The sequence below is a fragment of the Pelophylax lessonae genome (assembly GCF_965119305.1).
Source record: "Pelophylax lessonae genome assembly, chromosome: 1".
Lineage (NCBI taxonomy): Eukaryota > Metazoa > Chordata > Amphibia > Anura > Ranidae > Pelophylax > Pelophylax lessonae.
The window spans coordinates 825,944,419-826,088,597 of NC_138768.1; the positions used below are offsets into that span (position 1 = coordinate 825,944,419).

At 44.6% G+C, this 144,179-nt stretch overlaps 1 protein-coding gene across 2 annotated transcripts; it reads left to right on the top strand.

The window, feature by feature from the left end:
* The first annotated feature begins 6,599 nt into the window (after positions 1–6,599).
* On the top strand, positions 6,600–60,826 carry PANK2 (pantothenate kinase 2). Of its 2 annotated transcripts, none has more exons than XM_082267170.1 (7): positions 6,600–6,807; positions 21,535–21,887; positions 32,317–32,570; positions 42,666–42,842; positions 52,790–52,913; positions 58,517–58,642; positions 60,645–60,826. In XM_082267170.1, the coding sequence occupies exons 1-7, from the start codon at positions 6,648–6,650 to the stop codon at positions 60,696–60,698; spliced, it is 1,248 nt and encodes a 415-aa protein (XP_082123296.1). In that variant the 5' UTR covers positions 6,600–6,647; the 3' UTR covers positions 60,699–60,826. The 2 variants fall into 2 exon arrangements, with proteins under 2 accessions (XP_082123296.1, XP_082123297.1); XM_082267171.1 differs by having other exon boundaries at positions 6,675–6,807; positions 21,599–21,887.
* Positions 60,827–144,179: the final 83,353 nt, after the last annotated feature.

Here is a 144,179-nt window from a genome sequence, read left to right on the forward strand (position 1 = left end):
TACGGTGAGTGTAGCACAGTACGGAGAATGCAGGGTACGGTGAGTGTAGCACAGTACGGAGAATGCAGGGTACGGTGAGTGTAGCACAGTACGGAGACTGCAGGGTACGGTGAGTGTAGCACAGTACGGAGGTTGCAGGGTACGGTGAGTGTAGCACAGTACGGAGATGGCAGGGTACGGTGAGTGTAGCACAGTATGGAGATTGCAGGGTACGGTGAGTGTAGCACAGTACGGAGAATGCAGGGTACGGTGAGTGTAGCACAGTACGGAGATGGCAGGGTACGGTGAGTGTAGCACAGTATGGAGATTGCAGGGTATGGTGAGTGTAGCACAGTACGGAGAATGCAGGGTACGGTGAGTGTAGCACAGTACGGAGATGGCAGGGTACGGTGAGTGTAGCACAGTACGGAGACTGCAGGGTACGGTGAGTGTAGCACAGTACGGAGATTGCAGGGTACGGTGAGTGTAGCACAGTACGGAGAATGCAGGGTACGGTGAGTGTAGCACAGTACGGAGAATGCAGGGTACGGTGAGTGTAGCACAGTACGGAGACTACAGGGTACGGAGATTGCAGGGTACGGTGAGTGTAGCACAGTACGGAGAATGCAGGGTACGGTGAGTGTAGCACAGTACGGAGATTGCAGGGTACGGTGAGTGTAGCACAGTACGGAGATTGCAGGGTACGGTGAGTGTAGCACAGTACGGAGAATGCAGGGTACGGTGAGTGTAGCACAGTACGGAGATTGCAGGGTACGGTGAGTGTAGCACAGTACGGAGATTGCAGGGTACGGTGAGTGTAGCACAGTACGGAGAATGCAGGGTACGGTGAGTGTAGCACAGTACGGAGAATGCAGGGTACGGTGAGTGTAGCACAGTACGGAGATTGCAGGGTACGGTGAGTGTAGCACAGTACTGAGAATGCAGGGTACGGTGAGTGTAGCACAGTACAGAGAATGCAGGGTACGGTGAGTGTAGCACAGTACGGAGACTGCAGGGTACGGAGATTGCAGGGTACGGTGAGTGTAGCACAGTACCGAGAATGCAGGGTACGGTGAGTGTAGCACAGTACGGAGATTGCAGGGTACGGTGAGCGTAGCACAGTGCGGAGAATGCAGGGTACGGTGAGTGTAGCACAGTACGGAGAATGCAGGGTACGGTGAGTGTAGCACAGTACGGAGACTGCAGGGTACGGTGAGTGTAGCACAGTACGGAGGTTGCAGGGTACGGTGAGTGTAGCACAGTACGGAGATTGCAGGGTACGGTGAGTGTAGCACAGTACGGAGGTTGCAGGGTACGGTGAGTGTAGCACAGTACGGAGACAGCAGGGTACGGTGAGTGTAGCACAGTACGGAGGTTGCAGGGTACGGTGAGTGTAGCACAGTACGGAGACTGCAGGGTACGGTGAGTGTAGCACAGTACGGAGAATGCAGGGTTCGGTGAGTGTAGCACAGTACGGAGACTGCAGGGTACGGTGAGTGTAGCACAGTACGGAGACTGCAGGGTACGGTGAGTGTAGCACAGTACGGAGACTGCAGGGTACGGTGAGTGTAGCACAGTACGGAGACTGCAGGGTACGGTGAGTGTAGCACAGTACGGAGACTGCAGGGTACGGTGAGTGTAGCACAGTACGGAGACTGCAGGGTATGGTGAGTGTAGCACAGTACGGAGACTGCAGGGTACGGTGAGTGTAGCACAGTACGGAGATTGCAGGGTAGGATGAGTGTAGCACAGTACGGAGACTGCAGGGTACGGTGAGTGTAGCACAGTACGGAGATTGCAGGGTATGATGGGTATAGCACAGTATTGAAATGGTATGATGGGTGAGTGTAGCACAGTATTGGATGGTATGATGTGTAGCACAGTATGGAGGGTATAATGTATAGCAAAGTAGTGGGATGCAGGGTATGATGTGTAGCACAGTAGGGAGGGTATGATGTATAGTACAGTAGCGGGATGCAGGATATGACGTATAGCACAGTAGTGGGATGCAGGGTATGATGTGATGTGTAGCACAGTATGGAGGGTATGATGGGTGTAGCACAGTATGGAGGGTATGATGGGGTGTAGCACAGTATGCAGGGTATGATGGGTGTAGCACAGTAGGGAGGGTATGATGGGTGTAGCACAGTATGGAGGGTATGATGGGTGTAGCACAGTATGGAGGGTATGATGGGTGTAGCACAGTATGGAGGGTATGATGGGTGTAGCACAGTAGGGAGGGTATGATGTATAGTACAGTAGCGGGATGCAGGATGTGACGTATAGCACAGTAGTGGGATGCAGGGTATGATGTGATGTGTAGCACAGTATGGAGGGTATGATGGGTAGCACAGTATGGAGGGTATGATGGGTGTAGCACAGTATGGAGGGTATGATGTGTAGCACAGTATGGAGGGTATGATGGGTGTAGCACAGTATGGAGGGTATGATGGGTGTAGCACAGTATGCAGGGTATGATGGGTGTAGCACAGTATGCAGGGTATGATGGGTGTAGCACAGTAGGGAGGGTATGATGGGTGTAGCACAGTATGGAGGGTATGATGGGTAGCACAGTATGGAGGGTATGATGGGTGTAGCACAGTATGGAGGGTATGATGGGTGTAGCACAGTATGGAGGGTATGATGGGTAGCACAGTATGGAGGGTATGATGGGTGTAGCACAGTATAGAGGGTATGATGGGGTGTAGCACAGTATGGAGGGTATGATGGGTGTAGCACAGTATGGAGGGTATGATGGGTGTAGCACAGTATGCAGGGTATGATGGGTGTAGCACAGTATGCAGGGTATGATGGGTGTAGCATAGTAGGGAGGGTATGATGGGTGTAGCACAGTATAGAGGGTATGATGGGTGTAGCACAGTATGGAGGGTATGATGGGGTGTAGCACAGTATGCAGGGTATGATGGGTGTAGCACAGTATGGAGGGTATGATGGGTGTAGCACAGTAGGGAGGGTATGATGGGTGTAGCACAGTAGGGAGGGTATGATGGGTGTAGCACAGTAGGGAAGGTATGGTGTGTAGCACAGTATGGAGGGTATGATGGGTGTAGCACAGTAGGGAGGGTATGGTGTGTAGCACAGTATGGAGGGTATGATGGGTGTAGCACAGTAGGGAGGGTATGATGGGTGTAGCACAGTATGGAGGGTATGATGGGTGTAGCACATTATGGAGGGTATGATGGGTGTAGCACAGTATGCAGGGTATGATGTATAGTACAGTATGGAGGGTATGATGGGTGTAGCACAGTATGCAGGGTATGATGGGTGTAGCACAGTATGCAGGGTATGATGGGTGTAGCACAGTAGGGAGGGTATGATGGGTGTAGCACAGTATGGAGGGTATGATGGGTAGCACAGTATGGAGGGTATGATGGGTAGCACAGTATGGAGGGTATGATGGGTGTAGCACAGTATGGAGGGTATGATGGGTGTAGCACAGTATGGAGGGTATGATGGGTAGCACAGTATGGAGGGTATGATGGGTGTAGCACAGTATAGAGGGTATGATGGGGTGTAGCACAGTATGGAGGGTATGATGGGTGTAGCACAGTATGGAGGGTATGATGGGTGTAGCACAGTATGCAGGGTATGATGGGTGTAGCACAGTATGCAGGGTATGATGGGTGTAGCATAGTAGGGAGGGTATGATGGGTGTAGCACAGTATAGAGGGTATGATGGGTGTAGCACAGTATGGAGGGTATGATGGGGTGTAGCACAGTATGCAGGGTATGATGGGTGTAGCACAGTATGGAGGGTATGATGGGTGTAGCACAGTAGGGAGGGTATGATGGGTGTAGCACAGTAGGGAGGGTATGATGGGTGTAGCACAGTAGGGAAGGTATGGTGTGTAGCACAGTATGGAGGGTATGATGGGTGTAGCACAGTAGGGAGGGTATGGTGTGTAGCACAGTATGGAGGGTATGATGGGTGTAGCACAGTAGGGAGGGTATGATGGGTGTAGCACAGTATGGAGGGTATGATGGGTGTAGCACATTATGGAGGGTATGATGGGTGTAGCACAGTATGCAGGGTATGATGTATAGTACAGTATGGAGGGTATGATGGGTGTAGCACAGTATGCAGGGTATGATGGGTGTAGCACAGTATGCAGGGTATGATGGGTGTAGCACAGTAGGGAGGGTATGATGGGTGTAGCACAGTATGGAGGGTATGATGGGTAGCACAGTATGGAGGGTATGATGGGTAGCACAGTATGGAGGGTATGATGGGTGTAGCACAGTATGGAGGGTATGATGGGTGTAGCACAGTATGGAGGGTATGATGGGTAGCACAGTATGGAGGGTATGATGGGTGTAGCACAGTATAGAGGGTATGATGGGGTGTAGCACAGTATGGAGGGTATGATGGGTGTAGCACAGTATGGAGGGTATGATGGGTGTAGCACAGTATGCAGGGTATGATGGGTGTAGCACAGTATGCAGGGTATGATGGGTGTAGCACAGTATAGAGGGTATGATGGGTGTAGCACAGTATGGAGGGTATGATGGGTGTAGCACAGTATGGAGGGTATGATGGGTGTAGCACAGTATGCAGGGTATGATGGGTGTAGCATAGTAGGGAGGGTATGATGGGTGTAGCACAGTATAGAGGGTATGATGGGTGTAGCACAGTATGGAGGGTATGATGGGGTGTAGCACAGTATGCAGGGTATGATGGGTGTAGCACAGTATGGAGGGTATGATGGGTGTAGCACAGTAGGGAGGGTATGATGGGTGTAGCACAGTAGGGAGGGTATGATGGGTGTAGCACAGTATGCAGGGTATGATGTATAGTACAGTATGGAGGGTATGATGGGTGTAGCACAGTAGGTTGGGTATGGTGTGTAGCACAGTATGGAGGGTATGATGGGTGTAGCACAGTAGGGAGGGTATGATGGGTGTAGCACAGTATGGAGGGTATGATGGGTGTAGCACAGTATGGAGGGTATGATGGGTGTAGCACAGTATGCAGGGTATGATGTATAGTACAGTATGGAGGGTATGATGGGTGTAGCACAGTATGGAGGGTATGATGTGTAGCACAGTATGCAGGGTATGATGTGTAGCACAGTATGCAGGGTATGATGGGTGTAACACAGTATGGAGGGTATGATGGGTGTAGCACAGTATGCAGGGTATGATGGGTGTAGCACAGTATGGAGGGTATGATGGGTGTAGCACAGTATGGAGGGTATGATGGGTGTAGCACAGTATGGAGGGTATGATGGGTGTAGCACAGTATGCAGGGTATGATGGGTGTAGCACAGTATGCAGGGTATGATGGGTGTAGCACAGTATGGAGGGTATGATGGGTGTAGCACAGTATGCAGGGTATGATGGGTAGCACAGTATGGAGGGTATGATGGGTGTAGCACAGTATGGAGGGTATGATGGGTGTAGCACAGTATGGAGGGTATGATGGGTAGCACAGTATGCAGGGTATGATGGGTGTAGCACAGTATGGAGGGTATGATGGGTGTAGCACAGTATGGAGGGTATGATGGGTGTAGCACAGTATGGAGGGTATGATGGGTGTAGCACAGTATGGAGGGTATGATGGGTGTAGCACAGTATGGAGGGTATGATGGGTGTAGCACAGTATGCAGGGTATGATGTGTAGCACAGTATAGAGGGTATGATGGGTGTAGCATAGTATGCAGGGTATGATGGGTGTAGCACAGTATGCAGGGTATGATGGGTGTAGCACAGTATGCAGGGTATGATGGGTGTAGCACAGTATGCAGGGTATGATGGGTGTAGCACAGTATGGAGGGTATGATGGGTGTAGCACAGTATGGAGGGTATGATGGGTGTAGCACAGTATGCAGGGTATGATGTGTAGCACAGTATAGAGGGTATGATGGGTGTAGCATAGTATGCAGGGTATGATGGGTGTAGCACAGTATGCAGGGTATGATGGGTGTAGCACAGTATGCAGGGTATGATGGGTGTAGCACAGTATGCAGGGTATGATGGGTGTAGCACAGTATGCAGGGTATGATGGGTGTAGCACAGTATGGAGGGTATGATGGGTGTAGCACAGTATGCAGGGTATGATGGGTGTAGCACAGTATGGAGGGTATGATGGGTGTAGCACAGTATGCAGGGTATGATGGGTGTAGCACAGTATGCAGGGTATGATGGGTGTAGCACAGTATGGAGGGTATGATGGGTGTAGCACAGTATAGAGGGTATGATGGGTGTAGCACAGTATGGAGGGTATGATGGGTGTAGCACAGTATGGAGGGTATGATGGGTGTAGCACAGTATGGAGGGTATGATGGGTGTAGCACAGTATGGAGGGTATGGTGTAAACTGTAAAGCATAGTATTATGGGATGCAGGCTGGCTCTGTGGTCTCCCTGGTAACAATGAGGATGTCAGTGAATGCTTCCAAAAATAGCTGCTCAGCTCCCAGCAGAGGCTGCACTGACATCCTCTCCCATTTCCATGGAAACCGCGCGGCTGTCACTCACCATGCTGCCCCCACCCATCCCCGACCCGCGCGGATTGGGCGGAGCTCTCTTCATTCACTCACCTTCCGAGACCTGATTGGCTAGGTTGGCCTCCCTCCTTCCCCGCTACCTCTCTCCTCCATGGTTGGCGCAGGCGCAGTAGGAGTGTGAGGGGGCTGCTGGTGGCGGTGTCATGGCGCAGAACGGCCCGCGGGCTCCCGGAGAGGAGGAGGGGGCGGATGGCGGAGGACGGGAGCCCGCTACACGGCGGAGAATCAACTCATCGGAGGCGCCGACGGGAGCGGCCCGGGGGAGGAGGCAGCGGCAGGACTCACTGAGGAAAAACAGGCCGCGTGAGTGACCGCTGAGGAGAGGGTGGGAGGGGCACTACAGGTGACAGGCTGTGCCTGAGGGGAACTACAAGTCCCAGCATGCAGAGTTCTATAAGATTGAGCATTTTCCTTAAGATACCCAGAAGGTGGAGGACTGCAACCCTCAGCGTGGCCCCTGTGCCTGGAGGACTGCAACCCTCAGCGTGGCCCCTGTGCCTGGAGTACTGCAACCCTCAGCGTGGCCCCTGTGCCTGGAGTACTGCAACCCTCAGCGTGGCCCCTGTGCCTGGAGGACTGCAACCCTCAGCGTGGCCCCTGTGCCTGGAGTACTGCAACCCTCAGCGTGGCCCCTGTGCCTGGAGTACTGCAACCCTCAGCGTGGCCCCTGTGCCTGGAGTACTGCAACCCTCAGCGTGGCCCCTGTGCCTGGAGTACTGCAACCCTCAGCGTGGCCCCTGTGCCTGGAGGACTGCAACCCTCAGCGTGGCCCCTGTGCCTGGAGGACTGCAACCCTCAGCGTGGCCCCTGTGCCTGGAGGACTGCAACCCTCAGCGTGGCCCCTGTGCCTGGAGTACTGCAACCCTCAGCGTGGCCCCTGTGCCTGGAGTACTGCAACCCTCAGCGTGGCCCCTGTGCCTGGAGTACTGCAACCCTCAGCGTGGCCCCTGTGCCTGGAGTACTGCAACCCTCAGCGTGGCCCCTGTGCCTGGAGGACTGCAACCCTCAGCGTGGCCCCTGTGCCTGGAGGACTGCAACCCTCAGCGTGGCCCCTGTGCCTGGAGGACTGCAACCCTCAGCGTGGCCCCCGTGCCTGGCAGACTGCAAGCCCCAGCGTGGCGCTGTGCCTGGAGGACTGCAACCCTCAGCGTGGCGCAGTGCCTGGAGGATTGCAACCCTCAGCGTGGCCCCGTGCCTGGCGGACTGCAACCCTCAGCGTGGCCCCTGTGCCTGGAGGACTGCAACCCTCAGCGTGGCCCCGTGCCTGGAGGACTGCAACCCTCAGCGTGGCCCCGTGCCTGGAGGACTGCAAGCCCCAGCGTGGCCCCGTGCCTGGAGAACTGCAAGCCCCAGCGTGGCGCCGTGCCTGGAGGACTGCAACCCTCAGCGTGGCGCCGTGCCTGGAGGACTGCAACCCTCAGCGTGGCGCCGTGCCTGGAGGACTGCAACCCTCAGCGTGGCGCCGTGCCTGGAGGACTGCAAGCCCCAGCGTGGCGCCGTGCCTGGAGGACTGCAAGCCCCAGCGTGGCGCCGTGCCTGGAGGACTGCAAGCCCCAGCGTGGCGCCGTGCCTGGAGGACTGCAAGCCCCAGCGTGGCGCCGTGCCTGGAGGACTGCAAGCCCCAGCGTGGCGCCGTGCCTGGAGGACTGCAAGCCCCAGCGTGGCGCCGTGCCTGGAGGACTGCAAGCCCCAGCGTGGCCCCTTGCCTGGAGGACTGCAAGCCCCAGCGTGGCCCCTTGCCTGGAGGACTGCAAGCCCCAGCGTGGCCCCTTGCCTGGAGGACTGCAAGCCCCAGCGTGGCCCCTTGCCTGGAGGACTGCAAGCCTCAGCGTGGCCCCGTGCCTGGAGGACTACGTGGCCCGGTGCCTGGAGGACTGCAAGCCCCAGCGTGGCCCCTTGCCTGATGGACTGCAAGCCCCAGCGTGGCCCCTTGCCTGGAGGACTGCAAGCCCCAGCGTGGCCCCTTGCCTGGAGGACTGCAAGCCCCAGCGTGGCCCCTTGCCTGGAGGACTGCAAGCCCCAGCGTGGCCCCTTGCCTGGAGGACTGCAAGCCCCAGCGTGGCGCCGTGCCTGGAGGACTGCAAGCCCCAGCGTGGCGCCGTGCCTGGAGGACTGCAAGCCCCAGCGTGGCGCCGTGCCTGGAGGACTGCAAGCCCCAGCGTGGCGCCTTGCCTGGAGGACTGCAAGGCCCAGCGTGGCGCCTTGCCTGGAGGACTGCAAGCCCCAGCGTGGCCCCGTGCCTGGAGGACTACGTGGCCCGGTGCCTGGAGGACTGCAAGCCCCAGCGTGGCCCGGAGGACTGTGTGGCGCCGTGCCTGGGCGACTGCAAGCCCCGGCGTGGCGCCGTGCCTGGGCGACTGCGTACCCCACGTGCCTGGGTTGCTGCTAGTGCCAACGTGGCTCCATGTGTGGCGGACTGCGTGGCCCATGTGCTTGGAGACCTGCAAGCCCCAGCGTCACTTCTTTGCCTTGGCGTACTGCGGGACCCAGCGTGGCTCCTTGTGTGGCGGACTGGTTGCCCCATGTGTGGCGGACTGCAGGCCCCAGCGAGGCCCACGTGCCTGGGGGACTGCAGGTCACAAGTATATGTGATATTCCATATAGTTACTTACAATCCCAGTCTATACATAGTCAGTCAGGCAATGTTGTACCCAAGAAACCACTACTTACAGCATGACCTGCAGCTGAAGAACTACATGTGTCAGCATGATCAATTGATGGCCTCTGGAAGTCCCCGTGTGTTATTGGGCAGGCCGGTGTCTGATTTATTCCAGGTCCAGCATGCCTTGTTATGGGAACCAGTGTGACAGGAGCCGGATGATGAGGATGTGGCTCTGTGTTTTGTCCAGATGAGGATATGGTCCTGCAATGGGTCAGATATGATTCTGCGATTGATAACGGATGTGATTCTACGATGGGCAGGATAATGAGGCTGTAGTCATGCGATGGGCCGGATATGATTCTGTGTTGGAATGATGAGGCTGTGGTCCTGTGATGGGCGGGATATGATTCTGTGTTTGGATGATGAGGCTGTGGTCCTGCTTTGGGTGGGATGATGAGGCTGTGGTCCTGCGATGGGCGGGATGATGAGGCTGTGGTCCTGTGATGGGCGGGATGATGAGGCTGTGGTCCTGCGATGGGCGGGATGATGAGGCTGTGGTCCTGCTTTGGGCGGGATGATGAGGCTGTGGTCCTGCCATGGGCGGGATGATGAGGCTGTGGTCCTGCCATGGGCGGGATGATGAGGCTGTGGTCCTGCCATGGGCGGGATGATGAGGCTGTGGTCCTGCCATGGGCGGGATGATGAGGCTGTGGTCCTGCCATGGGCGGGATATGATTCTGTGTTTGGATGGTGAGGATGTGCTCTTGTGATTGGCAGAATGAGGCTGTGGTCCTGCGATGGGCCGGATATGATTCTGTGTTGGGATGATGAGGATGTGGTCCTGCCATGGACCGGATATGATTCTGTGTTTGGCTGATGAGGCTGTGGTCCTGCGATGGGCGGGATGATAAGGCTGTGGTCCTGCGATGGGTGGGATATGGTTCTGTGTTTGGATGATGAGGCTGTGGTCCTGCGAGGGGCAGGATGATGAGGCTGTGATGGGTGGGATGATGAGGCTGTGGTCCTGCGATGGGCGGGTTGATGAGGCTGTGGTCCTGCGATGGGCGGGTTGATGAGGCTGTGGTCCTGCGATGGGCGGGATGATGAGGCTGTGGTCCTGCGATGGGCGGGATGATGAGGCTGTGGTCCTGCGATGGGCGGGATGATGAGGCTGTGGTCCTGCGATGGGCGGGATGATGAGGCTGTGGTCCTGCCATGGGCGGGATATGATTCTGTGTTTGGATGGTGAGGATGTGCACTTGTGATTGGCAGAATGAGGATGTGGTCCTGCGATGGGCCAGATATGATTCTGTGTTGGGATGATGAGGATGTGGTCCTGCCATGGACCGGATATGATTCTGTGTTTGGCTGATGAGGCTGTGGTCCTGCGATGGGCGGGATGATAAGGCTGTGGTCCTGCGATGGGTGGGATATGGTTCTGTGTTTGGATGATGAGGCTGTGGTCCTGCGAGGGGCAGGATGATGAGGCTGTGATGGGTGGGATGATGAGGCTGTGGTCCTGCGATGGGCGGGTTGATGAGGCTGTGGTCCTGCGATGGGCGGGATGATGAGGCTGTGGTCCTGCGATGGGCGGGATGATGAGGCTGTGGTCCTGCGATGGGCGGGATGATGAGGCTGTGGTCCTGCGATGGGCGGGATGATGAGGCTGTGGTCCGGCCATGGACCGGATATGATTTGTCAGGATGATGAGGATGTGATCCTGCAAACGCCCATGGCAGTATGAACCTCCTCACTACTCTGGTGCAGCAGGTGACATTGGATAAGAATAGGTAGAAGATGGATTCAGGGAAGATGTCACCGCCCTGTGCCTGGTCTTGATGACCTGAGGATGAGAAATTGCACATCTCAAAATGCCCCCAATTAAATAATGTCCTGCTGAGGAACTACAAGCCCCAGCATTATATGACACAGCTCTCTGACAGCTGAGTGACTGTAAACCCAAGAAGTTCTAGCTAGAATCTGAACACTACAAACCGCATTGTAATCTTCGAGAGAAGTCTTTCCTGAAAGCTCTGCCCAGCAATCTGCAAGGCATGCTGGGTCCTGTTTTCCTATATACTGAGAGCCATACGTATTTTATGGAGGAGGGGGTATGATGGGATCGCTTTGTAGTGCTTTGAAGCAGTGAATGTAAGGAGAGGACCAGGGTGGTGGGATCTGTCCTATAGTAATAACCAGTTGTGGCTCCAGGTAATAATTACAAGGAGTTAGGAGGATGATGAGATGTCTTTGTATATGGACTGCTATGGAGGCAGCTATAGGTAGAGAGGCAGCAGGAGAACGGGGAGATTATGGGGCTGATTTACTAAAGACAAGCTGTGCAATTTGTAAAGTAATTTGAGTTTGAGCTTAGTAAATGTGGTGAAAATTCACTTTGTAATGAATACTCAAATCATGTGCGGGGGGGCTAATAAAAAATAAATATATATATATATATATATATATATATATATATATATATATATATATATATATATATATATAATAAAACCACTTCTGGACCAGAAGGTTTTACCCCTTTAATGACCAGGCCATTTTTTTGCAACTCGGAACTGCGTTACTTTAACGGGAAATTGCGCGGTCGTGCGACGCTGTACCCAAATAAAATTGATGTCCCCTTTTACCCACAAATGAAGCAAGATTTGTCATTTTTATTTTATAAATTTTTAATTTTTTTTTTTTACTAGTAATGTCGGCGATCTGCAATTTTTTTTTTAGTGGGATTGCAACGTTGCTGTGGACAGATCGGACCCCTAACTGACATTTTTGACACTTTTGGGGGGACCAGGGACATTACTACAGTAATCAGTGCTATACATATGCACTGTTACTGTAATAATGACACTGGCGGGGAAGGGGTTAACCCAGGGGTGATCAAAGGGTTAATTGTGAGCCTAGGGGAGGGTTTATTAATTGTATGGGGGGAGGGGCTTGTGAAATGATCATAGAGACAGGTCACAGGCGCTCTGTGATCATCTCAGAGAGAAGAACGGTTTACAACAGCAAATCGTCCTCTCTCAATGGGGAGCGATCGACGGCCCCGTGCATCGGCATCCCCGCTGCCTAGTGGGGGCGGGGGAGCACTGCTGGTGGTGCGCGCTCATCCCCCCCCCACAGCACCACGCGCGCGACCAATGTAGGGCTACATCGGTTCGTGCCGGAGAGGCAGCCTGCCGCAGTAAATCTGCGGCGGGCGGTCTTAAAGGTGATAATATATATTTATTTTCTCACTCACTGATCACTTTATCAGGTACACTTTGCTAGTAGCGTTTTGGACTCTTATTGCCTTCAGAATTGCCTTGATTCTTCGTGGCATAGATTCAACAAGGTTTTGGAAACAATCCTCAGATTTTGGTCCATATTGACAGGATAGCATCGCACAGTTGCTGTAGATTTGTCGGCTCCACATCCATAATGCAAATCTCCCATTCCACCACATCCCAAAGGTTCTCTAATGGATGAGATGTGGTGAGTGTGGAGGCCATTGGAGTACAGTGACCTCATTGTCATGTTGAAGAAACCAGTGGTGAGATGATCTGAGCTTTGTGACATGGTGCATTATCCTGCTGGAAGGAGCCATCAGAAGATGAGTACACTGCAGTCATAAAGGGGAGGACATGGTCAGCAACAATACTCAGGTAGGCCGTGGTGTTTAAACAATGCTCAATTGGTACTAAGGGGTCCAAAGTGTGCCAAGAAAATATCCCCCACACCATTACACCACCAGCCTGAACCGTTTGTACAAGCCAGGATGGATCCATGCTTTCACGTTGTTTACACCAAATTCTGACCCTACCATCTGTTCTTAGCTGACAGGAGTGGCACCCGGTGTGGTCTTCTGCTGCTGTAGCCCATCTGCTACAAGGTTAGATGTGTTGTGTGTTCAGAGATGGTATTCTGCATACCTTGGTTTTAACGAGTGGTTATTTGAGTTACTCTTGCCTTTCTGTCCTCTTCAACCAGTCTGCCCATTCTCCTCTGACATCACCAAGACATTTTCCTCCACACAGCTGCCGCTCACTGGATATTTTCTCTTTTTCTGACGATTCTCTGTAATACTGAGAGATGGTTGTGTGTGAAAATCCCAGTAGATCAGCAGTTTTTGAAATACTCAGAGCAGCCCGTCTGGCACCAACAACCATGCCACGTTCAGTCACTTAAATTCTCTTTCTTCCTCATTCTGATGCTCGGTTTGAACTTCAGCAATTCGTCTTCACCACATCTAGATGCCCAAATGCATTGACTTGCTGCCGTGTGATTGGCTGATTGGCAATTTGTGTAACCAAGCAATTGAACAGGTGTACCTAATAAAGTGGCCGGTAAGTGTGTGTGTTCATAGATAATTCTCATTTTTTTCTTGCACATAATTGGATGATAGAAGTCAGCAGAGCTTCACCTCATTCACTAAACTGAGGAACCCTTCTCTTACAAAGTGAACAGCGTCTTTAGTACAGTAAACCCCCCTCCATTGCGGGGGTTACGTTCCGGACCCAGCCGCCAAAAGTGAAATTCCGCGAAATAGAAAAACCCTATTAAAATGCATTGTAGGCATGTTTATTTTACTGTCACTGTACGTGTAGAAGCATTTTAAGGTCTTTAAACCCACTTTTAAAACAATAGAAACTCATTTAAGCACATAGAAGATACTGAGAGACATAGCAAGAGCTATGGAAAACACAAAAATATTTCATTTTAATGATTTATATAGTAAAATATCATTACAGAAAAAACCGCAATATACCGGGACCGCAAAAACTGAACCGCGATGGAGCGGGAGTTTACTGTAAATCAACCCCCTATATCCTAATAGATGGAGAACGATGGAGGCAGTGATGTATAGGAAGAAAGGAAGAGCAGAGATTTTCTATACAGACTGATATAGATGGTGGTTATAGGGAGGATGGGATAGTGTATAAAGACTGCTATAATTATCTAAAAAGGGGGGGGCATAATGTTCTGTATACAGACTATGGAGGAAATGGTCATCTAGAGGGAAGGGGGAGGAATGGAATGATAGGAGTGTATAGACAGAAGCTTATGGACATCAACAGGAGGGAGGGAGGAGGAAGGGTATGATCGTATTTTGTGTGTATGTATATACCAGCATGCTATGGTCATCTATGAGGGGGGGGGGAGGGTATGATAGGATTGTGTATACAGCATGCTATGGTCATCTATGAGGGGGGGGGGGGGGTATGATAGGATTGTGTATACAGCATGCTATGGTCATCTATGAGGGGGGGGAGGGTATGATAGGATTGTGTATACAGCATGCTATGGTCATCTATGAGGGGGGGGGGGGGGTATGATAGGATTGTATATACAGCATGCTATGGTCATCTATGAGGGGGGGGGGTATGATAGGATTGTATATACAGCATGCTATGGTCATCTATGAGGGGGGGGGGTATGATAGGATTGTATATACAGCATGCTATGGTCATCTATGAGGGGGGGGGGGTATGATAGGATTGTATATACAGCATGCTATGGTCATCTATGAGGGGGGGGGGTATGATAGGATTGTATATACAGTATGCTATGGTCATCTATGAGGGGGGGGGGGGTATGATAGGATTGTATATACAGCATGCTATGGTCATCTATGAGGGGGGGGGGGTATGATAGGATTGTATATACAGCATGCTATGGTCATCTATGAGGGGGGGGGGGGGTATGATAGGATTGTATATACAGCATGCTATGGTCATCTATGAGGGGGGGGGGGGGGTATGATAGGATTGTATATACAGCATGCTATGGTCATCTATGAGGGGGGGGGGTATGATAGGATTGTATATACAGCATGCTATGGTCATCTATGAGGGGGGGGGGGGGAGGGTATGATAGGATTGTATATACAGCATGCTATGGTCATCTATGAGGGGAGGGGGGGGTAGGATTGTATATACAGCATGCTATGGTCTAGGGCTGCAACTAACGATTAATTTGTCTGTCGACTAATCTATCGATTTATTTTTACGATTAGTCGACTAATCTAACGATTATTTAAATTTTTTGTTTTTTTGCTTAATTTAGTGTTTTTTTGATTAGCTAATTAATCCTGTAATTAATACAGACCCCTCAGTAAGCCCCCCTCCCACTACAGACCCCTCAGTAAGCCCTCCCACCCAGTACAGACCACTTACTAAGCCCCCCCCTCCCAGTACAGACCCCTCAGTAAGCCCTCCCACCTAGTACATACCACTTACTAAACCCCCCTCCCAGTACAGACCCCTCAGTAAGCCCTCCCACCCAGTACAGACCACTTAGTAAGCCCCCCTCCCAGTGCAGACCCCTCAGTAAGCCCTCCCACCTAGCACAGTATGTACTGGGTGGGAGGGCTTACTGAGGGGTCTGCACTGGGAGGGGGGGCTTACTAAGGGGTCTGTACTAGGTGGGAGGGCTTACTGAGGGGTCTGTACTGGAAGGGGGGCTTACTAAGTGGTCTGTACTGTACAGACCACTTAGTAAGCCCCCCTCCAAGTACACTAGTACAGACCCCTCAGTAAGCCCTCCCACCTAGTACAGACCCCTTAGTAAGCCCCCCCCTCCCAGTACAGACCCCTTAGTAAGCCCCCCCCTCCCAGTACAGACACCCCAGTAAGCCCTCCCACCCAGTACAGACCCCTTAGTAAGCCCCCCTCCCAGTGCAGACCCCTCAGTAAGCCCTCCCACCTAGTACAGGGCTTACTGAGGGGTCTGCACTGGGAGGGGGGCTTACTAAGGGGTCTGTACTGGGTGGAAGGGCTTACTGAGGGGTCTGCACTGGAAGGGGGGCTTACTAAGTGGTCTGTACTGTACAGACCACTTAGTAAGCCCCCCCTCCCAGTACACTAGTACAGACCCCCCAGTAAGCCCTCCAACCTAGTACAGACCCCTTAGTAAGCCCCCCTCCCAGTGCAGACCCCTCAGTAAGCCCTCCCACCTAGTACAGACTGTACTAGGTGGGAGGGCTTACTGAGGGGTCTGCACTGGGAGGGGGGCTTACTAAGGGGTCTGTACTGGGTGGGAGGGCTTACTGGGGGGTCTGTACTGGGAGGGGGGCTTACTAAGTGGTCTGTACTGTACAAACCACTTAGTAAGCCCCCCTTCCAGTGCAGACCCCCCAGTAAGCCCTCCCACCTAGTACAGACCATTACAAGCCGGTGTAGCGCCGAAAATGTGACATGTGTAAGTAGCTGGGTGATCGGGGGAGGATGGCGAATGTGTGTTGCGGCAGAAGCTGTGGCAGTACAGGGAGTACAGGGGTGCTGGAGACGGTCAGCGCTCACCTCTCGTCTCCGACGGAGCCCGGCGGGGGAATTTCACCCGGCCGGCACTGCTTCAAGCGGCGCGGCGGCCGGCCGGGGGCGTGTGACGTCACGCGTTGACGCGTCGACGCATTTTCCGCACGTCGACGATTTTTTGTAGTCGACGAGTCGTGGCAGCCCTACTATGGTCATCTATGAGGGGGGGGGGTATGATAGGATTGTATATACAGCATGCTATGGTCATCTATGAGGGGGGGGAGGGTAGGATAGGATTGTATATACAGCATGCTATGGTCATCTATGAGGGGAGGGTATGATAGGATCGTATATACAGCATGCTATGGTCATCTGAGGGGGGGGTATGATAGGATTGTATATACAGCATGCTATGGTCATCTATGAGGGGGGGTTAGGATAGGATTGTATATAGAGAAGACTATCATATAGCTATAGAAAAGAGTGGGGGGGGGGATGTATCATTGTAATATTTATACGAAATGCTGTTGTCATCTGTAAAGGAAGAAGGGTATGATGGGATTGTATAAAGACTATGATGGTTATCAGTTGGGATAGAAAAGGGGGAAGGGTATGATGGGATTGTATATAATATCAGCAGTGGTCATTTATGGTTGGAGAATAGTAGGGGGGAGGGAGTATGATTGGAAATGTGAGCTCAGTCTAATTGTAGAGGGGGTGTAACAGAACATAGGGGTGACTGTACAGGGACATGATGATGATGTGGGGGGGGGGGGCTGTACAGTGATGTAGTGGGCTGTGTTTCTATGAACTATTGATAGATGTGACTGGAGGATATAATGAGCTGTAGGGAGAGAGAGAGAAGGAAGGGAATAAGCTATGTCCATAGGCTCTCTATTGAAGTAGAGGGGGTTGCTGAATGGAGGAGCTGTTAATAAAATGGCTGCTTTTTATTTCAGAGAAAGGATAGGTGTGATTAGTCCAATAAGGCATTGGATTACATTGGGTAGAGAAATGTGTTGAAAATGTTTCTTAAGAGACAGGGTGGGTAAGAAAGGTCCTATTCCATAGAGCTGGGGGTTTCTATATGATGCTGGGGGTGTACATTTCCTATAAGCTGTACAATTTCTGGGAGCAATGCATATGTTTGCAGCATCACCAGTATTGAGTCACCTGGCCCACATGGTCTGCATTGGCTGTGATGGATGACAGGTTCTCTTTAGAGAGGTACAAAGGACCTGGTGAGCCGGGGAGGTGTTTCTAGTGTTTTGAAGAGAGGATGTAGATCTGTGTGGAAGACAATGGTTCCTTGTTGAATATGAAAAGCTCAGTTGTTGTGATCTATCTGTATTCTTTAACCTTGGTCTCCTCCTGCTTATCAAACCACAGAATGTCACTGGCTCAGTGCAGACATGCTGTCCTATCTTCATGGCATCTTTCCAAGTACACTGAGGTTCCAGCAATGTTCCACACTCCCTCTATTTTCTGTTTTCTGCCAAGGTCCTGCTTGGATGATGCATGTAAAATAAATATAATTGGATGTTTTAGATTGTTTTTCTTAGACACCAGCCGCTTGTGCATACATGACAAAGTATCAATGCCTTTGCAAAGGGTGTCCTTCAAACCCCTTGTACTCTTCCTATTTGCGCTGCTTCTTCCTGTTCTGCAGCTAGCTCTTCATATATGGGGGAGCATGTGACTTGGTCACCTGCTACAGTGTTCGGACCTAGCAGCCAATTGCTTGGCCTGTGTGCGGTGAAATGTATTAGGAAGTGACCGCACCGTTCCCTGTGGTTGCTGACACTGCCAATTTGAGTGCTTTGGAATGGCAAGGGAGTGTAGGCAAGGAATCTAGGTAGTTCATTGATTGCTCATATTGCATACAGGCAGGCAGCTACACAATGACATGAACTGAGAACTTACACTGACAGTCTGCAAGAGCCCTTTTATTGCACCCTGAATTTGCTGATCGTGGGTGCAATGCTTTACAGGCTCCCAATAAAAATTAAAAAATCCAGTGTTTTTTTTTTTTTTTTTTTTTTTTTTGTTTAACCTGCAAAAAGATGTGCATTTATTTATTTTTTTGAAAAGGTAATCTTATCTTTTAAATATACCATTAAGGCCCCGTTCACACTGGGGCGTTCCGACTTGCCGGGGCGACCTCACAAGTCGCGGCTCGCACCGCGACCTCGGAGCGGCCGGCACGGACTTCATAACATTGAAGTCAATGCAGGTCGCTCCAGGTCGCCCCAAAGAAGCTCCGGACCCTTTTTCTAAGTCGGAGCGACTTGTGTCACTCCTTTTAGAACGGGTCCACAGCTTCTCTATGGCAGGCGACCTGTCAGGCGACCAGGTCGCCCCAGTGTGAACGGGGTCTAAAGCATGTTATATCTGAAAAAACAGTTTGTCCTGCCAGAAATCCAGCATGCTACGTGTTATTTCACAATATCAAATCCGTTCCCCAAGTTCTTCTGTTGGGCTACAAGAACACTTTCTCCTATGTTGTGAAGAGAAGGAGAGGGAAGGTTGTTCTGTAGATCAGAAAACACAACTTGGCAGAAAGTGTGCTGTCAGCCCGCAACAGGTAATTTAGGAAGGAGAGCTTTTCTGCCAGAATAAAAAATAACTACTTTTCAACTGCCTAACTGTAAATATTGGTCATTACTTTGATGTTAAATACCGGGGTTATGGCAGCAGCTAGCTGCCATAACCACCTTATCAATTTTTTATCTTTTGTTAGACAGCAGGCTTTCAGATAAAAATAATCCCGGCAGCGGATTTGCCACATGATCATTTTTTATAGGCAGCTTGTTTCCGGGTTTACCGGAGCCGTTGGTAAACCCTGAAGCGATCCGGTCCTGCAGATGGCTGGGCAGGGAGTAACGTGAGGGCAAAATGGCCCTAACTTGGCCCTATGCCCTTGGAGGACCGAAACGACCTCCGATGTAGTTTTCCGGTTCCTCTTTCTTCCTTATAATTCCTTATATATAATATACACGCACTGCTCAAAAAAATTAAAGGAACACTTTGACAACACATCAGATTTCAATGGGGAAAAATATCATGCTAGATATCTATACTGATATGGACTGGATAAAGTGTTAGGAGCGAAAGGATGCCACAACGTTTGATGGAAATGAAAATTATCCCCCTACAAAGTGCTGAATTCATAGACACCCCGAAAATCAAAGTGAGAAAATGATGCAGCAGGCTAGTTCATTTTGCTGAAATTTCATTGCAGCAACTCAAAATCATACTCAGTAGTTTGTGTGGCCCACACATGCTTGTATGCAATGCCTGACAATAATGGGGGCATGCTCCTTGTAAGACGATGGATGGTGTCCTGGGGTTTTTCCATTAAGATCTAGACTAGGGCATCACTGAGCTCCTGAACAGACTGAGATGCAACCTGACGATGAACTGAAACATAATGTCCCAGAGTTGTTCTTTTGGATTTAGGTCAGGCGAGCGTGGGGGCCATTCAACAGTATCAATTCCTTCATCCTCCAGGAACTAGCTGCATACTCTGGCCACATGGGGCTGGAACCCAGGGCCCATTGCACCAACGTAGGCTCTGACAATGGGTCCAATATTTTCATCCTGATGCCAAATGGCAGTCAAGGTGCCATTGTCAAGTCTGTAGAGCTCTGTGTGTCCCTCTGTGGATATGCCTCCACAGCCCATTCCTGACCCACCAAACCGGTCATGCTGAATGATGTTACATGCAACATAACTTTCTCTGTGTCTTCACCAGACCCTTTCACATCTGTCACATGTGCTCAGAGTGAATCTGCTCTCATCAGTGAAATGCACAGGTCGTCGGTGGCAGACCTGCCAATTCTGGTGCTCAATGGCAAATGCCAATCGAGATCCATGGTGCCAGGCATTAGAGGACGTCGGGCCCTCAGGCCACCCTCATGAACTCTGTTTCTGATTGTTTGATCAGAGACATTCACACCAGTGGCCTGCTGGAGGTCATTTTTTAGGTCTCTGGCAGTGCTCATCCTGTTCCTCCTTGCACAAAGGAGCAGACACCGGTCCTGCTGATGGGTTAAGGACCTTCTACGGCCCTGTCCAGCTCTCCTAGAGGAACTGCCTGTCTCCTGGAATCTTCTCCATGTTTTTGGGACTGTGCTCGGAGACACAGCAAACCTTCTGGCAATGGCACGTATTGATGTGTCATCCTGGAGGAGTTGGACTGCCTGTGCAACCTCTATAGGGTCCAGGTATCGTCTCAGGTTACCAGTAGTGACACCGACCCTAGCCAAATGCAAAACTAGTGAAAAACTCAAACATGAGCAGGAAATAAATTTAATTTGCCTCTACCTGTAAAGCCATTCCTGTTTTGGAGGTTGTCTCATTTTTGCCCATCTAGTGCACCTCTATTTCATTTCAATAACACCAAAGCAGCTGAAATTGATTTAACCCCCTCTGCTACTTAACTGACCAGATCAATATCCCAGGAGTTTAATTGACTTGATGCTATACTCTGATTAAAAAGTGTTCCTTTTAATTGTTTTGAGCAGTGTGTGTGTGATTTTCTAGCAAAAAATACAGCTTTTTTACTTGTAAATAAAAATGTCAGCAAAAGGCCTGGTCTTATACCCGGTTCACATTAGCGCGACTTGTCAGCCTACAGGACCCGTTCTAATAGGAGCGACACAAGTCCTGTACTATTTCGGGGCGACCTCGGAGCGACTTGCATAGACTTCCATTATGTGAAGTCCCTGCAAGTCGCTCCGAAGTCGTGGTGCAATGTAATGCACAAGTCGCCCCCGAAGTAGTAAGGAGTCGTGTCGCGCTAAGGTGACCCGGCTCATAAAGTGGTTAAAAAAATAAAAATATTGTAGTTTTATTTTTGTAATTGTCTCCCAACATACACTTTCAATTGTATTTTGAAATTCAACTTTGCAGTAGCTTATTGAGGTGCCTTCTTACATTGTGCAGGTTTCGCTTATATTTGTAAATGGGACCTCCGTTTTCCATTCATGGGAAATGTTCTATTGCGAACTTACAGAATTAGATCTCCACCCCATTGTACTACTTCTGTGCCAGTTTCAAACTAATTAAAGGGTTGCTATTATTTCTGTTTACATGGATTTGTTCCCAGATCATTAGAGTAAAATATTGCTTAGAGAGACCTTGTGGGCTCTATAACGTGTGTGTCTTTTGTCCTAGCCTTTCCTTGGTTTGGCTTGGATATTGGTGGGACGCTGGTCAAACTTGTCTATTTTGAACCCAGAGACATCACGGCTGAAGAAGAGCAGGAGGAAGTGGAAAGCCTGAAGAGTATCCGAAAATACCTGACCTCCAATGTGGCCTATGGGCAGACCGGCATTCGAGATGTCCACTTAGAGCTAAAGGATCTGACCATGTGTGGCAGAAAGGGGAGCCTGCACTTCATCCGATTTCCCACTCACGATATGTCCATCTTCATTCAGATGGCACGGGACAAGCAGTTCTCCAGTTTACATACCTCATTGTGTGCCACTGGTGGCGGAGCCTATAAGTTTGAAGAGGAATTCCTGACTGTAAGTATGTAGGCAAGCATATACTATTACGCCTTGTAGCTAATTGTTCTAAATCTGTGTGTGCGTAGATGTACAAAAGCAAAATCTGGTGCAGCTGTGCATGATAGCTAGTCAGCTTATAACTTCAGCTTGTTCAATTGAGCTTTGACAAAAAAGAAAACTGGACGCTGATTGGTTTCTATGCAGAGCTGCACCGGATTTTGAACTCTCCAGTATATCAGCCCAATTAAGTCCATCTCTGTAATGCTCACCACATATGTTGCAAGCTGATTGTACAATCTCCTTTAGATCTACTAACTATGTAGTGTAGGGGCTTGCCTGTTTGGATAGTTTAGGTAGGTCCTCATCTTACATAGATTTGGTATATCTAAAGTTGATTGTACAGTGATATTGTAATATGTATTATAGCCCTAATACATTCATGTTTACCTCTTTAGATGCAGAAAGTACAGCCAAATACCGGTTGATACTGACAGAAATACAATGTAGGTCCATCTACCGAATGGGCATGCTGGGCAGTTGCCCGGGGGCCCCACTTGTCCGAGGGGCCCTGTCTGCCCAGCGACCCAGCCCCAGCCAAGCATTAGTCCAGATTTGCGTGTGCATCCTGCCGCCAAACATAGCGGGGGGCAAGCGCCTGTCGGCCCTGCACTACTGTTAGGCCACTTGGACCATGGAGGGGGGGCCCACAGTTGCAGGAATGCCTGTCCACTTCCACGGGAACAGGCACACACAGGACAGTCGAGTCTGACTCCCATTCGTGTGTGTGTTCACCGGACCCAGCCATCAAACTTTGAAGCTGTCAATAGCCTGGCACTGCTGTATCAATAAATATCGCATATCAATAATTAGCATTTTTAATCTCGTGGGTGATTGTGTGGGCAGGGCACCAGTGCACTGCATTGCTCGGGGCCCATTAATGCTCTTAAAATGGCACTTATACAATGCGTTTATAACTTCATGTTTGAGCTGACAACTCTGCCCCTGCTGCACTGAAACAGCAAGCAGTGTTGGACTACAGACCTCTGCTTTTGCGGAAAGGGGAGTGTGCTGTAGTCGAACAGAAGAGAAATGGGCAGGGCTTGAGATTTCCACACAGTAGATAAAGAATGGTAAGCTTAGCTTCTTGGATGTACTACAGACATCCAAAGAGTAAACCTCCAATCAAAAGCTGATGGTTGCAGTAGCAGCTATCGGCTTGTGTGGGGTTTCCTTAGCCGGCTCTCGTCTTGAAAGTGATGCGGCAGCTCCCTTTTAGAGAGATAGAGGCCCCACGCCACTGTCTGGCAGACACCCTTCCATCCCTGGTTCCTGGGCTCTCCTGCTCTTACTGGGAGCCTGGGACAACAACCATCAGCTTCGTGGTGGAGCAATATGTGAGAAGTAAATCCATGCTTCGATCTCGCATATAAACAAGGAAAGTGGAAGCAATGAGGATTTCTTCACTTCCGGTTTCAGATCCACCATTTCCTGGCTGGGATGCTTCCTTTGGCCGCAAGGTTTTGCAGGCTGCTGTTTAGAGGACCTGGTCCTCTTTGAGGGTGTATTGTTTTTTTTTTAGGTGAGCTCCAGTTGTTCTTGGTTGAGCTCCATGTTACCTGGTTGGCTATAGTTTAGCCTTGGAGTTTTTTCTGCTGTTCCCACCCCTTATGTTTAACACTGCTTTGGGACGTCCCAATGGTTAAGAAGATCAGGAGCTGTGTCTGTCAATGAACGATAGAGAAAATTGGATTTTTGTCTTATTGTAAAATCAATTTCCCTGATGTTCATTTATGGACACAGCACCCACCCCTCTGGATTTGAATTTCTTCTGACACTGCTTGTAACAAAACTGAGTGCCTATAGCTGAGAGTGGGAGAATATCCCCAGCGTAGTCAAGGTTTTTTTTCTGCCTAGTGTCCTCCTTTGTAGGGGGGCAGTATAACCCAATGGTTAAGAAGATCAGGAGCGGTGTCTATAAATGAACATCAGAGAAATGGATTTTACGGTAAGATAAAAATCCCATTTTTTTCCCCTCAAAACTGTCGCTGTTTTTTTTGTTTATAGGGCAAAAACTGCAGAGGTGATCAAATACCACCAAAAGAAAGCTCTATTTGTGGGGAAAAAAAGGACCTGAATTTTATTTGGGTACAGCATCGCATGACCGCACAATTGTCAAAGTAATGCAGTACTGTATCACAAAACATGGCCTGGTCATTAAAGGGGTAAAACCTTCCGGGGCTGAAGTGGTTATTAGGGGTTTATTAACCCTTTGTAATAATTAAAAAAAAAAAAAAAAGGAAAAATTTTAAACAGAACTTTGTTGCCCTGCAAACGCATGCCCAGTGTGCACACGGGTATGTAAACAGTGGTCGCTCTACACGTGACAATGAGAGCAACAATTCTAGCACAAGAGCTCCTGGGTAACTCAAAACTGATGAGCTGTAATAGCTTTTAAAGTGTCCTATTAAGATTTTTGGCCACTGTAGTTTTTTGCAATATCTTGGGCGCACGTGATTGGATTAGGCATGTTTAGTATTGTTGGGGTTCTCTTTTAAGGTTCGGACCACCAGGGGATACCTCGTCAGAGCTCAGGGAACACACTTTGACAGAAATGAGCTGAGAGTCAAAACATGTTGAGTTTATTAAAGGCCAACCATGAGTATTTATACAGTACAGAACTAAAGAACTCAACAGGAAATACATATAAGGGCATATGACTTAATCAGAGATGTTCCTTATGTGAAATATTTAACCTTGAGTGTCTTATAGCAAGTTTAATAATAAGGCCCCATGCACACAGGGCGTTAGAAAAAACGTACGTCAAAGTTAGTTCTGACGCCGGAAAAAGCAGCTGTAAAAACGTGCTTTCAGTAGCTTTTTCCATTGGCGTTATTGCACGTTTTGCCACGTTGCTTTTAGCAGCGTTTTTTTTCTTCCATTCAAAATCAATGGTTCCCTATGGGAGCCTATTGATTTGAATGGAGGTCGCACCGCAACACCGCAAGTCGGATCCGACTTGCGGGGCGACTTGCGCTGTGAGAATCTTGAGGGGGAACTCCACGCCAAAATGGGTCTGGTATGGAATTTGAGGGTAGCCCCATGCCGAAAAAACGGCGTGGGGTCCCCCCCAAAATCCATACCAGACCCTTATCCGAGCATGCAGCCCGGCAGGCCAGGAAAGGGGAGGGGACGAGCGAGCGGCCCCACCCCCCCTGGACCACACCAGGCCACATGCCCTCAACATGGGGGGGTGTTGGTGCTTTGGGGCAGGGGGAGCTCTGCACCCCCCACCTCAAAGCACCTTGCCCCCATGTTGATGAGGACAAGGGCCTCATCCCCACAACCCTGGCCGGTGGTTGTGGGGGTCTGCGGGCAGGGGGCTCATCGGAATCTGGAAGCCCCCTTTAACAAGGGGCCCCCCAGATCCCGGACCCCCTCCCTATGTGAATGGGTATGGGGTACACTGTACCCCTACTCATTCACCACATAAAAGGCAGTGTATGGAAATAACGACAAGAGACGTTTTGGTAAGTTTATTAAAAATCTTCATCCGACTCTTCTGGTCTTCTCCTCTCCGGGGTCTTCTCCTCTCCTCCTCTCCGGGGTCTTCTGCTCTTTTGCTGTCCGCCCTTCTTGTCTTCTCCTCTCCGGGGTCTTCTCCTCTCCGGGGTCTTCTGCTCTTTTGCTGTCCCCTCTTCTTGTGTTCTCCTCTCCGGGGTCTTCTGCTGTCCACTCTTCTTCTTTTCTTCTCCTCTCCGGTCTTTTGCTGTCGGCTGTTGGCTCTTCTTCCTCCGGTCCTCCTCCGACGACGTCTCCGCTGATTATGCCTATCTCCGCTCTCTGCAGCTTATTACATAGCCATTAGGGGCAGTATGATGGGGGTTCTGGGCGTTTGGGCTCTGGGCGTTTGTCATCCAGGGGGTCCCTCTAGATGTCCTGCCGGAGCTGGCGCTGTGGAGGATGAGCCGGCGATCACCTGTGGGATGGCAGGAGGTGTGCTGATCCCTCGCCGGCAGCGGGTGGTGTGGGTCCGTGGATAGAAGGGCCGTGACGTCACTTCCTGGAGACAAGGTGAACCAGCTATTTCACCGGACTCTATACTGGGACTGCCTTCTAACCCTTAGTGCAGTATAGACTACTATAGCAGTTCTTATATTCTGTTTGCGACAATCTCTCTCCTCCAGATAAGTCACAAAGCAGAGTTTACTACCACTTTAACCACTTAAGCCCCAGAAGATTTTACCCCCTTCCTGACCAGGGGGTTTCTTGCGTTTTTTTTTTTTTTACTAACTTTAACGGACAATTGCGCGGTCGTGCGACGCTGTACCTAAACAAATTTTACGTCCTTTTTTTCCCACAAACAGAGCTTTCTTTTGGTGGTATATGATCACCTGTGCGATTTTTTTTTTTTTTTTGATCATGCGCTATAAACAAAAAAAGAGCGTAATTTTTGCAAAAATAACAATATTTTTTCACTTTTTTTTATATGAAATTCCCCCCCCAAAAAAAAAACATTTTCGGCCAAATTATTTTATGCTACATATGTTTGGTAAAATAAAAATCGCAAAAAGCGTATTTTGATTGGTTTGCGCAAAAGTTATCGCGTTTACTAACAAAGGGAAAGATTTTTGTCATTTTTGGTGTGCGTTTTTTTTTTTTTTTGCGGTACTGCGACATGGCGGCGGACAGATCGGACCCTTGACTGACATTTTTGACACTTTTGGGGGTACCAGTGACATTACTGCAGTAATCAGTGCTATATATATGCACTGTTACTGCAAAAATGACACTGGCAGGGAAGGGGTTAACTGTATTGGACAGGGAGGGGTTAAGTGTGTCCTAGGGGTGTGATTCTAACTGTAGTGGGAAAATGCTTTTGGTGTAAAAACAAAGATCAACGGTGCTACATAGTAGAACCGTCTGATCTTCATTTTTACACAGGGGAGAATGACAGGCGGCTTGTTTACATGAGCCGCTCTGCCTTTCTCCCGCTGTACCGACGATCAGCGGACATCGGGTCCGCCGGTCACACGCCCGCACTCTTCCCTGAACGAGCCGAGGCGGGCGCGCGCTCGCCCGCTATTGGCTCTAATAGTGACAGGCGAGTGACGTAGATCTACGTCACTCTGCCTGGCCAGGGCTGACTGCCGCAGTAAATATACTGTGCGCAGTCGGCAACCGGTTAACTGTGTAATCTATGCCAGCCTTTTTAAACCAGGGTGCCTTGATGTTTCTTCAAAATGCCTAAAAATTGCCAAAAATTTTTACAGGCCAACAGGTGGATCAAGCCTGCCTTCACAAAGCCACAGGTTTTCATTATGCACCATTTCAACCTTCCAGCCACCGGCATCCCAACAACCAGTGATGTCATCAGTGTTAAGTGTTGATCGCCTGCACAGCATCTTTATTTGACCCTCCCCTGCCCCTTTCCATTAACACTGGGGGGGTCACTTTAGCTGAGTGCTTGAGAGAAACTGAGGAAGATGAGAAAAACGCTACCATCAGTTCTGTGGCATGTCAACAGTAAAGCATCCAGAGACCATTCATGTGTGGGGTTGTTTCTCAGCCAAAGGAGTGGGCTCACTCACAATTTTGCCTAAAAAACACGCCATGAATAAATTATGGTACAAAAACATCCTCCCAGAAGAAATCTGAGGAATCATGCCTTTTCCAGCATGATGGAGCACCTTGCCATGAGGAAAAAGTGATAATGAAGTGGCTTGGGGAGCAAAACATGGACATTTTGAGTCCATGGCCAGGAAACTCCCCAGACCCTAATCCCATTGAGAACTTGTGGTCAATCCTCAAGAGGCAGGTGAGCAAAGAAAAACCCCACAAATTCTGACAAACTCCAAGCATTGATTATGCAATAATGGGCTACCATCAGTCAGGATGTGGCCCAGAAGTTGATTGACAGCATGCCAGGGAGAATTGCAGAGGTCCTAAAAATGAAGAGTCAACACTGCAGATATTAACTCTTTGCATAAACCTCATGTAATTGTCAATACAAATCTTTGACACTTCTAAAATGCTTGTATTTATACTTCAGTATATCATAGTGACATCTGACAAAAAGATCTAAAAACACTGAAGCAGCAGACTGTGAAAATTCATATTTGTTGTGTACTCAAAACTTTTGGCTACGACTGTATGTGCCCCTACTTGGGGTCCTCGCCCACCTGTTCAGCATTTTTACTATTTGTACATTTGACATGCCTACTGCCCCATATTTCATAACATGTCATGCATAAATGTGTATATTCTACTTCCTGTGGCTTTATATCAAATACTGCAGGTAGTCACTCTAGTATATAGCTGATGAGATGTGGTTAGTTAGACAGACAGAAGGGAGTGTTTGTTAGTTTATGTGAAATGGTTTGTTGATATTGTCATGTTCAAATATGACTGCCTTTATGCACATATATCAAGCTAATAAACCATTAAGTAAACACATTTTCCTAAAGCCCAACTGTTCAGAACGGAGTCCATTCTAATGGTGGTGACGATCCAACGTCAGGGGTATTTCCTCTCCTCTTTATATAAAGGATGCCTATCTTCACATTCCAATATGTGCCAGTCACCAGCGTTTTCTCCATTTTGCTGTCGGAGAAGAACATTATCAGTTTGTGGCGTTACCCTTTTTTTTTCTCGCTTCTGTTCCTCGGGTCTTCACAAAAGTTTGGGCTCCAGTGCTAGTCTTGCTACGCCAACGAAGGATCACGGTACTAGGCTACTTGGATGATCTTCTTCTGCTAACGGATTCTCCCTCTGCTCTGGTGCAGAACCTGAAGATCACAATACGAACTCTGTGGGAGTTCGGCTGGATTCTGTTTTTTTTAGAAGTCTGCCCTGGTTGCGTCCATAAAGCTGGACTATTTAGGCAGACTCTGGACTCGGCCGTAACTCCAGAAAATACAGACTGCAATTCGGCTCCTGCTGTCCAACAAATAGTCATCCCTCTGGACTAGCATGCGGGTGCTGGGCCTGATGGTATCTTCCTTCTAGGCTGTTCCGTTTGCACAGTTCCATACGAGGTCCCTGCAAAGGGAGATTCTGACCAAGTGGGACAAGACTCCGCAGTCTCTGGACAATCAGATCTGGCTGAGTTGGGGAACAAAGGAGTCCCTGATACGGTGGCTTCGATCTCCGCCGCTTCAGCTGGGAATATCCTTCCTCCCCTTGTATTGGACAGTGGTCACCACGGATGTCAGCCTGTCCGGCTGGGGAGGCGTCCTCAAGAAGCATTCTGCTCAGGGGATTTGGACGCTGGAAGAGTCCAGACTACTGATCAATGTCCTGGAACTCCGAGCGATCAGAATGTGCCTGGATCATTGGATGGATCGTCTTCAGGGATGCCCAGTGCTCATTCAGTAGGACAATGCCACGGCTGTGGCTTATGTCAATCGCCAAGGGGGCACAAGGAGTGCCCTGCAGCTCTGGAGGTAGCTGGCATTCTAAGATGGGCAGAACGGTTCGTTCCTGCCCTCTCTGCCGTACACTTTCCCATGGTGGAAAATTGGCAGGCGGACTACCTCAGTCGGCAGGCTTTGGACCACAGGGAGTGGTCCCTCATCTGGAGGTGTTTCATCAGCTGTGTCTAAGGTGGGGCACCCCGGAGTGGATCTGTCGGCGTCTCGGCTCAACAGAAAGGTATAGAGGTTTATGGCTTGGTCAAGGGTTCCGCAGGCGGACGCCGTAGACGTGCTGGTGGCCAGTGGGGTTAGTATCGTCTGATTGTATGCCTTCCCCCCCCTCTCAAGCTTCTGCCCAGGCTCTTATTCAGTATCGAGGCGAAAGGGATTCCGGTCATCTTAGTGGCCCCAGACTAGCCTCGCCAGTACGCCAAAGTTCCTTGGAAGCTTTCACTCGGAGGATCTGCCAAGGACCGAACTTCCATCCTGCTTTACAGTCGCTTGGCTTTGACGGCTTGGCTGTTGAACGCCAGGTGCTAAAGGATAGAGGCTTGTTTGAGTCGGTGATTCCTACGTTGTTAAAAGCTTTGAAGATGATCTACTATCGTACATGGAAGACGTACATTGCATTGTGTGAGTCTTTTTGTGGGGCATCCTTGCTCCTTCTGTGTTTCGGATCTTAACCTTCCTTCAATGGGGGGGGTTTGAACAGAAATTGGCCTTGAGTACCATGAAGGGCCAGGTATTGCTCTTGGCGGTCTTTCCAATGACCTTTTAGCCACGCGCTCCCTGGTGCTTGCTTTTCTTCTTACATTTGGTTCCTCCAGTGTGGGCCCTGTTGCCGCCTTTGGGATCTTAATTTTGGTGCTTTCAGCTCTACAGAAGCCTCCCTTTGAGAAATATTCGGGAGATTCCCCTGCTTACGCTGTCCCAGAAAGTGGCCTTTTGGTGGCTATCACCTCTGCTTGCAGGGTGTTGGAACTGGCGGCGTTATCCTGTCGTTCGCCTTATCTGGCGATTCACAAGGATAAGCTGGTGCTTCACCCCGGTCCTCAATCCTTCCTAAGGTTGTCTCTGATTTTCATTTGAATGAAGACATTGTGCTGCCTTACCTGTCTCCCAGGCCTAAACATCCGAAGGAAATTGACTTGCATGGTTTGGATGTGGTCCGGGCAATCGGGGTGTACCTGGCAGCCCAGGCGTCTTTCAGGAAGTCAGACACTCTATTTGTGTTCCACGGATGGACCTCGAAAAGGGTTGTCCGCTTTCTCTGCGACCATTTCCAGATGGATTGGACAGACAGTGGTTCAGGCCTATTCCATCAGGGGTCAGGTTCCTCCTTTCCCTGTCAAGGCACACTCTACTAGGGCGCTTAGTGCTTCCTGGGTCTTCCATCAAGTGTCTGATGCAGGTTTGCTAGGCAGCTACCTGGTCGTCGGTGCACACTTTTACAAAGCTTTTGATAAAGTGGATGTTTTGGCATCTGCGGATCCTTCATTTTGGTCGCAAGGTTTTGAAGGCTGTTGTTTAAGAGGACCTGATCCTGTTTTGGTTGAGCCCCTGTTGCCTGGTTGGCTAATATTTAGCCTTGGGAATTTTTTGCTGTTTCCCACCCCTCATGTTTAACACAGCTTTGGTATGTCCGAATGGTCAAGAATGACAGAAGCTGTGTCCATCAATGAACGGAAGAGAAAATGGGATTTTTGACTTACCTAAAATCCATTCCTCCGATGTTTGTTTGACGGACACAGCACCCACCCCTCTGTGGAGTTACAGGCGGTCCCCGGGTTACAAACAAGATAGGGACTGTAAGTTTGTTCTTAAGTCGAATTTGTTTGTAAGTCAGAACAGGTCCATTTTTTTTTTTTTAAGGCAACTCAATGAGAACTGGATTTTGAAAATTTGGGGTTGTTGTGGAAACAAGGATTGGTGATAAAGCTTCAGTGGAGACACCTTTTTCCCATGAGAACTCATACAGGTGTGAATTTTCCTTCCTAGGCCTAGATTTCTCCTCACTTCCTGTTGTCTCTCTCCGTTTGTAAGTAGGAGTCGTTTGTAAGTCAGATGTTCGTAACCCGGCGACCGCCTGTTCTGTATAATTTTCCTGACACTGCTTGCAACAGAACTGAGTGACTATAGCAGGGAGAGGGAGTATACCCCATGGGACTGCCCATGGGTGTAGCCAGAAGTTTTTTTCTGCCTAGTGTCCTACTCCTGTAAGAGGGCGGTATAACCCAATGGTCAAGAATGACAGGAGCATCAGAGAAATGGATTTTACGTAAGTAAAAAATATAATTTTTAATCACTTTCACTAAAATCAGTAATAATCAAATGCAGGCAGTAATTTAATATCCTAAAGAATAGATATATTTATATTGTTTTACAGATACAATTGGCCCTTTTCGGGCAACCAGTAATGGTGATGCGGCCCACGATGAAATGGAGTTTGACACGTCAGCTTTATAGAAATGCTCCTGTGCGTTTTGCATAACTGAAATGCCCATTTAGAATAACTTTTGTAAAGTATTAGAATTTTAGAAAAACGTTAATTGTTTTGTGACTTTTCATGACATTTACACACAACTGCCAGGACCTGTGTGGGGAAGTTTGTTATTGCATGTATCTAACTCTATTTATGTACTTCAGTTGAGCGGACATGTAACCACATAAAAAGCCTCCATTTTATATAGTAAAAACATTCACTGCTTGTACCTACCTGGTGCTTGTGCATCAATTATTAGGGCTTCTGTTGCTTTGTTGACATCTGAAAGAGTCGAGGGAGCAGAAAGAGCTAATAGGAAGAATTTTAGTTTTGAATGTGGAAACCTAAAATATTTTGCTATCATTTAGAGGATGATAATGTGCTAACCTTGAAACCTATTGTTGCCCATGCATTCCCATTTGTCTTTTATAATGCAGTGCATAGGTCAAAATTTTAACAAGAACTCTTATTGGTTATAAACAATGTAAAAATATGATCTTTTTAGCACAACAGCCTATTCTCACAATGAGTGCTTGTTTCTTTCATCTTTTAGGTCGGAGGACTAGAACTTTGCAAGCTTGATGAACTGGACTGCCTTATTAAAGGAGTACTCTTCATTGACTCTGTTGGCTTTAATGGTCAGTCGCAGTGTTTTTACCTGGAAAATCCCAAAGATTGTGAACATTGTCAGAAGATTCCTTATGCTCTAGAAAACCCCTACCCTCTCCTGCTAGTAAATATTGGTTCAGGGGTTAGCATCCTGGCTGTGTATTCCAAAGACAACTATAAACGGGTTACCGGCACCAGGTAAATGGCTCCAAGTATAACTTGGGTATGTGTTGTGTACTGTTAACAGGTCAAATGGACTCTTTGATGTGCCTGCACACAGGAATCTAGTAACTAGACCAGCCTTTTTCAACCAGGGTGCCCAGGCACCCTGGAGTGCCTTGAGGCTTCTTCAGGGGTGCCTTGGCTAAATGCCTAAAAATGTATCAAAAATTGTATACAAGCCAGCAGGTGGATGAAACCTGCCTTTTTTAGTTACACAAAGCCACACGTTTTTATTATGCACCACTTTCTAGACACTGGCATCCTAACAACCAATGTCATCAGTTGATCAGGAGGATGTCTGTTGCCTCCACAGCATCCTTGTTTGACCCTCTTCTGCCTCTCTCCCTTAGTGTTGGGGTCACATTAGCTGACTGATGGAGAGAAATTGAGGGAGAAGAGAAACATTGGAATACTAGTCAGTACCAGTTTGTAAAAGTGCATTTGCTTTTGAAGTAAAAAATCACCTCTAAAGTTGGGTGTGCTGTGTGTGTGGATGTTACTGCACTATGTTAAACTGATAAAATAGCTTTTTATATTTTATAATGGTGTGTGCCTTGGCTGAAAAAATGGTTGAGAAACACTGGACTAGATGTGTCTACAGTGGGTACGAAAGTATTCAGACCCCCTTAAATTTTTCACTCTTTGTTATATTGCAGCCATTTGCTAAAATCATTTAAGTTCATTCTTCCTCATGAATGTACACGCAGCTCCCCATATTGACGGAAAAACACAGAATTGTTGACATTGTTGCAGATTTATTAAAAAAAGAAAAACTGAAATATCACATGGTCCTAAGTATTCAGACCCTTTGCTGTGACACTCATATATTTAACTAGGCTTGTGACGGTATCAGATTTTCATGCTGCGATTAATTGATTAAGGTTTTGCCACGGTATACGGTATTATCACGGTATTCTATTATTAAATTTCCACCTCACTTCAATTTCATTGCTGAATTTAGGGGCTTTGGTTCACTTATGCACATTATTATATAGTCAGTCAGTACAGACTCTGTGAACCAGGCCTAAAATAGGTCATCAAGCAGTGTCTGGCCTAACTGGTGATAACTGGTTCTGGCGCTCGGCTCCGATCCGATGGCCTGGTCATTAAGAGGGCAAATCCTTGTGGTCAAGAAGTGGTTAAACCTGAAGGAGGTGTTGTTTATAAATTACTTTACTATTGCTTTAGGCCTGGTAAACATGTATGCGGGTTGGTGGTTCACATGTATGCGGGTTGGTGGTTCACATTTGCACAGGCATAGCAGCCCATTGATTTGAATGGGCTGCTATGCCCTCATTTTCCGCAGAAAAAAGGTGCATGCAGCATTTTTTTAAAATTCAGTGGCCTTGAAATCCATCCTGCTTTTGCACCATGCGACTAACCTGCAGTTCCTGCTCTGGCAAGCTTTCTGCATTTTTTGTATACGTGGGCACGGCATTTAAAAACAGTTTGCGTGTGCAGCAACGGCAGGTAAGTCGCATGGTGCAAAAGAAGGATGGATTTCATGGCCACTGCATTTTTTTAAATTCTGCATGCACCTTTTTTCAGCTGAAAACGCAGGCATAACAGCTCAAGCCCATTCACATCAATGGGCTGCTATGCCTGTGCAAATGTGGGCCCCCAACCCGCATACATGTGAACCAGGCCTAAAGCAATAGTAAAGTCATTAATTGGTTAAACCTGCAGGAGGACCGGTGTTTTTATCTATTAATGACTTTACTATTGCTTTAGGCCTGGTTCACATGTATGCGGGTTGGTGGTTCACATGTATGCGGGTTGGGGGCCCACATTTGCACAGGCATAGCAGCCCATTGATGTGAATGGGCTTGAGCTGCTATGCCTGCGTTTTCAGCTGAAAAAAGGTGCATGCAGAATTTAAAAAAATGCAGTGGCCATGAAATCCATCCTTCTTTTGCACCATGCGACTTACCTGCCGTTGCTGCACACGCAAACTGTTTATTTTTAAATGCCGTGCCCACGTATACAAAAAATGCAGAAAGCTTGCCAGAGCAGGAACTGCAGGTTAGTCGCATGGTGCAAAAGCAGGATGGATTTCAAGGCCACTGAATTTTAAAAAAATGCTGCATGCACCTTTTTTCTGCGGAAAATGAAGGCATAGCAGCCCGTTCAAATCAATGGGCTGCTATGCCTGTGCAAATGTGGGCCGCCAACCCGCATACATGTGAACCACCAACCCGCATACATGTGAACCAGGCCTAAAGCAATAGTAAAGTCATTAATAGATAAAAACACCGGTCCTCCTGCAGGTTTAACCACTTCTGGATCGCAAGGATTTGCCCCTTTAAAGACCAGGCCATCGGATCAGAGCGCCAGGACCAGTCATCACCAGGTAGGCCAGACACTGCTTGATGGCTATATAATAATGTAATGTGGGCTGCTATGCGTGTGTGTGTGTATATATATATTTATTAGAGCTGCACGATTCTGGCCAAAATGAGAATCACGATTTTTTAGCTTGGAATAAAGATCACGATTCTCTCACGATTCTCTGTGTAACAAAAAAAAAAAATTGGGATAACTTTACTGTTACGTTTTTTTTTTTTTTTTTTTTATTCATTAAAGTCTAATCATTGCGTTTGAAAGACTGCTGCGCAAATACAGTGTGACATAAAATATTACAACAATCGCCATTTTATTCTGTAGGGTCTCTGCTAAAAAAATATATAAAATGTTTGGGGGTTCTAAGTACTTTTCTAGCAAAAAAAAAACTGATTTTAACTTGCAAGCAGCAAGTGTCAGAAAAAGATCCAGTCTTTAAGAGGTTAAACTTCCTTTCTCCCTGGCAGAGGGAAGGAAAAGATACAAATGTAATCATTTTTGTTTATAGTTACTGGCAGACTGATGCTGAAAGGCTTAGCTGTGTGAGTGAATGAGTCATCCAGCTCACTGAAATGTATCAATTCACAAGTCAGGCAGACTTGACAGAGAAACTCGGTATTTTAAAAATGCCACAATAACAATACCGTGGCTATGCAATACCGCGATATATCGAATTACCGAAAACCGGCATATGTCTATATTTAACTCAGGTGCTTTCCATTTCTTCTGATCATCCTTGAGATGGTTCTACACCTTCATTTGAGTCCAACTGTGTTTGATTATACTGATTGGACTTGATTAGGAAAGCCACACACCTGTCTATATAAGACCTTCCAGATCACAATGCATGTGAGAGCAAATGAGAATCATGAGGTCAAAGGAACTGCCTGAAGAGCTCAGAGACAGAATTGTGGCAAGGCACAGATCTGGCCAAGGTTACAAAAAGATTTCTGCTGCACTTAAGGTTCCTAAGAGCACAGTGGCCTCCATAATCCTCAAATGGAAGACGTTTGGGACGACCAGAACCCTTCCTAGAGCCGTCCGGCCAAACTGAGCTATCGGGGGAGAAGAGCCTTGGTGAGAGAGGTAAGGAAGAACCCAAAGATCACTGTGGCTGAGCTCCAGAGATGCAGTCAGGAGATGGGAGAAAGTTGTAGAAAGTCAACCATCACTGCAGCCCTCCACCAGTCGGGGCTTTATGGCAGAGTGGCCCGATGGAAGCCTCTCCTCAGTGTAAGACACATGAAAGCCCGCATGGGAGTTTGCTAAAAAACACCTGAAGGACTCCAAGATGGTGAGAAATAAGATTCTCTGGTCTGATGAGACCAAAATAGAACTTTTTGGCCTTAATTCTAATGGTGGAGGTTCCCCATCCGGTGAGGACTGTGCGGAAGCTGGGAACAGCGTGGCAAGGGCCGACATACAAGCAGAGGAGACACGCTCCCTACATTTAAGCTCTGGTCCTTCCTAAGTTTGATATGAGACATGGAGTGACTACCCTCACTACTATGTCACTATACATTGCCTTTTTGAGCTTCCCAAAACGCACAGTCCTCCTCGTTAAAGAATTCTCTATGGAAATTGAGATATATGCCTGATTAATATATGTACAGACAAAAGAAATGATATGCTCCAGATGAAGCTTTTTTGTCTAAGAAAGCGAAACATGTCGAGCAAAGGTCATATATTACATGGTGAATGTTAACTTATATTTTCAGTCGACCCTGCTGACCGGCACCATACTGCTTGGGTGTCCGTCGGCGGTTCTTCTGATAACAAGCAATACGTTTCCAAGGATTATATGACTACTAATGATCTCGTACTTTGAACTGTATGTAAACCGACTTTTATAAGTTCTATGCACTGAGATATTGTACAACATAGACCATTGTTATGTGGTCTCATTGTGTCCTTAATACACAATTATTTGCCTGTATTTTTCTATGATTTTAAAATATTTAGCTTTGTATTGAATAAAAGAAATCTTTTTAACAAAACTCTTGTGCCCGAAATCTCTGTTTCCCAATCCTTCCAAATGTACTTAATTCTAAGCGGTATGTGTGGAGAAAACCAGGCACTGCTCATCACCTGTCCAATACAGTCTTAACAGTGAAGCATGGTGGTGGCAGCATCATGCTGTGGGGGTGTTTTTCAGCTGCAGGGACAGGACGACTGGTTGCAATCGAGGGAAAGATGAATGCGGCCAAGTACAGGGATATCCTGGACAAAAACCTTCTTCTCCAGAGTGCTCTGGACCTCAGACTGGGCCGAAGGTTTACCTTCCAACAAGACAATGACCCTAAGCACACAGCTAAAATAACGAAGGAGTGGCTTCACAACAACTCCGTGACTGTTCTTGAATGGCCCAGCCAGAGCCCTGACTTAAACCCAATTGAGCATCTCTGGAGAGACCTAAAAATGGCTGTCCACCAACGTTTACCATCCAACCTGACAGAACTGGAGAGGATCTGCAAGGAGGAATGGCAGAGGATCCCCAAATCCAGGTGTGAAAGACTTGTTGCATCTTTCCCAAAAAGACTCCTGGCTGTATTAGATCAAAAGGGGGCTTCTACTAAATACTGAGCAAAGGGTCTGAATACTTAGGACCATGTGATATTTCAGTTTTTCTTTTTTAATAAATCTGCAACAATGTCAACAATTCTGTGTTTTTCTGTCAGTATGGGGTGCTATGTGTACATTCATGAGGAAGAAGAATGAACTTAAATGATTTTAGCAAATGGTTGCAATATAACAAAGAGTGAAAAAATTAAAGGGGGTCTGAATACTTTCCGTACCCACTGTATATTAGCTAGTAAGCAAATCTGTTACTAAAGTAGAACTCCCTCCTCCAAACATCCTATATTAACTAACCTTTGCAAGAAAGATCTGTATGTGGACTTATTTAGGCTGCTTCAGTCCAGTCACCTGATCTTCCCTGCGTCAGCCAGCATGGGCTGCAGGGGAGAGGGAAGAGTACTCCACAACTGCCAGAATGCTTGTGAGCAGTGACATCACCTATAGGCTTACTATGGCCCATCTGTTGTCTGCGCTAACTCCTTCTTCTCTGAAGCTGCTGCTGGCTGACACAAGGGAGATTAGGTGACTGTATCGACCTGAAAATAGGTAAGTATACAGATATTTTTTGCACAGGTTAGTATAGGTGTTAGGAGAGGGAAGGTGCAGTTTTTTTTTAAGATTAATTGGGTATATCCCGCAATAATATTTTAATGCCCAACTCTGGGCAAAAAAAAAGTTTAAGGGAGTGGAGAAAGCTTATACTCGCCCGATCCTTCGCTTCATACACAAACTGTGCTCCCCCACGATCCAGTGGTTGGCTGCTTTTGGCATCCTTATGTCCAGAGCAATTCCGTGCTCACCCGCACACGACCGTGGGGAGGCAGCAGCCGCAAGGACTGGTCTTATGCAGGGAGGATTAGGTACAGTATCTCACAAGTGAGTACACCCCTCCACATTTTTGTAAATATTTTATTCTTTCTTTTCATGTGACAACACTGAAGAAATTACACTTTGCTACAATGTAAAGTAGTGAGTGTACAGCTTGTATAACAGTGTAAATTTGCTGTCCCCTCAAAATAACTACATACAGCCATTAATGTCTAAACCGCTGGCAACTGAAGTGAGTACACCCCTAAAGTAAAAATGTCCTAATTGGGCCCAATTAGCTATTTTCTCTCCACATTGTCATGTGACTCATTAGTGTTATAAGGTCTGTGGTGTGAATGGGGAGAAGGTGTGTTAAACTGGGTGTTAGCGCTCTCATTCTTACTGGTCACTGGAAGTTCAAAATGGCACCTTATGGCAAAGAACTCTGAGGGTCTGAAAAAAAAAAAAAGAATTGTTGCTCTACATAAAGATGGCCTAGACCAGTGATGGTGGACCTTGGCACCCCAGATGTTTTGGAACTACATTTCCCATGATGCTCAACTACACTGCAGAGTGCATGAGCATCATGGGAAATGTAGTTTCAATATATCTGGGGTGCCAAGCTTCGCCATCACTCGCCTAGGCTATAAGATTGCCAAGACCCTGAAACTGAGCTGCAGCACAGTGGCCAAGACAATACAGCGGTTTACCATGACAGCTTCCACTCAGAACAGGCCTCCCCATGGTCAACCAAAGATGTTGAGTGCACGTGCTCAGCATCATATCCAGAGGATGTCTTTGGGAAATGGACCATGTCCTGTGGTCTGATTAGTCCAAGATCAACTTATTTGGTTCAGATGGTGTCAAGCGTGTGTGGCAGCAACCAGGTGGGGAGTACAAAGGCAAGTGTGTCTTGCCTACAGTCAAGCGTTGTGGTGGGAGTGTCAGTCTGGGGCTGCATGAGTGCTGCCAGCACTGGGGAGCTACAGTTCATTAAGGAAACCATAAATGCCAACATGTACTGTGACATACTGAAGCGGAACATGATCCGCTCCCTTCAGAGACTGGGCTGCAGGGCAGTATTCCAACATAATAACCCCAAACACACCTCCAAGATGACCACTGCCTTTGCTAAAGAAGCTGAGGGTAAAGGGTATGGACTGGTTAAGCATGTCTCCAGATCTAAACCATATTGAGCAATCTGTGGGGCACCCTCAAACAAAAGGTGGAGGAGCGCAAGGTCTCTAACATTCGCCAGCTTCGTGATGTCGTCATGGAAGAGGAATCCAGTGGCAAAATGTGAAACTCTGGTGAACTCCATGCCCAAGAGGGTTAAGGCAGTGCTGGAAAATGATAATGGTCACACAAAATATTGACACTTTTGGCCCAATTTGGACATTTTCACTTAGGGCTGTACTCACTTTTGTTGCCAGCAGTTTAGACAATAATGGCTGTGTGTTGTCATTTTGAGGGGACAGCAAATTTACACTGTTATACAAGCTGTACACTAGAGCTGCACGATTAATCGTATGAAAATCGCGATCTCGATTCACCCCTCCTGACGATCTAACCCTGAAATATGCTCGATTCTTTGCATAGCAGAGAGAACAGCTGTGGAAAAAAAAAAAAAGCCTCCTGGCAAATGGCTATCAGCAAAGTCTCCCAGTAACTATAAACAAAAATGATTACATTGTATCTTTTCCTTCCCTCTGCCAGGGAGAAAGGAAGTTTAACCTCTTAAAGACTGGATCTTTTTCTGACATTTGTTGCTTGCAAGTTAAAATGTTTTTTTTGCTAGAAAAGTACTTAGAACCCCCAAACATTTTATATATTTTTTTTAGCAGAGACCCTACAGAATAAAATGGCGATTGTTGTAATATTTTATGTCACACTGTATTTGCACAGCAGTCTTTCAAACGCAATTACTAGACTTTAATGAATAAAAAAAAAACGTAACAGTAAAGTTATCCCAATTTTTTTTGTTACACAGAGAATCGTGAGAGAATCGTGATCTTTATTCCAAGCTAAAAAAATCGTGATTCTCATTTTGGCCAGAATCGTGCAGCTCTACTGTACACTCACTACCTCACATTGTAGCAAAGTGTCATTTTTTTTCAGTGTTGTCACATGAAAAGCTATAATAAAATATTCACAAAAATGTAAGGGGTGTACTTACTTTTTTGAGATACTGTAAGTATATTTGTTTTTTTAATCCCCTAAGACAAAAACAAACAGCTCAAAAGTGAGTATATCGGCGCAAACAATTAACTATAATCCAATACAGTGCAAAATAAAGCTGCTATACCAACTTAGTTTACCACTACAAAGCAATATCAAATATCCAAATAACGGTACAGCACTATATGAATCAAAGTGCACTCAGTGATTATATATAAACACAAAATCATACATACATCTGTGCAATATTGGTAAAGTGCTACAGTGCCAATAAAGTGTTTGTAATGTGATAAATATCAATCAATATGATATAATAAAAAATATTTAAATCATGAATACATAAGAATAAATAAAGAGTCCAGTGATATTGTGCAAAAAAGCTTGGCAACGATCCTTCAACCAGTGCTCACGGGTAGATCTGTGTGTTTCCACCACCACATAAACAATTGGCCTCTCACCTGAGGTTTCGACCTGTGTTTCACCCCAAGGTCAAAATAAACAGGTACAAGCAAGCAGGGGTTAACAAGCTCCTTATCTCCACTAGATCACTGTTGCCCAGAAATAGCCAAAATTGGAACAGGGTTCTCATTGTAGATGTAGCATAAAAAACAAAAGAGGCACAGGATCTAATGCTCTCAGTATGAACAGGGTTTTAATCTGGATAAGGTAGGTAAAAAAACTCACATGTGTGGACACTACATATAGTGCATGTAAACCGCAACACTCAATAGAAACTACCGAACTGGCTGTCGGCTTCCAGGTTGCCGGTAAACTCTGCTCCCCTATTCGCGTTGCGTCATCCGTCAATCAGACGCTAGACTGACTGAGGAAGTCTAGCTTCTGATTGACGGATAACGCATATAGGGGGGCGGAGTTTTCACCAGCAACCTGGAAGCCGACAGCCAGTTTGGTCGTTTTCTATAGAGTTTTGCGCTGTACATGCACTATATGTAGTGCCCACATGTGAGTTCTTTACCTACCTTATCCAGATTAAAACCCTGTTCATACTGAGAGCATTAGATCCTGTGCCTCCTTTGTTTTTTATGCTACATCTATGGTGAGAACCCTGTTCCAATGTTTGGCTATTTCTGGGCAGCAGTGATCTAGTGGAGATAAGGAGCTTGTTAACCCCTGCTTTGCTTGTACCTGCTTATTTTGACCTTGTGGTGAAACACAGGTCGAAACCTCAGGTGAGAGGCCAATTGTTTATGTGGTGGTGGAAACACACAGATCTACCCGTGAGCACTGGTTGAAGGATCGTCTCCAAGCTTTTTTGCACAAGTTTTTGCACAAGATCACTGGACTCTTTATTTATTCTTATGTATTCATGATTTAAATGTATTATATCATATTGATATTTATCACATTACAAACAGTTTATTGGTACTGTAGCACTTTACCAATATTGCACAGATGTATGTATGATTTTCTGTTTATATATAATCACTAAGTGCACTTTGGTTCATATAGCGCTGTACCGTTATTATTTGGATATAAAAATAAACAGCTGACCCGTGCAGTATGGGCACAGCCCAAGTGTATGGGAAAACCTGGTGTGTGTGTTTTTTTATTTTTTTTTTTTTTTTTACCGAAGTTGTGCTTACCCCTTGTATTACATTTAATGCTTAATTTTTTGTGTAAACTAAGATACTAGCATATGACTTTTGATCACCTATTGGAGACATTCATGTTTTATGGGCAGTTTTTAAAATCTGTTTTCCCCAGCAATATTTTTAGGTGACTCAACAATGCATAGTTCTTGCATGTAATCTTTAATGTAGCTTCGACTTAGGGCATATTCACATGGGCTGACTCCGCCAGCGGATCTGCCTGCTCAGCGGGGAATCTGTCCACACGGAGCAGGTGGATGACAGGTCCTTGTCCACTCCGCTTATGCAGAATGTCATCCGATCCACCAGACGGATGGTCAACGGATTCCCCCCATCTGTCTGTTTTTGGTGGATCGGATGTCACCAGGTATCAATGGACACATGTCTCTTTAAATCCGCCGCTCCATGGAGGACAATGGATGGTCCGATCTGGTCCGCCTGTGAGAAAGAGGCCTTCCATGCACTTATTATACTACTGTTAAAAAAACACGTTAACAGAATGGATAAATATATAGGCAAAGATATAATCTCATAACACTTTCTCTGTTGTGTTTTCCAGTCTTGGAGGAGGAACGTTTTTCGGTTTGTGCTGCCTTCTCACTGGCTGCTCCACTTTTGAAGAGGCTCTGGAAATGGCAGCCCTTGGAGAGAGCACGAAAGTGGATAAGCTTGTTCGTGACATTTACGGTGGGGATTATGACCGCTTTGGATTGCCAGGCTATGCGGTTGCCTCCAGGTAAGTCTACTCTAGCAACTTTAAATGCTGATGGTAGTATTTCTAAAGGACATGTTATTTGTTATACCATTCTTACTGATGGGCCATTCCTGGTGTTAACCAGTCAAAACGCTAACAAAACCCTGATTCGTTTTTCATCCTTGTTAAAATAATATACTGTGCATCCAGGAAAGTATTCACAGTGCTTAACTTTTTACACATTTTGTTATGTTACAGCATTGTTCCAAAATGGATCAAATTCATTATTTCTCTATTGTTCATTGACGGACGCAGTTCTCTCTGATCCATATCAGTAGTAGGATTATACTGCCCCCTACAGGAGTAGGACACTAGGCAGAAAAAAGTTCTGGCTACACCTATGGGCAGTCCCGGAGGGTACACCCTTTCTCTTCCTGCATAGGATGTCAGTTTTAATCTGCCTAGTCAGGAGTAAGGACCTAGTTCCTTGCTGGGATCTCTGGTCCAAGCATATAAAGTATTTTTTATGTCAATTTTTTTTTTTTTTTTCTTTTTTTTTTTTTCTCCGGAACTTTTTTCCTGTGAGATCTTCAAGCAATTATGCCGGACTGGGCAACAGACTGGACCTCCATATCCAGTGGTCCCCCCTAGGCTGGCCAGCAAGCATGTGCAGACTGTAGCTCTGTGCTGGGTCAGCCGCGACATAGTGCCACTGGACGGGAACTGGCCCTGCAAGTTAAACGTCTCGCCAGGACACACACAACAGGGTCTAGGCTTATGTTGCAGCGTCCCTATTTGGCCGACAGCCCCCCTACTCCAGAGGTGTGGGGTCCTGTCAAGAGATGGCGCCCGCCTGTGTTCCCGGTACGGTGAGTAAACATCCCCCCCTCTTCGCTGGTGGATTTTGGGGTGGATGTGGGCCCTCTCCCTGGAATGGTCATATCCTCCCACTCCTGGGTTTCCTTACCCCCCTCCCTCCTTCCATGTGGGAGATGGTTTGGGCCTACCTGAGGCTGGGGCCAAGTGTGCAGGCTGCATGGGGGGCCGGGGCAGTGCGCAGCCCGCGGCGCTCGACTGATCGTGCGGGGGGGGGGGGATGAGCCTTGGTGGGGTTTTCTGCAGTGGATGGGCGTTTGGGGGGGTCCCCCTGTGGGTCGCGATTCCCGCACGGGGCCGCCATTTTGTTGTAGCCTCTGTCGGCTTCTATGGGAGCGGCCATCTTGGTACACCCCTTTTCGGCCATTTCGCAGTAGATTTTTTGCTGTGGAGGCCAGTGGGAGTGCCTGAAGGACAGTGATTCATGAGGGTGGTCTCTCCCTCTCTGTGGGGGTCTGTTAGCGCGCGCCTGACCTCCCGGGGGGCGCTGTAGCGTTGTGGAGCTGTCGTTTTTGTCATTTTATTTTTTAAAAATTGCTGGCAGTTCCTCAGGTTCAGTATGGACCCTGCAGGCCATTTGTTTCCACCTGACCCCCTCACGGAGGCCGCAGGGCCTTCCGGATCTCCACTGTCCGTCGATGCCTTTTCGGCACTTTGAGAAGTATTTGGGCCCGGCTGAAGGTGGTAGGTGCGCTGAAACGTTTCTCCGCCTACCCCTGCCTCATCTGATGTCTGAGTCTGGCTCAGCCGCCGCAGACGTGGGGCCTCCCTGCCGGGTCTGTTACCTCGCACCGTCTCCTCGGATGATGAGGATGACATTTCTACCCCCCCTGCCGCGACTGCGCTGGTGGATACACTGGCTGTTTTCGGTGCGTGACACCTTGCAATTTGGGGGTCGCAGCGGTGGCTGCGCCTGGGGCGCATGTGGTATCTGGCACTCGCATGCCATCTGGAACTGCTCTTTTTGCTGGCTGCTCATCTAGGAGGGGACCGTCTGACATGTTCCCCTGGGGTGTCTAAGCGGCCGTTAGACGTTGCTCTTCAGGGAGTCTCTGGTGCAGAGGGCTGTTCCGCCTTTGGTGGACGTACGGTCTCTAGCTGAATTGGACTACCGTTGTTCTGGTGGAGGAATCCCCCGTCCTTTTAAGGACTTGGGAGATAGGATGGCGCGGGCTGTGGCCTGCGACCTGTACTCCCTGGCGTAGTCTGCACTGGGAACAGTGTTTGGGTTTGCCCTTGCCACGTAGAAGCTGCCTGATGGGTGGTGGTCCACCGCCGTGACTTGATGTGGGGCATGTCCCTCTTGCCCTGGGGGAGCTGTTGGACCAGCTGGCGCAGGGGCTGCAATTTGTTTGCGATGCCGCGCTGGCTGCGACCATTTCCAGATGGATCAGACAGACGGTGGTGCAGGCCTATTCAATCAAGGGTCAGGTTCCTACTTTTATTTTTTTCCCTGTTATGGTGCATTCTACGTGGGCGCTTAGTGCCTCTTGGGCCTTCACCATCAGGCATCAGTGATGCAGGTTTGCAAGGCGGCTACTTGGTCGTCTGTGCACACTTTCAGAACTTTACAATGTATATGTGCTGGCATCTGCGGATGCTGCTTTTGGCCGCAAGGTTTTGCAGGCTGCTGTTGAGAGGATTAGTCCTCTTTGAGGGTGTATGTTTTTCAGGTGACCTCCAGTTGTTCTTGGTTGAGCTCGATGTTACCGGGTTGCCTAGGTTCAGCCTTTTGGGAATTTTTTTTTGTGCTGTTTTTTTCCCCCACCCCTCATGTTTAACACTGCTTTGGGACGCCCCAATGGTCAAGAAGATTCTGTAGCTGTGTCCGCCAATGAGCGAAAAAGAAAATTGTTTTTTTGTCTTACCGTAGAATCTTCTTCTCTGATGTTCATTGACGGACACAGCACCCACCCCTCTTTTGAGTTGGGTTATATTTCTTCTGACACTGCTTGCAATAAAACTAAGTGCCTATAGCAGGAAGGGGGGGAGTATATCCCCTGGGACTGCCCCATAGGCGTGGTAAAGGTTTTTTCCTGCCTAGTGTCCTACTCCTGTAGGGGGAGCGTAACCCAATGGTCAAGAAGATTCTGGAGTGGTGTCCTTCAATGAACGTCAGAGAAAAGGATTTTACGATAAGACAAAAATCCAATTTTTTCTCAATTCTATAAACAATACCCCATAAGACAACTTAAAAGAAGTTTGTTTGAAATCTTAGCAAATTCATTAAAAATACAAAAACGAAAAAAATTGCATGTACATAAATATTCACAACCTTTGCTCAATATTTTGTTGAAGCACCTTTGGTACCAATTACAGCAGCATGTCTCTTTGAGTATGATGCTAAAAGCTTGGCACACCTATTTTTGAGCAGTTTCTCCCATTCTTTGCAGGACCTCCCAAGCTCCATCTGGTTGGATGGGGAGCATCGGTGCACAGCCAATTTCAGATCTCTCCAGAAGTGTTCAATCAGGTTCCACTCAAGGACATTCACAGATTTGTCCCGTAGCCACTCCTTTGTTATCCTGACTGTGTGCTTAGGGTCGTTGTCCTGTTGGAAGATAAAACCTTTGCCCCAATCTGAGGTCCAGTGCGTTCTGGAGCAGGCTTTCATCAAGGATGTCTCTGTACATTGCTGTGTTATTCTTTTCCTCGATCCTGCCGAGTCTCCCATTCCAGTTCCTGACACTGAAAAACATCCCCACACCACGATGCTGCCACCACCATGCTTCACTGTAGGGATGGTATTAGCCAGGTGGTGAGTGGTGCCTTTTTTCCTCCAGACATGACGCTTGCCATTAAGGCCAAGAGATTAATCTTTCTTTCATCAGACCAGAGAATTTTGTTTCTCATGGTCTGAAAGTCCTTCAGGTGCCTCTTGGCAAACTCCAGACAGGCTGTCATTTGCCTTTTACTGAGGAGTGGCTTCCATCTGGCCACTCTACCATCCAGACCTGATTGGTGGAGTGCTGTAGAGATGGTTGTTCTTCTCGAAGGTTCCCCTCTCTCCACAGAAAGATGCTGGAGCTATGGCAGAGTGACCATCGGGTTCTCGCTCACCTCCCTGACTAATGCCCTTCTCCCTGGATCGCTCAGTTTGGCCTGGTGGCCTTCTCTAGGAAGAGTCCTGGTGGTTCCAAACTACTTCTATTTACGGATAATGGAGGCCACTGTGCTCATTGGGACCTTCAATGCTGCAGAATTTCGTTTTCTGTACCCTTCTCACTGATCTGTGCCTCCATACAATCCTGTCTCAGAGGTCTACAAACAATTCCTTGGACTTCATGACTTGGTTTGTGCATTATATAGACATGTGTGTGCCTTTCCAAATCATGTCCAATCAACTGAATTTACCACAGGTGGACTTTAATCAAGTTGTAGAAACATCTCAAGGATGATCAGTGGAAACAGGATGCACCTGAGCTCAATTTTGAGTGTCATGGCAAAGGCTGTGAATACTTATGTACATGGGATTTTTTTTTTTATTAATAAATTTGCCAATCTTTCAAACAAACTCCTTTTCCCCTTGTCATTATGGAGTATTGTTTGTAGAAATTTAATCCATTTGGAATAAGGCTTTAACATAACAAACTGTGGAAAAAGTGAAGCGCTGTGAAAACTTTCCGGATTCACTGTAATTAAAGCATTGTTACAATTAGTGTAATGGATTACATGTATGAGGTCCCCTGCTCACTTTCACATTCAAATATGGATATGGGTCAGAGGTAAAATTTACAATCCTTTATCATGCCTTTTTAAAGATGCACTATATTACCAAAAGTATTGGGACACCTGCCATTACATGCACATGAACTTTAATGGCATCCTGGCCTTAGCCCGTAGGGTTCAATATTGAGTTGGCCCACTGTTTGCAGCTATAACAGCTTCAACTCTTCTGGGAAGGCTGTCCACAAGGTTTAGGAGTGTGGTCAAACATTCCCATAGACATTCTTCCAGAAGTGCATTTGTGAGGTCAGGCACTGATGTTGAACGGGAAGGCCTGGCTTTCAGTCTCCACTCTTAATTCATCCCAAAGGTGTTCTTTCGGGTTGAGATCAGGACTCTGTGCAGGCCAGTCAAGTTCATCCACCCCAAACTCACTCATTCATGTCTTTATGGTCAAGCAAAAACTGTAAATGCGTAGATAAAAAAAAAGCTGCTGTAAAACAGATTTAAAAATCTATTAAAAAAACAAAATTGACCTCAGAGCATTGTTTTAACATGAATACTGTCATTTTGCTAAAAAATTCTTTAGTTTCGTATTCTACGTGCCACAGAAGATTTAGCCAAACTTGAAAGTAAAACCATTGTGGTAAAATTACTCAATGGAGGCTATAAATGCAGAAGTGAGCAGTTCCTCTGTGGTCAGGAAGTGGGCACATCATGTGTGAAATTATCCTGGTCACCCCAACGCCAAATGTGTGCTTACTCATGTCTGCTTGCAACTATAGATGGCAAATTATGTTAAATAGGGATGATAAATTGTGAGTTTTTTTTTGTGTGTGTGTATATATTTGCCTTCCTTCCTTAACCTAAATCTTCAATGTCACATGTATACAGCCTTGTGCAGGGGATAAATCCCAGAAAAAGGGCACCAACAGAGCCGTAAATAGAACCTTCAAAGGGTATGTCAAACGGTCCCGCTGCGGGACCATAATAAAGGGCCCCAGGATCAGGTCGGGGGACCCTTTATTATGGTTTCGCAGCAGGACCCCTTGACATGTTCTGCACATGGCCCCCGTCCTACCCTTACATTGGAATCACCCCTTAAATCGGTGTTCCCAGTATTCACAGAGCCCCCCTTTACATCAGAGTTCCCCTTTTACAGTACATCAGAGTCTGCAGGGTTTGCCTTACAGTGCAAAAAAAGTGCAAGCAGGAACTCTGCAGACCCTGATGTAAATGGGTATGTTGTGAATTCTGGTGTAAGGTTCTCTGGCCACTAGAGAACCCCCCCGCCCACATCAGAGTTTGCAGAGTTCCTCCTTCCCACAAAGTCCGCAGTGTTCCCCTTGTAACTCTGATGTAAGGGGGGACAAGCGCCATGATGTCACCGCGCACTTGACCAACCTAAATGCCAAATGCAGTTTCAGGGCCAGCCGTTTAGTAATCGGCTGAGCTTACCTTGAGCTTGACGGGGATTAGTGTGAGCAGGGCAAGCCACTGGTCAGGTGTGGGGGAGAAGAAGCTCGGGGTCGTTTTAATCTGCAGCTCCATATCTTCTTGACCATTGGGTTAGGCTGCCCCCTACAGGAGGACACTAGGCAGGAAAAGGCTTTACCACGCCTATGGGGCAGTCCCTACAATCATACACCCACACACTCTGCTATAGCCCTTAGTTTGTTTCTGCCTAGTTTAGGAGTAGGACCTAGTTCCCTGCCGGGACTTCGGTCTTAGCTGTGCTTTTTTGGGAGCCTGTTTTGTGATTTGTTTTATAGAGTTACTGTGAGAACTACAAGCAACAGCTGGCTGGGTTTCGGACTGGATATCCTAGATCCTTAATATACGAGCCCCCCCCCCCCTCCATAAGCAGGCTCCTACCTCTAAGGGGTGGAAGAGTCCCCGGCTTTACAGACCCTGTGGATAAACTGATTGAGTCTTTGTCCTGCCATTTCCATGTGTTAGCGGGCTCAATACTAAAACCGGTATTTGTGATCACCCTGGCCCTCGCCTGTTTCTGGGGCGGGGGGGACGTCTTTGCTTCTTTCCGGAACCATGGACTTCCTTGATTCTGATCAAATGGGTCCACTAACTGATCCGATTGGGTTACAAGATCGAAATTCCGATCTCGATCGCCGGACAGATTCTTCTGTCCAATCTACGCCTATTTTCAGACCGGTTAAGGGATCTACGAGAGACTGTACAAGACCTGCGGTCGCAAGGGCGTTCCTCTCGGGAACGCTTTCAGGGGTTCTATTCAAACCGGTTTACTGTGCCCAGAAGAGAAGGCAAAGTGCGTCCAACTCTGGACCTCAAGTCTCTGAACCGATTTGTGCCGGTACAGAAGTTTCAAATGGAGTCCATTTGAACAGTGGTGATGTCATATCTACATATCCCTATTTGAGCTGGACACCAGCGTTTTCTTCGCTTCGCTATAGGAGAGGAGCATTGTTAATTTGTGGCGTTACCCTTTGGTCTCTCCTCCGCCCCCAGGGTTTTCACCAAGGTGTTGGCTCCGGTGTTGGCATTACTGCGACAACAGGGGATTAGGGTACTGGGGTCACATTAGGTCTGATGGTGTCTACCTTCGAGGCGGTTTCGTTTTGCTCAGTTCCATATGAGACCCTTACAAAGGGAGATTCTTGTCAAATGGAACAAAGATCCAAAGTCCTTGGACACCATCTTTCTGTTGAGTCACAACACAGACTGCCCTTCTATGGTGGCTTCGCTCGTTAGTATTATGCCAGGGCAAGTCCTTCCGCTTTATTGAACTGTGGTAACCACAGACACCAACTTGTCAGGCTGGGGAGGAGTGCTGGGGAAGCTCTGCGCCCAGGGGTCCTGGACAGTAGAAGAGTCCAAACGTCTGATAAAATCTAGAACTCGGAGCAATAAAGCTTTGCCTGAGTTACTGGACAACTCGTCTGCAGGGTTGTCCGATCCAGATTCAATCAGACAATGCCACGGTCGTGGCCTATATCAATCAAGGGGGTACCAAGAGTGTCTTCGTGGCTCAGGAGGTGGCTGACATCCTGGCTTGGGTGGATAAGTTTATTCCAGCCCTCTCTGCTGTGCACATCCCAGGTGTGGAGAGCTGGCAGGAGGATTACCTGAGGAGTCAGTTGTTGGATCAGGGGGAGTGGTCCCTACACCCGGAGGTGTTTCATCTCCTGTGTGTCCGGTGGGGGACACCCGAGTTCGACCTGTTTGCTTTTCGACTCCACAAGAACGTTCAGAGGTTTGTGGCCGGGTCTCAAGATCATCTGACTGAAGCCACAGACGCACTGGTGGCTCCTTGGGGTCAGTATCGGTTCTACGCAGAACAGAAGTCGAAGTGGTTCCAGTCATTCTGGTGGCCCCAGACTGGCCTTTTTCCGGTCTAGGTATGCAGACCTGGTAAGTTTGGTCACAGATGCTCCTTGGAGACTTCTCTCAGGGAAGATCTGCTCTCTCAAGGGCCGATCTTCCATCCTGCTTTACAGTCGCTGGCTTTAATGGCGTGGCTGTTGAAAGCCAGGTATTGAAGGATAGAGAGAAAATGAAAAAAATTTGTAGCGCTCCACAAATATAAATCACAATAATTCTCAATGAATCAAATCAATCGTGCAAAAATTTAATTAGAAAAGTCTCTAGTTTCCAAATCATTTGGGTCAACCAAACGGCCAATAATGGAAACACAGACTTGATAGGAGTGATTCCTTAGAAAAAGCCTTCACCTCCACACGATCACCCAGTGAGATGTATAGGCACCGCTTACCAGAGCCACTGGACCCCTTAGTTATAGGGGGTCAAACACGCTGTGTGATCCACATTAGAATCTTGTACATCCCATTTTCTCATAGGCATGAGTACAACAGCCAGAACGATGGAACATTCAGGAACCAAGCCATAAATAGGGAAATAATAAACAGGCTCTCATGGTGCAGTATTACTCAATAGAGAAACATTTATTAAGATAAATTGCACTTACTTAGATAGATAAAAGCCTTAAAATTAGAATCGGTGGCTGGGAATAGGAGACGCCGCTCCACGCCTGTGCTCCTCAGACCCGGAAGTGTATGCTCTCACGTTCCCGACTTACGTTTCGTCAGTCACAGCTGACGTCATCAGGGGATCAAGATGATCTAGGGTGCTGAGTACCTCTTTTGCTTTTCGCCATTAGGCGTCAGTGCAATGCAAGTTTGCAAGGCGGCAACTTGGTCGTCTGTGCACATGTTCATAAAATTCTACAGGGTAGATGTTTTGGCATCCTCAGGATGCCTCCTTTGGCCACAAGGTTTTGCAGGCTGCTATCTAAAAGAGAACTTTTTTCTCTTGTGAGGGTGTAAGTTTTTTTTTTTTTTTTTTTTTCTGGGTGAGCCCTATTTGTTCCTGGTTGAGCTCCGTGTTACCTGGTTGGCTAATTTTAGCCTTGGGGAATTATGTTTTTTCCTTGCATTATTTTTTCCACCCCTCATGCAAATACTGCTTTGGGATTTCCCAATGGTCAAGAAGATATGGAGCTGTGTCGGTCAATGAACGATAGAGAAAACTGGATTTTTGACTTGGCGTAAAATTATTTTCTCTGAAGTTCATTGACAGATGCAGCACCCGCCCCTCTAATTATGAGTGGGATGGGGTTTTTTTTCTTCTAAACACTGCTTGCAACAAAACTGAGGGCTATAGCAGAGTGTGTGGGTGTATGCCTACAGGGACTGCCCCATAGGCGTGGTGAAGCTTTTTCCTGCCTAGTGTCCTACTCCTGGGGCAGCATAACCAATGGTCAAGAAGATATGGAGCTGCGTCAGTCAATGAACTTCAGAGAATGGATTTTACGGTAAGTCAAAAATCTCTAGTTTTTCTGCTGTTTATGGACAGCAAAAAAGTGCCTTTTTTTTTATTTTTTACTGGCAACACTACTTGGGGGCCCCCTCCACAGTGGCGTAACACTAGACCCTGGTCACAAGTGCGATCTTTGTGACCCTGATAATTCCGCCACTGGGCACCAACATCCTTAAATAGAAACCATACCTTTTGTTTAGCTGAAATCTGGACTTTAATGGTACCCAAGCAAAAGCTTTTCCATCATAAAAAAAATTGTAATATATTTCCAGAAACAAAATATTCCAGTTAAAATGTTACCAGGCTGGTATATACATGTATTGGTAGTGCAATATCTATACAATACAAACCCTAATCTATTTTCAGGTAAACTATAAGTCACTTATCACAAGTATATACATCGCATAACTCCAAAAAGAAGTGTATTCCATACTTCATATAACACAAAAAAACATTTGATGGGACATTCATCTTACAAGTTTAAAATTGTGACTTGTCTGAAAATGGTGACCCCTACTCTGTTTTATCCGCAGAAGTAAATGTTGATGGTCTTGGTTCCATTTATAATAGTTGTTTTGGTCTGTTCTTATCATGATTGTTGCAGTCACTGAACTTTTTCCTCCTCCTTCCAGCTTTGGGAACATGATGAGCAAAGAGAAGAGGGATTTGGTGAGCAAGGAAGACTTGGCCAGAGCCACCCTTATTACTATCACCAATAATATTGGTTCCATAGCACGCATGTGTGCACTAAACGAGGTGAGCCCTTCAGTCACACTTGACGTTGTATTGTGGTGTCCAGATATAATGTCCGGCACCAATGTGAGACATGCAGGATGCAGACTGGTCTCCTGTATTTCCCCAAGTACAAAAAGATTGCTTTCCTGTTTCAATGTAATGCTGATTTTACGTTTTTGTTTTTGTTGCCATTTCATTTGTGCTGCAGACACTTGCTGTGTCTTCTCCAGTTGTGTTTTTTTTTTTTTTTTCGTGTGTAAAAAAACTGATAAAAATGCTCCTTTACCACACACAAAAACACAAATCATTTGCTGCAGTCACATTAAGCTTGAAGTAGAAGATGAAGGTACCAGCAGACCACACACTGAACAATCTGATGACATTGAGACGGATCCTCATTTGGTTGTTATTTCATTAAATTGATGATAAACCCTTACATATACACACACTAAAGTGACTAGTGTTAGGTGATACACAGTGACTAATTAAATCCTCCTGCATAAGCTTTACCTGCTTATCTGCAGCCCTCTCTTCTCCATAGCCTTCCAAGTACACGGATTAGATGGTATTTCTCATCTCCAGAGGGCAGGGATCTGATGTCACACACTGCACGGCCTAGAGCAGGGAGCGTAGTATAATCTGAGACCTGAGTGGAGGGAAAGGACACACCACCCTCTACACAGTTTCATAGGGATGCATGCACAGCCATGGCTGTCAAACAGCACAATAATATACAAGGATATTGGCGCAAGACTGGGGGTACTGGTGGGCCCAAATGGTTCGGAGTACAATCTGTGGGTTAAAAACTGTCTATAAAAAGTCCGTAAATAAGCATAAATCTATATGTAGGCTCACTTGAAAGGCAGCTCTGCGTGCAAGCAAGAAGGGACTTGGAGATTGCTAAGGAGAGAACACAAGCGCCATACTAAGTGCAGCATATATGGGGTTTATTGGAAATCACAATAATGTTACTCACAAGGTTTAAAACATCAAAGGTATGTAGTTAGAATTTTTTCTATTGTTCCACAGAATTTGTGGTCTATTGCCTGGCTTGTACTTGTGGCCTATATTACGTAGGGAGAACTATTCATACTTTAAGAAAGAGACTCGGGGAACACCATCACTTTGTAGAGAGCGGTGATAAGCATAGTGTCCCCTGACACTTATTACCCCACGCAAAATCCTCTCTATAGGACTCCGTGTGGGTCATTGAATCCATGCCAGGCACTTTCCCATCGGCAAAGCATTTCAAGCTTCTCTGCCAGAGGGAAATTATTTAGATTTACACCCTAGATACTCTTGTGCCAGGTGGGCTCAATGAGGAGATAGAGGTCAATATGCTAATCTGAAACTCCTTTCTTTTCTCCTTTTTCTGTACTTAATTTATATTATTTACATGTTTTATATTCTTTATTATTTTTTACCATGTTATAAATTTCCAAAATCCTGGGCTCCTTGATTTGTAGTGACCTTTGTGTCATATTAAGAATTCCAATACCCAGGGGGGGGCCGCTAGAACGTAGGACCCAAGGGCTGCCTTCCATCTCCATAAAAGCCCTCATCTAAAATGGCGCTGCATAGGCCTGAAGAAAGAGCGCATGCTCCGCAAACGCGTTGCCCATGACATCCCATCACATCCGGGAAGGGTTGTCAGGACAAGTCGCCTTCTACCAGGATTTCCTGGTGTGGGAATGGACCCAAAAGTGATTCATGCGGAGAGCACACAGGAAACACACTAAAGCTGGCCACCGATGGATTGAAATCAGCTGGTTCAGCAGGGATCGGATGAATTTTGATTCATGTATAGCCATACCTGTTCAACAGAAGTCAATCATTAGAGGGACCTAAAAAATGTTTGATTTTTTTTTTTTCCCCCCGAGATCAGCCGGTTGCAGCTGAGCTGGTGATGAGTATTTTTTTTTTTTTTTTCCCAACTAAAACTAATTATCTATGGCCAACTAAAGTGCAGGAGGCAAGTGCACAAACCACTTTAAATCTGATTAAAAACTCCAGGAACAATTGTTCCACCTCTATATATACACACGTTGAATCGGTCAGATGCTCTTCATAAGTCTAGGTTCACACTTGTAGGGGGGCGGAGTCTTCACCGGCAACCTGGAAGCTTACAGCTAGTTTGCTGCTCTATAATTGCGGTTTCCATGCACTATCAGTAGTGCCTGTACATGTGAGTTTTTTTACCATTTTTTGTCCGGAATAAAAACCCCTGTTCATACTGAGAGCATTAGATCCTGTGCCTTTTTATTTTTTATGTGATATACATGATGAGATCCGTATCCCTATGTTTGGCTATCTTCGGGCAGCAGTGTGTCTACTGAGAGGCTGTGAGAGAGCCTGCTAATCCCTGCTGGTGATTATTTGCTTATTTTGACCTTGTGGTGAAACACAGGTCAAAACTTCAGGTGAGAGGCCAATTATCTTAGGTGTTGGTGGTGGAAGACACACAGATTCACTTGTAAAACACTGGCGGGATTATCGTCATCAAGCTAATTTTGCACCAATTCTAGCACAAGACCACTGGACTCTTTGGATCTATCAATTATTTATTTATATATTATATGAATTTGATTTATTACAAGCACTTTATTTCTATTATAGCACCTTTAATATTGTGCAGTTATTTGTACTATGGCACTTTAATACTGCACAGATTTACCATATGTATTATAGCACCTTAATATTGCATAGATATATGTTCTTTTATTATTTCATATTAACACTGAATGCACCTTATTAGCGCTGTACCGTTGTTTTGGATTATTGAGATGCTCTTCATAAGTCTAGGTTCACACTTGTGCAGGTCTGCAAGCCGTATTTTGCTCTGGCACATGGGCAGCTGTGCCTCCTAAAGCACAGGGAAAAGGTCCCTGCACCATTTTTGAAAACGCTGCCTGCATGGAAACCACAAGTGCAGCGCAGTTCCCCGTGCGGGCAAACCTGCAGCATGTTTTTCTGTGAAGACGGTTGCGGCGGCAGGAAGAAAAAAATGACAAATCGTATAGCTGGATTGGAAGGTGTCCTAAAGTGAATTTATTCTTTATGGCACCTTGCCCACCACACTTCTTTTAATTCTTAAAAAGTAGCACAGAAAAAAACTTTTATTTGAACACATTCAAGTATACATGTTCCATAAACACTCACAGAAGAATGCAACATTTTTTATGTAGGAAACAAATAGGCAATTACAGCTTCCATTTGTATAGAGCTCACTAAAGAGATCATAAAGCCCCACCTAGTGACTGAAAACCGAAATGACAGTGCCAATAGAGCTTTTATATTGCACACTGTAAAGTCAGATAGTAACAACCAGCATTGAATAACCAACAGCATTCTAACAGAGGTCTTTAAATACTTGCCTTCACATCAGAAACTGCCATCTTAGAATTCTACAATGGCTGGTCACATGACCAAAATACTAGGTATTTGATCACATTATCCTTGCTACTGGGGAGCATTGGTCAGTCTGCATTCTGAACCTCCCTTCCAGCACAAAGCACATGCCTAGTCATTAGGTCACATGACCAGCTGCTATATAGTCTTGGCTGCAATCTCTGCAGTGAATGTATTTCTGATCATCTGTTGGATCAGAATGCAGGTTGGGTAGTGTAGAGGGGTATGTTCTGTGGTAACAAGTCTGCTTGAATATTGGGGATACACGGCTGTTGGTTAGTGCTTTGGATGTGTTGGTAATCGAAGTATAGATAATAGAAAATATGTCATCAACTAATAGAACTTTCCGTGGACATATTTCCACATTGAAAAAAAAAATCTTTTCAGAATGTATGTCCGCTGATGGTGGTGGTTTTTATTTTTATTACAGCATTCATCTTGTGATAATTGCCTCTGGGCTTTCAGCTTCTTTACAGTGCTGCCTTGTAGCATCTAAGTCAAGCAGCATTGTACAGGGCTATGAAAGAGCAGAGACTCCATCATCCTTCTGGCCATTGGGAAATTTCTAAAATGATCGTTTTGGTTTCACACTATAGAAAAAATACATTGTTGGAGAAAGATCGCTGACCTGACTATTAAGGCCCATTTCACACTTATGCGACGCGATTTTGACACGATTTTGAGCAAGGGCTATATACCTCAAAACGCATTAAAACCGTGCCAAAGTAGTGCAGGAACTACTTTGAAGTCGGTGCGACTTCAAAACGCACTGATATGAATGGGGCTCATTGAAAAAAATGGAGAACGACTTGTCATGCGATCTTGCGGTCCAAAATCGCGGGACAAGTCGCACAAGTGTGAAAGGGGCCTAAATCCTACCCAAGATTCAATGATAAAATATCTGTATTAGGATTTTTGATTGTATTTGTAATTGCTTAAAAAATTTGAGCTAAATCAAACAAATGTTGATAAACCTGCAAGGGAAACCAAAACCACAAGAGCGCCCTTGTATAAACCCCAAATCTACAATTTCAGTATGTTTGGCATTGTGTATTACTGTATTCAGTCATATTAAAAGAGTCTTTTTTTTTTTTCCCCTTGTAAAGCAGCCCATAGATGTTTTGATTTTTCTTTCCTTTCAACACGGGTGGTGGAAGGAAAGAAAATCACTCAATTCAGCCATCAAACTCCTGCAGTTAAATGATGATCACTGCCCTGATTTATGCTGGCCATACACGCACAGAATTTCGGCCGTTTGCAGACTGAACGATTATTCGTCGGTCAAAAGCGAATTGGCCACTAACTGACAGAATAAACTTTTACATAATCGTTTTCATGATCATAATGATCGTTCGATAACATGCGCAATACGAGTCAGAATATTATTTTAGTTTCAATTTTACCATACACGTAAAAACGATAAAGTTTTCGCTATGGATCCATCGACATTAGCCGGGCACACGATCAAAATCGTCAGTAAACTTGTGTTCACTAACAGCCCGATTTTCGAACGATCTTTCCTAAAACGACCATTTTCGGCCGTAATTCTGTGCGTGTATGGCCAGCATAACTGTACAGGTCTCCCCTTCGAGGAGATGCCGCTGATCGGCTCTCCACTCCTCACACTCTGTGTGAGGTGAGGAGAACCGACAAACGGTACTTCTGTGTTTAAATGCGATTGGACACAGCTGATCACATGGGTAAAGAGTCGTGTCATCAGCTCGTTACCGAGATTAGGGCCGTGCCGTGTCCCTTGCTGCATGCCCCTGCAAGTGGTGAGACGGGCAACGTCATATGTTGTATTCCCAGAGCGAGAGGGGATCCCGCCCGCCATCATTTTACTATACAGCGAGTGGAAGGTGGTTAAAACAAGTCCTCACCCACCTCCTGTAATTATAGATATTGTGGAGAAATTAATCTTCAAATTTTACAACAGACACACTTTTCCTATGACTTTCTATTGCACCACAATCTTGCTTCTAATGATAACACAGCAAGTGTTTGCAAGATGTTAGAAATCCACTGAAACCTGAATTTAGTCTTTGCAATTATCGTTCAGGCTCTTTTGAGAATGAATTAGTTCACAGTACAAGCAGCTAGAAGGGTCTGGAAATTGTAAATAATTTTAATGTCCAAAGTTTGAGCACAGGTGCACCTTAAAGTAAGGTAGTCATGAACTGTATACAAGGTAACTGTTTCTCTCTTGGTTGTGACAGAATATCAGCCAAGTGGTGTTTGTGGGAAACTTCTTGCGGATTAATACTATTTCTATGAAACTGTTGGCCTACGCTCTGGATTACTGGTCTAAAGGACAGCTCAAGGCCCTCTTCATGGAGCATGAGGTGAGATGATGGGGGCTGTGGTTGTGGTCTTGGGACTTTTATAAAATGTTCAATATTTAGCTATTTCTATTATAAGAAGTATCAGTTCCAACAACACTGCCTATTTTATAAAGCTATTCAGGATTTTGTATCTGTGTATTTTTGCCATATTTAACCACTTAACGACCACCCTATAGTAGATTTACCTCTACAGGATGGCCGTCCTGTGCAGAATCATGTACAGTGCTCAGCATAAGAGTACGCCCCTGTTTGAAAAGTAAGATTGTAATTAATATTGCAATGAACACAAGAACAATTTCCAAAACGTTGCCAAAGCTGAGTTTAATAGAACATTTGTTTAGCTCATTACATTAAAATAAGATAATAATATAACTTGGATTACAAAATCTTCAGTTTTACTCAAATGAGTTGATGCAGAACTGAAGACACCCCACAACAAAACGACTACATCTAGTATTTTGTGTGCCCTCCATGATTTCTAAGGACAGCACCAAGTCTTCTAGGCATGGAATGAACAAGTTGGTCATATTTGCAACATTTATCTTTTTCCGTTCTTCAAGAATGACTTCTTTTAGAGCCTGGATGCTGGATGGGGAGTGATGCTCCATTTGTCTCTTCAGAATTCCCCATAGGTGTTCGATTGGGTTCAGATCAGGAGACATACTTGGCCACTAAATCACTTTGAGCCTGTTCTTCTTCAGAAATGCAACACAGTGGTCGTGGATGTGTGTTTTGGATCATTTGTTATGTTGGAAATGTGCATGACGACCCAGGGCACGGAGTGATAGTAGCATCTTCTCTTTCAATATAGAGAAGTACATCTGTGAATTCATGATATAATCAATGAAATGCACCCCAGTTTTGCTTTCTTCTTTAGCTAACTGCAGTGAACTTGCATGGCGATTTTCTTCAACCCTTCTCATCAGAAGACGCCCCTGTCGAGGTGTTATCTTCCATGGACGGCCTGGATGTCTCTGTGAGATGGTTGCAGTTCTATCTTTATACATTTTTGTATCACTTTTCTACAGTATTCTGACTGAGAAGTAAAGCTTTGCTGGTCTTCTTGTAGCCTTCACCTTTTTTGTGTAAAGAAATTATTTTCTTTCTCGGGCCTTGTGACATTTCTCTTCCATGTGGTGTCATTGCTGACAGCATGAAATGGGAGGGGCTTTCTTTGTTAACCCCTTAGCGCTGACGGAACAGAAATGCATGGCCTCGGCTTCAGGGGGTTGTACCGGGGTGATGCCTGCAGCTAGAGGCATCACCCCGGTACCATTGTTTAGAGCGGACAGTCTGCTTTCTTTTAATGAGAAACCGATGCGGCTGAGCAGTCACTCGATGTTTATTACAAGGAACGGGAGGGGACGTTGTCCCCCCCCCTCAGCCGCCTTCTGCAGCTTGCGTAAAACCTCCAGGAAGATTTATCATCATACGTGGAAATCGTACATCTCATGGTGTGAATCGATTAAGGTGCATCCACGCTCTTTTTCAGTGGCTAGGATATTGGCTTTCCTCCAAAGAGGGGTTGAGCAGCGGTTGGCCTTGGGTACTGTTAAAGGCCAGGTGTCAGCTTTGGCGGTGTTTTTTCAACGCCCTTTAGCTGCGCATTCTATGATTCACACTTTTATCCAGGGAGTTCATCATGTTGCTCCTCCGATACGGTCCCCGTTACCTCCTGTGAGATCTTTATTTGGTACTCTCTGTTCTTGTGTATATATACGTGATTCTGCACAGGAGAACCACTCTTAGCAGTAAAACTGGTGGTCTTTAAGTGTTAAAACTGCAAGTCCGCATTGATGAACGTTTTTAACATATTAGCCAGAGTAGCCAAATAACTAACTCCTGTAAATTATATCATTACTTGTATGTTCTATGACAGGGTTGTTGGTATTAGGCTGTTGCTGTCTGCCAAATTAGCACACGTTTAGTTAATTTGTGTTTATGACCTCCTACTTTGTATTTCTATATCACAGAACAATGTCTGATTTTGTTTCTCCTTTAGGGTTATTTTGGAGCCGTCGGAGCATTGCTGGAGCTTCTGACTCCCACAACCTGATCACGCATCCAATTATCTGACAGCCCCAGTTCAAGCCATATCTATATACTTATCAGCTGGGTAAATTAGCATGTACAAATGTTAGGTACATGTGTATGCATATGTGTGAACGTATGCAAACTAGGCCAGTTCTGAACTCAAAAAATGAATATTTGCTTTGTCATAGGGAACATCTAGAAATGTTAATTTTGCCTAAGCAATACCACAAAGAGAATCCTACTATTTTGTCCTAGTGTTACTAAACCCAGGAACCTGCATTCACTATATCTGGTCTCCCACAGTAACACAGAACATGAACACGAAAATGCAATAGTATTAGTAAACCTAAACTGCTAAATAACTTTTCTCATTAGCAGTATATAGCAGTCTTGTGACGACTTCTATGAGTGTCTGGTTAAAGCTTTTAGGAGGAGTTTTTATTCTACCGACTGTTCTGTGAGGCTGCATGACCTTTGACCCTCTGTCTGGACAGTTCTGATCACATGCACCCTCCCACAAAAAAAAAAAAAAATACTTTTTAGCAATACACACCAAACTGAGCATGTGCAGAATGCCCCAAAGGCTGTCTTGTGAGATGGATTGGGGACTGTGGAAGAAGGGGAGGATCAGAGAAGAAAGGATCGGACAGCCTTTTAACACAATGCGGATTAGGTTCCACAGGGAGTATAATGAGAAGTCTTTACTCTATATACAGACTGATTTTACTGTTCTGGGTTTAGTAACACATTAATTCCTCCTTCCTGAAATATAAAAATGCACTTCCTGTGCCTAGGCACTTCTCTTCTGTAGACTCATAGCTGTATATCTGCAATGTGAGATCATCTAAGGCACAGTTAGTCTTACCATTTCCAGAGTTCAGGTTCTCTTTTTAAGTGAGATTTTAAGGAAATTTGGGAAACCCCTGATGGTTCAAAAGCTTCACAAAGGGGGTCACCTTTTCACACCGCTCCCTGGTGTTATTGGGATCTGGAGCCATCATTTCTGACTTCAATTGCAGTGCCACCTACTGATGAAATCTGATATCGCAGTGCAGCCATGAAATGCAGATCTGCTCTGTGAAAATCTGAGTTTCAGTGGTCCATTTAGGAACAGTGCATGGGGGCCCAACTGTGAATAATGAAGTGGGTACTTTTCTGGGTTACTGATTGTAGGTGTCCTAGTTACATAGGATTTTCATTTTTTCTAATACAGTAGTTGCAATGTTATTACTATGGTTTGAAGCAATAGTGGGTTATGACCCATGGCAACCAATCAGAAATCAGTTTAAGACGAACTACACTAAACTGCTTTAGTCTTCTCTGTGATTTGTTTGCTAGGGCTTATGCCACACCATTGGGCCTTGTCTTTTGAACAAGGCTGCTTATTTTTAGGCTGTTTTTTTTTCTTTTTTCATCTGGGTTTGGGTGGTTTATTGGTAGTGCAAACCTTCTGGTGCCAAACGGAGACCTGAGAACCTCCGTGAGCAAGAACATTTCACATCAAAGCTGTTGCCTAAAGTTTTGTTACTGTGAGGCCTTCTGGGAAGCTTGGTTTGTAATGGGAGTAGAGGAAGATGTGTCCAGGCCCTTTGAGTCTGTATGAAGTCTGCTTTTGGTGAGCTCCAGTGGGTTGGATGGCTGACCAGCCTCTCATAGCCCTCAGGCCAATTCCTGCAAGGATTACCACCTCTCCCTGCAGCCACAGTCCTAGCAATCTCAGCTGTGCATCTGAAAGAGCAGAGGCATTGCAAAGGGGGAATAGGTGACCGCGTTCAGCCTAGAGGATTTGTATGATTGGTTAAAAATTTCCATTACCCATCACCTTGACCATTTGCACGCTGCAGATGCTGATGATAGTCAGTCGGGCATCATCCATGATAAGAATATTGCATTGATTTCAACAATCCGTAATCTTGAAACTGTAACACAAATCAGTAGAAAGAAAGTTTGTGCAATGACCAGAGCCATTTGTAACAGATTCTGTGTAATCCAAAAATCACCCATATATCTCAGGTTCTAAGCCGAGATGGTTGTTTCTACAGTAAAGGAGGCCCTGGGTGGTGAACTAGCACTGTGGGGTGTAAGAATCTGGAAGAGTAGTCTCCATCCATAACCAATACATTGAGTGAAAGCAACTGTCTTTAAAAAAACAAAAGAAGCCCCCTGCAAGGGAAGGTTGTATTTGCCTACCTGTAGAATATTACACAATAGTGATGTAGTATTCAGGGGATGGAACCAGTGTATTTTGGGAGTAGTAGAGGAGGGGGGTGGGGGGCAGGCATCCTGACCCATCTGTAAGGTGGTCAGATGTGAAATTTCTGCAATAGCGCAAAGATTACACAAACTGGAATTGGAACAGACAAGTGGAAAAACACCACCTTTTGCAGGCAGTTTATATGTTAATATATATGTGACAGTCTCCTTTTTGAAATTTTTTTTTTTTTTTTGTTAAGCTTTCTATTTTTACTACTTTTATATGATTTTGACTTTTGTACTGAAGGAGTCTATTTGTAACACTCAGGGGAACTGCAGTCCAGCATGTCTTGCCTGCCAGCAGTTTTATCTGTGAAAAGTCTCGAATAATCATGTGCCCTTCCTTGTATTGCCAGATCAAAGGGTGTCCATGAATTATGAAAATCCCTTTTAACCAATACTCTTAGCAGCTGTGCTCAATCTTTTCTATGCCTGGGGGTACTACAATGCTTTTTGTCTGGGTGCCCAAAAGTCAGTCTATTGTTCTAGGCTGAAAAATGATGAGGGCTTGTTACTCCTGTAGATTGAATGTAATATATAATAGTATGAGGCACCAAAACTGACCACAGATTCCCCCATAGTGCCTACAACTGGTCTATAAAGGGTACATCTGAGGACACCCAAAAATAGGATTTTTGTACTCGACTGAATTCTTTCTCAGAATTCATTAAGGGACACCGCTGGATGATAATGAGCACCTTAGGGTTATAATGCAGTAGGCACATAGAAAACTGAAAGGCAGCTCCCTTTGAGGCTACAACCCATCCTATCAAAAAACATTTACCCCCTGTTGCAGCCTTCTTTACACTCTTGCGCTACCGTGTAGTACAGTACTTAAAGTAACAGTCCAAGTTTTTTTTTTTTTCTAGGCTAACCCCCCCCCCCTTCGAGTGCCTCCTGTAGCAAGTGAGGTGCTAAGGAGGCTCCTATTTGGTCCTGTGCCAAGCTGTGTGTGTCTATAGACCTACAAAAAGCCACATTCCCACTCCATCACAGGAGCTCGACTTGTGGCAGCAGGAGCCTATGGCTTCTACTTTCTCCTGTGAAATAAGGAAGTAGGGTGAGCAAAGCTCAGTAGCGGGACAGGTTCATCCATTTCCCAGGTCAAAGATGCAGAACTGCGCCCCCCTCCCTTACTACTGATGCATGCTCCTGGTTGGGGGTACCACCCTGCACACTTTCTCTGCTGCCATACTCACTCTAGCTTCCCATGGCTGGCATGGAGTGTGCATTGCACATGCGTGGCCAATCACTTGCTTTCTAGCAACTATAAGGTAGCTGCGCATGCATGATGTGTTCTGGGTGGCGGAGTGGGCATGTTTCAGTACAGTGTGACCGCAGAAGCTAAGGCCTACTAGTTGGCAGCCTATGATCTGGAGTGTGTGTTAAGGGGGTGCCCCCAAACCACTGTGCCCAGGGCACCTGCACCTTTTGCCCACCCCACACTGGTGGGTAGTCACTGCCAACTGCAGGACCAGCACAGAAAGAATACTTAGTGAACAGACACAGGTTTTCCCAGTTCATAAACTATAAAGCTTTCAGCCTGAATCTACCAGTATCTGTTGATAGAAAAAAAAAACCTCCAATTCAAGAAAAAAAACATAGCCGAAAGGAAGGAAACATGCCCTCTACTAAGGACAGTAATCAAAACTAAACAGGTGGGAGGGATTATAGCCTGTTGGGAGTCTGGCCTTCCGTTTTCTGTGTCTAGTGTCTATTTTCTTTTTCAGGCAGCAGTATAACCCTGGGATGCTCAATATCATCAAGCTGTGTCCCTCAGTGGATGATGGAAAATGTTTATTTACTAAGTTCAACTCTTAGTGCAATTACACTTTTTTTAATGCTCTTCCAAGTTAGGTAATCTTAAGGAGAGTTCATACTAGATAAGTATAGAGATTTCATTCTCAAAGACTTTGTGCCAAGTAGGCAGCACATCTGAGATCTCACTGTAACAGGGACAGGTGAGCAAAAGACTGAAGATAAAAAATCTCCCTGTGATCTATACTAGAAGAGCATTTTATTAAATTGGTACTTGGATCAGGCTGACTCTACGTGAAATAAATCTTTTATGTATTAAATGGTTTTGGGCAAGGTGAATGAAATGCACACTACTGTATTTACTGTATATTTACCAGAGAATCAAGTGGAGAAAAATGCCTGTCCTGACCAGCTGTCATGGTTTGAAGAAAGTCAAGTTAAAGCAGTATTAAACCCAAAAGCAAACATTTATTATGTTGCAGCTTATCAATTTTAAATGTGATGCATTCATTTTTTGTTTTTTTTTGGTTTGCTATTTTTACCTGGTGATCCAGCCAGTAAGTCTGTTTTTCAAAAGAACAAGCCGTTTTCCAGATGTATCCATTTACAGGGCTGAGACCAACCATTTAACACTTACAGGGGTGCTTACAATGAACAGCTTTTACTCCCCTTCAAAAAAAAAAAAAACGGTTTGTGGCAACTGCTTATAAATCATTAGATAGAATGTGGCTTCAATATTCTCGTGTATTAGTGTATCTAAATCTGCTAGTGCATTTAACTCTACCCTCACTAATGCATTCACCACATCTAATGATTTGTAAGCTGCAATATATGACATTTTTGGTTTTGGGTTTAATACTGCTTTTAAGGTTTTGTGAATTATTTGGAATACAGATGAGGAATGCATCTGCAAGAGAATTGTTTTTCAGCGTGGTTTTGTGAGAGGACAGAGACCACTGGAGTCTCGAACACCTACTAAGAATCCTCTAGGAAGAGATTGGCCCCACCACTGCTTTGGAGACCTTTAATCCTGCCTCTGTATATTATCTATGTGTACTGTCTGTTTTCTTACCTTTTCACTATTATTTTTATGTCTCTGAAGCACGTGATCTGATGGGGATTGAATGAACAGCAGAGCTGTTCAATGTATACTTTGGATGTTACAAATTCTGTATTGTGCCTAAATAACAGTTCCTGTTTAACTGTTTCTTTTTTCTGGAGCAGGATGAGAATCCTGTCTTTTTTATATGGTGGCTCATTTTATTTATCTTTTAAATAAAATTACAATGTTCTACAAAGCTGTCTTTTTTTTTATTTGTGTTCGTTTTCCTTTTCTGTAAACAGCGTGTGGTGTCAAATCAACGTTCATTTTCGCCCACAATGATGAGAAAGTAGCCAGATTGAAAAAGTTTCTTGAAGGAATTCTAACAGTGTATGTGGTCCTCACTTGGGGAAAGTCCATTCCTACCCGAATCAAATGTTAGTGATAGTAATAGTTTTTAACCATTTCTGGGCCAGAAGGTTTTACCCCCTTAATGGCCAGGTCATTTTTTGCAATTTGGCACTGCGTGGCTTTAACTGGCAATGGCACAGGCATGCAATGCTGTACCCAAACAAAATGTATGTCCTTTTTTTTTCCTCCCACAAATAGGGCTTTCTTTTGGTGGTATTTGATCACCTCTGCGTTTCTTTTTTGCAATATAAACAAAAAAAGACCCAAAATGTTGAGAAAAAGTATTCTGCTTTTTCTTATTAAAAAAAAAAAAGAAATCCAACAAATTCAATTTTTGTCATACATTTAGGCCAAAATGTATTTAGCTACATGTCTTTTGATAAAAAAAATCTCAATAAGCGTATATTGGTTTGCGCAAAAGTTATAGCGTCTACAAACTATGGTGAGTCCCCTCCCACTGCTTGTAAAAGCAGTCTAGCGGCTAATTATCTGCTAGGATTGCTTTTACATGAAAGCTGATCGCTGGCTGTAAAAAAATGATACCAAGATGATGCCTAAATCTGCAGGAATCACCCTGGTATTACCACTCAATGTCCAGCAACGTATTAGTATGTTGCTTATAATTGGATATATATCTTAAGTTGTTGTTTTTTTTTTTTTTTTTTTTTTTTCCATGCAGCCTGTGGGGAAAAAAAGAGAACCTAACCGATTCCTCCATTCACACTGATCGATGTGGACATCTCTGCCAGAAAGTGTGTGGTATGCCCACCATTAGCCCTCCCAGCATCAATCCACTTCTAATGATGGTCATACATGCAGTGTTCTTTCCTCTATCGTTCATTGGCGGACGCAGTCTAATTGTTCTCAAATAGCAGTAGGGTTATGCTGCCCCCTACAGGAGTAGGACACTAGGCAGAAAAAAATTCTGGCTATGCCAATGGGCAGTCCTCTCTCCCTGCTATAGGATGTCTGTTTTAATCTGCCTAGTAAGGAGTAAGGACCTAGTTCCTTGCTGGGATCTCTGGTCCTGGCAAAAGTTGTTTTTTTTCTTTTTTTTTCTAGCCAGTTTTTTTTTTTCACCGGATTTTTTCCCTGTGAGATCTACAAGCAACTATGCCGAATCTGGGTAAGGGGCTGGATATATAGATCCAGTGGTCCCCCCAGCCGGCCAGTGCAGACCCCAGCTCCTCGCTAGGTGGGCTGCGACATAGTCCCACTGGACTGGGGCTGGCCCCGCAAGTTAAACGTCTTGCCAGGTCGCATACGGCCGGTGTCTGAGTTGCAGCGTTCCTATTGACCGACAGCCCCCCCACTTCGGCGGCGAGAGCTCCTGTCAGGAGATGGCGTCAGCCTGTTCCTGGTATGGTTCCTCTATCCTGTCACGCACCTCCCCCTGACCTGTTCCCCCCTCCCCCCCACTCACTACTGGGGCTTTGGGGCGATTGGAGCTACTCCTGGGGGCTGGAACCAGGCGTAGGCCGACGGTGGGGGGTGCCCTGCCGGCAACCGAACGATCGATCGTGCACGGGGGGGGGTTTACCTGTTTCTCCCAGGGCCCCCTTCCTGTCGATCCCGTCCAGGAGGCTGGGGGGGGGGGTCAGTATCATCTGATGTATGCTTTTCCTCCGCTCAAGTTGCTGCCAAAACTTCTTCGCAGGATCGAGGCAGAGGGATTCCGGTCATCCTTGTGGTTCCAGAATGGCTTCGCCGGGCTTAGTACGCCGACCTGGTCAAGCCAGTCGCAGACGTTCCTTGGAGACTTCCTCTCAGGCAGGATCTGCTGTCTCAAGGACCTGTCTTCCATCCTGCTTTACGTTCGCCTGCTTTGACTGCTTGGCTGTTGAAAGCAAGGTGCTGAAGGATAGGGGATTTTCTGCTTCTGTGATTCCCACTCTGCTTAAAGCGAGAAAAGCTACTTCTAGAAAGATCTATCATCACACTTGGAAGTCATATATTGTGTGGTGTGAGTCTCTTGGTGTTCCCCCTCGCTCTTAATGGGTGGCTCCGGTTTTGGCCTTCCTTCAACGGCGGGGGGGGGGGGTTGATCAAAATTTTCGCCTTGAGTACTATCAAGGGTCAGGTTTCGGCCCTGGCAATTTTTTTTTTTCCCAAAGGCCATTAGCCACCCATTCCAGGGGGTGCGACCTCCGTTGTCAGCTTGGGACCTAAATTTGGTGCTGTCTGTTCTCCAGAAGCCTCCCTTTGAAAATATTCAGGAGATTCCCCTGCTTACCTTATCCCAGAAGGTGGCTTTCTTGGTGGCTATTACTTCTGCGCGCAGGGTGTCGGAACTGGCACCGTTGTCCTGCCATTCTCCCTCTATGGTGGTTCACAGGGATAAAGTGGTAATTCGTCTGGAACCGTCCTTCCTTCCGAAGGTGGCTTCCATTTAAATGAGGACATTTTGTTACCCTCCTTGTGCCCTAAGCATAAACATCATAAGGAATTTGCATTGCATACTTTCTTTTCAAAAGTCAAATTTGCTCTTTGTTCCCACGGATGGACCAAAGAAAGGGCTGCCTGCGTCTGCTTTGACTTTTTCCAGATGGATGAGACAGACGGTTGTGCAGGCTTATTCAGGTTCCACCTTTCCCGGTTAGGGTACACTCTACTCGGGCGCTTAGTGCTTCCTGGGCTTTTCGCCATCAGGCATCTGTTGTTCAGGTTTGCAAGGGGGCGACCTGGTCGTCTGTTCATGCTTTCACAAAGTTTTATAAGGTGGATGTTCTACACCTTTTTTGTGGGGTTTCCCCTCTCCACTCATGGAGTCCCTGGAGCATATTTTACCACCTGATCCCTCGCAGAGGCTGTTGGGCCCTCCGGGTCCCAACAACTGACGGCGATCCCGGAGTCCTTGATGTCCAAGATAGATATGGTCCTGGGCAAACAGGCTAGCAAAAACTGTCCCCCGCCTTTTACCCGTTTCCTCTGTCTCATCAGGTCCAGAATCTGATTCAGCTGCCGGAGATGCGGGTTACCCTTTGGGGTCTGCGTGCTCAGATAGTGAGGATGATGCCTCCTGCTCCTCTTTCTGCACGTGAAAAGGTGCTAGTGGATGCACTGTTTGTATCAGTGCAGGAAACCTTAAAGATGGAGGGTGCAACTAATGCAGCATCTGAGGCGCAGGTCAGCTTTGGCACCCACAGGTCCTCTAAAGCAGCGAAGCTGTTCCCTTTTCCCACCTTCTTTGACAATATTGTCACAAAAGTGGGGGTGCCCGAAACGCACCTTAGCAATCTCTAAGCATTTTGCAATGTGGTACCTCTGAGGATTCCTCCTTAAAAAATGGACAGTTCCTCCTGTAGTGGACTCCCTGGTTTCCAGGTTGAATAAAGCCACCGTAGTCCTAGTTGAAGAGTCCCCGGTCTTCACAGATCCGGCTGATAGGAGGTCGGAGGCCTTGACCCGCCATTTGTTTACTGTGACTGGTTCTGCACTTAGACCGGTATTTATTATTGCCCTGGTGTCGCAAGCTATGACAGAGTGGGCAAAACTTCTACGCCTATACCTGAAGGGGGGGGAGACAGCTCCCCCCCTGCCTTAGCGGAGCTGGTGGATCAGTTGGTTCAAGGGCTACAGTTTATCTGTGACGCCTCTTTGGACACCAGTCCCTTGCTTTCTAGACTGTCTGTCTCAGTGGTGGTCCTGCAGCCTATTATGTGGCTAAAATGCTGGTCTGCGGACCAGGCTTCCAGGAAGGCTTTATCCGATCTTCCATTTGTGGGGGATTGCCTGTTTGGAGCTTCCTTAGACAACATCGTCAAAGGCCTCACAGGGGGTAAGAGTACTCTGCTTCCTCAGGCTAAGTGTAAGGAGTCCCGTCACAAATGGGGGGCTTTTCTTTTCAGGCTCAAAAACTGCCTTTTTTGTCCCTCAGGGTCTCAAGACAAGGGATCTACGCCCTTTAGGGCTTCCATAGGGGGTTCTAAGAGGTCTTGGTCCGGCAAGCCCCTAGCGGGTTCTGCCAGGCCAGCGAGCAAGACATCCTCGGCATGAAGGGGCGCCCTCTCCCGTATCTGGGGGTGGGGCGGATGTCTTCGCTGGTTTCTGGATCTGTGGACCTCCCTGATCCAGGACAAGTGGGTCCACTAAGTCATTCGCTCTAGCTACAGGGTTGAGTTTCGATTGTACCCTCAGGAATGGTTCTTCCCTTCCACCCTGCACTTGTCCCCGGATCACTTAGGGGTTCTCATTGGGACAGTGCAAGACTAGCTACTTCAAGGGGTGATTGTTCTGGTTCTGATTTCAAGGTTTTTACTCAAACCTGTTTACAGTCCCCCAGAAAGGAAGGCAAGGTAAGGTGCGTTACATTCTGGACCTTAAGGCGCTAAACTGCTTTGTGCGGGTACAGAAGTTCAGAATGAAATAGATTCGCACAGTAGTGGCGTCCCTACGTCGGGGATTTCCTCGTCTCCATTGATATCAAGGACGTCTACCTTCACATTCCACTATGTGCTGCTCATCAGCGCTTCCTCCGCTTTGCCGTGGGCGGGGAGCATTATCAATTTGTGGCTTTACCCTTTTGTCTTGTCTCCGCTCTTTGGGGTATTCACTAAAGTATTGGCCCAGGTGCTAGCATTGCTGCGTCAGCGGGGGGATAGCGGTACTGGGTGATCTGCTTTTGCGAGCAGAGTTTCGACTGCTCTGTTGACAACTTGGAAATTACTTTGCAAACTCAAAGTAAGAGGAAGGTGGAGTGTCCTAAAAAATGATTTCAGGGAATAGATTGAGGAAAAGGACCTCCAAGGGGGGTTTTCTCAGAAATACTACCTGTGCCTCGAGCCACACCAGAGAGGCAGAAAGAGCTTAGGGAATTCAACAAGTGGCTGAGGAACTGGTGTAGGAAGGAGGGTTTCGGGTTCATGGAGAACTGGGCTGACTTCTTAGTCGGTTACTGGCTCTTTAGTGAGGACAGGCTGCTCCTTAATGGGGATGGTACAGCTCTACTGGAAAGAAAGATGGCCATAAAATTGGAGAGGCTTTTAAACGAGGTGTTGGGGGGGAGGGGTCAAAGGTAGTAACAGTCAGCAGTGAGCATAGGACAGAGGGTATTATGGGAGTCAGCAGCGGCAATATAACGTCAACTATCGGGTGAATGAGTGGTCTAATCGCAAACAAAAGCATGAGAAATCAATATCCACTCATACAACACTGAGAGGAGTATACACAAGTGCTAGGAGCCCAGCAAACAAAATGGAAGAACTGGAACTGTTAATACATGAGGAGGACCTGGACTTTGTGGGGGTGGCAGAAACTTGGTTTGACACCTCACATGACTGGATGGCAAATATTCAATGGTATTCCTTGTATAGGAGGGACAGGGAAGGTAACAGGGGAAGGGGTATGTTTCTATATCAAAAATTATGTAAGGGTGGTAGAGAAGAGTGACATTGTGGAAGGGAGGAGCTGGAATCCGTGGGTAGAACTCCACAGGGAAGAAGTAAGGGGGAAAGTAATAGCAGGGATATGTTATAGCCCCCCCCCCCCAACCTGAGGGAGGAGTTGGACCTTCCATCACAGATAGGAATGGCAGCGAAGCAGGGAAATGTCATCATAATGGGGGACCTCAATTATCCCGATATTGACTGGGAAGTGGGGACAGCTCACTCATTAAAGGCCCGTCAATTCATGAATGTCTTACAGGACAACTTCATGTCTCAGTTGGTGGATTCTCCTACTAGAAAGAATGTGATGCTAGATCTAATAATAACCAATGATCCAAGTCTAATCTTAGATGTGGCAATACGGGACAACTTGGGAGCTAGCGATCACAGGATGATCACATTTAGCATAAAACATAGGAAAACAAGGCACGAGGGGAACACAAGAACCCTACGCTTCAGAAGAGCAAACTTTTCTGAGTTGTGCTCCATACTAGAGAGCATCAATTGGCAACCTAACCCTAGAAACATTGAACAGGGAGGAAAAATGGGAATGCTTTAGAAACATATTAAACAAAGGCATCACACAGTGTATTCCAATGGGAAATAAATACAAAAGAGCCAAAGTCAGACGGGGGTGGCTAAACCGTAAAGTAAAAATACTTATTAGAGAAAAAAAATGGCCTTTAAGAAAAATAAAATGGAGGGGACATTATCAGCTTTCCTACAATATAAGGAATGTAACAAGAAATGTAAAAACAAAATTAGGGTGGCTAAAAAAAGGCTACGAGAGAGACATAGCATGTGAGAGTAAGACAAACCCTAAGAAATTCTTTAGATATATTAATAGTAAAAAAGGGAGGTCAGTGCACGTTGCACACATAAATAACAATGAAAGGAGGATGGTTACAGATGACACAGAGAAGGCAACTGTACTAAATGCTTTCTTCTCAGTTTTTATACAAGAAAAAGAGGGGTATACTGACCATGACGGTATTGTTAGCAGCACATCACAGGACGTACCGCTGTGGCTAACGGAGGCTGGAATCAAGGAAAGACTTGATAAAATTAATGCAAATAAATCACCAGGACCAGACGGCTTACATACGAGAGTACTCAAGGAAATCATTCGGGCTGTATGTAGAACGTTGTTCCTAATCTTTGCGGACAGTATACTGACAGGAACTGTACCAGCTGACTGGAGGAAAACCAATGTGATACCAATATTCAAAAAAGGGCAGAGACATATTCTGGGAAACTATTGGCCAGTCAGCCTGACATCAATAGTATGTAAATTATTGGAGGGGATGATAAGGGACTATATCCAAAAATTTGCTGGGGACAACAGTATCATTAGTAGTAATCAGCATGGGTTTACAAAGGGACGTTCTTGCCAGACCAATCTGTCAACATTCTACAAGGAGGTGAGCAATGAACTAGACAGGGAGGCCTGTTGATGTGGTGTATCTGGATTTTGCAAAGGCATTCGATACAGTGCCCCATAAACACTTAATCTACAAACTAAGGACTGCAGGCATCGACCGCAAAGTTTCCTCTTGGATAGAAAACCGGTTACAGGGACGTGTCCAAAGGGTGGTGATAAAAAAAGTGTATGCAGACTGGTCTCTAGTGGTAAATGGGGTACCCCAAGGCTCTGTTCTGGGACCAATTCTGTTCAATTTATCCATAAATAATATAGAGGATGGGATTATTAGTACAATTTCAGCTTTCACAGATGACACAAAATTAGGCAGTGCAATAACTTCACATCACGATGTAGAAATCTTACAGAAGGACCTGAACAAAATAACAGATGGCAACAACATGTCAAATGAGGTTTAGTGTGGAGAAATGTAAGGTAATGCACTCGGGGGCTAAAAACAAACGCAAACTACTCACTAGGAGGGGAACCTCTGGGGCATAGGTCAGCAACCCGCGGCTCTTTTGAACCTTTGCTGCGGCTCTCCACTGTAGTGCTGTCCTGGCTGTGACGTTGCGTGGGGGGCGGTGCGTGCGTCAGTCACGAACCGTCCCGACGTTACCTTCCCACCCGCTGTCAGAGAGGAGGGCAGCGGCGCGCATGCAGTTAGAAGAAGACGTCCGTCCAGACTCCCGTCAGCAGCAGCACGCCAGGCACCAGTGTGAGGTAAGTGAAGTGATGCCTCAGGGGGGCCCACACCTTGCTTTGAAGGGGGCACGCACGCACGCTGGTCTCTGCATTAGAAAGGGGGCATGTATGGTGGTCACTACATTGAAAGGGGCATGTATGCTGGTCACTGCATTAAAAGGGGCATGTATGCTGGTCTCTGCATTGAAAGGGGCATGTACGCTGGTCTCTGCATTGAAGGGGGGCATGCATGCTGGTCACTGCATTGAAAGGGGCATGTACGCTGGTCTCTGCATTGGGGTATGATCATTGGGCATAGCAAATTTTGCTATGGGGCCCTGTGATTTCTAATTACGTCCCTGTTTTCGACCCCCCGGTAGGTTTTTGTACGTTTTGCGGCTCCCAGTTTTTTTTTTTTCCTTCGGAGACGGGTCCAAGTGGCTCTTTATGTCTTAAAGGTTGCAGACCTGGGGAAATTAAGGATAGAGAAAGATCTGGGGGTCTTAGTGGAAGGTAGACTAAGCAATAGCATGCAATGTCAAGCTGCAGCTGCCAAAGCCGGCAGAATATTCGAATGCATAAAGAAGGGGATTTATTCCAGAGCTAAAACTATAATTCTGCCACTTTGTCACGCGGTATTTGCGCAGCGGTCTTTAAAACGCCATTTTTTTGGAAAAATTACGAAAAATCACATTTCACTGCATTTAAAAAATACTAAACAGTAAAGTTATCCCATTTTTTTTGTATATTGTGAAAGATGATGTCACGCCGAGTAAATAGATACCCAACATGTTATGGTTTAAAATTGCGCACACCCGTGGAATGGCAACAAACTACGGTCAATAGAAATCTCAATAGGCGACCTTTTAAAATTTTTTAACGGTTACCAGTTTAGAGTTAAGAGTGTAGCTCTTTTTTTTTTTTAATTATTGCTCACGCTCTGGCGATACCTCACATGTGTGATTTGAACAGTGATTTCATTCGCGGCTCGACTTCCGTATACGTTTTCTTTCGTGCGCGAGCTAACGGTAACGGGGGTAGCTAAAATTAAATTTTTTTTTCCTATTTGTTTTATTTATTTTTTTAACTTTATTACAGGTTTTTAAAAAAAAAAAAATCTGATCACTTTTATTGCTGTCACAAGCAATGTAAACATCCCGTGTGACACCAATATGCAGTGACAGGTACTCTTTATGGAGGGATCGAGGGTCTAAAAAACCCTAGACCCCTCCACTACACTTTCATGTATGCAAAACGCGGAAAAAGGCATTTTTGCATACAGTCGTTTTTTAAATCTGCCGCCTTTTGCAGCAGAGTAACCCGGAAGTGACGTCATGGACGCCGCCTCCGGGTTACGTCATCGGAGACCCGATCAAAGCCGCTTCCGGCTTAGATCGGGACTCCATCCAGCCGGCGGACACGCTGGCTGGGTGCTCGGGTCTCCCGGTGGTACGGGAGGCGGCGGGAGGGGCGTCCCCTCCCGCTCACCTGGGTAACGATCGAGCGGCTCCCGAGCCGCATCGGTCATTACCAACGGAAAGCCGACCATCGGCTCTAAACCACAGTACCGGGATGGTGCCTCTAGCTAGAGGCATCATCCCGCTATATCCCCTGCAATGTCTGCCGACGTATATATACGTCACTTTGCGTTAAGTGGTTAATTACGAGGAGAGATTTAGACGTGCTTAACTTATTCTCCCTGGAGAAAAGACGCCGGAGAGGGGACATGATAGCGATTTACAAATATCTCAATGGCGATCCCAGCATAGGAAATAAACAAATTAGTCTAAGATAGTGTAAGAGGACACATGGCCACACAATGAGATTAGAGGAGAAGCGGTTTAACCTCAAGCTACGTAGAGGGGTTTTTCACTGTCAGGGCAGTAAGAATGTGGAACTCTCTTCCCCAATTGGTGGTATCAGCAGGGAGTATCAATACTTTTAAAAGACTATTGGACGTGCATCTCAAAGAACACAATATTCAGGGATATGGGAAATGAATATCATCACTGACACACACACCTACACAGGTTGAACTGGATGGACTGTTGTCTTTATTCAACCTTAACTACTATGTAACTGAAGGAGTTCAGTTAGATTCTGAATCTTTAGAAGCCTGCTCTGGTTCCATCCACAAGTCTGGACTAACTGGGTCTGATGGTGGATTTGGCCTCAGCCAGAGTCTTTTTTCCTCAGGAAAAACTTCAGAAATTGCAGGAGGCAATTCAGTTTTTACTGTCCAGCAGACAGTAATCTCTTCGGACTTGCATGCGGGTGCTTGGTCTGATGGTGTCTACCTTCGAAGCAGTTCCGTTTGCACAGTTCCACACGAGATCTCTGCAAAAGGAGATTATTGGGAAATGGATCAAGGATCCTCAGTCTCTAGCCAGACAATCTGATTCTGTTGAGCCGGAGTACGAGGGGGTCCCTGGTTTGGTGGCTTCATTCTCCAGTCAGGGAAAATCATTTCTTCCCCGTAGAAATGATCAAGAAACCTCCTATGGGATTGGGACTTTAAAGGCAATAATTGATTAATTGAACAACATGATTTATATAAAAAAAAAATTCATTTATTAATTCATTGTTGAAAAACACATACATACACTATACATTAATGAGTGATATTATAAAATCAGTTATAGCCACTCAGATAGTAATGTTAATTTTACCCCAACCAAAACTGGACATGGAAAGGGAGTAATGGAAATTTGGACAAGATGATCCACAGAAGAAGGGTGTCCAACGCGTTTCAAATTTAACATACAATATTCTTTCTTAGGGACAGAATCACAACTTCTGCAATATATTAGAAAGAGTTTTCTTACTATACAAAAAAACTAATAAAAAAAAACAACTTTTCATTTACAGTTGCATAATTTGCAAAAAAGAAAAAAATAAAATTACAAAAATAATAACTACTGACCACTGCTTTCATATTTCCCAGGTTTCTGCAGAGGTGCCCTAGTGTCCCCTCCATAGCCAACCCACATTCCCTGTAGGGCCACTGGAAAAGTATTTAGTATTCCAAAAAATAATGGTATCTTTGGGGAAAAAGGAAATGTTGCATATAAGAAAATAAAGACTTATATTGGCAAATGCATCCCTTGTAATGCCATAGATACTACTCACTAAGCACATGTGAGTTGTTGTAATTAGAAGAGTTGAAAGCCATTCTCAAATAAATCATTAAATCAGGAGACAATATTTTTTTTTTGCCTGTGTTCCCCGTGCTTCTTTCTTTTCCAGAGTGCGGGGAGAGAATGGCGCCGATCGCAGTCCTCGGCATCCTTCACATATGGCGCATGCTCAATGTGATTGCGTTGTGGCTAGCAGAGATGACGAACCATTGTCACCCCACCTCCCTCAGGGTAGACACCCAGTGCGCATGCGTAGATGGCAAAACGGAAGCTGCTGCAACTGGAGGAGACGATGCTGCTGCGTCATCTCGATGTCAATGGGAATGTGTCAACGCATCCAGGGGTCACAGAATGTTAATTATAGGGAGGACCAATGGCCTCCGACACAGATAGACTTGGACTGCCGGGAAGTTTCTCAACCAGCAGTCCAAGTATATATAAGACCCTTAAGGGCCTTTTTGTACCAGACAGGGAAAATTTAGGGGGTGACTAAATCCTGAATTGCAGTCGAGAGAAAAAAACCCGGGCACCTTCGCAGATTGCAGTACCTGACAATGAAGCAAGGATCACACCACAAAAATGTGCATTATATTTATACAAAAAAAAAAAAAATTAAACTATGATATTACATTATTATTCAAACCCAATTAGTATTTTTATTTTCCCATTTATTTTTGTATCAAGAGAAAAAAAAAAGGGGCGGGGGTAATTGTCATAAAGGCAAAGGCAGGATCTGAGGGAGAAAATGATACAATTCACAAGGTCCAGACAAGGGGCCCAAATATTAGTATTCACTGCATTTTTCAAAAAGAGCAAAATCTCTAAATAAGGGCGGCAGGGGAGGGGCAGTTGGAAATGTTTTGCCAAAGAATACACAGTTTTCTAAAGAAGTACCTATTTGATGGCATGTAAAGTGCCCAATTGTGCAAACGAAAAAGTTGGCATAATTGAATTAGTTTTCCCTGAGCTGTAGCCTTCCAAGAAGGACCTAAAGCTCTCAATTTCATTAAGGCCTGGGGGAGTTGATGCATCAAGGCACCTAATCCAGCGAGCCTCATGCTGGAGTAGGACCTTGTTTCAATCTCTACCTCTCTGTGGGATGTGAATGCTGTCCAATACTGTAAAATTGATCTTAGGCATATTGTATCCATGTTTTTTTGCAATATGCCTTCCAAGAGGTAAGTATAAATTGCCTATCATGCTTTGCATGTGTTTTCCTACACATTGGCCTAATTCCTTTTTACTTTTCCCCACATAGAAGGAACCGCATTGGCATTCCATAAGGTATACTACACCTTTTGTCTCACAATTAGCAAAGTGTTTCAAGTGGAAGATGTCACAGTTGGGGGAGGGTGAATTTAGTTCTCTTTTGTATAATGGCACAATATGAGCATGCGCCGCAGGGAAAGGTTCCCCATATTTTGCAAGGATCTTTTGTAGATTCGTCTTTGTATTCACTATACACTTTGAACGAGCATTTCTCCAATGGACCCCGCCCATTTCTAAACAACTGAAGGTTTTTTTGGTCACTAAATTTGAAAGAGTTGGATCTTCTGTAAGGGTGAACCAGTGTTTGTCCAAAATCTTCTGGATCTTGTTATGTTCATTGGAATACCACATAATAATTCTGGTCATCTCATCCTGCTTTTTACTAGTAGGCTTGAAGGTCAAACTCTTTCTGTCCATATTTTTGAATTTGTTAAAGGTTTTTTTCAAAGATGATTTGGTATACCCACTGGCTAGCAGCCTCTTGGTCAAATCATCTGCCTCCACTTGAAAATCCTCAAGAGTAGTACAATTCCGCCTAGCCCTCAGGAATTGATTATAAGGTATGGACTTTAATGGTTCCGGGTGGAAACTGTTGGCGTGTAGGATTGTATTCCCTGCAGTTTCTTTTCTATAAAGTCTACTTGTAAGTCGTTCCTCCTGGTCTTTTAAAATACTAACATCAAGGAAGTCTATTTTTTGATGGTCATTTGACATAGTGAAAAAAAGATTGAAGTCGTTCTGATTCATTTGTTTGAGGCATTGTTCAAATATGGCTACAGGGCCATCCCAGACCAAGAAATCATCATCTACAGTGCTTTGCGAAAGTATTCGGCCCCCTTGAACTTTTCGACCTTTTGCCACATTTCAGTGATTTTTTGTCAATCAACAAGTGGGACACAATCCTGAAGTGGAACAAAATTTATTGGATCTTTCAAACTTTTTTAACAAATAAAAAACTGAAAAATTGGGCGTGCAAAATTATTCAGCCCCTTTACTTTCAGTGCAGCAAACTCTCTCCAGAAGTTCAGTGAGGATCTCTGAATGATCCAATGTTGACCTAAATGACTAATGATGATAAAAAAGGATCCACCTGTGTGTAATCAAGTCTCCGTATAAATGCACCTGCACTGTGATAGTCTCAGAGGTCCGTTTAAAGCACAGAGAGCATCATGAAGAACAAGGAACACACCAGGCAGGTCCGAGATACTGTTGTGGAGAAGTTTAAAGCCGGATTTGGATACAAAAAGATTTCCCAAGCTTTAAACATCCCAAGGAGCACTGTGCAAGCGATAATATTGAAATGGAAGGATGTAAGAATATTTAATAATAAATATCTTGCGCTCGTACAGTACTTATGTCAGAATATTTATACTGCTCTGAATATAGCAGTGTATTTATTTATGGTTAATAAGCAAAGATCTGTGAAAAAGGAGAGTCTTCACCTATTACCATAAATCAATGTCGTGAATTCTTTTTAATTGATTAATTTCTTTTTAAAAGCATATACCAATCTTAGTGAGTACAGTCTACAGCGTGGAATATATATAAAATATTTATTCTCAAGACATGTAAACACAATATATGATCAAACAAGAAGTGACATAAAAAGATAACTCTACAGAAAAATACTAACTTCAAATAATCAATGCAATGTCATGTTTAGCTCAATAATGAAAGTGAAACTAAAACAAAGTGAAACCAAAACGAAAGCAAGATTACCATTTCTTCCCAGGTATAGTACAAGCCATAAATTAATGTTCTATATAAACAGACTACAATGGTCTGCGAATCACAGGGCCCAAAGTCATTCCACTGCAGAAGGAATGAGAATAAGCCATGCAAAACGGAAGACTTAAAATTGCAAATAATGCATTTAATCTGATATTAATAAAAATGTATAAAACAAAAATCAGCTTTTTAGAGAAAAATATACTATGGCTTATACGGCTGGGATTGTAATCTCATTACCCTTAAATATGCAATATATAACATATAAGGTAAGAATAAACAATTGTTGAATAAAATCAAATAACATAGCAAGGCATAATTACCACACTTAAGATGGTGTTACCAGAGTCCTAAGATGGATGCCTTTCTTAAGATGGTGGATTCCCTTCAAGTTTCAGATGAATGATGGACCAGGGAGTATGTCTGGATGAGTCTATTGAAAAATGTAATAGCGTGTGTGGTGTAAGTGTGAGGTGTGTTGTCAGTAGTGTAAAGTAATGTGTTCTCTCTCATCTGGGTTGGTCTTTTATATGGTAAGAACAAAGAGCTATAAAAATTACCATAAGTAAAACCCAGAGGGATGAAACATTATCCCAATTGGTTGGGATATTCTATACCTAAACTGATGAGATCATAGACACCTCTTTTGATAATTAACCCCATACTTGGATAATAAAATTAAATGATGATTTCTCTATATGTGAGATTAATCATAAAACACAACATAGAACTTTGTCCAGACTACCAGTACATACATAAATGTCCACCTGTATTTCCATTATTTATCTTGGCAAGTAATGCCATTTCAATAATTATATTATTTAACACAATATCATATTTTTATATGGAAATCTGAAATTATCTCAAGACTGCACCTGGTATTTTGTCTCCAGAGGGCAGTATCGTACCGTTCATTAGATTCTGTATGTAACATAATTTCCACCATGTTATCTGATGACCTACTGACCTGTCGGCTAGTGAGAAGCCATTACTTCTTTGACCATGTCTTACACTGTCAATTAAGATGTCTGGCCTGTAGGATTTACAACACCTTGAGCACTTAGACTAGACTTCTCTGAAATGAGGCAACTAGTGACGAGATACATATGTCCTTACACTTATTAGAAAAAGAATTCTAAGTAAGATTATTACTGAGAATATAAACCCAAAATGTGATATAACATTCCTAAATATATATGTATATGCCTTACATAATATAATGACATAATTATGGCTAATATCTTCTCACATATGATAATGTATCTATAAAAACTTATATGGTTCATCTTTAAATGTCTGCTAGAATATACTGGGGTATTGTCCATTGTTATATACTTATAGACAGACTGAGATATCCCCCCTTAACATAGCGTCAGACTGACTAAGTTTTATCTGATCGAGATGTCAAAAGGGATCTTATTTACGATTACATAGAAATACAAAGATCTCTGTTGAGACCATAGACCCTTTGTAAGCCTGTGAGAGACATTTTGTTTAACAAGTATATATGAACTTTGTTTCACCTTAAAAACAAGATGGACGCCATCCTGTTCAGAATCTCTTATATGCATAATATGAAATACATGGCTTTTAAAATCATTTTTCTTTTTACCTATTATTATTTGAATCAACCCCCCAATAGTCCCGACATATCCCCCCCTTTCTTCCCAGTAGACAAGTGAGCAACTTAGGCCTATCTGGAAAGAAAGCCTTTTAAGGAGTAGTAAAAAAAAAATGTCTTGTTCTCTTTTTGTAAGAGAATAGTTCATATTGGGAATTGTTCATAACTTTTAAGTAAAGCGGTAAAAAATAAATGAGAAAAAAAATCAGTTCAAAATGTCAGTTCGTAGCGACTTTGCTGGTGTTAGCTATGTCACAAACTGTTCCTATTTAGTCTCTTTGAATTCTGATCTCCTGGTAAAGAAACACAAATGTTCCTTGAAATCTGCATCTCCAGCTTGCAAAGTCTTGATGGAGACAGAAATTAACTGCTGCAATGGCATTGACAATTACCATTCAAAGCGCAGTAAAACAATGTTGGCAATCAGGAATCCGAGAAATCTGTTTGGACGTTCAACCTTGGATGTTGGTTGGATAATGAATGGTTTCAGCACGGTCTAGAGTGTCATACACCTAGACTGAGGTTTGCTCACATGTGCAATGCACCATTCTCACATCTCCTTCAACCGAAAATAGGAGGTAGTGCGATTTCTCTCAATGGATTTCCTCGGATCAAATGCACAAAGATCTGTAGAAACAAATCTTCCTCTCCGTCAACAAGAATCTGGGGCGTCTCGCAGCTTGATTCCTGAAGAGGGATCCGATTCAATGAGGGGTTCCATCCAGAACTGGACTCTAAGGAGAGATGACCCATCCAATCGCTGTGTCTTTGGCAAACATCATCGTCTGTACCAATCAACGACCTGGCATGGAAAGTTAATCTCTTCCTATTGGATGAAACATATAGTATGAATATACATTCTTATCAATTGACATTTCAATGCGATGTTGGTACCCTAAGCTTTCTCAGAGTTCTCCTTTAATCCACCGTGTGATCAGTCCTTTATATGACCACCAGGGAAGGTGAGACTATATATGCGACCTTTCCTAGGGGCGACTGACTTCTGGGGCTTATTAACATGGGATGTATTTATCGCCATGGATACCACGCATCGAACAATAATATAATGATACAATATGTTGTTTAAAATTTACCTACTACTTAGGAGAAAAAAATATAATATCTCCCCCTTTGGGGCATCAATGCAATTTATTGGAGGCAATAAAACTACCTGGCATTGAGGATTACTTCTTGGTTACCGTATACAACCTTTAACCTCTTGACTGCATTACGTCATTAGGGTTTGATCCTCCTTGGTATCACCGTCATTGGCGATTTTTCAAAATGTGCCCGCTTTAAGTGACCTGTTTGAGTCAGAGGGATGAAGTGACCACTGAAAAATAGGAGGGTAGTTAGTATCTCACAACCAAGATCCCCCCCCTGACAGGGATTTCAGGATCCTCAATGCTGTGACCTGGGATAAAATGGTGTTAGAACCTCTGTATCCTATACCTCTATTCAGTGTATCCCTACTGATTCCTTATCACTTGGGCATTTAAGGATTTTGTGGCCTATGGCTGGCCATTGGATTTGTTCCTGAAAAGGAATTTATTATAATTCTGGGCTGCAGTGCCCTGAGTGAACCAATTGATCAGCCGATCAATTTGGCTTCTATTCAGCTGAAAACTTTAACAGAATTAAATTATTGGCTCCGCCTCCTGCGGTGCCTATATCTCTCAGGTTCAGACAGATGGGACAGATCCCCATCAGGACCAGTTACACGGTTCTGGCGTGAGGTCTGGGCCTAAATGGCTCTTGATCTTCCCGAGGATTTTGGGGAACCCTAGGATAGGGTATATCCCTATTTATTTGTGGGTGTCCCCCCCCCCTTGTTAATGGGATGTCCGGTGTCCTCCTTAAGGTATCCGGTGTTCCCCTTGGGGCCTAGGTGGCATATCTCGCTCCTTTGCCAAACTTATTATTATTTTTATGTACATGGGCAATGCCTCAAAGCACAGGGATTTAAATTTCAGATGGTTGTACTCAGACCTTCATTGAAGGGTGTTAGGCACTTTTGAGTACAGTAATAAAAAAAAAATTCAATGGGGCTTTGGTGCTGTGTACATTTTAAATTGTAGATCACAGCTCTAGCAGCAGTGAAGTTTTATATGGGCTGCATTTTAAATGACATCCTGCAGGCACAACACAGAAAGTTGTTTTCATAGGCCTCAAGATGATCAATAAAGTTTAAGGACCTTTTATTAACAAAAAAAAAATATACAGGACAGTACTCTTTTTAAAACTTTTAAATTCTGGAGGTGCATGGTGTCTTTTTAGGGGTGCTAGTCTTTTTGCAGTGACCTGATATGACTCATACCTATTTATGCATGGCTGCCCAATTCCTGCCCTCCTATTTTAGGAATATGGCTGGGGTAGGATATGGACTCTTTGCCTGATTCCCCCCCTTGTCTGGGTCATAACCAACAGACTGGGAGTCATATCTGGGTCTATGAATAATTATTATATTTAATGCAGGATTAATAAAACATTTACCCTTATGCATTTACACCATGACCTTATGGAACTCTCCTATGTATTTACTGATGAGTTCCTGTCATTACAATGAACTGTTACATTTTTATTTTATATATTTATTTATTTTTTTTCAAAATTTTCCACTGCTGGTTACTCGGCAACTTTTTGCTAGAAAAACATTTTTCCTTGCTTAAAACTTCCTAATTATTGCATTAATCATTTACATTTCACTTTCAAATGGTTACTTTCATTACAGTTTACTTTTGATAAAACTTCTGCCACAGTTCTACTTTATTTTGCAGTTTCACGCTATATTCTCTTAACTTATGTGTCCCAATAGAGGTTACTTTCACCTGCTCAAGGAGGTTCCTTATCTCATACTCTCATTTATTTGGAGTGGAGATTGAAACTTTACTAAACTCCTTTTTGCTGAGCCTTCTGGTGCAGTTCCTCACAAAAATACAGTAAGATTGGCCATGACAAAAAGTATGTGATCACGCTTCCTGACGTCTTTTGGTGTTAGATAAGCTTATTGGTGAGTTCATACATACAGGTTGTCCTCTACCCATGTCAGATGCCCTTTATTGGCCTGACTTCTGAGGATTTTGATATATGACTCTAACCAGCTTTACATATTCCACCATTTCAGACTCAGAGAGGTGTTTCCACACATTTATGTTCTGTGCCAAATCTACTGGGGTTGTGACATTACCACTAGGGACTTACACTTTGCCAGAGTTGGCAGCATGAACATTACCTGCTGTAGACATTTTTAATGCATTTCTATCACATTCACAATTAATAAAAAAAAAATCCAAAAAAAAACAAAAAAAATTTTTTTTTTTCAAAGTTATTGATTATGTCACCTGATCAATATTTATGATTGGCATATGTAAGAAATCAATAATTATCTCGCTGGGGCCTCCATTATATGTAAGAATATTTAATAATAAATATCTTGCGCTCGTACAGTACTTATGTCAGAATATTTATACTGCTCTGAATATAGCAGTGTATTTATTTATGGTTAATAAGCAAAGATCTGTGAAAAAGGAGAGTCTTCACCTATTACCATAAATCAATGTCGTGAATTCTTTTTAATTGATTAATTTCTTTTTAAAAGCATATACCAATCTTAGTGAGTACAGTCTACAGCGTGGAATATATATAAAATATTTATTCTCAAGACATGTAAACACAATATATGATCAAACAAGAAGTGACATAAAAAGATAACTCTACAGAAAAATACTAACTTCAAATAATCAATGCAATGTCATGTTTAGCTCAATAATGAAAGTGAAACTAAAACAAAGTGAAACCAAAACGAAAGCAAGATTACCATTTCTTCCCAGGTATAGTACAAGCCATAAATTAATGTTCTATATAAACAGACTACAATGGTCTGCGAATCACAGGGCCCAAAGTCATTCCACTGCAGAAGGAATGAGAATAAGCCATGCAAAACGGAAGACTTAAAATTGCAAATAATGCATTTAATCTGATATTAATAAAAATGTATAAAACAAAAATCAGCTTTTTAGAGAAAAATATACTATGGCTTATACGGCTGGGATTGTAATCTCATTACCCTTAAATATGCAATATATAACATATAAGGTAAGAATAAACAATTGTTGAATAAAATCAAATAACATAGCAAGGCATAATTACCACACTTAAGATGGTGTTACCAGAGTCCTAAGATGGATGCCTTTCTTAAGATGGTGGATTCCCTTCAAGTTTCAGATGAATGATGGACCAGGGAGTATGTCTGGATGAGTCTATTGAAAAATGTAATAGCGTGTGTGGTGTAAGTGTGAGGTGTGTTGTCAGTAGTGTAAAGTAATGTGTTCTCTCTCATCTGGGTTGGTCTTTTATATGGTAAGAACAAAGAGCTATAAAAATTACCATAAGTAAAACCCAGAGGGATGAAACATTATCCCAATTGGTTGGGATATTCTATACCTAAACTGATGAGATCATAGACACCTCTTTTGATAATTAACCCCATACTTGGATAATAAAATTAAATGATGATTTCTCTATATGTGAGATTAATCATAAAACACAACATAGAACTTTGTCCAGACTACCAGTACATACATAAATGTCCACCTGTATTTCCATTATTTATCTTGGCAAGTAATGCCATTTCAATAATTATATTATTTAACACAATATCATATTTTTATATGGAAATCTGAAATTATCTCAAGACTGCACCTGGTATTTTGTCTCCAGAGGGCAGTATCGTACCGTTCATTAGATTCTGTATGTAACATAATTTCCACCATGTTATCTGATGACCTACTGACCTGTCGGCTAGTGAGAAGCCATTACTTCTTTGACCATGTCTTACACTGTCAATTAAGATGTCTGGCCTGTAGGATTTACAACACCTTGAGCACTTAGACTAGACTTCTCTGAAATGAGGCAACTAGTGACGAGATACATATGTCCTTACACTTATTAGAAAAAGAATTCTAAGTAAGATTATTACTGAGAATATAAACCCAAAATGTGATATAACATTTCTAAATATATATGTATATGCCTTACATAATATAATGACATAATTATGGCTAATATCTTCTCACATATGATAATGTATCTATAAAAACTTATATGGTTCATCTTTAAATGTCTGCTAGAATATACTGGGGTATTGTCCATTGTTATATACTTATAGACAGACTGAGATATCCCCCCTTAACATAGCGTCAGACTGACTAAGTTTTATCTGATCGAGATGTCAAAAGGGATCTTATTTACGATTACATAGAAATACAAAGATCTCTGTTGAGACCATAGACCCTTTGTAAGCCTGTGAGAGACATTTTGTTTAACAAGTATATATGAACTTTGTTTCACCTTAAAAACAAGATGGACGCCATCCTGTTCAGAATCTCTTATATGCATAATATGAAATACATGGCTTTTAAAATCATTTTTCTTTTTACCTATTATTATTTGAATCAACCCCCCAATAGTCCCGACAAGGAGTATCAGACTACTGCAAATCTACGAAGACCTGGCCGTCCCTCTAAACTTTCAGCTCATACAGGGAGAAGACTGATCAGAGATGCAGCCAAGAGGCCCATGATCACTCCGGATGAACTGCAGAGATCTACAGCTGAGGTGGGAGACTCTGTCCATAGGACAACAATCAGTCGTATACTGCAAAAATCTGGCCTTTATGGAAGAGTGGCAAGAAGAAAGCCATTTCTTAAAGATATCCATAAAAAGTGTTGTTTAAAGTTTGCCACAAGCCACCTGGGAGACACACCAAACATGTGGAAGAAAGTGCTCTGGTCAGATGAAACCAAAATAGAACTTTTTGGCAACAATGCAAAACGTTATGTTTGGCGTAAAAGCAACACAGCTCATCACCCTGAACACACCATCCCCACTGTCAAACATGGTGGTGGCATCATCATGGTTTGGGCCTGCTTTTCTTCAGCAGGGACAGGGAAGATGGTTAAAATTGATGGGAAGATGGATGGAGCCAAATACAGGACCATTCTGGAAGAAAACCTGATGGAGTCTGCAAAAGACCTGAGACTGGGACGGAGATTTGTCTTCCAACAAGACAATGATCCAAAACATAAAGCAAAATCTACAATGGAATGGTTCACAAATAAACATATCCAGGTGTTAGAATGGCCAAGTCAAAGTCCAGACCTGACTCCAATCGAGAATCTGTGGAAAGAACTGAAAACTGCTGTTCACAAACGCTCTCCATCCAACCTCACTGAGCTTGAGCTGTTTTGCAAGGAGGAATGGGCAAAAATGTTAGTTTCTCGATGTGCAAAACTGATAGAGACATACCCCAAGTGACTTACAGCTGTAATCGCAGCAAAAGGCGGCGCTACAAAGTATTAACTTAAGGGGGCTGAATAATTTTGCACGCCCAATTTTTCAGTTTTTTATTTGTTAAAAAAGTTTAAAATATCTAATAAATTTCGTTCCACTTCATGATTGTGTCTTACTTGTTGTTGATTCTTCACAAAAAATTACAGTTTTATATCTTTATGTTTGAAGCCTGAAATGTAGCAAAAGGTCGAAAAGTTCAAATACTTTCACAAAGCACTGTATGTATCTCTGCCACAATAAAATGTGGCGAGTATACATAGATGTTTGGTCATCTGCCAAGAAGTCCTTCTCCCACTCCCCCAGGTACAGGTGCCCATAGCTACGCCCTGTACCTGGAAGTAGTGGGAGCCCCCAAAAAGAAAGATGTTGTGTCGCAAAATATAATCCAACATTGATATGATAAAATCGTTAAACTGCCACTCATCCATACCCCTTTGGCCAAGAAACCTGCCCCACAACAGCCACCCTGGGGTCATGAGGCGTGCTGTTGTAGAGTGATTCTATGTCAATCGTCACCAATACAGACGATTGTGGAGTTTCTATATTATCAAGTATTTGTAGACTGTGAATGGTATCCCTCGTGTAGGAGGCTAAACCAATGACGTGGTCTCAAATGTGCATCAATGATTTCACTCATTTTTTACGAGATACTACAATTTCCCGATATATAATGGGCCTCCCTGTCAATATCCTTGGGAAGTGCGTAAAAAAGTTGGAATTCTGGGATGTTTGGTGCGGGCATATTCCCACAATTCCTTAGAGATGGTTCCCCTCTCCCAGGCTTTATCTAATAAAAGAGAACATTTGTGATTTCACTTCTCCACCAGGGAGGCTGGAACTTTCTGGTAGCATCTCCTGTCCTTTAGGATTCTGAGGCACATACTTTCACCTGCCTCATTATCCATTAGGACTCTGTGGATCATCTGGTCCAAATTTCCATTACCCCCTTTCCATGTCCAGTTTTGGTTGGGGTAAAAACACAACTATCTTAGTAGCTATAACTAATTTTATAATATAATTTTATAATTTCACTCATTACTTTTTGGTGTATTATATGTGTATTTTAACAATGAATTCATAAATAAATATTTTTTTATATAAATTATGTTGTTCAATCAATTATTGCCTTTAAAGTCCCAATCCCAGAGGAGGTTTCTTGATCATTTCTACATAGCTACAAGGGATGTTGGCAATTCTTAACACCCTCATCCATCCGAGATATCATAATTAATAATTTCTTCCCCTGTACTGGACGGTCATCACCATGGACGCCAGCCTGTCCAGGTGGGGAGGCGTCCTCGGCAGAGTGTGCTCAGGGGGTCTGGACTCTGGAAGAGTCGAGGCTACCGATCAATGTACTGGAGCTCCAAGCGATCAAACTTTGACTGGTTAATTGGACAAGTCATCTCCAGGGGTGTCTGGTACGGATTCAATCAGACAATGCCACGGCTGTAGCCTATGTAATTTACCAAGGAGGCACAAGAAGTGTCCTGGCGGCTCGTGAAGGTGGGCAGAACGAATCCTTCCAGCCCTTTCTGCTGTACACGTTCCAGGAGTGGAAAATTGGTAGGCGGATTACCTCAGTTAACAGGCGTTGGACCAGGGAGAAGGGTCACTTCATCCAGAGGTGTTTCATCAGTTGTGTCTCCGGAAAATCGTCTGATTTTTGCCTTTCCTCCTCCTCAAGCTTCTGCGGAGAATCCTGTGCAGGATCAAGGCAGAAGGGATTCCGGTCATTCTAGTGGCTCCAGACTGGCCTTACCGGTCTTGGTACGCCGATCTGGTATGGCTGGTCGCCGATGCTCCTTGGAGACTTCCTCTCAGGGAAGATCTACTGTCCCAAGGGCCAGTCTTATATCCTGCTTTACAGTCGCTGCCTTTGATGGTTTGGCTGTTGAAAGCCAGGTGCTGAAGGATAGAGGGTTGTCTGCATCGGTGATTCCTACACTATTAAATGCTAGAAAATCTACTTCAAGGAAGATTTACCATCGTACTTGGAATTCGTATATTGCGTGGTGTGAATCCCTCGGGGTTCACCCTCGCTCCTTTTCGGTGACTCGGATCTTGGCTTTCCTCCAACGAGGGGTTAAGCAGCGCCTGGCCTTGAGTACCATCAAGGGCCAGGTCACAGCCTTGGCAGATATCTTTCAACATCCCTTGGCTACATATTCCTTGGTGTGTAACTTTATCCAGGAAGTGAGACACTTGTTTCCTCCAGTGCGGTCTCTGTTGCCGTCGTGGGACCTCCAATTTGGTGTTGCCGGTTCTCCAGAAGCCTCCCTTTGAAAATATTCGGGAGGTTCCCCTGCTTACGTTGTCTCAGAAGGTGGCCTTTTTGGTGGCTATCACTGCGCAGAGTGTCGGAGCTGGCGGCGCTTCCTAGTCATTCACCTTACCTGGTGGTTCACAAGGATAAGGTGGTTCTTCATCCATGTCCATGTTTCCTTCCGAAAGTTGTCTCCGATTTTCATTTGAATGAAGACATCATGTTGCTTTGACTGTGTCCCAGGCCTAAGCATTCTAAGTAAATTTCTATGCATTCCCTGGATGTGGTACGGGCAATAAGGGTGTACCTTGCAGCTACGGAGTATTTTAGAAAGTCAGACTTACTGTTTGTCCTCACGGATGGACCTTGCATAGAGCTGGCTGCTTTTGCTACGATCATTTCCAGATGGATCAGACAGACAGTGGTTCAGGCTTATTCTATTAAGGGTCAGGTTCCTCTTTTCCCTGGTAAGGTGCACTTTACTCGGGGGCTTAGTGCCTCCTGGGCCTTCCATCATCAGGCATCAGTGATGCAGGTTTGCAAGGCTGCTACCTGGTCGTCTGTGCACACGTTCACAAAGTTTTATAAGGTGGATGTGTTAGCATCTGCACATGCTTCTTTCAGCTGCAAGTTTTTGCAGGCTGCTGTTCAGAGGACTTGTCCTCTATGAGGGTGTTTGATATATTTTTTTCAGGGGAGCTCCAGTTGTTGATAGTTGAGCTCCATGTTACCTGGTTGGCTATGTTTAGCCTTGGGGAAGGTTTTTTTTCCTACTAATCCCACCCCTCATGTTTGACACTGCTTTGGGACGTCCCATATAGTCATGAAGATGTGGAGCTGTGTCTGTCAGTGAGCGAAAGAGAAAACGGGATTTTTGACTTACCCTAAAATCTATTTCTCTGATGTTCATTGAGTTTTTTTTTTTCTTCGGACACTGCTTGTCACAATACTGAATACCTATGGCAGAGAGTGGGAGTATACCCCCTGGGACTGCCCCATAGGCGTAGTCAAGTTTTTGTTTGCCTATTGTCCTACTCCTGCAGGGGGCAGTATAACCATATAGTTATGAAGATGAGGAGCTGTGTCCTTCAATGAACATCAGAGAAATAGATTTTACGGTAAGTCAAAAATCCCATTTTTTGTAACTTTGTTTTGCACATTTTTTGTAGCTGAAAAAAATGTTAAATGTTCCAGGCTAGGGTCTCTCAAAATGCGATAGCCATCTAACATCTTTTGAGATCCGGTGTGAAAGTGTGCCCTAGACTGTGCCGTGCTGTTCTAATACTCTACTAGTGTGTGGTAGCGACGGAAACAGACCCTGATGCAGATGGTTGTCCAGGACAGGAGAGACAAAAATTGCAGGTGTCAAACCTCTATCCGCGTTTTCTACAGACACGACATCTTTGGGGTGCTTTTTGGGGAGTGGTACCAGGGAGGACATCCGGAAAATGCCTCTCATGCAGCCGGCTCACTGCATCTGTATAGTGAATTTCTGCAACAGCACTTTCTAGATACAGAAGGGCTGTGATAATCTCTTCCTGGAATTTTAGGAAGGATTCACTTCTTCTTGACGCTTTGAATAGCACATAAGTGTTCAGCAGAGCCAATTGAAATAAGTACAGACACTTGTTTGTACCAGCGTCTGGCCTTATGAGCAATTAAATATGGCGCCATCATCTGATCATTAAAGTCCACCCCTTCCAATGTTAAGGTTGTATTTGTGGACACAGAGGGGCTTCTCAACAACACCAGTCGCCATTGAAATTTGGTTGAAAGGAGGACAGAACAAAAACATTCTGTGTGTCCCTCCACTTCACTGCAAGCAATTTATTACACTTCAAGCAGGCTCCCTCCCCCCGGCTACGTTGCGAATCTACAAGCCGTTGGGGGAAGCCCCAGCGATTAGGTCAGACAGTGCCACATGCGCCAATTCCAAAATCCGAAAGGTGACTTAAAAGTGGCACGCTTGTGTAATAATTGTTAACGTATAAATGGTAAATCAAAAAATGTGTCAATCCCTTCAGAAGTCCATAAGAGTGAAAAGTCCAACACATAAGCATGTTATGTATAAATGGTACCCCTTTCCAAATAAGGGTGACACCAAGTTTCAAACAATCTTGCCGCTGCTCCTCATATAATCTGGGCAGTTGGGGGGCTCCATATTGCTATCTTTTTTCTTGTAAATCCGGAAACTACATGTATAGCCTGTGGCCCTGTCACAGAGCTTATACATCTTGACCCCATATCTGGCACGCTTGCTGGGGAGAAACTTTTTGAAAACAAGGTGGTCAGAAAATGTATTCAGGGACTCATCAACGCAGACATCTTGTTGAGGTGTATACAAGGCTGCAAACTTCTGGTTGATGTGATTTACAAGCGGCCGAATTTTGTGGAGCCGGTCCTATCCAGGGTCACCCCGAGGGCGACAGAGATCATTGTCGCTGAAGTGCACAAACCGCAAGATTTGCTTGTATATAGTCCTTGCCATGGCAGCAGAGAACACGGGATATGATGAATTGGGTCAGTGGACCAATATAACCGCAACTCACTCTTTTTAGTAATGCCCATGAGGAGGGATAGGCCCAAAAAGCTTTTAAATTCAGGAACAGTGATGCGTTTCCATGCAAATTCTCTGGCAAGGGTCAAATTTGGATTTGCGGCGATGAATTGATCGGCATATAAATTGCTTTGGTCTACAATAGATTTGTACAGATCTTCCGTGAAAAAAACAACTCATAAAAACCAAGGTGAGTAAAATCGGCTGTTTCCACCTGAATTCTGGGATGGCCAGTGAATGGGGGAAGCACGGGCGCTGCAGAAGTGGTGGGTTCCCAATCAGGATTTGCAAGCACATCAGGAAGGACACTATGGGCCGGTCTTTGAATTATTAGTGGCTGCGGGACAGTACTTGTGCTAGCCACCGCACCAGCTTGAACTGCAGTTATGGGTTTTGCCACGTCACCAAGTGTTACTGCAATGCTGGCTTGACTACGACCAGGATGTACTAGGCTGCTGGTACTTGCCATTTCACCAGAAGGTTGAGCGGCACTAGTACCGACACTATGCTGCATACGAGAACCCTGCAATTGTTGCAACTCAGCAACAGAAGAACAGGGTCGGGTACGCCTGACCTTAGCACGGACCACTACTCCTTCATCAGAGCTATCTGTCAGGGTGCCGCTGCTCTCTACAAGTTAGAATACTGAGCCTGATTCTGACAGTGAGGCTTCCTCATCGCTCTCATCTGTTATGCTCAGCATCGTGTAGGCCTCTTCACTAGTGTACCTCTGTTTGGACATTTTGGCCAATAAATTTAGAGGTACCTAGTGTGACTCATGGGTAAAAAAGCACCTGGTTGCCAAGGACTGTTTGAACCGCTACCAAAAACTTTTATTGCTAGTGCTAGCAGAGATCAGGCCTGACTCTGCTAACGCTGCAGTTTAGTGTGCTGTGTATCGCAAGTGACAGTAATCTGCTGATACTGCACTTCTTGGGGGATGGGCAGAGGGGCTAAACACATGTGCTGGCAGGTGTCGAAGCTGATCCTGCTAACGTTGCGTTTTGGGAACACTATACGAAACTATTGGGGACGCTAGTATAGTTCTGATCAGATCAAAGATAGTGATCTGTTCAGACACTTTACTAGTAATGGAAGTGTTTAGTGTGTGTTACTGGAAATCAAAGGTTAAAATGTATTACTAAATATGTGGTGGGCAATTTGACGCCATCCTGTATTGACGCTAACTAACGTTAACGCTAACTGATGTCACCTGTAAAACTAATACAGTGATCAGAAAAAGATCTGTACACTATAATAGTGACACTGTGACAGGGCAATGAAGGGGTTATTTGGGGTTGATCAGGGGGTTAAATCTTTATTCGGTTTAGGGTACCCACCATACATCCCCTATCTGAGTGTTCCTCTAACTACCACTGTCTCTCTCACTAACTGAAGTCACAAGTGACACTAATACAGTGATCAGTAAATTATCTGTAGTGTACACTGTGACAGGGAGTGAAAGGGTTAACTGGGGGGGATTAGGGGGTTAAATGTGTGCCTATGTGTACTGGTGAAAGTGTAGTGCTTGTGTACTCAGTTGATGCTCTCTTCTTTCACGCTGGAACCGAAAAGGGCTCCAGGAGTGAAGATTGCATCATTTCCTGTGCCTGTGTTCACATTACACAGGCACAGGACACTCTGCAATTGGTCACCAATCACCAGGTCCAGGCCAAAAATCAGTGACCTGGACCTGACGACTAATCAGTTCTGAACCGAATCAGCACATCGCGGGGATGGCGCGCGCCCTCTAGCCCCGTGCACGACCGACGTACAGTTACGTCGGTTTGCGCAGCCAAGCCACCTTGCCACAGTAAATCTGCGGCGGGTGGTCAAACTGGTTAAATAATAAAAATGTCATCTTTATCTGCTCTGTGTACTGATATTGCACAGAGCAGCCCAGATCCTCCTGTTCTTGGGTCCCCATTGGTGCTCCTGGCTCCTCCTCTTTGGCTAGTGTCCGCCATAGAAAGATGTATAGACAGACAGGCAGCTTAGTCCCCGCATGTTGCTCCCTTGTCACAGAATTTGATTGACAGCAGTGGGAGCCAATCTTTTCAGTGAGGAGGGAGAGGGCTGCTGCTCTCATAAACATTGCTAGATCGAAAGTGTACACTTTTCCACTGCAAGTACCGGCTCGGCTCTACTCGGCCCTGCTTGGTCCGGTTTGCTTTTCCACTGCTGGTACCGCATGGTACGGTGTTGGAACGGTTCGGTACGGTTTGGTATGGTTTGCTTTTCCACTAAAGTAGTACTAAGTTGGTGGGATAACAACGATTCTCTGACCAATCAGTGGCTAGTAGTGACTGCATGCAAAGGATTGTGGGATATGGTACAGGTATGGTACCTCTTGGAACCACAATCGAGGTGGTACTGTTTTAGAGAGCCGTACCGTTCGGTTCCATGCAGTGGAAAAGCGCCGCCGTACCGTACCGAACCGTTCCTACACCGTACCATGCAGTACCAGCAGTGGAAAAGCACAAAAGCGAGCCGAAACGTTTGGTTCCATGCAGTGGAAAAGCGCCAGGTGGGTGAGGGGGGATCCAGTGGCACAGAAGGTTTTTTATGCATAGAATGAAAAGATGCAAAAAAAAAAAAAAAAAACCTTAAATCTTTAGAACCACTTCAAAAGCAAATTACAATTTGAAATACTTTTACAGTATTCTCTTTCACCCTTTTTAATTCTTTTTTCAACAATGTTCAATTTGAGGAGTTTAGTAGTACATTGCACTCTCATTCATGCTGTCCTGAATTTGCACCTACATGCAGGTACCTGCACAGACTCCTCAGGTAGCGCACATATAGGTTCTATAGTTAGTACAGAGAACATCTTCTCTCCCATCTTTGCACTATGCAGCCACCGGTTCCTCCAAAACCAGCCTCATGCTGCTTTATTTACAGTTTCTGGTGTCAACTGCTATGTACAGAAGTTGCAATGGAAAATGACCTTCCCTGGATGCACATATCAGGGAGGGATTCATACATATGGTCTGCTGGACACTGCTCAGATAACAAGATGGCAGCACCCACTTTTATTTTTATATTTGGAACTTAAAGCGGTAGTATACTCCGCTTTTTAACTTTTACCCTACAGGTAAGCCTAAGGCTTACCTGTAGGTAAAATTAATATCTCCTAAACCTGCACGGTTCAGGGGATTTTCACCTTGCATGCAGCCACTGACACCAGCGGCGCATGCGCTCTGAAGCTCCGGGCGGACCTTCAGAGCTCCTTGCCGGAAAGTGAACTCCCGCACTCCGCGCCGGAGCAGCCGAACCCGGAAGAGACGCAGAGGGAACATGACAGCTCCCTTAACGGTGTCCGGGCGACCGTCTTGGGGCTTCGCTCTAAGGTAAGTATTTCATAACGTGCTAGTATGTGACGCATACATAGCATCACATACATACATACATTATGCCATTGTCTTGCAGGGTTTTTGTTGTACTCAGGGGATACTACCGCTTTAAGAAAAAGAGAAATGTGAGAGAAATCAGGATTACTACTGATAGTAACAAATTCATTATTTAGTGATTTTTTTTTTTCATGGTTGCAAAAACTTAAAATTTTATTGGAAGTCAGCTGTAAGATTTTTATTTTGTAAATAAGAGACCCCAGCTGGCTCTTTGAGGGCTCATTTACACTTCCACCGACTTTAACACCTACTGCTTCAACATGCTTTTTTCTAATGCTTTTTGAAGCTTTAATAAAACTTGTTAAATGCCCTGTGTGTGTTGATTTTATATCTGTTTTAAAGGGGCTCAGTAGTACCCCAGCTCAGCAGATCCCTAGTTTAGTACCCTTGTTCAGCAGATCCCGTGCTCAGTAGTACCCTCAGCTCTGCTGATCCTCTGCTCACCTCCCACTATATTTCTCCCATGCTACTCCCCACATGTGACCTTGCTAGCTTCTCCTGCTCAGGTCCCCCAGCTCTATTGATCCTCTGCCGCTCAGTCCTCTCTCTTCGGTCCCTGCTCACCTTCCTCTATAGCGTTCCTATGCTGAACATAACATGTGCCGTCTGCTTGTTGCTTCGGTCCAGTTCAGACCCCACTTACCTTCCTGCTGGTTCATGCTGCACACCAGATGTGACATCTGCACCAGACCCTCCCAGAATATATAAACAAACTGGAAGTGCCTGCTGATGTCTTTCCAGTTCATTTATTGGTTTCCCAGTGCATCCTGGGATATCTCATACCTGCAATACCTCCAAAACAAAGCAAAGCTAAAGTTGAATAAAGGCCCTTCAAAAGCTTCAGGTACTGTGAGTGAGTGTTGTCATAAACTTCTATGGAGGCTCTGGAGATGCTTTGAAGCAAGAGAGAAAGTCACATGGGGTATAATTTTTTAAGCAAAGCAAACACAACGTGTGAACGGGACTGTAAGGTAGACATTTTATGTATTGACGGGGGCTTTGATTGGCATTCAGAGTGCTGTAAAAAAAAAGAAAAAGCATATCCAATGCCACATTTTGAAGCAAGTGTAAAAAAGCTCTTAAAGCAGCTGGAAACAAAACTGGTGGAGCAGTGGTAAGCAACATTTTCAGACAAAGCCTAGTTTATGTTGTAAAGCGTCGCGTAAACTGTTGATGCTTTATTAATGATGTATTATATATATATATATATATATATATATATATACACACACACACACACACACACACACACACACACACACATATACATACACACACACACACATAGACATATACATACATATATATATATATATATATATATATATATATATACACACACACACCCAATACATATATTACAGAATTAGCTGTTGATTTGTTTTTTTAACATTAGATGGCGCTAGAATCCTGTTCTGCAATAGAAGCTCACCACTGTACATACCTGTAGCATGTTTATGGACATGCTCAAAATGCTTCTCTTGGAATATCTGCATGAGCTTGGTTCTGTAGCAAGTCAGACTTACATATTTCTACTTTCAGATTGTTCATGAGCACTTCTTTGCCCTTTCATTTTTTTTCTGATAGGACAATTCATCAGTACAGTTCAAAATCCTATGAGATTAAGATTTGCTGACTTTTTTTAAATTTTGCTTCATATAGAAGTTAAAGGTTACTTAACCACTTCAGCCCCGGAAGGTTTTACCCCCTTAATGATCAGGCCTTTTTTTGCAATTTGGCACTGCGTTACTTTAACTGACAATTGTGCGGTCGTGCGACGCTGTACTCAAAATTAATGTCCCTTTTTCCCCACAAATAGAGCTTTCTTTTGGTGACATTTGATCACCTCTGGTTTTTTTTTTGTGCGCTATAAACAAAAAAAGGCCGACCAAAAAAAAAAAAAAAAACCATTTACATTCTGCTATAAAAACACATCCAATAAAAAAAAAATCAGATTTCTTTATCAGTTTAGGCCAATATGTATTCTGCCACATATTTTTGGTAAAAAAAAAATCCCAAAAAGTGTATATTGATTGGTTTGCGCAAAAGTTATAGGGTCTACAAACTATGGTATATATTTATGGCATTTTTTTTTTTTTTTTACTGGTAATGGTGGCAATCACCGATTTTTAGCAGGACTGAGACATTGTGGCGGACAAATCGGATATCTAACTGACACTTTAACACTTTTTGGGGACCAGTGACATTATTACAGTGATCAGCACTAAAAATATGCACTGTTGCTGTACTAATGACACTGGCAGGGAAGGGGTTAACAGGAGCAATCAAAGGGTTAAATGTGTCCCTAGGGGGTGCTTGTTAACTGTGTGGGGAAGACAGAGATTTGTGTTCCTGCTTAGAGGAACAACGTCAGTTCCTCTCTCTCTGTACCAGGCAGCCATCGCCGCTGGCCACATCGCTCCCTGCCTCCACGATGGGACCAGAGAGGTGGCAGCAGGAGGGGGTGGGACCGCCAACTGCAGAAGTGATTGAGTGGCTAAATTCTGCCCAAAAAAAAATTGTCGGCTAAACAAAATGATACTGGGATGATGCCTGTAGATGCAGGCATCATCCTGGTATAACCACTGAACCCAAGGATGTACGGGTACGTTCATTTGGGGGAAGTGGTTAAGAACGATCCATCCCACTTATATAAACTGCAGCAGGGCGGCCCTTAACCACTTTACCACCGGAGGATTTTGCTGTCTTCCGTCCAGGCCACTTTTTGCGATTCGGCGCTGTGCGACTTCAACTGACAATTGCGCGGTCGTGCGACGCCGTACCCAAACGAAATTTACGTCCTTTTTTTCCCACAAACAGAGCTTTCTTTTGGTGGTATTTGATCACCTGTGCGATTTTTACTTTTTGCGCTATAAACAAAAAAAGAGCGTTTATTTTGAAAAAATAACAATATTTTAAAAAATTTTTTATATGAAATTCCCCCCCAAAAAGATGTAAAAACCAATTTTTTAAAAAACTTTTGTCCAATTTGTTTTCTGCTACCTATGTTTGGTAAAAAAAATCACAATAAGCGTATTTTGATTGGTTTGCGCAAAAGTTATTGCGTTTACTAACAAAGGGAAAGATTTCTGTCATTTTTGCTGTTTTTTTTTTTAACGAGTAATGGCGGCGATCTGCGATTTTTTTTGTGGGACTGCGACATTGCGGCGGACAGATCGGACCCTTGACTGACATTTTTGACACTTTTGGGGGTACCAGTGACATTACTGCAGTAATCAGTGCTATATATATGCACTTAGATAGCTTACACACAACCCGGAACCAACACTAGTTTGCAAGCAACCAAGCGCTTAGAGAGGATACCTACCTCTAATATAGTGTGATAACAAATGCTGCTACTTGATAAAATAACATGAAATAAGAGAATATATGTAAATACAAGCAATATGTAGATACAAAAAATTCTAGTAGCGCAAAAAAGAATGATAAGCTCACTCCCCAATCACATTCACTGAAAACTTGTAAAGACTGTAGACATAAATATAAAAAATATATATATAAAAAATAGTCCCAGCATGAATCAGTCCACCAAAGCAGCGTTGAAAAACATATGACAAATAGCGATATTCACACTGATGTATCCCTTGAAAGATCCTAATCGGTGCAGAAATAAAGGATCACCTTGACCACCACCACTGTGCTCTGAAGGGGGGAAGGTAATGCACACTCACCGACTTCACTGGCCCAGTGATTCTCACCACTGAGCAAACAAGCCACAATACAGCCACTACCACTCGGGCTTCCGGATTGGGACCAATCAGACCAATGACAGGCTCTGCTACATCCACTTGGGGTTCCGGGATGGGGCCGATAATGGGCTCAATCAAGTAAATGGACATGCAAGGGAAGGAAGGAATAGAGCTCCACTAGTGTGATAACGTATAATACTGGCTTTATTCCAAAATACACAATACATCACACTCACATGACATCAGTTGAATATTCGCATGACCGGAGGTGTATACCCATCGGGACCCGTATCCTGACTCCACGCCGCGGATCGCGCCTTCCGGGTGCTCACTCTCCTCGTACACTCTGACTTGGTTACGCCGCCTGGCCACGCCCCGACGCGTTTCGTACTTCCGACTTCCTCACGGGGGCATGGCCACGGCGGTAAGGCAGCAAACTAAATACCTACGACTCTCCGCCCATCCGGGCGGGGCCGTGGTGTACGCAATTTGTCAATGGCTGAGCACTTCCTGTTCCGGACGGACACCAATAGACGCGGTTGCCTAGCAACCACGGCTCCCGTGAATCTTGGTCAAATCTTTCTCATGCCCGCTCCCAGTACCATATTAAGAGACTACAATGTGCCTCGTAAAGCTATCAAGCTAAAAAACATGGTACCACGGGTAATGAGGCGTCTCACTATGAACAGGAGAAATGCATACCGCCATAGATTGTGCTGCATTCAATAATTCCTAATTGTGCCATATAGTGAATCATAATAAATGCACACATCATTAAGCAATAATATTAGCACCACTGTTGTCATTGTGCCTCAATCCAACAAGAAATACTAATAAAATTAAAATAAAATAGAATAAAAATACACCTCAAAAGGTGATCAATATAATATATACTAATACATCATATATCACGTGTAAAATATATACTACAGTGAATACAGTAGAACCGAGATCATCAAAAACAGTACAGAAATAACTCAGAAAACCTTTCAAAATTATTTAAAAATATTAAAAATATTATTAAAAATAATTTTAAAATATATATAAACCAAAAAATAACTACTTAATAAAATTAATTAAGAATCACTAATAAAGCAATTTAAGTCCAATTCGATGTTTAGGCCAATCGGGCTGAGAGATTGAGTCATATATATCCATTTAGTTTCACACTTGGATAGCTCTCTCACCCAATTGGCCCCCCTCCAGGATGGCGTGACACGTTCTATGCCCCAGAACTGTAGGCAACTAGGGTCACGTTGGTGGTGTGACCGAAAATGAGCCGGCACACTGTGTTCTTTTTTGCCTTTAATGATGTTAGAAATATGCTCACCAACCCTTATACTCAGGGTGCGTTTTGTGCGGCCTATATATATTAGTTTGCAAGGACACATTAATGCGTAAACCACATGAGTGGTATCGCATGTGATTAGATGTTTAACATCAAACTCCTTATCAATGGCCTGCACATAGAAGGAATCCCGTCTTCTTAGGTTCATGGTAGTGAAGGAACACGTCCTGCACCTCCCACACATATGGAACCCTCGCCGACCTGGGAAAAAGGAGGTATTTGGTGCATCAAGCACCTTTTTTACAACCCTATCCCCGAAATTCGGGGCTTTCCGATATATGAAATTAGGGACCTCCGGCAGAACAGGGCCCAATGTGGTGTCCATACGCAGAATGTGCCAATGTGATTTAAATATGGCCTCTACTTTTTTGTAATCCTCGGAGTAATCGGATAAGAAGCTCCATTGTCTGTCATCCGACTCACCCCGGGACCCTGTACTATTCTGCAGGCATGTGGACCTGGGGATCTCTAGAATATTCTTTATCTCCCTATCCAAAATCTCTTCTTTATAACCTTTTTGGACAAATCTATCCTTCAGTACACCTGCCTGGGATACAAAGTCCTCATCACGCGTGCAATTGCGTCTCACCCGCATGAATTGCCCGCGTGGAATGTTGCGTAGCCAGTTTGGGTGGTGGCCACTCTGAATTGATAGATAGCTATTTCTGTCAGTAGTTTTAAAAAAGACAGTTGTAGTTAGCTTCCCTAATACTTTTTTAATATTCACATCCAAGAAATGGATTTCAGATTGGCTCCAATGGAAATCCAATTGGATGTTATTGGGGTTGTTGTTCAGATGACTCATGAACTCGATCAAAGACTCCTCCGTATCGTTCCAGATAAATATAATATCATCAATAAATCTCCTATAGTAGAGGAGGGACGGCCTCTCTCTACTAAAGATGTACTTATCTTCCCATTCTGCCATAAAGAGGTTGGCGAGGCTGGGAGCGAACTTCGCTCCCATAGCCACGCCCCTCTTCTGGCTATAGAAATTTTGCTGATACCAAAAGTAGTTATGCCCCAGACAAAAGTCTAGGGCATTACGGATAAATACCTTTTGGTCAAATGGCAGGTCATCACGCTTGCTCAAAGCCCAGTTCAATGCTAATAGGGCATCATCATGTTGGATGATGGTATAGAGGGACGACACGTCCGCCGTCACTAGTAAGGCGGACGAGTCGTCCCCCAAGACCACATCATCCAAAGACATGAGCAAGTCCTTGGTATCCTTCAAAAAAGCCTTAGTGCTCCTCACACTAGGCTGTAGAAAGGTATCCAAGTATTGACCCAGTCTTGCACATACTGACCCAATACCGTTTACTATTGGACGTGGCGGTGGGCACTCAGTGTCTTTGTGGACCTTTGGGAGTGTGTACACTATGGGTATGCGGCAGGCACTAGGTGTCAAAAAGTTTTTCTCCTTCTTGGTTAAAACATGCTTAGTGTAGCCTTGCTGCACCAAGGTTTTCAGATCCGTTACAAAATCCCCTGTCGGATCCTTAGGCAATAACTTATATGTTGTCCTGTCCGCCAGCATCTCCCGTAGTTGATTATGGTACATCCCCTGGTCCATTATGACTACTCCTCCTCCCTTGTCTGCCGGTCGGATAATGATATCCTTCCGTTCTTCAAGGGCGTCGAGGCCTTCCTGTATGTGCATACTCCTTCTTTTCACTGAATGGTCAATAGGCATTGTTTGGAGATCCCTCAGTACCAAATTTCTGAACACCTCCACTGATTGGTTGTTCCTTACTGGGGGATTCCAAATTGATTTGTTCCGCAAACCACTATTAACCATACCAGTGGCATTGGTATTGCTTACAGATGTAATGGGATTATTGATAAGGTATTTTTTGATGTTTACTTTGCGTATAAACTTATGGGTATCAATATACGTATTAAATTTATTGATGGTACGTCTTGGAGCACACTTGAGGCCTTGGTCGAGAATATATAACTCCTTATCAGATAAACTAACTGAGCTGATATTATAAATCCCCTGACCTATCATTCCCGTCTTCTTTTTCTTGAGCTGGATCCGTCTTCCTGCTCTAACTCCTCGTTGGGGTTTGTGTTTTGATTTTGATTGATGTTTCCACGGTATTCTCCCTGGTAACCTCGGGTTTGAGGCCGACGTCGACCTCTCCCCCTCCCCCTGCCCCTCCCTAAAAAAGGTTGGTTCCGTGGGGTTTCTCCTGCATTATCACCCAACCCACTCAGTGGTTGGTAGTGATTGTAGGTGTTAACTTGGTTACCATGGAAGTTACCTCTAGTGTTGCCCCTATTACTACGGCTTCTCCCTCTCTCCTTATTTTGTCCCCTAATAGGGGGACCTGTCCAACGTTGTACACCAAGGGGAGTTCCCGTTTGTGGCCAAGTTCTACCATTCGTAGTAGGGGTTCTAGGTTCCTCCGACCGCGAAGGGTTAACAGAGGGACCCGCAGACGGCTCTCTAATAGGAACCGGAGGAGTAGACTTAGTACTTCCTGCAACATTTAAATCAGCTTGCCAGCAGTATACCTGGTTGGATTTAAAATCTTTTAAATCCCTGTTGAATTTTTTGACTTTTTTCTGTTGTGTTTCCTTGTCAACCTTATCTAATTTGGACTTAGTTCTCTCGTTAAACTCTTTAATCTCTGTTGTTTCCTGAACTTTCTCTATTTTTTTCTGTAATTCTATAATTTGGTTATTAATAATCTCCATTTTTCTTTTTTTCCTTTTAAGGATTAGGGTTTGTAAACCTATACCTGCTTGGTGAAAAAAAGAGTACCACTCTTTAATGGACTCTTCATCCGTGAGACCATCCTGGGGGGCAACATCCCATCTTAGACCCCTACTGATCAAACCCTCCGAGAGGTAAAATTCGATGGTATTGATGTCCCACCAGGTTCTCACTTGCTTTTCTAATGTGAAAGCTAGAGTTTTCAGGGTAGATGAAATATCCTCGTCAGGTGTTGCCACCTGATTGGCACTAAAAATATTCTTAAGATCCAATTGTCTGGACCCCAAGAACTTTATAGCGTCCATAGCAGCTGGGTAAGAAAAAATGTATATAGATAGCTTACACACAACCCGGAACCAACACTAGTTTGCAAGCAACCAAGCGCTTAGAGAGGATACCTACCTCTAATATAGTGTGATAACAAATGCTGCTACTTGATAAAATAACATGAAATAAGAGAATATATGTAAATACAAGCAATATGTAGATACAAAAAATTCTAGTAGCGCAAAAAAGAATGATAAGCTCACTCCCCAATCACATTCACTGAAAACTTGTAAAGACTGTAGACATAAATATAAAAAATATATATATAAAAAATAGTCCCAGCATGAATCAGTCCACCAAAGCAGCGTTGAAAAACATATGACAAATAGCGATATTCACACTGATGTATCCCTTGAAAGATCCTAATCGGTGCAGAAATAAAGGATCACCTTGACCACCACCACTGTGCTCTGAAGGGGGGAAGGTAATGCACACTCACCGACTTCACTGGCCCAGTGATTCTCACCACTGAGCAAACAAGCCACAATACAGCCACTACCACTCGGGCTTCCGGATTGGGACCAATCAGACCAATGACAGGCTCTGCTACATCCACTTGGGGTTCCGGGATGGGGCCGATAATGGGCTCAATCAAGTAAATGGACATGCAAGGGAAGGAAGGAATAGAGCTCCACTAGTGTGATAACGTATAATACTGGCTTTATTCCAAAATACACAATACATCACACTCACATGACATCAGTTGAATATTCGCATGACCGGAGGTGTATACCCATCGGGACCCGTATCCTGACTCCACGCCGCGGATCGCGCCTTCCGGGTGCTCACTCTCCTCGTACACTCTGACTTGGTTACGCCGCCATATTTTTAAATAATTTTGAAAGGTTTTCTGAGTTATTTCTGTACTGTTTTTGATGATCTCGGTTCTACTGTATTCACTGTAGTATATATTTTACACGTGATATATGATGTATTAGTATATATTATATTGATCACCTTTTGAGGTGTATTTTTATTCTATTTTATTTTAATTTTATTAGTATTTCTTGTTGGATTGAGGCACAATGACAACAGTGGTGCTAATATTATTGCTTAATGATGTGTGCATTTATTATGATTCACTATATGGCACAATTAGGAATTATTGAATGCAGCACAATCTATGGCGGTATGCATTTCTCCTGTTCATAGTGAGACGCCTCATTACCCGTGGTACCATGTTTTTTAGCTTGATAGCTTTACGAGGCACATTGTAGTCTCTTAATATGGTACTGGGAGCGGGCATGAGAAAGATTTGACCAAGATTCACGGGAGCCGTGGTTGCTAGGCAACCGCGTCTATTGGTGTCCGTCCGGAACAGGAAGTGCTCAGCCATTGACAAATTGCGTACACCACGGCCCCGCCCGGATGGGCGGAGAGTCGTAGGTATTTAGTTTGCTGCCTTACCGCCGTGGCCACGCCCCCGTGAGGAAGTCGGAAGTACGAAACGCGTCGGGGCGTGGCCAGGCGGCGTAACCAAGTCAGAGTGTACGAGGAGAGTGAGCACCCGGAAGGCGCGATCCGCGGCGTGGAGTCAGGATACGGGTCCCAATGGGTATACACCTCCGGTCATGCGAATATTCAACTGATGTCATGTGAGTGTGATGTATTGTGTATTTTGGAATAAAGCCAGTATTATACGTTATCACACTAGTGGAGCTCTATTCCTTCCTTCCCTTGCATGTCCATTTACTTGATTGAGCCCATTATCGGCCCCATCCCGGAACCCCAAGTGGATGTAGCAGAGCCTGTCATTGGTCTGATTGGTCCCAATCAGGAAGCCCGAGTGGTAGTGGCTGTATTGTGGCTTGTTTGCTCAGTGGTGAGAATCACTGGGCCAGTGAAGTCGGTGAGTGTGCATTACCTTCCCCCCTTCAGAGCACAGTGGTGGTGGTCAAGGTGATCCTTTATTTCTGCACCGATTAGGATCTTTCAAGGGATACATCAGTGTGAATATCGCTATTTGTCATATGTTTTTCAACGCTGCTTTGGTGGACTGATTCATGCTGGGACTATTTTTTATATATATATTTTTTATATTTATGTCTACAGTCTTTACAAGTTTTCAGTGAATGTGATTGGGGAGTGAGCTTATCATTCTTTTTTGCGCTACTAGAATTTTTTGTATCTACATATTGCTTGTATTTACATATATTCTCTTATTTCATGTTATTTTATCAAGTAGCAGCATTTGTTATCACACTATATTAGAGGTAGGTATCCTCTCTAAGCGCTTGGTTGCTTGCAAACTAGTGTTGGTTCCGGGTTGTGTGTAAGCTATCTATATACATTTTTTCTTACCCAGCTGCTATGGACGCTATAAAGTTCTTGGGGTCCAGACAATTGGATCTTAAGAATATTTTTAGTGCCAATCAGGTGGCAACACCTGACGAGGATATTTCATCTACCCTGAAAACTCTAGCTTTCACATTAGAAAAGCAAGTGAGAACCTGGTGGGACATCAATACCATCGAATTTTACCTCTCGGAGGGTTTGATCAGTAGGGGTCTAAGATGGGATGTTGCCCCCCAGGATGGTCTCACGGATGAAGAGTCCATTAAAGAGTGGTACTCTTTTTTTCACCAAGCAGGTATAGGTTTACAAACCCTAATCCTTAAAAGGAAAAAAAGAAAAATGGAGATTATTAATAACCAAATTATAGAATTACAGAAAAAAATAGAGAAAGTTCAGGAAACAACAGAGATTAAAGAGTTTAACGAGAGAACTAAGTCCAAATTAGATAAGGTTGACAAGGAAACACAACAGAAAAAAGTCAAAAAATTCAACAGGGATTTAAAAGATTTTAAATCCAACCAGGTATACTGCTGGCAAGCTGATTTAAATGTTGCAGGAAGTACTAAGTCTACTCCTCCGGTTCCTATTAGAGAGCCGTCTGCGGGTCCCTCTGTTAACCCTTCGCGGTCGGAGGAACCTAGAACCCCTACTACGAATGGTAGAACTTGGCCACAAACGGGAACTCCCCTTGGTGTACAACGTTGGACAGGTCCCCCTATTAGGGGACAAAATAAGGAGAGAGGGAGAAGCCGTAGTAATAGGGGCAACACTAGAGGTAACTTCCATGGTAACCAAGTTAACACCTACAATCACTACCAACCACTGAGTGGGTTGGGTGATAATGCAGGAGAAACCCCACGGAACCAACCTTTTTTAGGGAGGGGCAGGGGGAGGGGGAGAGGTCGACGTCGGCCTCAAACCCGAGGTTACCAGGGAGAATACCGTGGAAACATCAATCAAAATCAAAACACAAACCCCAACGAGGAGTTAGAGCAGGAAGACGGATCCAGCTCAAGAAAAAGAAGATGGGAATGATAGGTCAGGGGATTTATAATATCAGCTCAGTTAGTTTATCTGATAAGGAGTTATATATTCTCGACCAAGGCCTCAAGTGTGCTCCAAGACGTACCATCAATAAATTTAATACGTATATTGATACCCATAAGTTTATACGCAAAGTAAACATCAAAAAATACCTTATCAATAATCCCATTACATCTGTAAGCAATACCAATGCCACTGGTATGGTTAATAGTGGTTTGCGGAACAAATCAATTTGGAATCCCCCAGTAAGGAACAACCAATCAGTGGAGGTGTTCAGAAATTTGGTACTGAGGGATCTCCAAACAATGCCTATTGACCATTCAGTGAAAAGAAGGAGTATGCACATACAGGAAGGCCTCGACGCCCTTGAAGAACGGAAGGATATCATTATCCGACCGGCAGACAAGGGAGGAGGAGTAGTCATAATGGACCAGGGGATGTACCATAATCAACTACGGGAGATGCTGGCGGACAGGACAACATATAAGTTATTGCCTAAGGATCCGACAGGGGATTTTGTAACGGATCTGAAAACCTTGGTGCAGCAAGGCTACACTAAGCATGTTTTAACCAAGAAGGAGAAAAACTTTTTGACACCTAGTGCCTGCCGCATACCCATAGTGTACACACTCCCAAAGGTCCACAAAGACACTGAGTGCCCACCGCCACGTCCAATAGTAAACGGTATTGGGTCAGTATGTGCAAGACTGGGTCAATACTTGGATACCTTTCTACAGCCTAGTGTGAGGAGCACTAAGGCTTTTTTGAAGGATACCAAGGACTTGCTCATGTCTTTGGATGATGTGGTCTTGGGGGACGACTCGTCCGCCTTTCTAGTGACGGCGGACGTGTCGTCCCTCTATACCATCATCCAACATGATGATGCCCTATTAGCATTGAACTGGGCTTTGAGCAAGCGTGATGACCTGCCATTTGACCAAAAGGTATTTATCCGTAATGCCCTAGACTTTTGTCTGGGGCATAACTACTTTTGGTATCAGCAAAATTTCTATAGCCAGAAGAGGGGCGTGGCTATGGGAGCGAAGTTCGCTCCCAGCCTCGCCAACCTCTTTATGGCAGAATGGGAAGATAAGTACATCTTTAGTAGAGAGAGGCCGTCCCTCCTCTACTATAGGAGATTTATTGATGATATTATATTTATCTGGAACGATACGGAGGAGTCTTTGATCGAGTTCATGAGTCATCTGAACAACAACCCCAATAACATCCGATTGGATTTCCATTGGAGCCAATCTGAAATCCATTTCTTGGATGTGAATATTAAAAAAGTATTAGGGAAGCTAACTACAACTGTCTTTTTTAAAACTACTGACAGAAATAGCTATCTATCAATTCAGAGTGGCCACCACCCAAACTGGCTACGCAACATTCCACGCGGGCAATTCATGCGGGTGAGACGCAATTGCACGCGTGATGAGGACTTTGTATCCCAGGCAGGTGTACTGAAGGATAGATTTGTCCAAAAAGGTTATAAAGAAGAGATTTTGGATAGGGAGATAAAGAATATTCTAGAGATCCCCAGGTCCGCATGCCTGCAGAATAGTACAGGGTCCCGGGGTGAGTCGGATGACAGACAATGGAGCTTCTTATCCGATTACTCCGAGGATTACAAAAAAGTAGAGGCCATATTTAAATCACATTGGCACATTCTGCGTATGGACACCACATTGGGCCCTGTTCTGCCGGAGGTCCCTAATTTCATATATCGGAAAGCCCCGAATTTCGGGGATAGGGTTGTAAAAAAGGTGCTTAATGCACCAAATACCTCCTTTTTCCCAGGTCGGCGAGGGTTCCATATGTGTGGGAGGTGCAGGACGTGTTCCTTCACTACCATGAACCTAAGAAGACGGGATTCCTTCTATGTGCAGGCCATTGATAAGGAGTTTGATGTTAAACATCTAATCACATGCGATACCACTCATGTGGTTTACGCATTAATGTGTCCTTGCAAACTAATATATATAGGCCGCACAAAACGCACCCTGAGTATAAGGGTTGGTGAGCATATTTCTAACATCATTAAAGGCAAAAAAGAACACAGTGTGCCGGCTCATTTTCGGTCACACCACCAACGTGACCCTAGTTGCCTACAGTTCTGGGGCATAGAACGTGTCACGCCATCCTGGAGGGGGGCCAATTGGGTGAGAGAGCTATCCAAGTGTGAAACTAAATGGATATATATGACTCAATCTCTCAGCCCGATTGGCCTAAACATCGAATTGGACTTAAATTGCTTTATTAGTGATTCTTAATTAATTTTATTAAGTAGTTATTTTTTGGTTTATATATATTTTAAAATTATTTTTAATAATATTTTTAATATTTTTAAATAATTTTGAAAGGTTTTCTGAGTTATTTCTGTACTGTTTTTGATGATCTCGGTTCTACTGTATTCACTGTAGTATATATTTTACACGTGATATATGATGTATTAGTATATATTATATTGATCACCTTTTGAGGTGTATTTTTATTCTATTTTATTTTAATTTTATTAGTATTTCTTGTTGGATTGAGGCACAATGACAACAGTGGTGCTAATATTATTGCTTAATGATGTGTGCATTTATTATGATTCACTATATGGCACAATTAGGAATTATTGAATGCAGCACAATCTATGGCGGTATGCATTTCTCCTGTTCATAGTGAGATGCCTCATTACCCGTGGTACCATGTTTTTTAGCTTGATAGCTTTACGAGGCACATTGTAGTCTCTTAATATGGTACTGGGAGCGGGCATGAGAAAGATTTGACCAAGATTCACGGGAGCCGTGGTTGCTAGGCAACCGCGTCTATTGGTGTCCGTCCGGAACAGGAAGTGCTCAGCCATTGACAAATTGCGTACACCACGGCCCCGCCCGGATGGGCGGAGAGTCGTAGGTATTTAGTTTGCTGCCTTACCGCCGTGGCCACGCCCCCGTGAGGAAGTCGGAAGTACGAAACGCGTCGGGGCGTGGCCAGGCGGCGTAACCAAGTCAGAGTGTACGAGGAGAGTGAGCACCCGGAAGGCGCGATCCGCGGCGTGGAGTCAGGATACGGGTCCCGATGGGTATACACCTCCGGTCATGCGAATATTCAACTGATGTCATGTGAGTGTGATGTATTGTGTATTTTGGAATAAAGCCAGTATTATACGTTATCACACTAGTGGAGCTCTATTCCTTCCTTCCCTTGCATGTCCATTTACTTGATTGAGCCCATTATCGGCCCCATCCCGGAACCCCAAGTGGATGTAGCAGAGCCTGTCATTGGTCTGATTGGTCCCAATCCGGAAGCCCGAGTGGTAGTGGCTGTATTGTGGCTTGTTTGCTCAGTGGTGAGAATCACTGGGCCAGTGAAGTCGGTGAGTGTGCATTACCTTCCCCCCTTCAGAGCACAGTGGTGGTGGTCAAGGTGATCCTTTATTTCTGCACCGATTAGGATCTTTCAAGGGATACATCAGTGTGAATATCGCTATTTGTCATATGTTTTTCAACGCTGCTTTGGTGGACTGATTCATGCTGGGACTATTTTTTATATATATATTTTTTATATTTATGTCTACAGTCTTTACAAGTTTTCAGTGAATGTGATTGGGGAGTGAGCTTATCATTCTTTTTTGCGCTACTAGAATTTTTTGTATCTACATATTGCTTGTATTTACATATATTCTCTTATTTTATATATATGCACTGTTACTGTAAAAATGACACTGGCAGGGAAGGGGTTAATTTTATTGGAGAGGGAGGGGTTAATGTATGCCTGGTGCTTACTGACGTGTGTGGGGGGAGGTGACTGAGTGAGTCATGGACAGATCGGATGTCCAGCTATGCTGAACAGTCCGATCTGTCACTCCCTGTCACTATGGAGATCCCCGACGATCGGGTAAGAGCAGCGGCGATCGCCGCTGCTCCTCCCCTGGCCCGACTCCCGCTGTGAATGAAAACAGCGGGAGCGAGCCTCCGGCGGCGCGCAAGCGCCGCATAGAAGGGGGAGTGTCTGACGACGTAGTACGAGCCACTCTGCCGCAGTAATATTACTGTGAGCAGTCGTAAAGTGGTTAAGCGCAAAATCACGTACCTATACGTGATTTTTTCCCTTTGGATCCAGGGCTCACGCGTGTGCTGCCAGCAACCCACACCCGCTGTGATTGGACACAGCGGGAGCCAATCAGCGGACCCGATGTCCGCCGGCACTTCGCGATTGTTCCCGAGGCTGACAGAACGAGGGTCTGCCTATGTAAACAAGGCAGATCGCCATTCTGTCAGAGGGGAAGATGGAGATCTTATGTTAAATAAAAAAAAAAAAAAAGTCCATAAATATATCCATTAGTTTGTAAACGCTAAAACTTTTGCGCAAACCAATCAATATATACGCTTATTGGGATATTTTTTTACCAAAAATATATAGCCGAATACTTAATAGCCTAAATTGATGAAGACATTTAAATTTTTTTTATTGGATGTGTTTTATAGCAGAAAGTAAAACATTTTATTTTTTTTTCTTTTCAAAATTTTGTTTATAGTGCAAAAAATAAAAATTTGCACAGGTGATCAAATACCACCAAAAGAAAGCTCTATTTGTTGGAAAAAAAAGGACATCAATTTTATTTGGGTACAGCATCGCATGACCACGCAATTGTCAGGTAAATTACCGCAGTGCCGAATCACAAAAAATGGCCTGGTCAGGAAGGGGGTGAACCTTCTGGAGCTGAAGTGGTTAAAGTAGAACTATGGGCAAGTTTTCATTTTGTATAGAGTATGGGAGGGTTATAACCCCCATCAGATTTTTTTTTTTCGCCATTTTTTTCCTGTTGCAGGGATTTCCCTTCATTTCCTGTCCCATAGTCAAACAGGAAGTGAGAGGAAACCCCTGCAAATTAAGGGAATTTCTTGGAGACCACCAGAACTAGTGTACCCATCAGAAGATTCCCCGCCATTACTTTTCTGGGGACAACACAAAATTTGGGATTTTTTTTTTACTTTCCCTTTAACCACTTACCGCAAAGTGACGTAGGACAATGTCGGCAAACTTTGCGGTGTTATACCGGGGTGATGCCTCTAGCTAGAGGCACCATCCCAGTACCGTGGTTTACAGCCGACGGCCGGCTTTCCGTCGGTAATGACCGATGCGGCTCGGGACCTGCTCGATCGTTACCCGGGTGAGCGGGAGGGGATGTCCCCCCCCCTCCCGCTGCCCTCCACGACTTTGCTCGGGGCTCCCGTCCCACAGGGAGCCCCGAGCACCCAGCCGGCACGTCCGCTGGCTGGATGGAGTCCCGATCTAAGCCGGAAGCGGCTTCAATCGGGTCTCCGATGACGTAACCCGGAGGCGGCGTCCATGACGTCACTTCCGGGTTACTCTGCTGCAAAAGGCGGCAGATTTAAAAAACGGCTGTATTCAAAAACGCAGTTTTCTGCGTTTTGCATACATGAAAGTGTAGTGGAGGGGTCTAGGGTCTTTTAGACCCTCGATCCCTCCATAAAGTGTACCTGTCACTGCATATTGGTGTCGCAAGGGATGTTTACATTGCTTGTGACAGCAAAACCTGTGATCAAATTTTTTTTTTTTTTTTTAAAAACCTGTAATAAAATGTTAAAAAAAAATTAAATAAATAGGAAAAAAAAAATGTAGCCGCCCCCGTCACCTTTAGCTCCGCACAAAAACAAAAAAACGTATACGGAAGTCGAGCCGCGAATGAAATCACTGTTCAAACCACACATGTGAGATATCGCCGCGATCCCCAGAGCATGAGCAATAATAACAAAAAAAGAGCTACTTTCTAACTTTAAACTGGTAACCGGTTTTTAAAGCGTCACCTATTGAGATCTTTAATGACGGTAGTTTGTCGCCATTCCACGGGTGTGCGCAATTTTAAACCGTAACTATTTACTCGGCGTGACATCATCTTTCACAATATACAAAAAAAAATGCGCTAACTTTACTGTTTAGTATTTTTTAAATGCAGTGAAATGTGATTTTTCGTAATTTTTCCAAAAAAATTGCGTTTTAAAGACCGCTGCGCAAATACCATGTGACAAAAAATATTGCAATGACCGACATTTTATTCTCCAGAGTCTTTGCTAAAAATATATATATATATATATATATATATATATAATGTTTGAGGGTTCTAAGTAGTTTTCTAGGGAAAAAAAAAAAGTTTTGCCTTTAGCTATACTTTAAGGTAAAAAATGTGCTGCCTTTGGAACGACTTAACCCCTTCCTTACCGCGCCATGTCAAATGACGTCGGCACAAATCCTTTCTCGATCCGGGCGGACGTCATATGACGGTGCCCGGATCTCCCCGCTACTGCGCGCCCCTGGGGGCGCGCAGCGCGGTGATCAGGGGTGAGGTTCGTCCCTCGGACTGAGCCCAACCCCGATCAAGGTAAACAGCCAATGAAATTGGTTGTTTACCACGTGATCAGCTGTGTCAATCACAGCCGATCACATGAGCGGCTCCAGCGCGAGCCGCTCGTTCCTTCCTTAATGCGCGCCCCCAGGGGCGCGCAGCGCGGCGATCGGGGACGAGGCTCGTCCCTCGGACAGAGCCCATCCCCGATCTAGGTAAAGAGCCAATGAAATTGGCTCTTTACCATGTGACCGGCTGTGTCCAATCACAGCCGGTCACAAATGTCATCAGAGAACACGGTAACTAGCTGTCACCGTGTTCTCCTCCTCACACACTGATCCTGTGTGAGGAGGAGATTGTGGTAACAGCTAGTTACCAAGTACAGTGCACCCCAAACACACTGATTGCCCCCCCCCCCCAATAAAAAGCACCTGTCACTAGCCCATCAAAGTACCCGAGTACCTGTCACCAGCCCATCAGGTACTCTGATGACAGGTACTCGGGTACTCTGATGGGCTGATGACAGGTACTCTGATGGGCTGGTGACAGGTACTCGGGTACTCTGATGATGGGTACTCGGGTACTCTGATGACAGGTACTCGGGTACTCTGATGGCAGGTACTCGGGTACTCTGATGGCAGGTACTCAGGTACTCTGATGGCAGGTACTCGGGTACTCCGATGGCAGGTACTCGGGTACTCGCGAATGCATACGGAAACCCCGCCCACATATGTAAACAGTGTTCAAACTACACATGTGAGGTATCGTCGCGATCGTTAGAGCAAGAGCAATAATTTGAGCCCTAGACCTCCTCTGTAACACTAAGATAGCAACCTGTAGAAATTTTTAAAATGTCGCCTATGGGGATTTTTAAGTACCAAAGTTTGTCACCATTCTGTGAGCGTGCGCAATTTTGAAGCATGACATGTTGGGTATCTATTTACTCGGCGTAACATTATCTTTCACATTATGGAAAAAAATTGGGCTAACTTTACTGGTTTCTTATTTTTTAATTAAAAAAAGTGAATTTTTTCCCAAAAAATTGCGTTTGGAAGACCGCTGCGCAAATACGGTGTGATAAAAAATATTGCAATAATCTCCATTTTATTCTCTAGGGTCTCTGCTAAAAAAAAATATATAATTTTTTGGGGTTCTAAGTAGTTTTCTAGCAAAAACAACTGATTTTAGCTTGTAAACACCAAATGTCAAAAATAGGCCTAGGCAAGTGGCTAGGATGCATGATGATGCTCCTTGGATGTTGGGCCCCTCTATATGGCTAGGCTGTGAAAAAGTCTCACACATGTGGTATTGCCATACTCAGGAGGAGTGGCAGAATGTATTTTGGGGTGTCATTTTTGCTATGTACATGCTATGTGTTAGGAATATCCTATAAATTGACAACTTTGTGTAAAAAAAAAAAAAGTTTTTATTTTTTTCCCACATTTTCCAAAAACTTGTGGAAAAAAATGACATGTTCAAAGGACCCACAATGCCTCATAGAATATACGTTGGAGTGTTTGCTTTCCAAAATGGGGTCATTTTGTGGACTTTTCCATTGTATTGGTGCTCTAGGGCCTTGAAAAGTGTTATAGGTAGTAAGAAAGTTTTATGTGTATTTATGCTCCTAAAACGCCTTATGGTGCTACTTGGACGTGGAGTCTCTTTTTGTGGCCAGGTTGTGTAAAAGTCTCACACATGTGGTATCACCATACTCAGAAGGAGTAGCAGAATGAATTTTGGGGTGTCATTTTTGCTGTGTACATGCTATGTGTTAGAAATAGCTTATAAATTGACAATGTTTTGTGAAAAAAAAGAAAAAAAAAATTTTCTTCATTTTCCCAAGAATTGTGGGAAAAAATTATAACTTCAAAAAACTCACCATGCCTCTTACTAAATACCTTGGACTGTCTACTTTACAAAAAGGGGTCATTTGGGGGGTATTTGTACTGTCCTGACATTTCAGGGCCTCAAGAAAGGAGATAGGCCATCAGTACATCTGGTGTGATCAATTTTCAGTAATTGGTACCATAGCTTCTAGACTCAATAACTTTCACACAGACTAAATAATATACACTAATTTGGGTTAAGTTTACCAGAGATATGTAGCAGTATAAATTTTGGCCCAAATGTATGAAGAAAAATTAATTTTTTGCAAAATTTTATAATAGAAACTAAAAAAAAGTGTTTTTTTGCAAAATTTTTGCTCTTTTTTTGCTTATATCACGAAAAAAAAAAAACCCAGTTGTGATCAAATACCACCAAAAGAAAGCTCTATTTGTGTGAAAAAAATGATAAAAATTTTGTTTGGTTACAGTGTAGCATGACTGAGCAATTGTCATTCAAAGTGTGAGAGTGCTGAAAGCTGAAAATTGGTCTGGGCAGGAAGGGGGTCTAACTGCTCTGTATGGAAGCGGTTAAAGAACTCGAGCCAAAAAAAATATACACATGAATAGCTCATTAAGCACTTGTCTACCAGGCCAATTCTGACATTCCTTACATACATGTAAAAACCAGCATTTTTTTGCTAGAAAACTACTTAGAACCCCCCAAACAGGATAAAATGGTGCGTGTTGCAATTTTTTTATGTCACACAGTATTTGCGCAGCGGTTTTTCAAATGCAAATTTTTTGAAAAAATACACTTTATTGAATTTTAGTGAACACAAACACAATATAATGCCCATTTTTAGATAACAAACATATACCACTTTAAAATTGTGCGCGCCTTTGGAATTGTGACAAACTACGGTGCATTAATGTATCCAGAGGCGATGCTTTAAAAGGCTGTTCAGGGTACCTGTTTAGAGTTACACAGGAGGTCTTGCACTAGAATTATTGCTCTCTGATGTTCGCGGCGATACCTCATGTGTGGTGCGATCGCCGTTTACATATGCGTGCCGGACCTACATACTCATTTGCATTAGCATGGGGTTACTGGGGAGCTTTCATTTTTTTATTATTTATTTTAACTACTTCTGGACCGGAAGGATTTGCCCCCTTAATGACCATGCTATTTTTTGTGATACGGCACTGCATTACTTTAAAGAGGAAGTAAACCCTCCTCAGGAAGTTGTACCTATAGGTAAGCCTATGATAAGGCTTACCTATAGGTACTGTAAATATCTCCTAAACATGTACGGTTTAGGAGATATTTACCTTTAATGCAGCCAGTGACGTCACTGGCGCATGCGCTCTGAAGGAACGTCTGATCGTGCCGTTCCTTCAGAGCCCCGTGCCGTGACCGTCGGCTCCCGCGCGCGTGCGCTGGAGTGACGTCACTGCGGCTCCGGCCAATCAGATGGCCGGATGCCGTGATCCCGGAAGACGGGCGACTGAACATGTCGCTCGTCATACAGGTAAGAGAGTGGCACGGCGGGGGCTCGTTCTAAGGTAAGTATTTCATAATGAGCTAGTATGCGATGCATACTAGCTCATTATGTCTTTCTCTTGCAGGTTGTAAAAAAAAAAAAAATTTTTGAACGAGTTTACAACCTCTTTAACGGACAATTGCGCGGTCGTGCAACGCTGTACCCAAATAAAATTGATGTCTTTTTTTTCCCCACAAATAGAGCTTTCTTTTGGTGGTATTTGATCACCTCTGCGATTTTTATTTTTTTGCGCTATAAACAAAAAAGAAAAAAACAATCAATTTTTACATTCTGCTACATAACATTCCCCAAAAAAAATTTAAAAATTAATTTTTTTTAACATTTTAGGCCAATTTGTTTTCTGCTACATTTTATTTATTTTTTTTTTAACCAAAAATATCGCAATAAGTGTATTTTGATTGGTTTGGGCAAAATTTATCGCATCTACAAAATACGGGAAAGATTTATGTCAATTTTATTTATTTATTTATTTATTTTTACTAGTAATGGCGGCGATCTGTGATTTTTAACGGGACTGTGACATTGCCGTGGACTGATCAGACCCCCAACTGCAATTTTGACACTTTTGGGGGTACCAGTGATATTACTACAGTAATCAGTGCTAAAAATATGCACTGTTACTGTAATAATGACACTGGCAGGGAAGGGGTTAACAGAGTGGGAGTGCCCTGTGCATCAGGGTCCCTGTTGCCGGCGGGAGCGCACCCCCTAGCTGTAGGCGCGAGACCAAGGTATACCTACGTCTGTTCGCGCAGGAGGGGCTGCCTGCTGCAGTATAACTGCGGCGGGAGGTCCTCAAGTGGTTTATTTCGTGGGGGTTTTTTCACTGTACCCTAATTTTTATTTTTTTTTCCATACCTTTAATTTTTTTTTTTTATCAACTTCATTGTTATCAAAAGGGATGATCAGTTTGATCAGATGCTTTCACGAGCTTGTAACGGCTTGTTTACAACAAACTGAAACTGGAAGTGACGGTGTAAATCTGACCCGCTGACAAGTTCCATGCACCCCTGGTGAAAGACCCCTAATGTTTCATTAAAGAGAACTTGTCACAACAAAATTGTATCACAAATCTTGTAAATATAAAAATAGTTACACTCAAGCACTTAACCCCCCCATATAAAGTTTGAGACCCTACCCACACATGCAGCCACATACAAATGCAAGCACACATTGGGGCCCCTATTTACTACAGTTGATTGCGCTACATGTATCGTTGCACACAATGTAAATGACCCAAAGTGCTGCTCAAAGCTCCTTCTAACCCGGTGATTCTAACCCTGCCGGGTGCTAGCTCCTTAAGGGCTCTTCCTGCTGGATATCCAACTCTGAATGGGAAAAAAATGGAAGCACACACGGAAACTGCTGGGCTAAAGAGTACCAGAATAGCTTCAGCTCTGCCTCCTCCCTAGCCATGCTGTAATAACGCGTTTCACCAGCTCATGAGCTTAGTCATAGAGGTCCTATAGGAATAAACCAATGTAGTCACAAAGCTTCTAATCCACTCCCTGGTCATCTCTCGTCTCGATTACTGCAACTCCATTCTCATTGGCTTACCTTTAAAAAGACTATCGCCCCCTTCAGTCCATCATGAATGCTGCTGCCAGGCTCATCCACCTTGCAAACCGCTCTGTGTCTGCTACCCCCCTCTTTGCCAATCCCTCCATTGGCTGCCACTCAACCAACGAATTAAATTCAAGTTACTAACCATAACTTACAAAGCCATCCGTAACTTGGCACCCAGCTACATCACTAATCTGGTCTCAAAATACCAACCAACTCGTTCTCTTCCTTCCTCCCAGGACCTCCTGCTCTCTAGCTCCCTTGTAACCACTTCCCATGCTCGCCTCCAGGACTTCTCCCGAGCTTCTCCCATCCTCTGGAATGCTCTACCCCCATCTGTGCGACTATCTCCAACTTTGTCTACTTTCAAACGATCCCTGAAAACACATCTCTTCAGGGAACCACCTAACAACTGTACTTTTATTTTCTCCATCAGCCCATCCCCTACAGTTATTACCGCTTGTATCTCTTGACCCTCCCTCTTAGATTGTAAGCTCTAACGAGCCGGGCCCTCTGATTCCTTCTGTATTGAAGTGTATTGTATTTGTACTGTATACCCTCAAGTTGTAAAGCGCTATGTAAACTGTCGGCGCTATATAAATACTATATAATAATAATAAACCAATGAGCCGGTGAAATACATGATGGGGGGCATGGCTTGGGAGGAGGCAGAGCTGAAGCCATTCTATTACTTTTTGAACCGGATGGCTTCCTGGTTTTATTTTTCTTGTCAGAGTTACCAATATTTCTAGGCCCATTCAGGGTAACGCTACACTGGTGACGCATATATCCATCCCTTATTTTATATGATATTTTTTACAGGTCGGGCATGCACAGCAAATTTTGGCAGATCTGATTTTCAGCAGGGCAATCAGCTGATTTGGTATTAAACAACTTCAATCATACAATCCCATACAATCCATTTTCTTTTTCCTCATCTGGCAGATCTCCCAATCTTTTTTGGATTTCAGCTGTCCCCAGTCAGCTTCACAGCTGATGGGCACACACAATTGGAGGGTGTTCTTAAGAATATCTTTATCGCCTAAATTGCCTACTATCTCCAACGAAGTACCCAAATGCAGCGATGAGACCCACCCAGCCATCTGTTTTTAATTTCATTGGCAGGCATACATTCTAGACAGTTATACGGCAGACTCTGTAAGTGTTTTTTGAACCTCTTTTGATATATGGACATTTCATTTGGATGACTTTACTCTGTATTAAATGTCTACTACAGTATTGTATGATTTTCTGTACAATCTATATATTTGTAAATACTTTCCATATATTAATTATCTATATGGTTGATCATTTACAGACCGCTATTTTAAGGTTGCCCCTGAAGAAGGAGTTGTGACTTATATCTTTGAAACGCGTTGGGCACTTACCTCAATAGAGCGGTATCCTCCTGTCCATTGACTGTATGAATTGCATCAAGCTTGCCAATTGTTTTTAATCAATTGCATCTGTATATGTATATGTTATCATTTTCAATAAATTTATTATTATTATATTCTTTTTGCATTTATCTACGTGCCTTAAAAGTCCCACCCCAAGGGGAATTTTCATTTTTTGTTGTTTACATTTGGGATGTGGCACTCTTTGGAGTGATCTCCCATGAGCACACCAATTGCACTGGTGACGCATAGGGGCTTTTAACGCTTTTAACGCCTCGCCCATGGAAAATTTAGGATACCAAAGTTTGTCGCCATTTCACAAGCACACACCATTTTGGGGCTTGACATGTTGTGTATCTCTTCACTCTTTGCAACATCATATTCTAATTTAAAAGAATATTGCAATTCTGTGCCCTAATACTAAATATGGTGTATTTTGTACTGAAATTTTGTGCTTGATAAACAGTACACTAATATTGTGTGACATAGAAAATCAGAACTACCACCGTTATATTCTCTGCTTTCAGAAACTATAGAATGTTTTGGGGGGGGGGGGGGGGGTTTAAATAATTTTCAGGTCTAAAATGTTTTTTTTAATCTGTGCAAAACAAACAAAAAACAGGTCTGGCCAGGGAAGAGTTGAAGGTAAGTAAGTCATGCTGAAAGGGAAAATGGAAGCTGCCACTGCTTCCTTCTCAAAACTCTTTAATCAGATTTAGTACTTTGAGTGACTGACATGAAACAAGCATCTGACTGATCCAGGCTACTGACTTCACCATGCGTGATCCAGACCAGTGACTCTCAAAGTTTCCATAAGGAGGTCAACGACCGCAGCATTCACATTTCTCAGCATGGATTTGATGGACGGTGATTCCCCCATCTCGATTCCTTGTCGTTTAAAGAACAATAGTGGAAATTTTTTTTTTTTTTTTTTGCAGTAACACCAATATTATTGCATTTCCTAACTAAAGAATGAATTCAGTCACTTCTGGAGAATACTACTTCCCATTCTGATGAAAGATCTGCTCAGAATGGAGAAATCACCAGGATTTCATCACTTCCACCACATTCTGCACTCTTCATTGAAAATATTTAAAGGTAACGTATAATGAATTTCATGGAATTAAGCTGCTGTGGCCCTTTGTGGACGTAAGGTGAATAATAATTCCTATTGTTTCATGTAAGTCTGATATGCCTTACATTTTTATATGCAACTTTCAAATTTTTACTTGTGTAGCACCCTACAAGGTAGGTGCTAGGTAAAGTATAGTGGGCCTTGGCTGCCTAACAGCAGGGCCATGATTTTCAGCTGAGCTGTCATGTCTCCCAGGTGTAGCTGTTGACACTGTGGAGTCTCCCTACTGGCTCCATGAGAGGGTTATCATTGGGCAGTGGAGGAAACCCAGCCAATGGTACACTCAGGCCTGTATCTACCCCAGAAAGGCAGATTCTGCCGCACAGGATTCTGGGAGTGGGTATAAGTTTGAGGGGAGCGCATGACACAGCTTCTTTGGAGGGAAGCAGAGTCCCAGGAGGGAGAGTACGGCTGTCTCTTCTCCTGTCAGCAGGATCGGGTGTCTCGGGTGGCTTGCCTGAGAGGACGGAGTGAGCTGAGCTGAGCTGCAGAGAGGATCTGGTGTCCTGAGGACCAGCGGAGCAGAGGGCGTCTAGTTTTAGGAAAGCATTTCCAGTTCGTGAGTACTGTACCTGCCCCTGGGGGTCTGCCTAGCAAAGGGGACCACTCCGGTGAAGGTCCAGGGGAGCCAGCTAACGGTAGAGGGGGTGCCTAGTGAGAGGACCCTGAAGTGTAAAGGGGGCGCCAGCAGTTGGGCCCTGAAGAGTTAAGTGTACAGTGTTGAGAGTTGCAGCAGCACAAGCAGTTACAAAGTGCTACTTCAGTCAGTGACGGGCTGTTGAGCTAACCAGAGTGCCAAGAGTCAAGTCTCAGTACAGTCCAGGACTTTTTGAGCTAACCAGAGTGTCAAAAGTCAAGTTCAAGAACAAATTCAGCAAGTCAGTATTTTTCAAGCGCCAGCAAGCGTTGGTCAGCATTCAGCTGGCGTCAAGACAGCGCTAATAGTCATTTCTTTTGCAAAGTGTCCCAGTTGTACCTAGTTGAGCCAGAGGAGTGTCCCACTCATTCCCTTCTCCCATCCCCATTTTCAAATAAACAAAACAAACCAAAGATGCCGGAATGGTCATTGTCTCAACTCTCACACTTGGGTATTCAGCTTAAATGGGCTGAAGGTGTCACCGGTAACCATGGCAGACCCATATCAGGCCCAATGCCTGGAAAACCTGCTACACTTTCAATAATAATGGTGAACAGGACTTATAGCGAGGGTGACACTCAACGGGGACAGAGACAGCAATAAAAACGGACAGGTGTTCTAATCCCTCTCCACTCAATCCCAAACTAAAAGTTTTGCCTTTAGTTATACTGTAAGTAAAGGGTGCAGGAAAATAGGGTTCGGTACATAATAGGGTTTGTAGAGAAGGATCATCTCTCTCTTGCATGCAAGCAGTGGTCTCTTTGCAGAGGTCTGTCACACCCTCTGCCCAATCAGAGCTAGAGGTTTGCAATTAGCAGAATGTGTAAATGTTGCTGATTGGAGAGCTCTAGATCTGATTCAGAAAGGGGCGTGTCAGACTGCTGCAAAAGGACCACTTTTTCCACAAGAGCAGTGGTCCTACTCTGCAACCTTCCCTCCTTTGTATTGCCACTAGAGCTGAATAAAACACAAAATAAGACAGTACAGAACACAGTTTTCTTAGACACTTGATATGTAAACCCCAAAAAATCTTTAAATTGCCTTTAACACTGATAGTAAAAGATGGGCAGTCTATAATGAACCCTTACAGGACTCCTATTTATACTGCTTACAATGGTGACCAATGTAATTGAACAAATACAGCAGGAAAATAGCGTGTGCTTCCTTAAAGAGAAGTTTGGGGTTTAGAAAGAAAACATCCACCTCACCTAGGTGGATGCAGCATTAATCTGATCACACACTGACAAGTGTGTGATCAAAGATCACTGATCGCTTAGTTCTCCGCATTCTGTGAGCAGAGAGCCCGGGACTGTCAGTCTCTGGCTCTCCACTCTATAAACCCTCCCCCATGGGCTCACTAGAGCGCGGAGCTGTTGAGGGAGCTGCTGGCTCGGGCTCTCAGCGGATTGCTGAGAGACTGAGCCAACTGCTGTTCCAGGGTTCTGGGTAGATCCTAACCATATGGTCGGAACCTTTTCAGAGCCTGGACTGTCTGTTATGTCAGCCAACAGCAGGCTTTTCACTCCTGTAAAACGGGTCACAGAAGTGCAAAACTAACTGCACTCCTGTGATCCATAGGTGAAGTACAGCCAAAATTACTTCGGCTATACTGAACCAGCAATCATTCATTGAAAAACAAACTGATTTAAATAGTCAAAGTGGTTTTAAACCCTTAATGTTTTTCACCTTAAAGCGGAGTTCCGGGCACAGAAATGACTTTTTGCTGAACATACCCCCGGGACAGTCAGGGCTAGCACATTCCACAATGGCTAGCCTCTGATCTGTCCCGGTTCGCACTTACCTTTTAGAAGAAATACTTACTTTGAAAATTTCTTCCACAGCGTTTCCATCTCTGTTGTGGGCAGCTGAAGCCGGCGCGGTCCTCTTCTCTGTCTTCTTCCGCGTCTTCGTGTCCCAGAATGCACTGCACTGGCCCCTCTCGTCACTTCCGGTGCGGCGCCGCATTCCTAAACAGCTTCTGGGCATGCCCAGAAGCTGTTTAGCAGGGGAATGCGGCGTCGCCCGGAAATGACGAGCGGGGCCGGTGCCGTCGCATTGATTCCTGGGAGCTATGACGTTTAGCTCCCAGGAATCATCGCGAGGCAGGAAGTGACGGGTTGAGCCTCGGCGCTGGAGGAGGAAGCAGTCATAGGTGAGTATTTACGATCTTCAATAAAAAGGTGAGTAAACAAAAAAAATAAAAATAACTATCCAATTCCTTTTCAGGTGAGCTCTACCTAGCGGAGGGGCACAAAAAAAAAAATTGTTTTTGTGCCCGGAACTCCGCTTTAATGCATTCTATGCATTAAGGGAGGTTATTATAATTTATGATTTTGTGTTTCAAACCTTATCATACCCGGGATGTCTACTAGAATCTTTGAACAGATTTAAGTGGGTTATTCCTAAGAATTACAGGCCTAAAATATAAAACAACATATTTCCATGCAAAACAATGTATCGCTTTTAGCACAGAAATTCTGACATAATCAGACCACCAGGGAGGTTAAAAGGAGTTCCTCCCCACTGGAGGTATCCAATACAACAATCTGGTGCTCTTCCAGAATGCAGCCAGGTGCGGGATTCCCCACAAAACTCTCAGGCTCAGAGTCAATAATCTGTTCCAGGTCTTCTCTATGAATATCTGCTTGGTATATGCCTCCATTAACTTCTTTATGGGTTATGGGCAAAATTCCTGCTGTGCATTCATCCTCATTGGTACCTTCTATCCAGAGAGGGCCATCATCTGCAATGGCAGCAAGCGAGCCCTTCTCCAAAAGCTGCTCTGCAATCCCTCCATTTAACATAGCAGAAATCGTGTCCACCTCACTATTACCTTTAGAAATTTCTTTCCACCATGCTAATATCCTTATGGCCATACTATCTTAGTCTGCCCTGTGTGTGCTCCAATCCACAGCACTCCGCAGCACTGCTCCATCTACCGAAGGAGATACAGGACAGAGTGGCTCAGCAGCAGACACATTGCTCATGTAACTTTTCTTCAAACTAAACTCCGGCAATACATTTTTAACCACTTAAGCCCCGGAAGATTTTACCCCCATTCCGACCAGGGGGTATTTTGCGATTCGGCACTGCGTGACTTTAACGGACAATTGCGCGGTCGTGCGAAGCTGTACCTAAACGAATTTAGCGTCCTTTTTTTCCCACAAACAGAGCTTTCTTTTGGTGGTATTTGATCACCTGTGCGATTTTTACTTTTTGCGCTATAAACAAAAAAAGAGCGTCAATTTTGCAAAAATAACAATATTTTTCACATTTTTTATATGAAATTCCCCCCAAAAAAAATGTAAAAATCAAAATTTTTTAACATTTTCGGCCAATTTGTTTTATGCTACCTATGTTTGGTAAAAAAAATCGCAAAAAGGCGTATTTTGATTGGTTTGCGCAAAAGTTATCGCGTTTACTAACAAAGGGAAAGATTTTTGTCATTTTTTTTTAACGCGTAATGGCGGCGATCTGCAATTTTTTTTGCGGTACTGCGACATTGCGGCGGACAGATCGGACCCTTGCTTTCTACTGTGATTGGCTGTGGCTTCAGCTGTAAGGACACTGATCAACGGATCTACATAGTAGATCCATGTGATCAGTGTCTTTGCAGCGAGGAGAATGACAGGCAGCTTGTTTACACAAGCTGCCTGACATTCTCCCTCTCCCCCGCCGATCGCCGAGTGGCCGGCGGACATCGGGTCCGCTGGTCACACGCGCGGGGGGGTCCGTGACCATGCGGGAGCGGGAGCGCGCCTCCGGGGGCGCGCGCTCGCTCCCTAGATCCTCACAAGCAAGCAACGTAGCCCTACGTTAGTTTGCCTGTGAGGGGCTGACCGCCGACGTAGATAGTCGTGCAGCGGTCGGCAAGTGGTTAAACATAAAAGGCTGCAATACCATAACTTTACCACCTTGCTTTTGTGGCGCTTCATTAAACTCATGAACACTTTTGTTGTCAGACCGCATTATCCCATTATCATCACAAGTCATTTCAGACATTTTAGTTTTACCATTCTCCATATTCTTATCACCAAGGCCAAGTACCCTCTTATCCATCAGAGCGGCACCACAGTTGTCCCAGGCAACCTCTGGCTCCAACACACAGAGCTCCCTGGAGGTTTCTAGGGACACTTTTGCAGCCTTATATACTGTTGCTAGGGGGAATAGCATATCCTGCCTAGCATTCACCCCTACCTGATTAAACTCAGAACTTTGTTCAGCTGACACAGTAGCAATTTTTTGTCTCTAGTGAGCTGCAATAGCCCATTAGCAACTGGACCACCAACTTTAGCTAACACATTAGCAGTTTTACACATCACATTCCATTTTAACACTTGCCACTGGACAGGGCACTGCAGCAAGGCAAGTCCTTTTCTGCACCGGCAGTGGATCTCCCAGTTGGGGTCATGTCCACCTCAGTGTGAGCACTCACACATTCAGTCTTTCCCATGACTTCAGCAGCAACAGTCTTACCCATCAGTGTAACAGGTCTTGCCATGTTCACTTGAGTACGTTGACTTTCTTCTTTTGTACTTCTACTGGCCAACTCCCTCTGGTGGCCATGGGATAAAACTATAGCAGGCATCTCCGGCTGTTTAGCACCCCCTGCAGGCACAACAAGAATTCCCACTCTTTTGCCAGGGGTAACTGCAAACCTTTTAAAACAGGAATCTGGGCTGGCAGACAACGAATTTTGCCCAGCATCATTATCTCCAGCAGTATTCCAGAATGTGGGACAAGAAAAAATGCCATGCCCAAGTTGACCACATTCCAGGCATGGTAGTTGGCGACTTTCTCCTGTTGCTAAGGTAGATGGCACTCTCCCAACATGACAAAACTCACTGGCATCCCTGTGAACATGGTCACCTCTGTAACTCCTCCTTCCGATTGGCACATTTTCTTCTGTTGCTATGGGAAACGGCATGTTCCCAGCTGCATTTTGCTGGCTCTCCCAAACACGATGACTTCTCTCTCCACTAAGCATCATTGTTTTCAACTTGCCATAATCCTCTGCAGGCAATCTCTTTCTCATGCGGTCCATAGCCTTGACATCACAAGTGTTGCTATGGGCAACCGCACTCCTCTCAAACTTCTGGTAAGCCGTTGCTCACTCCTGGCACTCAGAGCAGGCTTCCCAAACACAGACGCATACCTTTGCTTTGTTTGGTAAGTTTGCACTGGAGTCTGGGACAAAGGGCACCTGGAAACGGCATGCCCCCACTCACTGCACCGCAAAAAGCGTTCTTCCCTCTGTGTCTTATGCAGACTTCCCACATTGCATCCTCTTTCCAGCTGAGAACACTGCATCTCCATAACTGGTCTATTTGCACCAGTGTTGCTAGGGACAACAGCCTTGCTCCTCAGCAAACTCTATTCAGGCATGTATGGGGCTCGTTCAGGCGGTAACAAACCCTCCAGCCACAGAGCTCTGTCTATCATCTCAGTACATCCTTGCTTCTTTTTGAGTTTTGACCGACCCATCCTCACAGTCACTCCACAATCATTTTTCACAGTCCAAAAAAAAAAAAAATTTAGAGCACTGTCTCTTTAAATAGGGTGACCAGATGTCACTGGGGACAGTCCCCGGAATGAGTAAACTGTCCCTGGATCAAGTCTGTCTTCGGTTTTGTCCCCGGATTCAGGGCCGGTGTAACGTTAAAAAACCCTACCTCGTGAAAATTCCCTACCCTCGTCACTTACTGTGCATACTGCGCATGCTCACAGCTCCGGAGGGTAGGGAATTCTCACGGGCTAGGGTTTTTTAACGTTACACCGCATCAGCTGTTGCCGCGGGTACATTAAAACATCTCCGCTGCAACATGAAATCATCTCCGCTCCTACCCCTGTGACTTCCCTGATCTCGGCAACTAAATGTAAAAGCGGCGGGTGTATGAAAATATAAATCACGGAGATCTCGGCTCCGTGATTTATATTTTCATAGACCCACCGCCGCTTTTACATTTAGGAGCCGAGATCAGGGAAGTGACTGGGGTAGGAGCGGAGATGATTTCATGATGCAGCAGAGATGTTTTAATGTACCCGCGGCAACAGCTGATGCGGTGTAACGTTAAAAAACCCTAGCCCGTGAGAATTCCCTACCCTCCGGAGCTCCGTGAAAAAACCATACCCATAAAAATTCCATACCCTCGTCACTTCCGGTGCACCTACGTCAGCACCTACGTCAGTTAATAGCTGAGGAGCTTACTAGTGCGCATGCTCGGAGGGTATGGAGTGTTCACAGTAGTGTGTTATAACGTTACACCTGTAATGTGAGAAAACACCAGATTAACGTAGAGAGGGCACCCCATGCTGGCTGAGAAACAGCCTGGTGGCTCGGATGCCGATACCCCCTGCTGGACAATCTCACTGCCACTCCTGCTGCTGTTCAGTGGAGGAGAGGCAGAGACAAAAATGTACTGTGTGGAGGGCTGAGACCAGGAGGTGAGCAGATGGGGGAGGGGGGGGGGTCGGGTGGTCTGTTTGTAAACAGGTGAGGGCAGTGGGGGAGCAAGGGTCAGAGTTGATGCACCTGTTCCGTGAGAATTACCTACCCTGTGAGAATTACCTACCCCTCGTCACTTCCGGCCAGAAGCATCTGAGCAGCGCAGCAGTGCGCATGCTCAGAGCGCCGGATACCTAATGGCAGAACAGAGGAGCTTACTAGTGCGCATGCGCACTAGTATAAAACGATCACGGTGTACCGTGAAAAAAACCTACCGACGCGGCGCTTACCTAAAACAGCTGTGCTGACATACGAGTCATCCCCGCACCTGTCCCGGTCACTTCCCTGCTCTCGGCAAGTAAATATAAAAGCGGCTTTCGGCTCAGTGATTTATGTTTTCTTACAGCCGCCGCCGCTTTTATATTTACTATCCGAGATCAGGGAAGTGACCGGGACAGGAGCGGAGATGACTCGTATTTCAGCACAGCTGTTTTAATGTACCCGCTGCATTACATACAGTGCGGAGTACCGGAAGTGACGAGGGGTAGGTTTTTCTCACGGGTAGGTAATTCTCACGGAACACAGCTGCATGGAGAGATGGAGAGTTTAGCTTTTGTGGGGGAAGGGCTAAGAGGTGGCTGCAGAGATAATCTGTGAGAGAAGGGTGCAGAGGTGAGCTATGGATGTGGGGCAGAAGCATCCTCTGTGCATAGCAAACCTCTAATCCCTGCACTCTATGTCTAATACCCTCCTGCATATTATGCAGTCCTGAACCCAGCGCTCTGTGTATTATGTAGTCCTGTGCCCAGCACTCTGTGTATTATGTAGTCCTGTGCTCAGTGCTCTGTGTATTATGCAGTCCTGTACCCAGCGCTCTGTGTATTATGTAGTCCTGTTCCCAGCACATTGTATATCATGCAGTCCTGTACCCAGTGCTCTGTGTATTATGCAGTCATGTGCCCAGCGCTCTGTGTATTATGCAGTCCTGTACCCAGCGCTCTGTGTATTATGTAGTCCTGTGCTCAGTGCTCTGTGTATTATGTAGTCCTGTGCCCAGCACTCTGTGTATTATGTAGTCCTGTGCCCAGCGCTCTGTGTATTATGTAGTCCTGTTCCCAGCACATTGTATATCATGCAGTCCTGTACCCAGTGCTCTGTGTATTATGTAGTCATGTGCCCAGCGCTCTGTGTATTATGTAGTCCTGTGCCCAGCATTCTGTGTATTATGCAGTCCTATGCCACGCGCCAATAAAAAATTAAAAAATTGTCCCCGGATTTAATTTAAAAAATCTGGTCACCTTATCTTTAAAGCAAGTAGCTTTTCTCTTGTAGGTTTTTCTCTTGAAGTTTCTCCTCACCTGCACACACAGATGGTGCAGTCTCTTGCACCAAAACACAATTCATATACCAGATGAACTTACTTTATTGCAGGGATCTCGGATTGTGCCCAATGCATTCCTACACCATATGTGACATCAAGTGTAGAGCGTTTAAAAGGACACCACCACTCGCTTTTTTTTTCTTTTAAGAACTTTCCTCACCCATGTTTATTAAAGGAAAGTTCACCAAGCAGAAAAATGGCAGGGTTTCCCCTCGCAGGGGGTTCAGCATTTCAGTCCTAAGCAAAATAAACGATCATTCAGCCCTTCTGGCTTGTACTTGCAGCGCTGCTGCTCTAGCCTCACACTCCAGGCCCTTGTCTGTCTCCTACAGACTTAGCTTACCCAACAGGGTGCCCACAGATAGCAGCCTCGTGCCGCACTGACTCATACGTGGAGGCCTCCTGATTCCATGGTCAGGTCATTATTAAAAGCCCAGCACACACCTGACCAATTATTTTGCTGGCTATACTGAATAACTGGACCCAGGATTGGAGATTTCATCCCACCCGGATAACTTAGAAATCTCCAGGTCCCAAACTGGACTTTTTAAAACACAGAGGAAACTGAAAAGCCAGTTTCCCTTTTCACTTCACAAGCTCCCTGGAGCCCCTCAACCTGCCTGGTTAAGAATTCTGGGTCACAATCGTTTTCTAGACCCTGGCAGGGCAGCGCTCTGCTACAATATATATACGTGATCCTTCATTTCTGGGTATCGGAGCCGATCAGCGGGTCCGGCTGACTCAATGTCCGCCGGTACCCGCCGATCGATCTGTATACAGGCAGAACGGCAGTCTGCCTATATAAACAGAGCAGATCGTCGTTCTGTCAGTATGGAAGACATTGATCCTGTATTCCTGCAAAGCAAGGACAGGGATCTATGCCTTCCCTTAGTAAAAACGCCTCCCCCACAGTAAGAAAACACTGCCATATTTAACCCTTTGATTGCCCCTGATGTTAACCCCTGCCAGTGTCATTAATACAGTGACTGCATATTTTTAGCACTGATTACTGTATTAGTGTTACTGGTTCCCACAAAGTGTCAAAAGTGTCAGTGTGCGAGTTGTCTGCTGCAATACCGCAGTCCCGCTATAAGTTGCTAATTGCTGGCATTACAAGTAAAAAAAAAAAAAAATTGTCCCCGGATTTCATTTTGAAAATCTGGTCACCTTACTTTAAATGAAATGTATTCTATTCTTTTTTTAATCTTTTAACAGACATGGACAGAGCCCCCTAAGGCCACTTGTTCTCTTTAAAGATTTTTTCATTGTGATGCTTTGTTTTCCGCTTTAATTTGATAAGAGACTAACAGTCACTGTCATCTGATCCTGTAGATCTGAGTCACTGGATATGTTCTCGACTCACTCAGAGATAACATAATCAGCTGGTTATTAGTTACATAGATTTTCAGTATAGTAACATTTCCCAGAAGTTATATTTTCACAGTTCTAAGACTCCGCCACTTTCTGTTGCTCGATATGGCATCTATAGGATCTATAGGGTGAGGATATGTCAGGTTTTTGTTACCTTTTTATATTGGGGAGATTTTTCCTTACTTCCCCTGATGATCACAAGTTACCGGACAGGAAATTAGGGGAAATCTTACCAAAAGGGATAAAGACAGATGAGATCTCTTTTTTTTTATAGCTGAGTTCCTATTGGAGAGATTTCCCCACACCTACTGTATCAGTGACTATTTGTGCCTTAGGACAGAAAGGGAAGGATAGGCGAAGATGGCAACTTACCCAATTAAGGACCGGAAGGTTTTACCCATTTAACCAGTTCTGGACTGGAAGAATTTGCCCCCTTAGCCACTTGAGGACCACCTGCCGCAGATTTACTGTGGCAGGGTGGCTCTCCTGCGCGAACCGACGTAGCTCTAGGTCGGTTGCGCGCGGGAAGCTAGGGGGCGAGCGCGCGCTGCCGTCAGCGCGCTCCCGCCCCACCCCCACTCAGCAGAGGGGAAGCCGATGCCTGTGTCAGGCAGCTCTGATTGCCGCCTGACACCCGCGATCGCTCCCCGCTGAGAGAGAAGGACGGTCGGCTGTTGTAAACACAGCCGACCGTTCTTCTCCCTGCAATGATCATAGAGCCCATGGGATCCTTCTATAAAGGATCACATGTCTCTATGGTCATTTCACAAGCCACGCCCCCCACAGTTAGAATCACTCCCCTAGGCTTACATTTAACCCCTTGATCACCAGTGTTGGGCATGTAACTTAAAAAAGTAGTTAGTTATAGTTACTAGCTACTTCTCCCAAAAAGTAATTGAGTTAGTAACTGAGTTACATCAGTAAAAAGTAACTAATTACCAGGGAAAGTAACTATTGCGTTACTTTAAAAAAATAATCAAATATGTCAAATAATTTGTATGCCCCCCAATATTAAATATGTTAAATGAATGAAATGAACACTAAATAGAAGTAATTATTGTTATAAAACATTGTACAGTAATCTACACTATTTTAATGTTGCTGTGGGACAATGTGACACCTCTCAAATATATGATTGTAAATATGATCATTACTATAGTGGAACAATAAAACACAATAGATGGTTTGGAAATTTTTATATTTATTTGCACAGACCTGAGACCACAACTGGCCAACAAACAAGTCTCAAAATAAATTATACTTATTATAACTGTACCAAAAATAAGTAAATAAAAAAAATAATGAATAAACTCTTTGTTGTGCAAAATAAAAATATAAAACGTCACACAACTTCACAACTGGTAGACATACTGTGTAGCCTACTTCAAGTATTTTATACTGAACAATGTACCAAAAATAAACAATAATAATACAAATATACACTCTTTGTAGGGCAAATAAAAAATATGAAACTAATATATGTAAACAAACAAGTACTGAAACATTTTATTACCTGTTTTATATAACAGTTAGGGCTCTTTCCCACGGCCGCTCCGCTTGTCCACAAATCATCCTATTTTTTTGCGGATGATTTGCGGACATAATGTAAGTCAATGGCATTGCGGATGTCAGCGGAATACCATCCACTGACATCCGATTTTCTTCCTTTCAGTTCTGTTCCGTTTTTTGGAACGGAACAGAACCCTATTTTTGTTCCGTTCAAAAAACGGAAAGGAAGGAAAATCGGATGTCAGCGGTGTCATCCGCTGACATCCGCAATGCCGATAGACTTACATTATGTCCGCATATCATCCGCAAACGGCTGGGATGATATGAGGGCACACGGAGCGGATGACAGAAATGTCATCCGCTCCGTGAAATAAAAAAAAAAAAAGTCCCGCAGCGGACAAGAACAGCGGAGCGGCCGTCTGAAAGAGCCCTTACATATTTTTAATTTGCACAGTATATTTTTATTAATATTCTTTAATGAAAAAATGCAAAAAAAAAAAGAAACTGTTGTCCCCTCTGCCTCAATTCAAATCACTGTCATGGTTTGACAGATAAATCCAACTTTAGCTCCTAAACATTCATCCAAGCTATCCATCCTAAGTATTAAACCAGTGGTTGTATCTCAAAACCAGTAGCTTCTCAAACTACTGGTCAGAGTTTCCCAAGACTAAAGAGTCTCTCTACTGGGGCACTGGATGGAGTGGCTGCATTATATCTGAGTGAAATTTTCTTTATCAGTGCAAATCCATTTATAGAGTCTATCTCTTGTGCTCCTGATTTAACCACTTAAGCCTGAAGATTTTACCCCCTTCCTGACCAGGGCCTATTTTGCGATTCGGCGCTGCGTGATTTTAACGGACAATTGCACGGTCGTGCGACGCTGTACCAAAACGAATTTGATGTCCTTTTTTTCCCACAGACAGAGCTTTCTTCTGGTGGTATTTGATCACCTGTGTGATCTTTTGATGATGCGCTATAAACAAAAAAAGAGCGTCAATTTTGCAAAAATAACAATATTTTTCACATTTTTTTATATGAAATTCCCCCCCTTGACTGACATTTTTGACACTTTTGGGGTTACCAGTGACATTACTATAGTAATCAGTGCTATACATATGCGCTGTTACTGTAAAATGACACTGGCAGGGAAGGGGTTAACTTTTTTTGAGAGGGAGGGGTTAAGTGTGTCCCTAGGGGCATGATTCTAACTGTGATTGGCTGTGGCTTGAGGTGTAAGAACAGTGATCAACGGTCCTACATAGCAGAACCGTATGATCACTATTCTTACACAGGGGAGAATGACAGGCGGCTTGTTTACATTAGCTGCCTGCCTTTCTCCCGGTGTAACGGACGATCGCGAGTGCCCGGCGGACACACGCGCGGGGGGGTCCGTGACCAAGCGGGAGCGCGCATCCGGTGACGCGCGCTCGCTCCCCAGAGCCTCACAGGCTAGTGACGTACCGATACGTCACTTTGCCTGTGAGGGGCTGACCGCCGCAGTATATGTACTTGCGGCGGTCGGCGAGTGGTTAAAATAATCTGTGACTTGAGTTTCAGCGGTAGAAGAGGTGTCATCCTCCTCCTCAAAGGAAAAGAACTCATCCTCTATGGCTGAGTCTCTGCTACTGCGGTGTGTTGATGTGCTGGTAGTGGTACCTGCTTGCTGGTCTTGGCCTAGGACAAGTTTCCGGCACTACACCAGCAGACTTGCCTTGGCCTTGTCCTTCCTGACCTGTGTCCGAAGCCAACGTAATTTGAACTTGGGCAGAGTCACAGCAGCCAAGACAGCATCCTCGCTTTCAAGCACCTCTGCAAATCTTGTTTTTATTGCCTGGAAATAAGAGCATATTATTTTTTTTCAGGTGCTTATATATAAAGCCATATGTTGTCTTTGGAAATAGACGTATGACATGAGTGCTGCCAGCATTGCTGCAGAGATTGAAGGGGTGGGGGGTCAGCCTATCTGTCAGTGCTCAGACCAAACGCCGCGCACTGCATCAAATTGGTCTGCATGGCTGTCATCCCAGAAGGAAGCCTCCTCTAACATTCACACATACTAGGGCCAATTTAGACACAGGAGCCAATTAACCTACCACTACCAGCATGTCTTTGGAGCGTGGGGGGAAATAAATAAAATAAGATGCAATTCTTGGGTGACTGGTTAAAGATATAGAAATAAATTAAAGTTCTTACCACCACAAATGCCTCTAAAAGGTCAACTAGGATTTGCAGGCCCCTCTTCAGTTCCAAGGTCTTGAAAATCAATGTCTCCAGTGTGGGTAGGAGTGTACCATGGAAACAGTTGTCTTCTCCCTGAAGAATGTCTAAGCCTACGGTAAGTGGCCTCATGGCAGTACAGTACTCCCTGATGAACTGATGTTCTATTTCTGTGATGGCTGTTATCCCAAACTTGGACGAGATGTTGTTCAGCTCACTCCTAGGAATCTCACTGATTCGAGCCAGGGCATCATAAAATGAATTCTGTCTTCTACTGCAGGGGACCATCAGCTTCTTTGCAATGATGTCATCCACGGTCTCTGCAGCCACCGTTGAACGACTAGCCATGTTCCATAAGCCTGTACATTTTTCCGTAGCGCTTCTGTATATCGCTTTTGTTTGTGGTTTTGACAGTAACCACTTGTCAACATCAGTACATGAAACAAGGTTTAAAGTGTTAGCAGCACACCTCTGATGTGGCGGCAAAGTGATCACAGTTTCACCATCATCATCATCACCACCGTTTTGTTGCAATACACCATTAATGTCTGTAAAAAAAAGTCACCTCCTCCTCATCGTCCTCCTCAGTGTCCTCCTCCTCAACTGGCTGCTGGTATCTTTTAAAGGCCTTGATGAAATTGGAGCCATTATCTGTGACAGTTGATGTAATTTTATGGGAAATGCCATAGGATGAGTGAATGTTGTCAGACTCAATTGCAATAATGTCATGAGTATGACGACCCTTGAATCTTCTGCATGTTAGTGCTGCTTTCCCACGCTTCATGCTGTTTGGATCTATCCAATGCGCAATTACGCCAAGATAGCTTTTATTATGTGCGGTCCAAATATCGGCTGTTGTGGAAATATAGTCTACATGTTAAAAGGTCTTTTTGAGGTCGTCATTCATTCTGGCATACTCGGCATCTATGTACTTTGAAAAAGTCTTTTTGCATGGCGGGCCTACCCCCTGTCTCGCAGGTATTTTCGCAATGATTGCCCGGAAAGAATCCGACTCAACTGTTGACAACGGCAGCATCTCCTCAACTATATATCTGAAAATTATTTTGTTTAATTCTGTCTGCATCACGTTATCAGCTGTCTTGGCCACTAGTTTTGTGGCAGCATGAGACGATGTGAGGTGCTTCATTAAATTTGAATTACTTGCCACCAACGTGGAGATACTCTTATACTGTATCCTGTGCATAAGTGGCATGTTACATAAACATTCTTGCCTTTCACCTCAATGAGGGAAAAGTAGTGCTTATACTTCTAGTTTGTGAAAGGTACCTTTGGAGATGATGACAAGGCTTTCATATCAGTGTTTTTATAGCCTTGCCCTTGATATCATATGCACTGTACTGTACTGTAGTGAATCCTGATTCCTGAGTGGTACCTGCGTGGTATTTGCTAAGTGGTACCTGTGTGGTATTTGCTGAGTGGTACCGATTGCGCTGTACACTGGTGATACCTGAGTGGCACTGGTGGTACCTGAGTTGTATTTGCTGAGTGGTACTGGTTGGCTGCGTGGTACACTGGCACTGGCAGTGGGTACCTGAGAGTGGTATTCACTGAGTGGTACCAAGTGGTATTTTCTGAGTGGTACCTTTGTGGGTATTTGCTGTGTGGTACCGGCTGGCTGCGTGGTGATGGTGGTACACTGGTACTGGCAGTGGTACCTGATCTGAGTCCTCCTGAGTGACTCCTGACTGAGTGGTGTTTTTTTTTTTTTTTACTCGAGTGGTACCTGCTGCTGGTGGTTGTGGTGGTGGTTGTGGTGGCTGGTGGTGTGGCACTGGTGGCGGTACTGGCAGTGTGTTATGGTGGTACGTGACCAGAGTCTGACACCCTGAGTCCACTCCAGTCCTGACTGTGGTATTTTATGTTTTTTTTTTGTTGGTACCTGCTGGCTGGCTGCTGGTGGTGGTGGTGGTTGGTGGATGGTGGTGTGGCACTGGTGGGGGTACTGGCAGTGTGGTATAGTGGTACGTGACCTGAGTCTGACACCCTGAGTCCACTCCAGTCCTGACTGTGGTATTTTATGGGTTTTTTTTAGGTACCTGCTGCTGGCTGGTGGTGGTGGTGGCTGGTGGTGGTGTGACCCACTGGTGGGGTCTGAGTCCTGACTGTGGTAACATAATTTTTCTTTTTTTTTTTTCTTTTTTGGTACCTGCTGGCTGGCTGCTGGTGGTGGTGGCTGGTGGATGGTGATGCGGCCTGGTCAGGCACACTGGTGAGGTCCATCTGGCTGCGTCCTCCAGGCTGTCTGTCTGCCTGTGCTGCTGTCCCTCCTGTTGTGACATTCCAGTGGCTGTGCCTGTCTGACTGTGGACGGTGGTGGACTGGTGGTGGTATTATTATATATAAGATATATATATATATATTTTTTTATTTAAAATATGTATGGCCTGGGCTGGCCTGGCACGCTGTGAGTCCTGGCTGCAACTCTCTCTCCTCTCGACCAGTACCATGGACAGCGCCGGCAGGATCATAGAGGAGAGGAGTGCCATCTAGTGGCGGTAGATGTAATTGCAGTAACGCCGCTTAAATAATGAGAACGGTGTTACCACGGGGGGAAAAGTAATCAATTTGATTACTAATTACCCACAAAAGTAACTGCGTTAGTAACGCCGTTATTCCCATCGCTGCAGGGGAGAGCTGCAGCAAAGAAGGTTTTTCACCTTAATGCACTGAATACATTCTCTTTCAGAATGAGAAAGGAGCGCGATTAGGCTGCGGGTGGTTGTAGGATTGGGTACATACTAGCTCATTATGTGTTTCTCTTACAGGTTTCAAAAAAAAAAAAAGCTTTACGAGTTTACAACCTCTTTAATCATTTCAGAGAGAACCGTGGTCAGCTGTGTTTACAACAGCAGACTGTTGTTCTCTCTCAGCGGGGAGCGATCGCAGGTACCCGGCGGCAATCGCGGCTGCCGGCCCAGTGGATCGGCATCCCTGCTGCCTAGTGGGGCCGGTGGCGTGCGCTCGCCCCCAGGAGTGCTCCCACAAACCGCTGTACAGGTACGGCGATTGGGGCAGCCAACCTGCTGCAGTATATATGTGGCAGGCGGTCGGCAAGTGGTTAAGTGACCATTACTCACAATTCAGTTGCTAAAGTGACTCTTGACTACAATTTAATATTTTAAAGTGATCCTCCCCACCAACTTCACATATTGAGGAGAACTGTGCCAACCACTTTGCCTCTTAAAGGGAATCATTCTATTCTCCTCATCTGAAGGGACAGTATCCTTCACTGCGCACCAACATAAGGGGCCCAACTGAGCCGGCAGAAGAATCAACTTTCCAGATTGTTTGTGCTCGGGGACCATCTTTTTTAGAAGTACTGATGTGCAGGGAATTTGACAAGTTTTTTCAGCGCTGAGACCTAGTCTCTCCTGACTTAGGGCCCGCAAGTAAGCTATCCAGTTCTTTATTATTCATTTACATCTCACTTGGGGACTAATCTCCCATTCGGAGGACTATTGTTTATATCTTCAGTCCTGCATGACAGGTGGCCATGCTTTAGAGGGTATTTGTCTGTATTGTATTGTCCCTGTGCTGGTTCACCTCACTTACTGCTAACCATTTCTTAACAGTTGAATTGTCTGCCATTTCCTTTATTGCTATTAAAACAACCTGATCATTTATCTTATAACAGTTTGTGCATTTTTTTCCTGTGTGGCTGTCGGGAGACTCCCCTGGTGAAGGTAATTTGGTGGTGTCAGTAGGAGTTTGGCTCTGTTTAGGGCCAAGTGAAAAACAGAGGACTCAAATATACCAGCAAGTTCTTTGGGGGTAGCGCAACAATTACATTTTTGGTTCTTGGTTAAAAATGTAACTTTAACTAAAGCCAAAATTTACTTAACAGTTTTGGAAAGAGTGGGGAAGGCTTATAACCAAACCAGAAAATGATAGGAAATCCAAAAATGCTACTATTCCAATCCATTAGATTTGGAAATGGTGTGGGGTTTCCAAGAGTTGCTGTCGGTTTACCCTAAATGGGAAGAGAGACAGAGTCTCTTTTAAACATTATTTTCCTTCCAGTAGGTGTTTTCATGAATAAATGAAGTATAGAACAACATAAATCTATAGTTCTGTTCACATTTTGGATATTTTCGCTGCAACTGCAAAAGTACTCTTGGTCAGTTGAACATTCCTCTTTGGTTTCTAAATAAACTACCAAGATATGTTCCCATCTTCTGATTTTCTCAGTGGTCCATAAACCACGTGGTCTCATTTTGTGTTTTCCATTTTGCCTTTTGTATGTTTGCATGTTTTCTAAAAGTGTATTGAGCATTCGTACATATAACAGGTCTTGAAGCAATGCAGTCTAGAGCAGCCTTTTTCAACCAGGGTGCTTGGCACCCCGGGGTGCCTTCTGGGCCCTTCAGGGGTGCCTTGGCAAAATACAAAAAAATGCCATTGCTCAAAATTGTCAGCATGCATGTAGGTGGATCCTGCCTGCATTTTTTTTGTTACACAAAGCCACAGGTTTTAATTTGTCTTGGGCACCATGTGATCCAGCTGTTGGGATTCTAATAAATGATGATGTCATAAATGGATAAGGAAGACATTGAGCACCCGAGGATGCTCTTGTTTGGCCATCTCTGTCTGCACTGGGGTCACATTAGCTGAATGAGGGAGAGGAGAAACACTAGAATACTAGTCAGTACCTGTGTGCAAAGGTGTATAAAATAAATCATCTCTAATGTGGAGTGTCCTATGTGTGTCAATGCCACTGTATTATGTAAAACTATTTGTTTCTGTTACATTTCAGAATGGGGTGCCTCGAGATTGTGCATAATTTTAAAGGGTGCCTTGACTAAAAAAAGGTTGAGAAACACTGGTCTAGAGGATCAGGCAGAATAATCTGTGACAACCCATTCTCTATTAGCAAAGATTAGGATTCTTACAAAAGTTTCACAAAAAGTGAAAAGTGGAACCTACATCAAAGAGGCGTTCCGGCCTCAAATACTTTTTTTAACTAAAAATACCCCTATAATACGAATCCATCGCCCTATACAGAACCGCTATTCTCATACTTACAAGGTGTACAGTATTGGATTTTAGTCAAAATCTTACTTTTAAAAACGCTGTCTGAGCGCGGCCATCTTGGATGTGGGCATCTGAAGCCACAGTGTAATCTACTGTGTCCTTCTTCCTGATTCCAGGGAGTGTTCTGGGAGTTCTTCCTGATTCCAGCCCCCTGGGAGTGATGACAAACAGCTCCCAGGATGCAATGCAAAGGCGGAAGTGATGTCGGTGGCCGCGACCACAGAGGGGGGAGAAGGAGGAAGTACAATCAAAAATGCCCTGAAAATAAGGTAAGGGACCCCGGAAAAAAAATTGAAAATGCCCAATTGTTGATCAGCACAGCGAGCACTCCAGGAATCAAGTTGCAAAATAGGCTGGAACTCCGCTTTAAAGTGGAAGTTTAGGTCAGTGGCTGGCTATGCATTTCAGGCCTTCAGTGACGTCCTACCTGAATTAATCAAGCAATTTTTGGCTGAAACCCTAAAGTGCTACTAAAGTTAAATTTTTTTAAAAATTAAAATAAACATGCTCTGTGTAGTGGTATTGCTCAGAGCGGCCCCGATCCTCCACTTCTCTGGTCCCCGGCAGCGATCTTTGCTCCTCCTCTTCTTTTTATGTCTTCTCTGCAAGCAGTTTGCTAAGGGGGACTTGCAGTGCGTGCTCGCTCCCGACCTGTGTATCTATGGAGCCGCGTTCCGTAGACTTACACAGTGGGACATCGGCCTGCCCTCTACTTCCTCTTCACTGAATTTGATTGACAGCAGCAAGAGCCAATGGCTTCTGCTGCTGCTTGAAAGCTGTGTGAAGAGGAAGAAAGGGGAGAATAGATGCAGCCACGCACAGCACTGAACTCTTTTCCCCTCTCTTCTTCATACAGGGGAAGGGGGGCACAGGGAAACTGAAAACATTTTTTATCTTAATGTAAGAAATGCATTAAGGTAAAAAATGTTTTTAGGCTTAGTATCACCTTAAAGTGGTTCTAAAGGCTGAAGGTTTTTTAGCTTCATGCATTCTATGCATGAAGCTAAAAAACCTTCAGTATGCAGTTCCCCCCACAATCTCCTCCTATACTTACCTGAGCCAAATCGCGATCCAGCAATGTGCATGAGAGTGGCTGCTCTCCCTGGTCTCTGCCTCCTGATTGGCTAAGAGACAGCAGCAGGAACCATTTGCTCCCTCTGCTGTCAATCACAGCTCACAGCCATTGAGGAAGGAGCAGAGGGCCGGGCCAAGCCTCACTCTGTGTGTTTTACAGAGTGGGGCTTGGGAGCGAGCATGCACAAGTGCCCCCATAACAAGCAGCTTGCTTTTGAGGCACTCGGAGAAGAGGAGCGCCAACGGGGGACCTAAGAAGAGGAGGTTTAGGGCTGCTCTATGCAAAACCACTGCACAAAGCTATTATTTTAAAAAATATCTTTAACATCACTTTAAAAATTTAGCACAGAAAAAAGGAGACACAAAAAAAGCAGGGCCTGGATTGACTGTATAAAAAAATTTAAATGAATGCATTATACAAAATTACTGATTATCTGTACAGAAAATCCATCCTTCTTTCTTTCCTCAAGAAGAGTTCAATTACTCTGTTGTACACGTAATCAGTTCCAACAATAAGTTATTTTCTATCGCCATGGAGGCTAATGCTGCAAGTCGAGTCTGTCCAGTTGTATACTTGCATTTTAATATATTTTTTTCATGAATATATATTAAATTATTGTCAATAGTCCATTCTTTTCATTGTATTGCTTTTCTCTTGGTTTTGCTTCTTCTAGTAATGTATTTTTATGTTAGAGCTTTTATCCAATCATATTTCAGCCATGATGGCCATCATGTGTCGCCAGGGTCAAAGCAATCTGCCTTGAGGCCTTCTGCAATACGTTATTGTACCTGCTAGATGGCACTGGTGTCGCAAACGTAAAATCCAATTGGTTAACGCAACAGTTGCTTTGCCTTTACTGTAAGCCGCACTATTAATTCTTGAAGCCTCAAGGCAGATTTCTTTCATTTCAAATAAAATGCCATTTTATGCACTGATGTACCTCTTTAGACTCAGTGGGGTTGATTTACAAAAAATCAGTGCACAATTAGGTGCAGTTCTGCTTAGAAACCAATCAGCTTCCAGTTTTTTTGGTGAAAGCTTGATTGAACAAGCTGAAGTTAGAAGCCGATCGGTTTTCTATGCAGCGCTGCACCACATTTTGCAATCTCCAGTTTTAGTAAATCAACCCCATTCAGTCCAGACAGAATGATTACCTGCTGGCTTGGGAACATCCAAAGGCAGGCCGGCCATATTTTCTTCCCTGCAACCACGAAGAACATCGCTCGATTCCCTCATCAATACAGTCAGTGTTGGTGGGGGAATTCCCCCCGTGAAGCTACATATACATATATTTATATATATATATATATATATATATACAGTCAGGTCCATAAATATTGGGACATCGACATAATTCTAATCTTTTTGGCTCTACACACCACCACAATGAATTTGAAATGCAACAAACATGATGTGCTTTAACTGCAGACTTTCAGCTTTAATTTGAGGGTATTTACATCCAAATCAGGTGAACGGTGTAGGAATCACAACAGTTTGTATATGTGCCTCCCACTTTTTAAGGGACCAAAAGTAATGGGAAAAATTAACAATCATAATTTAAACTTTCACTTTTTAATACTTGGTTGCAAATCCTTTGCAGTCAATTACAGCCTGAAGTCTGGAACACATAGACATCACCAGACGCTGGGTTTCATCCCTGGTGATGCTCTGCCAGGCCTCTACTGCAACTGTCTTCAGTTCCTGCTTGTTCTTGGGGCATTTTCTCTTCAGTTTTGTCTTCAGCAAGTGAAATACATGCTCAATCGGATTCAGGTCAAATTATTGACTTGGCCATTGCATTTCATTCCATTTCTTTCCCTTAAAAAACTTTTTGGTTGCTTTCGCAGTATGCTTCGGGTCATTGTCCATCTGAACTGTGAAGCGCCGTCCAATAATTTCTGAAGCATTTGGGTGAATATGAGCAGATAATATTACCCGAAACACTTCAGAATTCATCCTGCTGCTTTTGTCAGCAGTCAAATCATCAATAAATATAAGAGAACCAGTTCCATTGGCAGCCATACATGCCCACGCCATGACCACCACCATGCTTCACTGATGAGGTGGTATGCTTTGGATCATGAGCAGTTCCTTTCCTTCTCCATACTCTTCTCTTCCCATCACTCTGGTACAAGTTGATCTTGGTCTCATCTGTCCATAGGATGTTGTTCCAGAACTGTGAAGGCTTTTTTAGATGTTGTTTGGCAAACTCTAATCTGGCCTTCCTGTTTTTGAGGCTCACCAATGGTTTACATCTTGTGGTGAATCCTCTGTATTCACTCTGGTGAATACTTCTCTTGATTGTTGACTTTGACACACATACACCAACCTCCTGGAGAGTGTTCTTGATCTGGCCAACTGTTGTGAAGGGTGTTTTCTTCACCAGGGAAAGAATTATTCGGTCATCCACCACACGTGTTTTCCGTAGTCTTCCGGGTCTTTTGGTGTTGCTGAGCTCACCGATGCATTCTTTCTTTTTAAGGATGTTCCAAACAGTTGATTTGGCCACTAGTGTTGACCAGCCTAGTGTTTTTGCTATCTCTCTGATGGGTTTGTTTTGTTTTTTCAGCCTAATGATGGCTTGTTTCACTGATAGTGACAGCTCTTTGGATCTCATATTGAGAGTTGGCAGCAACAGATTCCAAATGCAAATAGCAAACTTGAAATGAACTCTGGACCTTTTATCTTCTCGTTGTAAATGGGATAATGAGGGAATAACACACACCTGGCCATGGAACAGCTGAGCAGCCAATTGTCCCATTACTTTTGGTCCCTTAAAAAGTGGGAGGCACATATACATACTGTTGTAATTCCTATATCTTTCACCTGATTTGGATGTAAATACCCTCAAATTAAAGCTGAAAGTCTGCAGTCTAAACACATCTTGTTTGTTTAATTTCAAATCCATTGTGGTGATGTATAGAGCCAAAAAGATTAGAATTGTTTGATCGACCGATATAGTTTTTTTGATGCTGATACCGATAGCGATATTTTGGTCATCGGATATCGGCCGATATGGACCGATATTTTTGGACATGTAAAAAATTTTTTTTCCCCAGGTACTCCTTGTGGAGGGATCTGGGGGTCTAAAAGACCCCAAACCCCTCCTCAGCACTGAAAAGCATTCAAAACGCCAAGTTTGTCTGTTTTGAATGCTGTCAGTTTTTTGAATTTGGAGCCGAGTACCCGGAAGTGATGTCATGATATCACAGGTTTTTTACATGGAGACCCGATC

Excerpts from the sequence above, each read along its gene's own strand:
- PANK2 (XM_082267170.1), top strand. The coding sequence starts at position 6,648 with ATGGCGCAGAACGGCCCGCGGGCTCCCGGAGAGGAGGAGGGGGCGGAT. Across the intron at positions 21,888-32,316 it reads TTGAAGAGGAATTCCTGACT|GTCGGAGGACTAGAACTTTG; the intron begins GTAAGTATGTAG and ends TTCATCTTTTAG. Across the intron at positions 52,914-58,516 it reads GCATGTGTGCACTAAACGAG|AATATCAGCCAAGTGGTGTT; the intron begins GTGAGCCCTTCA and ends TGGTTGTGACAG.